Consider the following 144,179-nt stretch of genomic DNA (forward strand, 5'->3'; position numbering starts at 1 on the left):
AACCCTGTTTCAGTTTTGCCTGCAAAAGATAATGTGGCACAAATGTGGGTTTCCCAAAAACTGGGTAAGCTAGTTACAGTTAACCTGAAACTCTTTTTAGCCATGTATCTTAAGACCTGCCTCTAGCTGGTACAAAGCAAAATCTGAACTGCTGTAGGCACAGGAGAGTTATGAATTTTAATAGGAAAAGCTAATTCCCAGTTTGACCAAAAATGACTGACTTTACCAAAATTAAACTTACTGATCCAGCATGTCATTAGTAGCTGGCTTTAGGCAATTCTAAACCCGCTTGTGATGTAGCTTTATTAAACATGGCTTCATGTGTCTGCAAGAAATATTTCCCCTATGTACTGTACACAATCACAGCTTGTAGATTCTTCATTATTGCATACAAAACAAAGCAAATGCTGTATCTAGTGTGACTTCTTTTGGACAAAGCCACTTGCAACTAGTTAAACAGTAACTGGTTTTCTGACTTTTACGGTTCCCTTATAGGGAGAAGGAGATGGATGTGTACTAAACATTTGAGGTGTGATCTTAGCTTATTGCATTCCATTTTCTGTATAAACCTTAGACTAGAATTAACCTTAATAAATATACTTCTCTTCATTTTAAAGGTCATGGTGTTGCACTAAGTGGTGTTAAAGGGTTAATGACCATTGTGTTAGAAAAATCTAGTTTATTTAACGAGCAACTTGACAGCCTCTAGAACGCTCCGTGAATAGCACCCGTCTTGCTAAACATTAAAACTTGAAGTTGCTGGTAAACTTCCATGTAGCTGCTGCGTAAACAATCTATGTAGAGAACATTTTAACATCTGACTCTGTGACTGACTGGCAGTTTGCACTATAAACAGTTTCTCCGTCTACAGTCCATGGAACTGAGTGACAAACAGTGGAGAGTTGGGGATAGCTATTAAGAGATGGTCAACAGCATGAAAAGTTGGCGAGCCACTGCTGTAGCACCCAAGCAAACTTGCTCTCCATCCATCCCTTAACTGGCTTCCTCCAGCCTGCCAAAGCATCTCGAGGGGTTGCTGGATAATGGGTCCTTGGTTCAGTTTAATGGTAGCATCATTGGAGCATCCTAATGCTACCAAAATAAATGCTCTTGATGACGCATGGGGCCTCTTCTATGCAAGCAATGCAGTTAATCTTAGACATGTTAACACCAAAAATCTTCTGTAGGAAACAGTATACTCTTTAGGAAAGAAAATGAGACCCAGTGCTATAGTTAGTGGAGTAAGTTAATCCTGTTTCGAAGACTAATATTAAAGCAAGGTCCTGGATCCTTAGATGAAAAGTGGGGAGGGGCAGACTAAAGAATATGTATTGAATTGCCCTAATTGTAGGTAATGCACCTGAGAAGCAGTATCTCCTCTGGTGTGAGAATTGCTGATCTTCAATGGATGGTTTGATAATCCAAGATGTTCATTCATTTGCAGGATTCTTGTGACTTCAGAATAACACTCTCTAGTCTAAAATGCCACTTGGAGCAATGAGCTGATATTCTAACTAGTCTAGTGTTTTAAAGAATAAATAAAAAATCATAGCATAGTGCTGCAGGGCTGTGATAACTTCAGCACTTACTGAGACAAGGAGAAGCGCAGCACCATTTCTACCCCAAGAAATAGTGTTACCCATGCCATTCCAGGAACATTCAAGACTGGTTTTGAGGCTGTTACCTACAAATCTCCAGCTTGTAAGTAGATGTGGAGTAGCTTGCTCTAAAATGATTTCCGGCTGTGCCTGTACCAAAGTTTGGGGAAAGTAGTGTGGTTTTTTTATTTTTTTTTCTTCAAAGCAGAACATGCCCTCTTAAAATGCTACTTGCTGCCTTAAGTGAGTTCAAGTAGCAAAGCTACAGAGGGGAGTTTATGGGTGCCCTTGATTTGAGGCACTGTCAATAGAAATCTGTGTGCTAAAGACCACCCTGCTGGGGAGATGAGCATAGGCAAAACTTAGTCTTTGTGCCTCTGAGCTGTGTGTGAAGGGAGAAGCAATGTGATAAGTGCTGTGTGGAGGTCTTTGGAGAACAGGCCTAGTTAAAGGGACTAAGGTAGGAAGTATGCTCCCTGGTTCTCCTTCCACTAATTCTGAAAACTAGAAGTGTCGGGGTGGGGCTGCTCCATCAAAATAGCTGATTATGCCTCTGTTTAGGGGAGCAACTCTTCATGCTTTAGCTGGGGCCCTAATCTACTGCCCAAAAAGCACCTGCTCTGTATCCTACTGTGTTCCTGTTTGGGTGAGCTGGAGAAAAGAACCCTGCCCATCCCACCCCCAGCACAAGTCAAGGTAGTTTTGGATTAGTGGTTCCCCTGCACCCCCCCCCCCAAACTTTCAGCTAATCAGCTGTTGCTAATCTCTCAACTCTTCCAGTTTTAACCAGATTTAAATCCAACAGCTCATCCTTTAGCCTTTACACATCTTCCTTTATAAGTGTGCATTAGAAATGTCTCTGGGGAACTGATTGGCTCAGGAGTTATTACAGGACTACAGGTTTCAGCTTCTGCGGTGCCAGTTCAAAACCAGCCGAGGGCAGTAGGAGCCTGTGAAATATTAGTTGTCTTACTTTCAGCAGATAAGGTAGGGTGAACTTAACCAGAGTCAAGAAGGGATTGGCGGTTTCTATGGATATCAAGAATAGCCAGGGTTGTCCTAACTAATGAAGGGGGAAAGCTTTGGAAGAAAGACTAAGGCTCATGTTTAAGAGCTAAAGCCAGTCTACTAGAGAGCAGGATGAGATCCAGGGGAGCGGGTAGGGATAGTGCATATTTTATAGCTGCCTATTGCAGAATTCTTATGCTTTTCTCGAAAGCATCTAGGTTTTTGACTGTTGCAGGGGGGAGGATATGGGACTACAGTGACATACTGGACTGCTCAGATCAGTCAGCTGTGTAAGGAGGTGGAGCAGGAGCTCCCCTCACATATAAAGGTGGTAGTTCTAGGTTATTGGGACATAGCATGTGTTGAGTAGAATACAGGAGGCGGTAGCCCAGGCTTCTGTCAGTGATGTGAATAAATGGGCATTTTTTATCAGCACTACATTCATTTTCAAAATGCTTAAAAAGAATGAGGCTGCTTCTGTCCCCTCTGAGCTGTGCTCATGTTCTTTTCTCTTTGGCTTTTTCCCCTTGACATGTTTAGTAACAGATACAGCTGTTAGCTGAGCCAGTCCAAAGGGTGACTGAACTAGGCCCTTGTGCATGGAAAAGAGGATTGGTGATATGGAGAATGCTAGTAGCTGAAGCAGCAGATTTCTTTGTCATTCATATACTCAGTTAGCTACACGCAATAGTCTAAAAAGCCCTGCTGCCTACAGGTGGGGAGGAAACACAGGAATCTTTAAAATAGTAAGAAATGAGCTCTTATGATATGATTTTATAGGATTATAACCTCCAGTGGCCCTTTTTGAAGGGCCAGGCTGGCACGCTTCTTTATTTATAAACATATTTTGAACATAAAAGCCAAAAAATACAAACTCAGTGAAGTAAAAAAAAAATTACAGTATATGGTGGATAGTTATTGGACAAATGAAAGTACAGCTGCAAAACACTTATCCGTGCTACATACATACAGTGGTTTTACTTGACTTAATGAAGTGGTATTTCTGTGACTTCTACATTCAAACAGGAAATCAAATGGGTAATTTAAAAAAAAATTGAAATTGTCATGAGAACTAAATCTTGCTGCAGTAAAAATTTACAGGCAAGGTTTTCTTTTTTTAAAAAAGTAAAACTTCCTATAGCATAGCTAAAGACTTTTTTTTTATTTTTTATTTTTTTTGGTATTTAAAAAACTTAAGATCTGTGTTTTGGCTTCCTGTGGCATGTTGTAAAAGGTGATAACATTTACTCAATATTTTTCCTTGGAATGGGCAGCTTCAAGGTCTCCTTGCATGTTTCGAATAATAAACAAAGTCTGCTCTGTTACACACACCAGTGTAAGTTGGAGTTACAGCCCTCTACTCTGCTGTCTGAGAGCAGAGGATAGGGTCAAAAGCTGAATGTGTACATCTATGCAAAATATAATTTGCCTTGCTTTAAAGTCAGAAGAAGGCTAGAGGTTAAGGGCCACGTTTAGTGATAGTGTACATCAGTCAGAACATGGGTGTAAGTTGCAAAGGGATCTAATCCTGCTTCCAGAACTAGGCAAACATCACTTGCCTACTTTGGGGGGGGAAGAGGAAAAGTTGTAGGAGGAATAGGGGGTGTTAGCCAGAGGGCCACCAAGCAGATCCTGCAACAGTGGGAAATGGAAATCAACTAAGAGTAGACTGATATCAGGCAGCCCTTCCCAAGTTAGTGCATCCCTGTACTATGCCAGATGCTGCCATGCACTTCTGGGGTCCCAATTAGCATTAGACTAAGTGGGTGCAACTTCCACTGAATGCTGAAGTCAATGGTAGTGATGTCTGTTTACTCCAGCATTGAGTTTGGCCCTTGGTCAAAGGGTGCTCGTTACATACAGCAGGACTTTCCCCAATAGCATCCTGGGCTGTTAGCTAGCCACCTCTGTTTGTCCATTTGTACTCGCCTCTCGTGTCTGCTGAGGGAGTAGGTTACATTTGTTTTGCACAACTATTGTAGGTGCAAGTTTCACTTGTCAACCCAATTTTTTTTGACTAACCTATCCAACCACTAACCCATGCTATAGCTGAACCATATATTGTGGTTTTAATATTATTACTACTACTTGTCACGTCCACAGCACCTTACATCTGAGAATCTCAAGGTGCTTGAAAAAATATTAGCATTCTCATTTTACAAATGGGGAAACTGAGGCACAGAGTGGTGAAGAGACTTGCGTAAGGTCAGTCAGTGGTTAAGCTGCAAATAGACACCTACCTCAGCTTTAACCACTTGGCCAGGCTGTCTTCCACATTGGTTGGAAATCATTCAAATGCTACTAATTCAAATATTGAACCAGTGCTACACCATTAACGCTGGGGTGACTGTCAGCATATGCTTTTATTTATATGTGTGTGGCAGTTTAGACAATGCCAGTGGTCTGAGGGTTAAATAGGCTCTTTTAGAGTAACTTCCATTAGTACTAATGGAGGTTACAGTTGTACAGAGAATGGAGATTAATAAAGCAACCACTTTAGATTTTCTTGTAAAGAATTTGCATGGTCCCCTCTCCTCCCCCCCAAAAAATCTACAGCAGCTTGAAGCAACAGGAACTAAATGGGGTGGAGGGAACCAATCACTATAGAGCTCTACACTATAAGCAGCTTTCTGATCTTCAGTCTCTGATATAGAAACCTATTAATGAGTTGGAATAAACATATGTAAAAAAAGTTTTTGTTGCCTTAAGAAAAAAAATACAAAAATAGTTTGTCTATTAAAGGTCCTTTTAAATTTCTTGCAAGCCTATATACTACTAGTTTAAGTTTGTATTCAGTATTCTAAATCCTATCATGTATAATTAAAAAAAAAAGTCTCTCCTCTTCTCTTCCCTCCTCCCCCCCCATGTTTTATGGTACTTTTCTCTTCACTCTATAACAGGGGTTCTCAAACTGGGGGTTGGGAGCCCTCTGGGGCCTATGAGGTTATTATGGGGGGGGGGGGGGGGGAAGAGTCATGAGCTGTCAGCCTCCACCCAAAACCCCACTTTGCCTCCAGTATTTATAATGGTGTTAAATATATTTAAAAAGTTTTTAATTTATAAGGGGAAATCACACTCCGAGGCTTGCGATGTGAAAGGGGCCACCAGTACGAAAGTTTGAGAATCACTGCTCTAGAATAGGTTTTTTATAAAGCAGGAAAAAACCCACAAGGGTCTGGATTCTGATCTTAATTACAATGGTGTAAATCTAGAGTCATGCCAGTTACTTTTGTGGAATAACTCTGGATTTACATCAGTGGAGCTGAGATCCAAATCTGGCCCCTAAAGGTTTTTTGTTTACCAGGCTCAAAATATAAATATCAGAAATCCCTAGACACTTGAGCGAGAGACTGTATTAATGTTTGACAGCCACTAAATGGGAAAGGGAGCAGAGAGGAAATCATTTGCATTGTAAAATCTACAGTGTAACTAGCTAGTCGAAGCTGTATACCAGCTCATTTCACTTATAACCACACCGAAAGCTTGATCTTGCACTGCAGAGTGACACCTGAGGTTAAAGGGGATGGGGAGCAAAACCCTGCAGCAGGGACTGTGTTCTGCTTCAAAATCCCTGCCTCCTAGGGGAGAAAGGCTGAAAAGGGAAGAGTGGAGGTAAGCACCTCATTAATGTGATGAGCATCATGCTCAAGCCCACATCCCCTGTTAACCCTACCCTGGGTTTGTAAGAGTAAGGCAATGAGTGCACAGGGGCTTGAGACTTACATCAGCTCTGTGCAGCCAGCCATGCTTTGACCTTACATATAGCCTCTATTTACACTTGGGCTGATTCTTAATAATCTCATGGACCCTGCTGCAGCTATTGTGCCAGGACTTGTAGGATCAAGGCCTTAATGGCAGATGGGGTCTACTTTGAGCCTTGCAAGGTCCTCCATTGAAGGGGTCTGATTCTCCAGTGTTTACTGTGAAGAACTTGAGCAGCAAGGAGGACTCTGCACCTGACTGACATGTTACTATTGTATTTTAGCTCTATAACAATGAAACATTGGCTAGATAGACCTTCAAGCAGCCAGTCCAAGCTTCCTTTTCTGCTTTGAGTGCTCACTGTTTGTCTGCCATTCTGTATGCTAAGAGAACTTGACATGTCTGCAAAGACCTGTTACCTGTAACCAATAATTTCTTGTCCTCGAACAAGAAGTTTAATAATATTTACCTAATTTGCCTATATTTCACTTTTTTCTTATAAGCCCGTCAAGAGTGAAATCTAGCTTCCCAACATTTAGCTCTCAGACAGAGACAGGCTTTCCTAACTCCATGGTGAAATAGCTGCCAGAGATCTGTGACTGACTATGATTCAAAGCTGTTTGGGATGCAAGAAACAGAAACCAATGCTTAAGATTTATAGCACCTACCATCTAATGTAACAAGCCAGGGAGTTAGCTTTCACTTTCAGCTACTTGAGCAGATGATGCAGTAAAAGGAAGCTCAGGGTGGGGATGAAAGATTTGTTTACTGATTGGCATTTTTAATTTTGGCGAGTCCTCATTTCACCCTTTTTATGGAGGGAGACACCATTTTTCTATCTTTGCTCTAGATAAAAACGTTGACTATTCCAGCATCTTTGAATCAGTTGGGGGCTCAGGACACAGCTGTCCCTTGACTTTGAAAACACAGTTTTACAGCATGATGGGTAATTTGGATGAGCCTCCAGTCCATTTCAATGGGCAGCAAAACCACTTGGTAAAAGCAAAGTGCCCCATGCATTAGTAAGTGTTGACTTGTACAATGTGGTCCTATGTTCCTGTTGATGGCACACTGTACTTTGAGGAGTCGCTGGATGCTACTGACACATCTGGCGTGGATGAGCAGTGAGTGGTCAGTCCAGAGGAGCATGGAGCGCTTTTGACATGAATAGAGGTGGGGAAAGGATTGCGTTGTTCTTTGTGTGCGAAATCAGCAGATGTAGCAAGCTTGTCTGAAGTAAAAGCAGAGGATATGCATTGGAGTGTATCCAGAGGAGAGGGAGGGGAGTCTATAGCACTTCCATCGGAAGAAACTGGGCTGGAACAGGGTCCTTCTCCTTGTAAGTACCGAATGCACTTCTTTTTCCTCCTAAGAACAGTGAAGAGAGTTATCTGTAAATAAAGGGTGAATTTACAGTGTCATATATTTAAAATGAAAACATTACAGTATTCACTGTAAACAGAGGGCACACAGCAGAAATGAGTGCTAAAGACAGAACATCAAATTACAAAATAAAAAATAAAAATTCAATTTATTTCAATGCTGAGCCAACAGCCTCTCTCTTCTGGGCCTGTAACTATTGCTCTCTGCTACTCTTTGTTAGATAACTGTAACTGGGCTGTCCAAAAGTATTTGGAGCTAGCCTTTGGCTGACAGACAGTGTGCAGAACAGAAGTGGAGGACCAAATTCGGGTCTCAGCTGCACTGGTGTAAATGCAGAGTAACGTCAAACCAAATCGGCATAACTCAAGAATTGAACTGGGCCTGTGTTGTCTTTGATTACATTCAGTTTCCAAATCTTGTCAGTAGGTGGCAGCATAACAGCATTCAGCCTTACTTTAGGCTGGTGGATAAAGAACCAAAGGCCCTAGCAAATGAAGACCATCTTTTTTTCAGTGACAAGAAGATAGTTGTTCTATAGATCTTTTATACAGATCAGTAACTTTAACGAGTTTAACCATTTTGATATCTAATAAGAATGGACAATTAGACTAATCCAGAATGAGCCAAAAAATAAAGCTTCAGCTGATACCATTATTCTCAACACCTCTAGTGTGACTATTCAGAGCTCAAAACACAAGTCAAGTGGAGTATATGAGGGTCAAGAAAACAAGTGCTAAATATTATTTTGTGCCTACGTGGCCCAAGGTCACTTCTGGGAAGATGGGCAATGCTGCATTTGTATGAGAAAGCTGGCACTGCCTAGGGCTGGGAAAGAGTCACACCCACTATAGAAGTGGGTCACTGCGAGGGGAGACCCCTTCAGTTAGAGGTGCTCAGCCTTGGTAACTTGACAGTGAATCGGGGGCACAGAAAGGGCTGCCGTTATCTGGCCCAGACAGCAGGTCCTTAAGTGAGGGCCCCTGTGATAGGGTGTAAAGCCCACACTGGTACCAAGAGGGTTAGCAGGAGTCTGAATGCTCAATTAATGCACCTGCTAGCACTAGAGAGGTGCCAAGTAGGTAAATTAGCAGAGCCACCTGGAAGTGAGTCAGGTTTCCTTAAAAGGCTTGAGAGGGTTCAGCTGGAGATGACCCTGCTGTCTGAAAATGGGTTTATAGATGTCAGGAGAGAGAACTTGGAAAAGCAGTAAGAGGGGAGATAGTTCCAGTGGTGGGTCTCAACTGGGGCCAAAGCTCTGGGGAGATGGTGCTGGTGTTCAGCTGAGGAGCAGAGTACTGTAGAAGGCTTGTGAAGAACTCCACTTCAATGACAGCAGTGGTTTAAGTTTGAACTTTTGGTTGGGGATTTGGAGAATTCCAGGGGAATCCTGCAAGCCAGGCCCTGCAGGAAGGGTAAAGCCTGAGACCTCTGGTAGCTTGGGGGGCAATGTCAGTGTGTGGTGAGCCTAGGAAGGGGCTGATGTACTGGCTTAGCAAGGAAGAAGCTCAAGGTGGAAGAAGGGGGCCTGAATGGACAGACCTTGCCTGCTTGTAACAAGGTCTCTGGGCTGGAGGATCTGGGTTCCCTGGTTGGCAACAAAGGTTATGCAAAGACCCTGCAAACCAGGAGTGGAAGGACTAGCAAGCTGGGACTTGGGTCAAAGAGTTGAGTATGCTGGACAATTGTTTGTTGGATTTTTGGTTTCCCTGGAAGAGGAGACACTTTAAAGTGACCTGGCTGGATGGGTTGAGTCACCAGAAGAAGCATGTCACCACAGAGCCTGACTAGCTGTTGGCAGGGGACACCGAGAGCACGCTATGCCACAACCAGCCACAAGGAGGTGTGTCAGTGGTGAGTCCTCTTCTACAGCTCCCTTATTCTCATCCTTTCCAGTCCTGTAAGTACTTCAAAATACTGGTTTTACAGAGCAGTAGGAAGGGAATGACTAATGAGGGTGTTTGGACAGCCGACCATGCAATGTTCTGGCACTCAGACCACACTAAGCCGAGATCTAGCTGGACCACATAAGCTAAGCAGGTACTTGGCCAGGATATAGGGAAAGCCCAAGTGTTTTGGGAAGTGACATGGTGCTGGTAATTCAAAGGGAAAAGTGTCACCTACTGAATCCAGAGTGAGCCAGTGCCCAGTCATGGTTCTGAGATCACTGCTGCTACTGGCGGTTCTTTCAGATCGGATATAACGCTTTCAGATCACTCATGGCCTTCTCCCAAGAATAGGGGTGTTATCCCAGTTGGATTTTGTCACTGAGGTTAATTCCCTACCTCCTTCCCCATGGCTATTTCAGTAGGCCATAGACTCCTTCTCTTTTCCAAGTTGTTGAGTAATGTGGGCTGTGGGTTACCCCAGAGATGGCTACACTTGAAGTGCAGGACAAAAAGATTTCTCTCTATACACGTATTTTAAACAATCAGCTGGTAAGACCTGTAACATGTGTTAACATTTGTTAGTAAATACACGATCATTTTTATGGTAGCTTGACAACCTACCAATAGTTCGTTCTGAGAACCCAAGAACGAGAGCATGTTGGTAACATCCCTGTTCAGTGGAGGAGGAGGGGTGCACCAACCTGAACTCTTCTACGGCTATAGTTTGAAGTGGAAACAAAGGCACAAGGAAGAATGATTTGGGAACAATGTAGTCATTGGGGAAACAAGGAAGGATAACTACAGCGTTCTGCCCTTCCCCTTCAGGATTAGCCAGGGGAAAGGATGGCAGTTTCCCCAGAGGATCGAAAAGAGGCCAACATTTTCAAAAGTTGGACTTAAATTAGGGGGTAGGGCGCTCATGTCCCTCCATTCTAGCTGCAGTGCCACCCACTCTGGTTCTTCTACCTGATCCACAAGAGGGGATCAGGTAGAAGACAGAGACCGCCTCAGGCATAGCAGATGGCCACCCATGGCTCCTCATGGAAGAACAGATCTATCCCCAGTGCTATTCTGAACTGCTTCCTCCATCTGCCCACCCTGGTTCCTCCTGAAGGGGACCCTCGATCCTGCCTAGGCCTCCAGTGTCTCTGAATCCCAAATTCTTTGCACTGGCTGTGCAGTGCCTGCATTAAAGCACAACCACAGAGCACTCTGGGGCATATCTAAGACTGAAACGTGCTCCTGCTCAGCCATGAGTAGTGGAACAGGGACAACCTTTTGGAGGAGGAAAAACTGCAGGGGAGGGGACTGGGTGGGTTGGCCAGAGGAGGAAAGTGGTCAGAAGATGCCAAATTCCTTCAAGTCTGGGATGCTAATGAATCTAGGGCCAGCATTGTCCCTGGGGAAGGCAGAAAGTCAGCAGAGTCACGAATACATAGAATTGTCTGGCCTGTGAGTGTCTGGAGGGTAGAACGCCTGTTTATACTGGTGTACAGGCCACTTGCAGTTGTTGGTTTAATTAGCTCAGGAAAAGACAGCAGCTGCCATGACAACTCCATTGCTCACACTTCAACCAATGTACCTTCTGGGTGAGGAAAGCTGACCATGAATTGTCCCTGTAAGAAGCTCTGATACTGGTGAGGAGTGTAATGGAGGTAGAATAGGGGGAAGTGTTGGACTGAACCCTTAACCAAACCCTTGATTCAAAACAATCCGTTCTACACCTTTTCTCAATGGACTGTGATTAAACAGAGCTGGTCAGATGTTCGGAAAAATCCATTCTCAAATAAAGAAAATGGGTAAATTCACAGCAAATATTCACTAAATATTCCACTACCTCTATTCTCACATGACCCCAGTCTTATGGACCAGATCCCTTTGTAGGACAAACTCTAACCACTTTGAAAAGCAAATCCAGGCAGAAGAGAAGGGTACTTGGGTCATACAGTCCACCCCATACATCACTGCAGAAGAGTAGCTCCAGGGGCCCCATTCATTCACAGACTATGAGGAGGGATGCTTCAACAGTGCATGTACTAATAATCATCTTCTCTGTAAACTTACTTGGCAGTGAGTCATTGACAGGTTACTCCATTGTTCAATCTATTCGGAAATGCTAAGATTTAGCCTACATTTAGTTATCTGTAAGTACGCAGGAGGAGTTAAGACAGTATTCTCAGTGTTACAGCAAGAAGGCCTGGACTAAAGTTATCACATTGCTCCCAGTTCACCTGGTCTCTAGGATTTCTATATTCAAAGTGTCAGTGCTGTGGTTCACTTTAGGGTGAACCAGCAGATATGGTATTAAACATGACAGTCCTTGTGTAAACTGAATGTTCACCTGGCTTCTAATGGGATAGAATTTTCCACTGTAGACAAGCCCATGGTGAAGTCCTTTCCCCATGCCACCTCAGGCACTTGCTGCTGTGTGTGAGGTAGGTGTAGGAAGAAAATTGACTGCCGTATTTTATACTCAATCAAAAAATCTGTGTGGGGGAGGGGAAAGGTTAACGAATTGAATAACTCCCTCTTTAAACAGTAAAATTATAAACCATAAGGAGACCTGCCATGCCTGATTAGATACATTAACCCTTGAGGCCTAAAATTTACATGTAGGCTATGCAACTTAAAAGATAAATGGACACAATAAAAATACACCTCATGACCCAAGCTGTGGAGACTTCAATGGATTGCTTAGACTAGTTCACCAATTACATAGATTCCACTATCTTTCCTCTAAATGTTGGGGCTGGAAACAGAGTCTAATAGAACCAAGCTTTCCCAGATGAAGATACAACTTCTGAGGGGACAAAACATTTTAATCAGTTAATTCTCTCCCATTTTGGAATGGATATTCTCTGGAGGTTTCTGTCAGAGGCAGATGTCAATGATGAGAAAGCATACACTTCTGAAGCCCCCAAGTTGGCTGTTGTGTATTAGTACCTGGAATTGCAGAACAGCTGCTACTATACAGTATGTGAGATGTCAGGGTAAAAAACAAGAAAGCATGCTAAGGTCTTAGGAGCACTCCAGCAATGCGTGTTAGTTGGTAAGCAACATCAGGCAAAGCAAAGTGTTAGCACTGCATCCTAATTAAGAGATCTCAAATAAACTTGGGAGTAAAAATACGAACACTGCCCACACACCTAGGAATTGTGCTCTTCAGGGCTGCATGGGAGACCCGGATTCAACACTTTGTCCTGGTCTGTCAATTCCCTGACTGGCACTGCTGCTAGGAAAGGCCTACATCACACAAGAGGCTCTTTGACCAATTTTAGGTGCAGCATTCAGCGCTGCCAAGGGCACCCCAGTCGTCCAAGGTCAGAAAGGTGGTGATTGTGGTGGCATCATGAGGGTGTGTTGTATTAAAAAGGGAAATGAGGAATTTTCAGGGCTATACAAAGAATTCCCCCGGGGAAAGATCAAATACAGACGAGGAGCGATTTTGTGTAGGAGGAGAATACAAGGGGTTAACTAAGACTCTTTATGACCAGTGATATGCTGGAAATTGGACCAATCTAACTACACAACTTGTATCAGGACACTGCCCGTTAAATAGCGCGGTCTCTGAAGGATAGCCAGTATCTGACATCCTGGATCAATCAGAAGAGAGTGTTTTTTGAAGCTCCAGTCTGGAAGCCCCCATTTCCAGCCAAGAATGTTCCAGCATCACAGGCTGTGATCAGCCAACATCTAGGCCCCTAATAGCTGCATATTCCTTTAGAGATTCAGGTTATTTGCTTTTTAATACAATGCAAATAACTTTCAGGTTTTGCTAGACAGAAGCCAAAAGATGGAACTATAATGCCCTGTGACTCAGCAGACTGTACTGAGAACCATACACACCTCTACTCTGCTCAGGCTGCATTTACTCCATAGATGGTTGTCCAGAAGTAGGTCATGGGCCTCTCATGCCTGGGACTGCTTAATGACACTCTGACCCAGGTACTACTCATTCTGTTCACTTGTCAAGGTATTTCATTCTAGTCCCTCATTCGTTCCTTGGAAGCCTGAGTTGGTGGAGTCCTCAGAACATCTCATTGCGTGGGGCACTAACTGTTCTAATGGCAGCGTACTACAGTAATGTACATTTTTAGTCCCAAAGGTAAATAGGGAAAGGCAGCACTTTGGGTACGTTGTATGGGCCCTCAAAGTGGTGGCCATATAGGGGGGAAAAGGGCTCCACATCAGGTCCCTCTTTGGAAATAGGAAGATGGGGAATAAGCATTTGTGTTCCTCCATTCCACATGTGCACCATTGTAGGAACCTCTGACCCTGTAGATCAGCCTCCCAGGAACAGTGAAATATGAATCTTAATAAAACACGTAAACTATTACATGCACTTCACCAACCTGCTATAAGAAATACGTGTCGAATTTTGGGTCTAGCAACCTTGACAACATACGTCCCTTTAACTCTCTTCTCTTAGAAATTGAAAAAATTTGGGGGGAACCTTCAGCAATACCAGCCCACAACAATGATACCCGGGGAAAACCTTCCCAGTTTGGAAGGAACAAATTTTAGCAATGCCAGTAGTTTGTTTTGTGTGTTAGGAGCCAAGGGCACTATAGAAACATGCATGAAAAATAAAACCACATACAGGGGGGAAAACAATGCGCTGAGGAAAAGGCACTAAAAGCAGAGTAGAGTTTCTCTGATACACACCTGCATGGGCCGCACCAGTCCGTTTGTTGGTTGAGGCCAAAGCGAGCTCTGCATTTCTTAGGAGAGGCGGGATCTGAACACAGAAGCATGCGTGGCGGAGAATGGGCAAGACAGAGGCACAAAGAGGAGGAGGAGGAGCAGGAGGAAGAAGAAAAGATGCAACATCATTTCAGCCACTTAAGACAAAACTAACAGACTAAAATCCAATTCTTCAGCAACGGAACTATTCAGACCCCACTTTCCTGTAAAAAAGGGATTGTTAGGCAAGTATCAGGCTACATCTACACTACGGGTGGGGTGGGGTGGGGGGTCGATTTAAGATACGCAAATTCAGCTACGTGAATAGCGTAGCTGAATTCGACGTATCGCAGCCGACTTACCCCGCTGTAGGGACGGCGGCAAAATCGACCTCTGCGGCTTCCTGTCGACGGCGCTTACTCCCACCTCCGCTGGTGGAGTAAGAGCGTCGATTTGGGGATCGATTGTCGCGTCCCAATGGGATGCGATAAATCGATCCCCAAGAGGTCGATTTCTACCTGCCGATTCAGGCGGGTAGTGTAGACCTAGCCTCAGAGAGATTACACCCAGTGTGGGGGACGGGGGAGATGTTTGGGAAATGGCCTCATGTTACAGATGTTGGAGACTTTGGTCCCTCCCACCTCTGGTGTTCTCCTAGCTCAACTACTTCTCCACAAAGCCAAGTCCAGGCAGTCAACACTCAGTTACAGGAAAGCTAGGAATTTACCTGGAAATTAATTGCTTCTTATGGAACGTCAAACTTCTTAGATTTGAAATGCTGCCAAATCAGACAGCCACCCATTGCCTCCTGTATTGAAATCTTACTTGCTCCCTGGTTAAATGGCCGCCCAAAGAACTGAGTCCTCATATATATTAAAACAGAAGAGGAAAATACTGCAGAAGCAGATTGAAAACAAATAGCACCAATGAGACCCATATGGGACAATTCCATTCTGCTTCCCTAAAGTCTCTCTCTAGTTCTAATGGACAAGCCACTCTTCTGCATGTACTGCCCTAAAGTCCTGTGTAGTGTTGCTGTGTGACAATAGGGGCTGATTGGGGTAGTGCCCTATTTTCATTTAGATACCTGTGAACTTTTCGCACTAGTGTAAATGAAATCTGGGCAGTACCTTTGTGTCAATGTTACTCATTCACTTTCATAATTGCCAACTTTTCCTGCTCTGTGCCGTTAATCAGCAGCTGCCTTCCAGCCCGAGGAGGGCTGCATTCCAGTGGTGGGTGAAATTATTTATTTTTACACCACGTATATTACATGAAATCTTACATTTGTTATCAATCTAGGCAAGAAGTGAGATGAAACATTAACTTACTATAAGAAATGTGCAGTTTAGCTTCATGAGAGACACAAAGCATATGCCTTGACATTTTCTCTGGATGTGATATAACAAAGGTCCATTAGTACAGATAACTTAGAAATGCTTCCAAATTTAGGATGTGAATAACTTTGGATTGTGTGGGTGTGCACACACATCTATCTACACAGTGAAATCTGCACTAGGTCCACCTCCAATAAAGAGCTCTCTGTTGTTAGCAACCACATTAAAGTACCCCATGGTTTTCAGTGCAATTTTGTTTGACTTTTAGGCCACTTCTACTACAAAAAGATTTGTGATGTGGTCCCTGGGGTGGCCTTTAAAGAGGTTTCATAGCTCTTAGATGCATCAATATTGCGTATCTAACGGTTAAAGGCATCACTTCTGCCTAAAGGATATTGGTGCCTCCTGCCATTCAGAACCTACTGGAGCATTTCCCCTGAATATCTCTGTGGCAGAAGAAATTGTAGGGGTGACGTCTATTAAAAATGATTTATTAGCCACAATCTAGTTTGACTGCAGTATTGTAGCTGTGTCAGTACCAAGATATTAGAGACAAGGCGGGTGAGGTAATATCTCTTATTGGATCAACTTTCACTGGTGAAAGAGACAAACTTTTGAGCTACAAAGAGCTCTTCAAGTCTGGAATCCCGCTTGCTCAGTTTTCATAAACGCCACCCATGTGTTTTTAGGAACAAGATAGTTATAGAAGAAATTTACTGTGACTTTAAAATATGCCATTTTTTAGCTTTAGAAAGCTGACCGAATGAGCTAAAACCTGGATGGCAAAATACAACACCCAGTGATAAGCTACTGAGTAACATGCTGAATTCAGTACCAATTAGTTTACCTGAATTGGAGTCTTGCTGCTTTTCTCTTGCTCGTCTTTTCTTTTTTCCCTAAGATGCAAGAGGGGAAATAATATTAGTTTCTTCTCTCAGGACTGGTGGAGGCTGTTCAGTATTATGACTACAACAATTGAAAGGGACAGTCATAGGGCATAAGTAAAATTCATGAAGCGTCACAACATCTGGAGTTGTTGTTGCCCATGAGGACTGAACCAAGCACCTTTGGAACTAAAAGCATGAGCCCTCTTCTGCTTATATTAAAAAACCCAGGTCTCTTAGTTCAGGGCCAGTAGCAAACTTAAACCTCCCAACATGACCTGCCCAGTCTGATATGTACATCTCCCTTTTTGTCATTTCATTCATCACAGATGATGCAACGAGGGGCCTTGTACAGAACCAGACAGCTTTCTGTGGCACCTGATTGGCCACTTGCCCATCAATAATCCACACATTAGGAATTAAAGGTGTGTGGTTTTTTTTCAAAGCTACGGTTGATAACTTCAGAAAAAGGTTGCTGGTAAAACCAACCTTTCCTTAGAGTTTTAGAGATGTATGTACAGTCATGGTTAAGCTACAGTTTAGTGAGTCGTGGCGAACACAGGCCTGCGTGGTGTAACAAAAGCATAGGGAGAAACCACTGCTTCATTTTCTGTCTGGTTTAGAGCTATCTGTCTTCACAATTGCCAGAGATTATCTAGTCTCTGATATTCATTTTGAAGAACCTTGTTGACAGTTGGAGACAGCAAACTCTACTATGAAATACCATGTTTTTAAATACAAAGGAAGAGACACAGAGTCCTGAACAACAACTGTTATACTTTGTCTCCCCTTCAGTGAGAGAAGTGCTCAGGCAGCACAGTGGGGGCTTTCCTTTGCCAGCCATATTCCCAAATGCAAGCACATACCAAAACCAGTGATTTATTCCACAAATCAGACTGTGCAGGCTTAGGGATCTTCCACAAGGTAGCCGCCAATGGGCCAGCTGAATCGTTGCAGGAATGAAACACTGCTTCTTTGATCTGTATAAATGCCAACTCAACACAGATGGACAGACAAAAAGATATAGCGCGAACCCTCGTGGAAAGGGAACATACTGGTAACGACTTAGGACAAGTATTTCAACATACACTGGAAGTTACGGGATGCAACACCATTTTTCAGAAGTCACCAAATCAGAATCTCTCCCCACATGCAGTAATAGATATTGTGTATAGACAGACAGTTCTGGGCATGTAGGGCCAGATTGTGCCTTGATGATCTCTGAAAGTGCCAGGGGAGAGAAGGAAGCTACAAGGAGCCTCCTGCTTTGGGTCCCTGTGCAGCAGAGAGTCACCATCATGGCCTGGCCTTGCAGCAGGGAGGGACCTGAAAGAGTGTAGAAGCCTGGTGCAGCAGGAAACTTGGAGGTGGAATTTCTTCTTCCTGAAGCTCCTCTTGGAGGGATGTGCCTAAAGGCATGAGTAAACTGATAGGGAGGGATATCGCTAACATAGGTAGCAAATTCTATAGAGAGGCTATATCTTCCTCAACTGTCATGAAGGAGTTACTAAAAATGAGAGGACGAGCAGTTCTGAGGATGCCACTGACAGATAATTAGCTGTGACACTCTGAGTACCTTTCCCAGACTGGAGGAAGAGCTCTCTGTAAGCTCTAAAGTTTGCCTCTCTTGCCTGCAGAAGTTGGTCCAATAAAAGACATTACCTCACCCACTTTGTGTCTCTAGATAAATCATCGTCAAGTAGTTAGAGAAGGAAATGCCCCAGTGTGGTAGATCATAGATCATAAACTCCGGTCACAGGAGAATACGACCCCCAGTTAGATTAACAAAACACTTGATCGTAACCAAAAAGCAGAGAGGTGATGATTTGAATTTTTTTCCATTCTGAGGCTAAGCACTAGGCACATGGAATGGAAATCAATGCAGGTGAGATGGCCAAACAGTTTATTTATCTGAACACCCACTTTTCCAACTACATGTTCTGGTCCCCTTAAGTGAAACCATAGCCACTGTTTTTAAAATAAGCATTTGCTCAACTATCTAGGGCCTGTTTTTCACGTTCCATAAATCTACTATTTTCTGGAATATATTTTCCTCATTTTTCAAAGTCCTGGAATCCAATATCATAAGCACTTTGATTATTCCACAACAGGCAGCAAAGATGGTGCATAAGACTTCCATATAATTTAAGAAAAGTGATTAAGAGTTTGGAGACCACTGAGGCCCTGTCCACACTCCAGCTTTTACTGTGCTCAAACATGTTAATTGTTAGCAAGTGCTAACACTGCTTCCCTGATATTTGTGGGTATGGTCAAACCATGTTATGTAACTCTAGTCTACGATCACATCCATGTTACAAATTCAGCTGCACTGAAGGAGCTGGTTAGAACATAGCGATAACCCTCCTTTGGACTAAACTCCATCTGAGCAAAATAAGGCTGGCATTTTAAATCCAAGGCACTCCATTCACTGTTGCTTGTCAATGAGTGTCTGATGCCAGCTGTCCTGCTGGCACAGGCTTGACTTATGGGTATAAGTCGCTGGATAGCGTTGAATGCTCACACTCCAGCTAATGTTCTTGAAGATCAGGAGTAAAGATACCAGCACTACTGGGCTGGTCCCAGACTTAACTTTTTCCAATACCTCAATGGAAAAAAAACATCGTCCATTTGTTGCAATTTCTTCACGTCTGTCTCTGTTCTGTTATGTTCCATAATAGAACAATGTCCAATGACATACCGGGCATTGACTTTAAAGCAACATTTAGCCCACACTGTACTCTGAAGTGTAGTGAGAGGATTAAATAAATTCCATAGCCAGTGAGCGATTCCATGGCCATGGAAGTGTGAAAAGCTCAGGGCTCCTGGAATTCTGCAGCTAACACTGGAGTCGGTGGGTACAGAGTGGCAGACAGCTACACGTTCTCACTGCTGCAGAGTTGACTAACATTCGCTGCAGAATTCTCTTACCCTTGCCGCAGAAACTGGCCCTGAAGTGCCGCAGAATTCCAGGGGCCCTGAGTATAACTGAGTGTGTTCACGGGCTGAAGAGCCTGAAGACTGAAGAGCAAAGTATTAAAATAGTAAAAATGGTAAAGTTTTAAAATAGTAACTGATCTCTTTAAATAAATCCAATACATGCACAGAAGGTAAACAGTGTTGTCAACGCCCCAGACTTTATTGCAAGTCTCACAATGGTGGTTTTTAAAGTCCCAGCTCATAGAATTATGGTATGAGAGAATCTCAGCAGACAAAAATAGCCCTCAGGGTTGCAGGGAGAAGCTTGAAATCATGAACCTTATATATTTGGAGATCTACCCATCAAACAGCATAAGGCAAACAAAAAGAACCCCAACTGTATTACTTTTAAAATATCAGGGATGGTGTGTGTGGGTTTTTTGTTTTGTTTTTAAGGCATGACTCTTGAATGCTTGGGGTTGGCAAAGCTGGGTATAATGAGATCCGAAGAGGAAAGTAATGCACTTGATTGACAATACAATACTAGTCCCAACCTTAAATCAGTAACGGCGAATCAGCAAATCCCTTCTTGTTGCTTCCCAGGTGTGCCAAAACTGATTCTTCAAAATGGCAACTGGCTGGTTAAACAACCCTAAGAGGTATCTTCTTTCTTTCAGTGTGTAGACGTTCAAGAATATGGTCAAGATAAATTCATATGTTGCCTGTGTTACTAAATAATACAGTAGATTATTATTTTCTTCAAACTCCCTCTCTTATTTGGGTTGCCAACACCATAGGGCAATATTTCAATTGACTCCTTGTCTTCCCCTTCCCCTGTGTTATCATTGGAATTGTTTTACATACTGATAGTTCTACTCACATTAGCGTTGGGTCTAAACTGCTGAACAACATTCTTTAGCTTCTCCCAGTGATTTACACCAGCAGTAAGTTTGGCCCATCATTATTATATTTTTTTAAATGAATAGAACAAAATATGCCCATGCCCAACTGAGGCACTGTGTGATCTTATTACCGTAACTCTGGCCATTCCTCACAACTTCCCTTCCTATTGCTTGTCACCTCACTGCATCACAAAGAAAATGAGACTAAAACCTTTTGCAGAAGGGACCATGCCTTTTTATGTTTCTGTGCAGTGCTGGGCGCATTTTAGAAACTTGTAAAAATAAAATAGATTTTATCTTCACGCTAGTAAAGCAGTGCACTCTAAAGGAAGCCTATGTTAAGGCTGAACAGAAGAGCTTCCATGGGATTGACAGCATTCTGTGCGGCTGACGTATCGCTGAAGAGAAGATGCTCTTCTTAGTGTACAATATTTGGTGATAACAGCCATGACCACATTAGTGTTGTTAAGGACTCTTAAAAATAGCCAGTTTTGTGTTTTTTCAATTCTCTCTTCACTGTTCTGGACCCGCCTATCAATTCTTCTGTTTCTTCTGCCCGTTAGTAAGGAAACACATTTTTATCCTCTACTTGCTTCTCTGACACAGAATGCATAATAACACCCTTTGTGTCCCAATGAGTTCTATTAACAAGCGCACAAGAGCTGCTGGAGCAAATCTGTCCTGTATGAAAGGGCTGCTTGCAGTGCTGGCTTTGACCTGTGACTTCTTATATGACTTCTTGTGGTTTGAGTGAAGGTGGAAAGCTCCTAATCGCGGTGAGCTTTTCTTCAGTGTGGGAGTAACTGTATTTCCTGTCTCATATCAAGTCACGTGCCAAGGGCGTTGACCTAGATTCCTCCTCCCCATTTGAGTTACAAAACTGGGGAGACAGAAAAGCGTTTGTTGTAGATACAGTGAGAAAAATCACAAAGCAGCCGCTTCCTGGCTTTGGGCACTTCTGTCCCAAAACAACTTTGGATGAGCTGATGAGCAGACTGCTAGAGCCTAGATGGTCAGCAGAAGATATGGGGGCTACTGGAGAAGTGCAAGTAGGGTGAGAGAATGTTTCCAAAGCACAGATGGCACTCTTTTTTTTTTTTTTTTTTTTTTTGAGGAGAAAAGATTCAGTGGGAGAAATGCAGAACGAGGCGGTTTTGTTAAAGGAAGCACTCCATCTTCGTGTGTGTGTGGGGGGGGAAGCAACCTGCTGTTTCAGAGGCTGCTGGTGTTGCCCTGGCACTCATAACACCACTGACTGCTGCTTCGGATACTGGTTTAGCAGCCATCCCAGGGGAATACACGCCACTGAGAACCCTGAAGAGCTACATGCAAAATTCCCCCATGTATGTTCCATCAGGAGATCCTTGGCTGAGGTTGGTGGAGTGCCACAGAGAGAGATGCAGACTTATGGAAGGAGGAGTCACCTGGAGAACAGCCATTCTGGGAAGCCAAGGAGTGGCTATAAACACAGTTGGTGGCGTGATCATTTATCTTAGCAGCATTAGGAGAGAAGGGAGCAGCTAAAAGAAAATGCAAGACTCCCACTGACTGCAACGGGCTTTGGATCAGGTCCCAAGCTAACTAGTTAGGAATTTCTATCTAGCCTCAAAATAAAGACTAGAAAAGCAAAGCTGAATGTGCACGTTTGTGTAGCACTCTTACTCCTACAAAACCTCACTTAATGGGGTTGCCGCTTAAATGATCAGTACAGCTAAGAGAAAATGGGGAAATGATTTATTTTTTATAGTGGCTCTTCTCAAATGTGCCACAGATTAAAAAGTAAAGAGGTGATGAGACTGTTTCAGACAGACGACTCTACACCAGGGTTTAGCTACTGGAAGCTGGTACTCGCCTGAAAGTTAGTAGTCACAGAAACATTCCTGGAATGGTCAGGAGAAAAAAAAAATCAATTTAGAACACAAAGAAAATGGTGCTAAAGGGACATCAGGTGTCTGCTTTAAAAAATACTCTTTAGAGTCTAATTCAAATAAGGCTTTGTGTTTCAAAATTCTCTCTTACTTGATTCCAAGAGATTCAGTTCCTACCATCTATGAATGACCTAACTCTGCTCCCATTGAAGTTGCTGGTAAAACTCCCCTTGATTTCAACGGGAGCAGAGTTTAGGCCAACAGGGAGCATTTTTGAAAATCCCATCCTCTATAAATATAACCACCTAATCAAATTTCTAGACAGAACAAAACAAATAATATTTCACTAATGTTTAATGAATTGATTCAGAATTGTTACCAAGGCTGTTGGATCCTACTGTTCTAGGAATCTAATCAAGATGAGAACAAACATACAGAGAATTGGAGAGCAGTTAGGCTATATGAGAGAGACCCAGATGTGGCTTGTGTGACTATGGCTTTGTCTACACTGGTGGTTGCAGCATGTAGGGTGTGCATAGCTGCAGGCTGTGTCCATATTGCAGAGTGTAACTACACCCATCGGGGAAAGTCTCTGGCAGGGGGAGGTGGCAGGGAAAGGTTCCAGCAGCAGGGAGGCAGCAGGATGCTACACTGCTATGAAGGCATGGCTTGGGTGTGTAGAGAGCCAGGTAGGGTACGTACGCCAGAACCTTAGGATGTCTTTACTTTACTCACCTAAGCAGTGCCTCACCAGCTACGCTGCTATTTATACCCATGCTAGACAGCCATGCAGTGTATGTATTCTACATGCTGTCCTAAGTGTAGACATAGCCTATGGGTACTTGAAATCCCAACGTTCAGTGTGCTTCATGGCCTTCCCCATTGGTTACTGCAGATCATGCTTCACACTGCCAACAACCACTGGGGAACGCTGCTCTGACATTGCATGTGTTGAATCCAGTAGTGACAGCTGAGATGTTTACAGAGCATATTTCTTGCTGTTCTATTCAGCAACCTTATTCTGGACGCTTGTCTAAAATGGTCATTTAAAATAAAAACACCTGCCCCTGGTATCCCTGTTCTGACTGGAGAATCATGGAAGAGTTAGGCTTAGCACACCGACAGTCCCCCACTACCGCAGGACCAGGACTGACAGTGAACTAGAGCGAGGCGGTGGGATATCCCACAGCCCCGCTGAGAGACGAACCGCTGCCATGTTTGGATGTTCCTGTTTTAGTTGAACACTGTGAACATAACATTTGTTTGGGACCCCTTTAGAATCATAGGATCGGGTAAAGACCTATTAGATCAGTGAGTCTGTCATCCTGTAAACGCAGCATATGATCCCAGATTAGACAACATTGTACTTACCTTTATTTATGACAGCAGCATCATGAATGGATTGAAAGTTAACCCAGGTAGGCAGCTAACCTAAGGCCGGGACTAGAATCTGTACAATGAAGATCATTATCTCCACTGTTGTGGAATTCTCTCCTAATGAATGGCAAGCAATATTGGAAAAAGTCCAAAGGCCACCAACTCCGCTGATAATAAAGGTGTCATAATAATGGCCAAGAGAGGCTATAACCATGGTAAATGGAATTAGAGTGAAGAAACAATAAGGATCCCATTTGAAATTCCCCAAAGCTCATGGAAGTTCAGTAACTTTCACTTGTTACAGTATATTTATAGCTAATTAAAACTACTGGTTAATTGTTATATATGGGTGGGAAATGCAACAGAATCAGCTTGTGAATATTTTATGCTCTGTAAAGTTAAGGAAACAGAAAATACAAAGACTGATATCACCAGTAACTTCAGGGCACTGACTGATGCTGGGCAGTAGAGCTGCTTCCGTACATGAGGCCAGTGCTGGCAAACGTATAAAAGGACTTTGTCTAGTTTCACACTGGTGTAAATCAGGAGCAATTCCTGTGAGATCAGTGGAGTTACTCCGTTATAAAACCGGCTTAAGTGAGAGACACATCAGCCCCAGAGCAAAACAATATCGATGTTACATGTCATGTCATTGAGTAGGGATATTTCTAATTTTTTAGATTAAATAGTTGTTTAAATTATGATACAGTACTATAAGGATAGGTGAGAGACTGCTTAGCCAGTAAGGGAGTTCATCTACAAAGCCTGTATACTCTCCACAGTTAAGGCACTCTTGAAGACCTACTGCCACCTGCAGTAAATCTCCTGACAAGCACAATAAAGTAAAAGGAAAGAAAAAAGTAGGTTTCCCATTACCCCCAACCTCTGTTTCTGTCCTTAGACTGTAAGCTCTTTAGGGCAGGGACATTCCATCTTACCAGCAAAGTAAGTGCTACCATCAACAAATAATAAAAAATGAGTCTAAAGTCTTTAAACCATAAAGTCTGCACAGGGGAGGTAGCCATATTAAAGGAGAAGGATTTTCTCTCCGTCATTCCTGAATCCATAAAGCTGATTTCCCCACCCCACCCCACCCTGCCAAGGAATTCAGGAAAAGGCCCTAACAAGCACCATAGTGAGTATTGTGGAAGTCATTGCAGCTCTCTATTTATCAAAGTCTTAGGCCAGGAGTTCTCCAGATCTTTTATTCAGAGGCTGCGATTTCCTCTTAGACCCCCCTCCTTTCCTAACCTTCACCCCGCCCTAAGAGGTAGTTCTCAAAATGTTCCATTCTGCGGATCATCAGGAAATGCTCCTCCGTTGTCCATGGACCACAGATGGAAAACCATTGACTGCCTAAGGCCATCATAGGAGTATATTTCCATAGGACTAATATTGCCAACAACCATTCAAGTAATTTAAAAATCATTTTGATTTCTGCTTATTTTTCACATGAACCTCGGTATTTTTATTAGAGCTTCTACCTAAGACAATAAGTATGCAAACCTCCTTGTTAATAAAGACCCATCATTTAGCAGCTGTTGGGAAATGTGACATGCTTGCCAAAAGTATATATTAATCCACAAACAAAAAATGTAATGTATTCCTTAGACATATATTCTTATGCCTATGGGTATATGAATACCCTCCCCTCTATCACCTATCTGTATGAATGCACTGGTGTGCCCCATGGCTATCAGGAGGTACGCTATCAGGGACAGCTGTTAAATCAGGCAGGTGACATTTTCAGGTTCAACTATAGATTTCTAAACACGCTGCCAAGATGCGGCCTTTAGTCCCTCGCTACATTAAGCACTCACATAGTTATCTCTAGCAGACCAGCCTGGGTAGAGCTGCATGTGAAGCTGCCGTTCCTTCCGAGCCAGTTCATAGTACTTGGCCTGCTCCTCCCGTGACAGTGCGTGCCACTGCAACAACAACAACAAAAAAGTCCATGTGAGACTCCTCAGTGCATTTCATCACCATTCCTCTTTGCTGTCAGAATGAGATGAGGGCTAGATGGGGTCTCCTTCCATTATCCCTTGCGTAGCGCCACTCGTGTCAGTTGAGTTCCATCAGGGTAATTTGATGCTGGGCATCTACAGTGGCATAAGGACAATGTACACACTTCTAAAGGTGAGCAGCTTGCTACCTGCTTGAGGAAAACACTGGTAAGCGATGCAAGGCTGACCCTTCAATCTGTAGTGGCGTGGCTAATTGGCTTCCCCAGGGAATGAAGGGAAAGTTCTCTATGTAGCTAGTGGTGCTTGGAGCACTTTCCCCACAGTCTTTTTCTCCTTAGGTTTTATAGACCCCTAATGGCTGGATCCATAGGGGTCACTTCTTCCCCAGCAGGAACAAACACATTGCCTCTACAATAGTCATAATTAAGGATACGTTTTAGTCATGGGTATTTTTAGTAAAAGTCATGGACAGGTCACAGGCAGTAAATAAAAATTCACGGCCCATGACCTGTCCTTGATTTGTACTATACCCCTGACTAAATCTTGGGAGTGCTGCAGGTGCTGAGTTTGGGGGGGGGGGGGGGGAGAGGCGTAGTCCAGGAGGGGTCGCGTGCAGCGGGTGCTGGGGGGCACCGCGAGTGCTTGGGGGGGGGGGTGTGCTGCGGGTGCGTGGGGAGGCCCAGCAGCAGCAGTGGGTTTGCTGTCCCCCACTACCGCAGGACCAGGACTGACAGTGAACTAGAGCAAGGCGGTGGGATACCCTGCTGCCTGATTTGCTAGGGCAGCCCAAGAGCCAGCCACACTGGCTGCTGCAGAAGTCACGGAATCCATGACCTCCGTGACAAACTCGCAGCCTTAGTCATAATACTCCTTAAATTAGGATCCAGTGTCGGAGTGGTTAGTTTACACATCACTGATCTATTGGTAACTGTAGTGAGGTGGTGGGATACCCCACAGGCCCACTGAGGGACAAACCTCCCCTAACACCAACGGGGGCGGAGCCACTGGGTCCTGCGCCAGCCCTTCAGAGGTCACGGTGCTGACCCGGAAGTATAAAAGCCCGCCGGCAGAGCTCAGTTGAGAACCAGCCGCACAGAGAGACCAGACGTCTGTGACCGTGCTCCCACTTGGGAGACGGCAGCAGGCCGCGGCCGGCCTGAGGATTCACCAGGCCAGCCGAGCCTACCCCTCGCTTGATACCCCAAGGAGGACTGGCCAAGCCTGCCCCGTGCCTGCTACCCCGAGGAGGAGCCGAGCCTGCCCCTTGCCAGCTACCCCGAGGAGCAGCCGAGCCTACCCTTCACCACCTACCCGGAGGAACCGATGCTGCTGGAGACCGCCGAGGACACTGGCGCGACCCAGCTACCCTACGAGGGGGAGTGTGGAAGTAGCCCACAGTCTGGCTGCAGCACTGCCAGAGCCTATGTCAGTGTGTTGCGGCCAGGATCCCCACTGACAGCAGCGAGTTTCCGCTACTGCTAGGGCCCCGGGCTGGGAGGCAGTGGAGTGGGAGGGCCTGCGTCCCCCCTGCCACCCACCCCTTGGGTGGCAGACTCCCCCTTTCCCTGGCCTGGAGAGGCTGGGACCTCTTGCTTATTGACTCAGCCCCTGCTTAAGGGCCTGAGTTCCTGACAGTTTGGTTGCTGCTCCGCCCTGACCTAAGGGCCTGGCTGTCTGTATAGAATTATTGGCTCAGCCCCGGCCTAAAGGGCCTGAGCCCCTAACTGTGGGTTTGCTGTCCCCCACTACCGCAGGACCAGGACTGACAGTGAACTAGAGCGAGGCGGTGGGATACCCCACAGCCCCGCTTAGGGACGAACCGCGGCCAAGCCCCATTACAGTAACCATCTTGTACTTCCACCTCTCTGCCCTCATATATTGAAAGGGGGTTTGTAAATATTCATTTCAGTAACAGGATATAAAAAGGCACCTACCTGGTGGTTTAAAAATGTTATTTAAAAAGTACTAGTAGGGGAGAGACCCTCCCATGGGCTTAATCCCTCTAAGGAACACCCCCATCACTCCTACTGTTTGCTCATCTAAACATTTTATTCTGTGGAGTGACACAGACCACATTTAAAGAAACACTGATTTCCTCAAAGCCTCCCAGGTAATAGTTTTGTTGTCAAGTAGCTAATCAGTTCTCTCTCTCTCTTTATGGGATTGTGAAGAAGAGAATGGCTTTGCTTAGAAGCCAGCATTATGTTCTGTTCTGTGCTCTTACCCTCCTTCCTAAAATCTGATTGATAGCTGCACTTTCTTTCAGAGTGCACTCAGCAATGACTTTTGCCCGCATTTCTTTCATATACAACATGAAAGCATTCAGGGGCTTCTTGATAGTGGGCTTCTTGGCTTCCTTCTCTCTCTTTGGTTCTGGCTGGGGTTTCCTGGACAAAAACAAAACAGTCAGTAACGATCACGCTCTTGCATCTCAGCTATCGGAACTGAACAGTAGTCAGAAGAAATTGTTCCTCGTGAAAATATTAAATAGTAAAACACTTGAGCTCAAACCTAGACTAATGCGTATTTTATGCAACTAGGGCATGGACCCTTCTAATGATCATGCCCATCATGACACCGGCGCCTTTCAGTTGCTGGGGCAACAGCGTAGTGCCGCCAACCTTGCTTGTCGAATCGACAGAGTTGCAAATGTTCCATGTCTGGCCTCCACAGGGTTTTTCCACCCAAAGCGTCCCCTCCCATATAAAAAGTGGAATAATTGAGACTAGGACTAAATAGTTAAGGAGACCATTTTGATAGTCTCACCATTGTCTCAAGACTTGCTGACTTACATGGTCCGGTCGTAATGATCCATTTCTTGCTTCCCGGAATGGGGTACTATGGCTGGATGAGGGATTCCAGTGGTATGCATTCCAGAGCTCAGCATCAGGGGATGTGTAAACCTGCAATAGAGGGCATGTCAGTGATCACTGGGACTTTGCGTTTAGCACAACCCTCCCGCGATAGATGGCTGGATTCAGCTCTTAAAGAAGGATTCAGATGTGGGAGAGAGACCCATCTGCAGAACATTATTGCAAGATGAACAGGAAAAGGGGTGGCTGGGTACAGCTCTTTCCATCAGTATTTGTGTCTGGCAGATGGAGAACACATCTTTTTTCACTAGATGGCACTCTTTGAGTTGTTTTTAAGTCACAGGAACAAATGTTAAACAGGAGTAAACATCTCAACGATTTGTTTTACATTCCTTATCTTATGCAGCTCTGAAATTTTGTAAGGAAAGCATTCTTCCTGAAATAATAATAGGGGTCCATGTAGGGATGCCAAGGTGCTGCAGATCTGCCAAGCCTAACCCAGGACTTTTCCATCACTGCTGGTGTTCTAGCAGTAGTAGTTAAATAAAGGCAGCAGTGCTTCACTTGGTGTTTGATTTCACCTGAAGAATGGCACTTACAAAGTTTCTGAATCAATGAAAACAAAGGGGAGGTGTGCATTTTGCCTGGGGTCTTTGATGCTTTTCTTTGGCTTCATCCATCAATGCATTCTTGCTGAGTATTCCTCTGTCATGACGACAGTGGATGAGTGCATAACATAGTAGCCAAACTGATAGCAGAAAAGATTTGGAATGGCATTCAGATTCCATGGGGTTTTTATAAAAATTAATTTGCAATGTAATCTAGCCTTACAGAGATCAGCAGCTTATATTTAATAAAAAAAAGGCATTTTCAGATCTCAGTTGTCACACTATTTTTGTTAGTGTTACAGCAAAAACCAAAACCACACCAACATTTGGATTTGAATTGGGACCCCCATACACCTCCATATTTTTTAAATAGAAAAAGCATGAGTCTCAGCACAAATCAAACTGCAACTCTTGGAGGTACACCCAACGCCCAGCCCTAGCCACGTTATCCACCAACACAGAAATGAGATCGTAAGAGGTTTTACTAGTTTACAAGATTCATTAGGTCTGTATAGATTTTTGAGGTTATAACCAGGCTTTGCCAAGCTTGCCATTTTATGGCTGGAGCTTGGAGAAAGCAAGAATTGCCCCTGGGAGATAAACAACTGTTCATGAGATACGTTGTCACACACAAAAAAAGACGTTTTGATTTGATCCATTGGCCACAGTGTGAGTTTGATCCTCATCTAACAAGGAGTTCTTTTTTGTCTGCAGTATTGCAAAACCTGTCCCACTCTATAGTATAAGTGAAAATGCCAACACCATGCAAGATGAGATTTTGGGGCAACCATGGAGGACTGTAAACTCCTCTCTCTCATTTTATATTCTATTTAGATGCTCAACAGGAGAAGTTGCCTCAGGCAGCATGGTGGAAAACTAAGGTAACGTGGCTGACTATTTTCCTGCCACTGTTCCAGGGATAAGTCCCTGAAGAATGCCTTCAACAACAGTTTTGAATGTTATCCCCTACATATCATGACAACACATAGCAGAAGCAAAAGCTGGAGATGCGAACAAATGTTGCTTGCACATAAACTCCCCTGGGGTTTAATCTAGTCTAGCTGAAGTGACCAACAGTAGCATAGGGGCTTGCTGTCGGTCAGCTGAAGGAACAACGCAAGGATTTGTAACAAACTCTTCACAATTTTGTCCAAACATGTTTGTGAGCACTCTAGTGCTATGTAATTGTAGGACAAATCCACACTTAAGGGGCAAATTGTGTTAACAGGCATGTCTGTGCAATCAGTGGGAACTGTGTACATGTATTTGAAGGCAGAGTTCGGCCTGACATGCTCATAAATCTGCCAGGGTAACATAGGGAGAAGAGAGGGACATTGCAGTACTCCAATGTCCTAGGCTTGTGTTGCAGAATGCAACTTGCTCTGTATGCAAGTTTTATTGTGTTCTAGCAGCCAGATCCTCAGTTGGTCTAAATTGGCAGAGATCCACTGAAGTCAATGGAACTACACTGTTCTATACCTGCTAAGTACCTGACCCTAGGTTTTTAAGTTTTGTGGGGAGGCTTTTACAGGGGTCATCAAGGAGTTAGTTCCAACAATCCAGTGATGCAGCATCTACTGGAATGCAGGGAAGTGCAGCAGGAGACAAATGGAATTTAAAAGGCTCAAGATGTTTAAATTTTGCGGTCCTGTGGACAAATAAAATCACTGGTAATGATCATACTCTCCACCAGCTTTACAACCTGACCGAGAGCCAGTAAAACATGTCAGTCTCCACACAACATAACCCAGTCCATTATACTGAGGAAAGGAACATTTTATCTCTAGTAAAGATTACAGTTCAACGTAAGGAGCTGTTTGGAGTGACCTCAGTGACACCAAATATAAAACCTGGACCTCATCCAATCTTTATAATATTGATAGTGGGGGATTTTTTAAATATTTTATTCTTTTATTGCTCAAAACCAAATCTTCATGGCTTCTCCATGGAAACTCAATGTTTTTATGATTTTAGAGAGACTCAACTAAAAGCAAAATTCTTTCCCTACTCCTGCCATCTGGAATCTTGACAGCCCCTCCCTGGACATTTGCAGTCTGCTGCAAGCTTGTATGGCACAAACTGCAAGCTGCGAGACCAGCAGAGCTGCTGTCTTGTCTCACACAGCTCATACTTACCTGGAGAAAGTAGCCCCAGCAGAGAGCGCTGACGAATACGGCTGTCTAAATCCACATGACGGGAGCGGATAGACAGACTGGCTCTGCCTGGGATCGGGAAGAAAGAGTCTATAAAGCATCTACATCTGTGTGGCTTTTCCTAAAAATATCCTCTATAACTGGACTCATTGCTACTCATCGATGTGAAAGCCTTAGTTGCTCCGGCGGCTAGACAGATGCTTGTGGCGTATGTTCTTTTCCAACCTCAGTACAGAGGTAATGCAGATGGACCTGGACTGCAAAGTTCAGATCTGAATGTGGATCCCAACTTCCCCCAAAGGTTGAAAGTACTAGAGCATTATGTGAGCGTATTGCTTCATTAGCTCTAAACAGTTAAAATCTGCTATACAGGTATCAAGATGAAACGTTCAGGTGGATTATTACTGTAGGAACAAATTGTTCAGCAGTGCACACCCTAACTGAAAAGGTAAAGTTTACAAGGCATAGAAACTTGCTGTGCAATACCAAGATGAACTGCCAAGTTCAAAATCAGCTTCAATCCCACTCTGGTGATTGGGGAATGATCAACCAATCAAATAGCTGCACCTGGGATCACTGGAGTAGCAGGCTTTGGTAGATCTTTTAAGTCAGTAAGGAAAATAACATACTGTGCATTATACCGTTTAAAGTAATCTGATTTCAAAAGTAGGAGACAAACGCTCAAGCGGTGTAAATTGGTGTAGCTCCATTGAATTCAACTGAAGACTCTGACTTCAATGGAGATATGCTGATTTACACTGGCTGAGGGTCAGGCCATATTTCGTCAAAGGAAGTAACACTTACACCGTCCTGAGTACGGAATGTATGTGCCAGGTTTGGAATTTGAAACTATTTTGGAGTTACTAGAGTGCAAATGTCTGAGTAATGTTCTTAATCAATGAAAGGTTAAAATACCCCCTCAGAATGGATTTTCTACACACTTTCCAAAAATTATTTCACCTCTGGCTTAAAGCTGGGCAGGAAGTTTCAAACCCAAAGAAATTGAAATGAGAGTTTTGTTAAGCACAAGAAAATGGGGATTTAGAACAGAAGTGCTGCCTCAGTCATTATTACTGAACATGATTGGCAGATGTGCTCTGCATTAACAGCTCCAACTGATTTCCCACTCTTCTGAAAATGAGGTCCATTATTATTAATTATTATATCACCAAAGCATCCAGATGTCCTGAAAAGGACTGGGATTGCCTTTTGCCTGGTGCTGTTCAGACAGAGGTAATCACAGTCCCTGCTCTGAAGAGCCATAACTGTAGAATCATGGTACTTAGCCCCTAAACCTGAAAGAATAAGGTTTTTGCTTATGCCACTCAGTGAATTACTGTGTCTCAGCTTGATGAAATCTAAAAAGCTCTGTGTGTATTAAAGTTAGTGCACGTGGTTGAGAACTGGCCTGCTCTGTTTACAACCTGCCAGACAAAAATTCCTCTCACACTGCTTAGAAGTTAGTAGTGTATAAACATATCAACAAACAGCCAAGCGCTACAATATATCAGGAAACCTAAACAACCTTTGAAGTTTAACATTCCTGCCCCAGGGGCGAGAAAACATTCAAAGTTAATCCAGAAGTGACATCCATTACTCTAGAGGCCAAGATATCTGAATATAAAAGGATCATGGCACTCAAGCCTTTATCCAAAGTGATTTTGACATGCAAATTAATTCAATTGCAAAACCAATCCATGATCCCTGGGAATGTACAATTAAAGATTTTATCACCCCATGATGAGAGAACAGCTCTTAAAGACAAAGAGGAAAACATAATAATGAGACACCAGCAAACCTGGTGCATAGTTCAGCTGGTGAGCTGTGCAAATGACACAGTTTACAAGGCTCTTGGTTAAGGTGTGTTGTCAGGCTCCAGCGATCAAACTCACTGGACTGGACTATAATTCATTTTTATTCGAAGTTCCTGACTGTCATCCCAGCTAATTAAAGAGAGAGTTATTACAGCTCCTCTTCTCAAAATGCTCAGCAGGAACAAAGACCATTTCTGCTGAACTCTTGTTAGACAGCTTGCTAAGGAAAAGCTGCTTCCTGTATTAAGACCGCTTTGCGTTTGAAGTCAGCTTCATTCCAGAACAGTGAACCTTAAGAACTGTCCACATACCACAGCACTAGTTATTGGCACAAGGAGTTTCTGTAGGGTTTCTTCTCCTACACAATTAGTTTCCACACTGTTTAAACACCAAACCTCTGTAAAAGCATAAACTGGTGACCTATCTCTTTGATGAAACCTTTGAAAATATCAGTTACATTTCCCTGAAGTGCGTGGGGAGAGCTGATAACTTGTGGCTCTGGAGATATACAACATTTGGGTTGTAAACACATGCAGAAGGTCTAAGCGGACACAGCTGAGAACCATCTTTGCTTCTAGGCACTTCTCAAATGCAGAATTTCATCATTTACATAACTCAGAGGCAGTTCTGACTGGGAACTCCCTTTGGGAGGCCCATCATTCCTCTGGGGGAAGCCAAGCTTGAAACTTACTGGAGCTTACCATGTTTCTGTTCACAACAGATCTTGAAAAATAAGCATCAAACTAAAGTTTAGGACTAGGAACCTTGGGAAGTGATTTTATGGAATTTTGTAAATTTCAAGCAGACAACCATTTAAAAAAAGAAAAGTCTATATTACATAAATTTCCTATTTGAAACGTGCTAATTGAATGGTCTGCTCTCTGATCCACAGGGCTGTTTTTCTATTTGTCATTTTACCATATTGGTTTCATTAGTCATTAATGAACTTGTCTGACTAACTTGGTTAAAGGCGCCAAATCCTGCCAGATGCTGTAGTGGCTGTCAGCAGAATGATTTCCTGTCTGACCAACAAACAAACATTTTGAAAAATAGATTTTTTCCATGTAACTAGGCTGCCTTTAACCGTTTCCCATTCTCCCAGCTGTGCATTTGGCAAAGTAGGTGCTTTTTCCACCAACATTTTTTTTTCCACGTTACAGCACAGTCATTCCTGCAGTTTCTATTTTGTCTGTCCTGAGGAGGAATCACATTGTCCAAGGAGTTAAACCATGGGCCAAGAGCAGCAGGTTTAGGATGGAAAGCAAAATTTAATCTCCTCACAGACAAACATAAATCTAGTCTGGCCTCAGTCTCCGTTTCTTTGTGGTTAAATATTTGGAACACTAACAATAAACAAAAATCTAGTTAACATTTCACATTGTTCTTTAATTGTTTCACCTCTCCCATTTTAAGATATCTACATGTCTATACTGGGTTTTTGCAAGGGAAACAGGCAGGAAATTATTTGCACCTGCTGTCCATTGATTATTTCACCTTAAGATTCCCCCATGCCAGTGGTCAGTGATGTATGTTCCCAAACTCACCCTACCACTGTAAATCTTGCCTCATGGTCTCTACAATTTCAATACTTTACCAGGGACTGATGATGGCACTCATTGCAAATGTTAATCCAATCTGAACAGAGATCACGCAAAAATGGCATCTCCTGACTCACCAGATCTGGTTCCTATGTGTACTCAGTCACTCAGTTTTAATGACAAAAATAAAAAATTAATAAGGAGTAAAGGATTTAAATATGTCTCTGGGCCACTCAGAATGCAGGATTCCAAGAGATCATGGGTTGGATAATATCAGGATGCACACATCCTGCCGTTGGGTGAGCAAGCATTCTTTGTACTCCGTTGAAACAGTTCTCTGCCATACTGTGTTTTTTTTTCTCTGTCTTGCCCTTTTTAAAAGGCAGCTTCTGGTGGATTGAACACAGAGCTGGGACACAGAAGTTTGATATGTTCACAAATAACAGCCTAAATCCGGCTATTAGGATTTATCCAGCACAAATCTGGCTAAATCCAGAGCAGGACAGAACTAGCATCCCACTCAAAATGAGAAGCCTTGATTACACCTAAAGCAGGATGGGCAATGGACTGCTCTCAATTTTTTAGTTTAAATCCCTGCACAACGTCCTATACTATGGTGAAAGGCATCGGGGAACGCAGAGAGATATTTAGCTAGTGGCCCAGAGTCCCAATCCCAGCTCCGATGCTGAGTCACCTGGGGCAAATACCTTAGCTTCTTAGTGTCTCAGCTTCCCACTTGCCAACCTCACAGGGAACAGGAGAAATTAGGCCTTGTAAGTTCACAGGTGGGGCAATTGTGAAGATTAAAGAGATAATGTTTGCAAAGTGCTTGGTAAACAAATTGTGCACCAGTAAATTATACTATTTAGAGTGGATCAAAGACCTAGAGAGTAAATGGACCTTGTTGCAGCTTAGGATGCAGGAGTAAGAGCCTGGATAAACTGTCGACACTTACCATCCCATAGAAGGTGTTATCTGTCCAACCCCGCCGGGAGGGAGGGAGTAGAAACCAGGGATATCCGATGTTTGGGAAGGACGGTGCACACCTAAGCAGAGGATCAAGACTTTGGTTAGAGAAGGAAATTTGGGAAGAGCAAGCACTAGCGTTTCCAGGTTTATGGTAGTCAATATGTTTTCAACTTCTCTATTTACTTCCATGTATTTCAAGGACAGCAACTCCGTGTAGGTTTGTGACTCGTGAGGGCAGGTCTACATTGCCGCTTAAGTGGATGTAACTTATGTCGCTCAGAGGTGTGAAAAAGACACCCCCGTCCCCCCTGAGTGATGCAAGTTATAGTGACCTAAGCGCTGTCCACATCAGCGCTATGTCAGTGGGAGACACTCTCCTGCCAACGTAGCTTCTGCCTCTCGCAGAGGTGGAGTAATTATGCCAATGGGGGAGCGCTCTCCCATCAGCATACAGCGTCTTCACCAGATGCGCTAAAACTGCATTGATGCAACTGCACCACTGCAGAGCTTCTAGTGCAGACCTGCCCCGAGAAACATGTGTGACAAAAGTTTTCTCCTATGCACAATCGTTCCAAAGGACAGAGTACAACAATTAATTCCTTGTAGTGGTTTGGTTGTACCACTAAGGGTGTGTCTACACTGCATCTGGGAGCAAGCCTCCCAGCTCGGGTCCTCACACTAGTGCTCTAAAAATAGATGTTGCGGTTCAGGCTCTGAAGGCTGGGCAGGAGGCGAGTTGGGGTTGAGAGGCCAAGCTCCAGCCTGATCGGCAAGATCAAAGCGCCATTTAGCCAGCTATTTTTAAGGGCTAGTGTGAGCCCTGCTAACACCATGGACCCAGGCTGGGAGGCTCACCCCCAGACATGCCCTTCGGTGTAGCCCTTTGCGGGGGTGGGGGCAAAGCGATAACCTTCAAATATTACTGCAGAAAAAAAGATGACTCCTCTATTCATGTTTCAGTCATCCACAGGCCACACTACTCACCTGCCAAACAATGCTGTGCTTTGCATTTCTGTTCCATCCCATCAGTTTCTATTTCTCTTTTCCCCCCGCTCCCCAGTTCATCACAGATAAACTCTTCCTTAGGGTGTTCACGGTAATGCTGACCAATGACACCATTCAGGAGCAAGGCCTTCCTTCCCTGTGACTTCCTGCCATTTTGTTGTGCACTCTTTATCCATAATGACTTTTTCCATGAGCTTCCCTCAGGGCTGTTTCTTTAAGCGTACCTTGTGTATTCCATTTCAGAGAGGCCTTGACTTTAAGGGCCTGATTTTCTATTACACCACAACCTATTTGTGCTGCTCTGCTGGTGTCAAGGGGCCATAAACCTGCTTCATGTGGCCAGCTGAGAATTCCCCTTTGGTAATGGGATTCGCTGGGTGCTCTTCGCAGCTGTCGGTACTGGGGTGTAGTTAGAGGAAAGTGGGTATGGCCAGAGTGTCTCTCTACATTGGCTATTTTCCTGGCTTTCAGGACCGCTTCTCTTGGAGCCTTGGATAGCTGGGAAGAAGTTAGAGCAGCCTTGAAGCTGCTCCTACACGGAGGGCCAAATGGGTCTTCAGCTGCCCTCAGAATTGGGAAACTGAAAATCATAAGCACCCTGCTTTGCTCTCACTGCATTTGGCACAGGATTAAAACCCAGAACCAGGCTTTAGATATCTACCTCCAAAAGGCACATGGGGAAGAAAGATCCCCAGATTAATGTCCCCGATGTGGGAAGAAAGAGAGTGTGTGTGTATGTGTGCACATCTGTCTGTGTGATGAAGAGTGAGATGCTGCCAGGGAAATGCCTTGTGGTGAAAGAATATGAAATGAATGATCCCTTGAACACAACACTGACCTTTGTATAGTTACCTGGTGACAACAGAACATCAAATAACCTTCCAGTTATGTATTAGCCATTAGAGTCTTGCCCTGAAAGACACTGAAGATGTAGTTTGGCCCCTCTCCAGGAGGAGAGGACTCTAGATTCATGGGCCCTCAACAGAGACTTGTGCTGTGGGACCATTAGCAGCTCCAGTGCCAATCTTAATTTTCATGAAAGGACATAGGGCAGCTGCCAGTCCCTGGGGTAGGCTGGTGCTCTATTGTTTAAAGCTTTACATACTAATAGGAAGTCCCTGAAGCACACTCACAGGCAGGGACTTTCAAAGGCCCTTGAGTGGTCATGGAGCTGTGTTCTGCAAGTAGTTTTCAAGGATAGCCTGAAATAAGGTGCATTGTGTTATATTCCCTCAGGAGCCAAGCAAGATTTAAAAAAAAAAAAAAAAAATCTTCCCTCTCCACTTTTGTGAGACTTGGAAATCTTCCATGAGCTGTGCTTCTAATAGGTTTTAATTTAACTTCGTATTTTTCTGTTGACTTTATTACATGCTGCTGGCTGGCAAGCGATTTGCTGTCTGGAAGAAACACCAGACATATGCTGGTATCTGTTCCATGGGTGTAAATCCTCAGCAGTCTGTGGATTTACTGAGGGTAATACTGGTGAGACCAGAATGTGCCCCCTAGGGTTCAAACTGCTGACAAATCACCATCACCTCCTTAGCCATTCCCCTTACTTGATGGCACATTGTTTGGCAGCACTTGTAACTCAGCTCAACTATCATTTTGCAACATGCTCAGAAGCTTTAGAAATTGAGATTACGCGGACTGGTGACTGTTGCGTGAAATTACAGAAAACTCCCCCACTCCAAAAGGTGAGCAGCAATACTGTGTGGGTGGAACACTTCATGTCTTTACCTCTCAATGGGGGTGTTGGCAGGATAGCTTCACATAAAGTTTAGAACAGCAGATAGCCATGTGGCTTTCGTATGCAGGGCTTTGCGTGAAACACACCATCTTGTGTATGCACCTGGAGTTTTCCATTGACTTCCAGGTTCAAATGAACCCAAGATCCCTGCCAGAATTGAGGTTGACACAAAGCTGTACATTAACCTAGATTTACCTGAAACTATGCCCAGGATCTGCCCAAAGTTTGTGAATCTTAGCATAGCTTTGGATGAACCTGGAAGATTTTTGAGTCTGTTGCACCAATACAACATATAATAGCAGCTTCTCACCAGCCCCCAAACCAAAAAATGATTTATGATAAATTCACACACGCATTCACTTTTCACAGTACAGGGTCTAACCTCTCCTTATTGTACTTTCCTCTATACCCTTCCTGAGATGATTGTCTGTCTGCTATGTATTATATTAACAAATAAGAGAAACCCAAATAGTCAAACTGCGTGACAACCACATATGCACAGCCGCGGACTGTAAAAATCCAGCTACACACCAGACACAGATCCTAGTTAGTCAAAATATTTCCTGTTTCAAGCATTTATTTTCTCAAAATGACAACCTGACAACTGTTCGGGTATGAGTCAAAGGAAAGGTTACTTTCCATTTTCTGGTTGACTTTTGTGAATCATCCCCAGACTCTGGTCTGTTCTAAGGCTACAAAGAGAGTTATTACACGGAGAATTAAGCAAAATGGATGATCAAGGCAGACAGTTTTTGATGTTCAAGCTTCTCTTGGCCATGACTGCAAAGCATCCTCAAGGAGCTAAATCCAAAGCAAATTCCCCTGCTAGCCCGTGCCCCTACCTGCCCATGGCTCACTGCACTCAGCGTTTGCAAATTTGATGGTCATTTATTTTTTGAACTGGACATAGGTTAAAGAATCTGGCCATGCTGGAGAACCACTGGCTATGTAGCAACTCTAATTTCAACAATTTACGGCATCAGCCCCCTCTTCTAAATCATCATGAGGACCCCTGCCCCAATAAGCTTATGTAGGATAAGAGTTACCTTGTTTCTGGTTGATGTCGGCTGGCAGGTGTGGTGAGTGGGAGCCATGGCTGAAATGTTCGTTGCTGTATGGAATGAGTGGGGTGAGTGGATGGACTCCGTGGGACGGCTGCACTACAGGAACCTTGTTGGACTGTAAAATACAAGGGGAGGGGAAAGGCTTCAGCAATTTAGGCCTTTGTGCTTTACAATCCAGGTATATTGAGTATCTGGTCTTAAGTGTCTAAGCAAATATCATTAGAACTGCTATTCCTAGCAACAGCAAAGCTCTGGCTCAGAGACTTCACGGGGTAAATATATGAAAGCAGCCATTCCTGCCTGCCTAAGACTGCAAGTGCCCTCTATAGGCCTGGCTTTGGAAGTGAGATGCTGAGAATTATAATAAATCCTCTCAAAAACAGAGCAGAAAAATAGCTTTACCTAAATAAATAAATGCTACAGTCCCTTACAGGAAAGATCCACAACAGCAGTGGCACTGCTGTAAGCTGGTGTATTTTGGACCATCACTGTAAAATAAAACACGGTTTTGTAATATTTATGATGTTACCCTAGACCAGCACAACCAACATGAAGTTTTCAAACTCTGCAGTAGTACCTATTCTGCACAGCGTTTCTCAAATGTGGCCACCAGTGGCTTTCCTTGCGGCCACAGCCTCCTCGCCAGTGATCGGGGGAGGAGAGAGCAAAGCAGTGGTCCCTCCCACAGGGCCACCAGCATGGGTTGGACCCTACTCCCCTTCTGGAAACACAAATGCTGGAGGAACAGGCAGCTAGTGAGTTCCCTGGGGTGGCAGGCAGCAAGCTCTGGTCACCGGGCTCCAACCCCCATCGTCCCTGACCCCTGCTGCCTCCGCCAGCCTGTCAGGTTCCCCGTCCCCCCCCCCCCCCCGTCCCCCACATCCTCCCTACTGACCTCCCCATCCAAGGCTTAATTTGTCCCTGGGCTTGCCAGGACTGAGTAAGTCTGCTGCTGTGAAAAGTGATATGTGTAGGTTTGTTGATATCCCTTTTCACAGCAGCAGACTTACTAACTAGCAAGTCTTTTTAAAAAAAGCAACCAAAAAAGCAAAAGAAACAACAACAAAAAAGACAAGAACCTGCAGAGTACCTTATTTGTGTTTCTATTCTGTTTAGGTTCAGTAAACAATAGAGACAACTACATTGTTTTTATTATTGAGTCTACAAAAAGAGTCAATAAATTAGAATGATTTGGACATGTGTATGTGCAAATTTATTTGTTTTTCCTAAAGTTAATTAAGTATTTTAGGAAAAATTTGTCAGTGCGGCCACCACCAAGAGTTGGTGGCCGCACTTTGAGGCCACCAAAAAATTTGTTGTGAGACCCTACAATAGCTTCTTTATCTCCAGATGATACGGAGCATGTTAGCAAATGTACTGCTATGCTAGCACCCTCTGTTTTGCTCTGCCAGTTCTCTCTGCTGAGGCATGCCGGGGGTGTGTGCTACACGCACACGCACACACACACACATTCTCTCTTTTCTAAAACTAAATTTGAACACGTGTTTTCGAGACTAAAGTAAGCGACAGGCCTGGTGCCTTTATATCAAAGGTACGCACTAATACAGAGACCCAGCCCTCTGACTCCAGGGGCCCCTCAGTTTAGCAGACTTGAAGCACGCCTATTTCTTGCACTCTCAGATGTCGGAGGGAATGAGTCAGAGGTGATGCATTGGAGGTGGGGGGGGGACACATGAGGTCATGTGTTCCCCCCCCCCGAGCTGCTGCTTGGCTTGCACTGAGCATGCTCACACAGACTGAGCATGCTCAGTAACATCTGGTGAAGCCACTGCCCTCACTCTGCCACCATCTCTGGCATAAGTTTAGTCACCTTTGTTAGTTCATAAAGTGCTACACTTTACATCTAGCCGCTTCAACTACCAAATTCTTCCCTATTGGCAGAAATAAGGTAATCCCTTGAAAGAAAGCTTAAAGAACACACAGCAAAATGGCTTCAAGGAAAGGGATACATTGGCCCCTCTTCGTTGCCCTATATGACAAAGAAAAAATGGCACAGAAAAGTGTGTAATTAAAGGTAAAGAATAAATAGTGCAGATCTGCCCTTCAGTGCTAATTTGTACTTACAAAAGACACTTCCCTGCCTCAGACTCTGCTAAACCATACACAGTGGTCTTTTTGAAGTAGGGACAGGTGTCAAATGTAGAGATTCTGGAAAGAGCACAATCCCTTCAACTGCTGGTGAAGAAAGGAAGGAGTAAAAAAGGAAAGGAGAACAATAGGAAGCAAAAGGACAGTATGTCCTGAGAACAGCCCTTCCAGATTCCTGAGCTATACTTTGGAAAACCCAAAGGAAATACTGGCCCCAAAGCTTCCTGCATAGGTTCTACACTGAGTCTAGTACATTCTGGGACACAGAATTTAAGAGCTTATAGGCCCACACTTTGGAACACTCTGAGTTTTCACACGTTCTAGTCACTGATTCTTGTTGTTTTAGGTTTTCAGCACCTCTGAAAATCAGGCCCAAAATATCTCATGGACGGTTCTCAGAAATGGAGAAACCCATATTTAGTGGACACTTTTTGAAAACACTGGCTTTCCTGAGTGCTGTGTAAGCACTCATCCAGAGCAAACATCAACAAAATCTATATCTTCCACACAGCCAAACCTGAGTAACCTGGTGGTAGCTTTATGGTAGTCATGGACAAATCTGAAGGATGCAGCAAACAAAATTAAATTCAGAAAAGAAAATTTCAGTCTCCCTCTCTCTCTGTTACATTATCAGAGCAATCAAGGCCTGAAATCTTTGTGAAATCAGGCTGCTGTGTTAAGCACAATGCAGAATATTTCTGCATGTTGGAGCAAAGAAAAGGGAACTTGTTTAAAACAGTTGCAGTGCTGTAAGGAAAACACACACACACAAATTTTGCTGTCTGCCTCAAGCATGTCTGCTGTTTCATACTTGCCCAGTTTCGCCCACAATTGCCTTTAAACCCAAACTGACTTCACCATGATTGGGGAAACAGTCAGGATATGTCCCAGGGAAAATCTGCAGACAACATTAGGACTAATAAGATTAGGAGGAATAAGAGTGGACCATATACAAATGTTGATCAGTGGTTAAAGGAGGGGACTTCGAATCAGCTCTCCTGGGTTCTATTCAGCATCTACAAATTATTTGCTGTGTAGCTGTAGGCAAGTCACTTATCTCTAGACTGGATTCTCCACTACCTTTCATCTGGTTTAGCATTTACACCTGTAAAAGATGAGTATAAAACACATGACTTTTCTGATTTCATAGCAGTTTCACACTCAATTTGCACAGGTAGAAGAAAGTGGAGAATCACGCTTCTGTGTATTGTTTTTTTCCATCTATAAAAGGATAATAATGCATACTCCACAGCAGTCTTGCAAAGCTGAACTTGTATAAAGTATTTTAAAATCCCTGGGTAAAAAACAGGGAGAAGGAAGGAAGATTCTGGGAAGATGCTGAGAAACAGAGAAAGTGTCTTCCACTTTGATTCACAACTTTAAATATTTCAGTCTGTATCTGTTCACAACCAGGACCCATCTTCCTGGTTACTGGTCACCATCAGATTCTCTATAAGCTGCCAGACATTGCAAATTGTAAAATCAAACCTGACGGCTATGAAGGCCAATACTCAAGACAGGGCGAATCATTTCCTCTTTTGATAAGGCCTGGATTTAGTTCCTGCAAAAAACTGTAACCCTGAGAGAATCTTCAAGGTAAGTCTGAAATTGCCAACCAATAACTGCCTTATGCTAGGAAAACTGACCTGAAGACAAATGTTTCCACAAGCTGAATTGCATTTAATATCTGAGTATTTTAAAATTTTTAGTAGTCCCTCCAACCAGGCCCCTATTTAATCTTCAACCTATATTAGCTTTGAGAAGACAATTTGCAGAGAGAACGCAGGAGAAGTAGAACTGTTACTGGAGGACTCTGAACTGTACTGCTTTGCATCTATTTTTATGTAGTTTAAATATTTCACCTGGAAAAAAAAACCATTTAAATGACACTGTAAAGGATGTGATGGTATCAGAAATATGTCTATCTAGAATACAGGGGAAACTGGGATGGGAAAATATAAGTTATACTAAAAATATGAGGAACTGGATGACTCTGGATTGCTGAAGGGTTCCATGAACTTTTATCTAAAAGTCACTGATTCAAATCGATTTTAGGTCAGTGGTGACTGAAAGTTTTTAGTTATCAACTGATGGGCTGTTTAGATGCCTATCTAAAATAACCAGTCTGGTTTCAGGCCAGCCTCCCATGCACAGATGTCTACATCAAAACCCACCAAAACTGGAGTCTTTGTTCGCAGTCTCAGTAGAGGCCAAGGAATGAATGGGCCGAAGAGATTAACCTGTCTTCTCATCCTGAAAAGTGGGACCGTTCATAGGACGCTACAGGCCAGCTTACGCTGCTCTGGTACCCACACAGGACCTGTTTTATGGACAAGAGGATGGACACAAGAACTATTTTTCCCAAATGAGAGACAGTACGTGAATGTTCTTGTGTCCAAGACCACCATTTTCTCTGACAAGTTTGACATCTCAGAGTGGTCTCTAAACACCTACTTTCTTAAGGGCGCAACTGCGCGTTCTCTTTTTGTTCACCCTGGTAACCAAATAACACTGTGTTCTGGTGCAGACTTCCTGTCACCGTCATGCATAATCTTATACTGCTCTTACTTTTAAGTAGCCACACTACTGAGATTACTCAGCCGTACTAACCTGTGTGAAATTGAGAGAGGGGAAAAAAAATAAAAATGACCCAGAGAGCAGCAGCTATCACTTTGAAGCAGAAAAGCCACCTTCCTAACTAATGTAATTGGATGGGCAGTGCAGAAATGCAGGTGCATTGATTATTAAGGAAGATGAACTTCTGGCAAGGGACAATTAGGAGACTTCCTCCCTCACATATAGGTGTGTCCAACTTCAAGAGAGGTTCTAGGCTAACTATCAAATTCTTATTCTTGCTGAATGGACATAAAACCAGGAGATTCATCATAATCACCACCACCGCAGTATCTTTCCCTTCTCTGCAGGATGAAGGGCTAGGCAACTCCCATCTTTGGCCAAACGTGACCAAGATGCATGTGCAAATGGGTACCATTTATCCCTGGCTACCCAAAGTTCCTGAAGCCACCGGCAGTTTTACTACTGCATTATCCAAAACTGCTCAAGTATTGACGCAGTGCTAAAAATGTCAACAGCCGCAGGACCCTTGTCTACACTTGGGATCCCACCATTGATGCCGCTGGTGGAGCTGCATCAATAGTAGCAGCTAGAGGACATGTTGTTTTTTAGAAATATTCCCTTGTGTAGACAAGTCATAACTGAAAGGAAGACACGTAATTCTAGTGACCCTTAACCCACTAGGGGCCTGAGCCAATGAAAGCCTTTTTTATTAACTTCACTGGGAGTTGGAGCAAGCACTCAGGGGCTGCAGCCGTGAGCTGTAAACTCTGGATATAGCATTCAGCATGATACCAAACTTCTTTTGGACTCTGACCTGAGATTCCAGGTTTGTGCTTTGTTCTTCACACATTAAAAATAAGAGAGAAATGCAGGTAACACCAGAATTAATATATAAAAGCACACACATCCAACCACAATTTTAATTACACAACAGACAAAGACAACAGAGGAGCTTAGCTTTTGTGGTGAACATGGTTCATCCTAGCAGGGTCTGTGCATGGGGCATCTTTGGTGGGACAGACATTTGATAGAGGTGCTAATGTTTCAAGAAGGTTTCCCCCTCAACCCCCATTTTGAACAAAATAGAACTAGTACAAAGATGTTTAATAAAACTAGGTGCATCTCCTGTAAGAGTGAAACTTACAAAAGTCATTTCTCAGATTTCCTTCTGTTTGAGAAGCAACTAGCTGGAGTATTTTGCTGACACTTTATAACAATCGAGCCTAGCAGCAGGTTACTGCTGAGATCAGCAAAATTCAGAACCTGCAATGTCACTCTATCCCCACTAAAAATGAAGAGGGCTAAAACTAACTGATCAGCTTCCTGAATCCTCCATATAAGGGTGAGGATTTATAATCAAAGTTTCTTCCATTACACTTTTGATATTTTAAATCATACTCTGCCACTATTCTGCCCTGCCTTCTATTTATTTATTTATTTGTTTATTTTTAAAGGACTGCAAGTATTCCTGAGGCTTTGGAAAACTATAGTCAAATGGCAGACTCTGCAGCTACAGAGCAGTCTGTTAGCACTTCATCCAAGGAAGCCACTACAAAATATACCAATAATATAAAATAAGTAAAACAGTAAGAAAGTATCTGCTCTCCAAATTTATGTTTGAGACATCATATGAAATATCCTAACCTCTGGCTCCAATTCCTATTAATTACTTCAAATCTTTTCTTTAGTACAAGAGCAAGACTCTTGCCTTTTCTTTCCTACACTCTCTTTCAGGGAGAAACAGTAAGAGAGCACCTATCATATTTCAGTTATTGCCCTATTGTAAGAGAGACATTTTATGCCAACTCTGGCTCCCTGGGGCTGCTGGAATTGGTTTGGGTTCCTGGCATAAATTAGAGTAGCCTCTGGGCTGCTCTAACTTGTATCTGCCTTCAGCAGACAGCGATCACTGGAGCATAGCATGCTCTGGCCATGCCCCTTCCTGTTAACCTCTATGCCAAGGGGTTAACAGTGATTATGGTGTCAAGTTGGCTGAATCAGCTCTATGCCACCTGAGGATTTCCCTACACTAGCCAATTGTAAGGCTGGTTTGCAGCTGCAGAGTGGAACACAAAATGGGCTCATCTGGTCCATCAGCTTCAAAATGCTTGAAACCTTGTAAGGTGAAAACGATCTTAGACTATCCTCTAATCTACATTTAAAACATTTTAATTTCCTTCTGACTTTCCATTCCATTCACTGATTACTTACTTTAAACGGAGTGGGTAAACTGCAAGGAGTGGATGACAGTTGACACTTGTGGTCTCCAGACCTTACCAACACCTCAGCCGTAAAGGAAACAGAAATCAAGTACTGACCGCAGACATTTCTACACTGACCATTTGGTAATGAATTGTGCCTTATGGAGAATCTGGCTCATGGAGCTTCGCACTGCCACATTCTGTTTCCTCATCATCCAAACGGTAAAACACAATAGCTCTTCTTTAGCAAAGGCCGAATTAATTATTACAACAATAATGTTCACTTATCTAATACTTTCCATGCCTAGATTTCAAAGCAGTTTACAAAGGATGGTAAGACCATTAGCCCCATATTACAAATAGGTAGGCACGGTGACTCCGTTATAATCACAGAGCAAGTCAATGGCAGATTCATGAATACAACCAGGATTCCAGACCGCTGCCCAGGTCTTTGGATCATGGTGCCTCATCTTCCTGAAAATTAGTTCGGCAGACACCATGGAAAATGCCAGGCTTCTAAGCAGTTAACAGGCACAGACAACTCAGTGTAAATCTGGGAGGAGGGTTGTTTTTCCCCAATATTTTTTATTTAAACAAAAAAGTAAAATTTCCATTTTTGCTACCTAATTGGTTCCCTGGTGATGTCGCTGCTGCCTTATAAGAGTATGTTCCCTGAGGAATGGTGTGTGATACAGTCTCCTTGTGATCACAGGAATATGCCACATGCAAGAGATCAGTAGGAAAAAAGACTATCAGCAAGGATATATTTACCAATGGTTGCTGCCTACTATAAAACTTTGCCTTTCTGTAGCTCATTTCATCTCAAAGTCTTAAGTGTGCCCTTTTTTCCTTACAGATGGGGAACAGAGGCACAGGAAGGTTAAATGACTTGCCTGCTGTCATACAATAAAGCAGTGGCAGAGTTGGGACCTGAATCCAAAGCATCAGTTCCTAGTCTTGTCTTTTAACTAGTAGACATTGCTACTGATGTTATCCATATGTATCATTACAAAAGCTTGCTGTGCAGAATTTCTGCATTTCCTCTCTCCAATTGCGCCTTCCCACCTTGCTGAAATCTCTTTGTGTTCTGATGACACATGCACATAGCAGTGAGCTCCTACCAGTGAGCTCTGGTCACAAGAGGCGCAAATCTGGAAACACCCCCTTAAGTTTTTGTATGACTAGTCCCTCACTGTCACTAACCAAATACTGTACACAAGCTTGCCGCCGCCGCTGCTGAGTTGAGTGATCACTGTGGTTTCTAGCACTCGGCAGGGTAACCTAAGCAGCGGTAAGTGCAGATTAGTCATATCACTTTCAAACTTTCCCACATTGCTGGCCCCAGAAATAGCTCATTGAAAAAGCAGCAGGCAAGTCTGTCAGCTCCCTTTACCTTTGGGGAGACTCTCCATGATTCCATGAGAAATTCTTGTGAATGAAAATAGTCACAATTCTGGGCAGCTCACTCCATCTTATTTTTGTATTTTACCGGATTGACTTTACTTGGCATAGATGGGCAAAAAAATTATTCAGACAACTGAAGGAAGCATTTGATTTTCCATCTAATGGAAGGGAAGTTGTGGTTTCAGGGATTGAGCAAGGGACTGGGAATCCCTGCCTCGCAAAATAAGGAAATAGAACAGAATGAGCTGCCCAAAATTTTGAACAAAGAGATCTCATTCCAGCTGCTGTGTCGCAAGTCATTGTCCTGCCCTTTGCCTCAGTTTCCCCGGCTGTAAAATAAGGATAGTAATCCATCACTGCGAAGTGCTTTGAGCTCAATGGAAGAATGAAAACCACTAGATAAGAGCTAAGCATTGTTGTACGTACAGAGTAACAATGTCAGTGGCCTAAATGAATTGGAAGCCTAAACCCCATTTTTCAAAGGTGACTTTGGCACTTAGACTACATCCCATGACTTTCAGTGACATGTGCCTAAAGCACTTAGGCCCTTTTGAAATTTTGACCCTTAGTCACTAACCTCTAGATCCTAAACAAAGTTGAGGAGCTGCACAATTCCCTCCTTTTTTCTCTCACCACTTGTTCAGACATGGGACTGCACTGACTTGTATTGGTGTCTACACTGCAAAAAACCAACCAACCAACCTAACCCCAAACCCCTTGGCAGCAGGTCTTAAAGCCTGGGTCTACAGACTTGAGCTCGCACTACAGTGCTAAAAATAGCCATGTAGATGTTCCCTCTTGGGCTCTGAAAGTTGGCAATGGGGATAGGCCTCAGAGCCTGAATGGGAATATCTACACACGGTTATTTTTAGCACCATAACACGAGCCTCATGAGACCCGGGCTCTGAGGTATGCTGTCAAGGGTTTTTCCCCCATCCTTAGAGCTGTTCCATATCCTGCTTATTATTATATGTATTGTCTGGATTCCCCAATCCAAAAAGCTGAACTTAAAGCAGCTGGAGATTGCCCCAGGAGACTTGTCCCTCTGTAGGGAGATGGTTTCCATCAGAACGAAGCTGGAGAAGGTGACAGTGTTGCCACCTGCACCAGCTCTGTAACCGAGTTCTGTGGCCGTCTGCGCTGAAACACCGGTGTTGACAGAAGGCGAGGGGAGTGCTGGGGCAGGGAAAGGGTTAGGGACAGGTGTGTCAGGGCAGGGAGGGGAAGTTCTGTTACATCCAATTTTCCACTGATTGGGTCCTTACATGTGAGTTAAAGCGGTCCCGCTTTGGAGCATGTCAGGTCCCTGACAGCCTCCCCTCTCCAAAGCACGCAAGTAGAGCTCAGACTGGTAGAGAATCAAACCCCAAATATTTTTAAATGGATTACATTTTCCTACTCTAAGTAGAAAATCCCAACATATACCACTGTTAGTGTAGGTCCTATACATAAACACAGCTGCACATGTTGATATGGATAGGAGATAGGCAATAATCAGAACTCATGTGAATATTCACCTCACTCTCCCATAGGAGCCACATAAACAAGGACAATTGTAAACTGTACTCACTGAATAACCATTTTTCATTGTCCATCTGGGTTTGCTGGAAAACAGCAGTCTTCAGCAGTGGAGCCTTGACTGTCTCAAAAACCCTGTTATCTGAAGGGGAGTTGTGTCCCCTGGACAATTCAGATAAGAAAAGTTTGGATAATCAGCGAGCTGGCTTCCCTGAGGCTGGCCTGCTCAGAGGAGCTAAAAATCTTGCTTCCTTTGTTTGCCCAGTTGAAAAGAGGAGCTCCATTTCTGTAGAACTTTGTGTATGTGCAGAGCTTAGTCCTAAGAGTTCTATATAGCTGTTCATTACACTTGAGGTGGCTTAAGGGGAAGAGACTGAAGCCTGCACGCAGACTTGCTGGGGAGCCATAATCCGAAGTAAATGGATATCTCCCACTTAAGACCTTAGAATGACTATAGTTCTAACATACATACTGCAAGCTATGCAGTCAAGTCAGGAGAAGTCATCCTACATGTGTTTGTCACACACCACTTCTCAGGGAGAGATGAGTCCACATTTAGGCCATGAAAAACAAAACGCATGAACATTTACTGTTGCTGATTCAATGGGGAATTATCTTTTTTTCTGTAAAATTAGTCATCCGAGCCCAGTTTCTGTGCTTGAGAAATAAAGCTATAAGGTCAGGCTGCACTGAATACGAAGCACATTTTGCTTTGGAAAAGTTCCCAAGCTCAGATGGGGTATACCCTCATACCTTTGCTGATTTCATTTTCATCTCCTTGCACTGTAACCAACTCAAATTAGTGCATAAGTATTAGGGACATGATCCATGCTGCAGATTGGAGCTGAAGTTCACTAGAAGCTCACAGGGATGGGTGGATGTGTGTTTGCATGCAATGTTCTGAGTTAGGTCCACTGCAGGTATTGGCCTGAACAACCTAGTTCAGAACCAGATCTGAACAGCCCCATGATATGTCTAGAGTCTGGCTGGTTTGCCAGTTTAAGCCACTGGGTAATAAAAATAAAACAAATAGGATTGTTCTGATGCCTCTAGACACCTTAAGCGCTTGTCTCTTTGTGCTATTGCACCACAAAAATTTAACTGATAAAAAATATCACACCCAAAGTAAAAATTCAATATAATTTTTGTTGTTGTTTGAAAGCGTGTGAGCACCTACCACTTGAATATAGCAGTAGCAGCCGCTGACACCTCAACTCTCTTAGCAACTGGGCTACATCCAGTGTCAACTCATTTCACATCTCTGTGCACTTTTTCTCTTTTCTCACTTTTGCTACACTGTCTCATCTCTCCAGCCCACTGTCGTAGCAGAAAGGAAATAAGGAAAGTTAATGCCGCTCACACTTGGGTGCTACTTTCAGTGGCTACGATCCATGTTGCTCCCTTCACCAAGTTGGGGGGGGGGGGGGGTTAGCATCTCTGCTGCTGCTCTGTTCTGTGTCACTGAAGTACTGGCTACCAGATATGACTTTCTGGGTTCGCATGAGTACAGGCCTCTGACCTAATTAGAACAAATGGAGGCCTGCCTGCTTCTTCTAATGAGCAAATGATGAGTGCTGAGAAGAGATACTAGAAAGTGGAGATGAGCTAAAAGGACTTAGCGAGTGATGAGTGGGGTGACAGAAACAATGGCAGGTTGCTGCTGCATTTTGAAATCCTAAAATACGTACCCATGTGCTAAAGCCTCTGGGGCCAGATTCTCAGCTGCAAGGTGCCCTGAGTGGTTGGGGTGGGCAAAAAGGAGCTAGTTTAATGTCCCTGATTCTGAGGCAAACTAGATGATAGTTGGCTGTGTCCCTCAAAGGGCCATTGCCAGCTCAGAGTTCCCGGGTGCAGTGCTATCTTTTTACACTTTATCACTTCCCTTCTTCACCAGAACAAACCCCCAAGCCAGGAGCCCTGCTTGACTTTCATATTTCAGGTTGAGTTTTCAGGGGATAAACTAGACAACTGTTTTTTATTTTATCAGTAAAATAAAACTGTTTTTATTTTACTGATAAAGTTTGCCTTTGAAATTAGTAAGATGACAAGCATGGAGCCCTATGAGAAGCAGAAGGAACATGTCTCAGAATTCTATTTACTGTGCATGAGCCAGAATAGAATTCAGCTTACTCTCCCAGGCTATAAGAACTGCTTCGGGGCAGGAACTGTCCTCCTACTCTATATATGTTCAGCACCTGACACCTTGGGAGGGGCAGGATTCTGACTGGGGTCCCCAGATGCTATTGTAATACAAACAGTAAATAAGAAAAAATAATAAGAGCAGCAGCAAGAGTAAAATAACATTGTAAAAACTTAGTTTTGTCACTAAAGTGAACAGGAGGTTTTGTCACTAAAGTGAACAGTGTGATGTTGTTGAGAAAAAGGCAAATGTCATTCTGGGATGTATTAACAGGAGTGTTGTATGCAAGATTGGGGAGGTAACTGTTCCACTCTACTCAGCACTGGTGAGGCCTTAGCTGGGGTACCGTGTCCAGTTCTGGGGCCACACTTTAAGGAAGTCATGGACAAATTGCAGAAAGTTCAGAGGCGAGCAACAAAAACATGAGAGGTTTAGTGAAAATGACTTATGAGGAAAGGTTGAAAGAACTGGGCATGTTTAGGCTAGAGAAGAGAAGGTTGAAGGGGGAACACGATAAGTCTTCAAATATGTAAATACACCTCTACATCGATATAATGCTGTCCTCGGGAGCCAAAAAATCTTACCACGTTATAGGTGAAACCGCGTTATATTGAACTTGCTTTGATCCACCGGAGTGCGCAGCCCCGCCCTGCCCCCCTCCCTCTCCCCCCCCCCCCCCCTGAGCACTGCTTTACCGCGTTATATCCGAATTCGTGTTATATCGGGTCGCGTTATATCGAGGTAGCGGTGTAGTTGTGATGAAGAGGACAGTGATCAATTGTTCTCAATGTCCACTGAAGATAGGACAAGCAGTAATTGGCTTAGTTTGCAGCAAGGAAGATTTAGTTTGGATAATAAGAAAAAGTTTCTATGTATAAGGATGGTTAACCATTGGCACACGTTATTTAGGGAGATTGTGGAATCCCCATCCTTGGAGGTTTTTAAGGACAGGTTAGACTAACACCCATCAGGGCTGGTCTAGGTACTTTAAGCCTGCTTCAGTGCAGGGGGATGGATTAGATGACTTCTCAAGGTCCCTCTCAGATCTACATTTATTTCTATGATTCTATGACTTTGAATATACAAAGAAGGCAGATCTGTTGAGTAAGAAGCTGCTTTATTTACCTATTTTTCAGAGCTAAATTGCATTTAAGGAGCAAGAGGGATTGACCTAGGAGGAAAGACTAAAAGAACTAAATATATATAGTGTGTATGGCCAAACAAATTAAGGGGTGGGGATGTGAGAATCATCTGCAAAATACCTGGATGTAAACACCAAAGATGAGAGGAATTGCCTCGGTCCAAAGAACGATAACTGGGAATAATGGGATGAAATGCAGAAAAGGGAATTTTTAAGCTGTATATCAGAAGAAATGTCCTGTTAGCAAGAGGTCTCCAAAGGAAAGAGGTAAAAAGCCTTGGATATCAGGGCATTTAAAACTTGATAGGACAACACATTGATGAATGTGCTGAGAAAACAATCCTGTGCTGAGCCTGGATAGACAAGATGAACGGATAAATCTTTTCCATATCCAATTCCAAAGCCATACACTAGAGTAGCACTCGCTGCACTAGGACACTGAACTTCTCTGCTATTGTTTCAGAAGGTGGAGGAAGTAACTAGGGGGACAGCAATTTTAGACTTGGTTCTGATTAACAGGGAGGAAATTGGTTGAAAGTCTGAACACTGAAGGCTATTTGGGTAAAAGAGATCTTGACATGACGGATTTCAGGATTCTAAGGAAAGGAAGGAGTAAGGGCAGTGGAATAAGGACAACCGACTTCAAAAAAGCAGATTATAACAAACCCAGAGAACTGGCAGGTAAGGTCCCAAGGGAAGAAATCTAAGGGAAAAAGGAATTCAGGAGAGCAGGCAGTTTCTCAAAGAGACAATATTAAAGGCGCAACAGCAATCTATCCCCCTGCAAAAGAAAGATAGGAAGAAGAATAAGAGGCCAAGTATGGTTTCATTAGTGACCTGAAAATCAAAAAGAAATCCTATAAAAAGTAGAAGCATGGACAAAGTGCTAAGGACCAGTACAAAAGAATAGCACAAGCATGTAGGGACAAAACCAGAAAGACTAAAATGAGAAAATGAGTTACACTTAGCAAGACACATAAAAGGCAAATCAGTAGAGATTTTATAAATAGAACCAGGAGTAATAGAAAGATGAAGGAAAGCATGGTCCTCTAGATAGCAGGGAAGGACAGCTAATAACTAATGACATCAAGGCCGCTAAAGTGTTTAATGCCTTTTTTTTTTTGTTGCTTCAGTCTTCACTAAAAAGGTAAATTGTGATCAGATACTTAACACAATGAATATTAGCAAGGGGAAGGAACCTAAGCCAAAATAGGGAAAGAACAAATTAAAGAATATTTAGATAATATATTAGAATATTTAGATTAGTCAAGTTGGCAGAGCCTGATTAAATTCACCCTAGGATACTTAAGAAACTAGCTGAAGCACTATTGGTACCACTAGCAATTATCTTTGAGAACTCATGGAAGATGGATAAGGTCCCAGAGAACTAGAGAAGAGCAAACATAGTACCTATCTTTAAACAAGGGAACAAAGAGGACTTGGGGAACTACAGGCCAGTTAGACTATCTAGGATACCTGGAAAGATACTGGAACAAATGTATAAAACAGTCAATTTGTAAGCACCTAGAGGATAATAGGGTTATAAGTAATAGCCAACATGGATTTGCCAAGAATAAATATTACCAAACAAACCTAACTTCCTTCTTTAACAGATTTATTAGTCAAAGATGGGGGATGCTGTAGATAAGATATATATTGATAAAGACTTTTGACGCAGTCCCACATGACATTCTCCTACACAAACTAAGAAAATGTGGTCTAGATGAAATTATTATAAAGTGTTTGCAAAACTGGTTGAAAGACTATACTCAAATAGTAGTTACCAATGGTTGGCTGTCAAACTAGGGGGGCTGTATCTAGTCAGTTTTCACAGTGGGGTGTCCTGAATCTGGAACTATTCAATAGTTTCATTAATGACTTGGATAATAGAATAGAGAGTATGCTTATGAAATTTACAGATTACATCAAGATGGAAGGATTGCTAGCACTTTGGAGGACAGGATTAGAATTCATAATTACCTTGACAAATTGGAGAGTTGGTCTGAAATCAACTAGATGAAATGCAATAACGACAAGTGCAAAATACTATACTTAGGAAGGAAAAATCAAATGCACAAAATACAAAATGGGGACTAAATGGCTAGGTGGTAGTTCTACTGAAAAGGAGCTGGGAGTTATAGTGAATCACAAATTGAATACGAGTCAACAATGTGATGCAGTTGTAGAAAAACTGGGGTGTATTCTGGAACGTTGTATGTAAGACATGGGAGGTAATTGTCCTGCTTTACTCAGCACTGGTGAGGCCTCAGCTGGAGTACTGTGTCCAGTTTTGGGCATCACACTTTAAGAAAGATCTGGACAAATTGGAGAGAGTCCAGAGGAGAGCAACATAACTGATCAAACATTTAGAAAATCTGACCTATGAGGAAAGGTTAAAAAACTGGGCATGTTTAGTTTTGAGAAGCCTAAGGAGGACCTGATAACAGTCTTCAAATATGTTAAGGGCTGTTATAAAGAGGACAGTGATCAATGGTTTTCTATGTCCATTGAAGGTAGGACAGGAAGTAATGGGCTTAATCTGCAGCAAGTGAAATTTAAGACAGATATTAGGAAAAACTTTCTAACTATAAGGGTAGTAAAGCACTGAACAAGCTTCCAAGGGAGGTTGTGGAGATTTTTGAGAAGAAGTTAGACAAACACCTGAGGGACGGTCCTGCCTCAGTGCTGGGGGCGGATAGATGACCTCTCAAGGACCCTCTCAGCCCTACATTTCTATGATTCTATGAAAATAATTTCATCTGTCCTAAATGTTAAGGTTATTCAATATTAAAGCAATGCCAACTTTGTTATTTATAAATAGCTCTATGCATGATTGAGGAAAGATCTGAGCAATCTTCTCAGTTGTCTATACATTTCTGGTCAGAACTCCACACCTGTTCCATCACTGGCAAAGTTTAAGTTACAGAGGGCTTTAACTTTTCCTAAAAGAACAAAAGCTAAAATGCTCTGAGCTTACTGTTGGCATGAGGTTCTTTTGTCTCAGAAAAGGAGTAGTTTTGATGTTCATTTTGCTGCTGTGGGTTTCTGTTTTTAAATGAGGATGGTTATTATTTTTAAGCTACACTCAGTAGGGGAAAGAGCTGAACTTGTCACTGCTTACGGGCACAGGAAGAGACATTTCAATTCTGGAGTATCTATCTGTTGAGAGAAAGATGTAGGTGGTTCTTTGCAAAAAAAAAAAAAAAAGAGATCGGAAAGGTCCCTTAGTGGCTGCTTCTCTCCTAGAGTGGCAGGGACAAGTACTGAGTTGATTACATCCATATCAGAGAAAAGAAACTCCCTGCAAAGTGAACTTTTGACATCACTGCCCAATATTTACAGTCACATTTAGAAGAAGAGCTACCTCACTTCGAGAAGCCTTCTTAATGGTGCAGAAAGTCCCCCTGCTCTCCACTCAAATTTTGCTTACGAAACACTCCACGGCTGCAATACTAATCAACTTAATCAAACTCACACTAATGCACATGTTCAAGGGGACCTGTACACTGTACCAAAATTCCCTACAAGTATAGTGATGTGCCAAAGTAAAAGGGACATTCGGGGTAATGGAAGAAATGTCACAGTGGTACAACCACACTAAGGCTAGGTCTATACTACCCGCCTGAATCGGCGGGTAGAAATCGACCTCTCGGGGATCGATTTATCGCGTCCCAACGGGACGCGACAATCGATCCCCGAATCGGCGCTCTTACTCCACCAGCGGAGGTGGTAGTAAGCGCCGCCGACAGAAAGCCGCAGAAGTCGATTTTGCTGCCGTCCTCACAACGGGGTAAGTCGGCTGCGATACGTCGAATTCAGCTACGCTATTCACGTAGCTGAATTTGCGTATCTTAAATCGACTCCCCGCTGTAGTGTAGATGTACCCTAACTGTATTAAGAACAGGAATACTTGTGGCACCTTAGAGACTAACAAATTTATTGTAGCATAAGCTTTCGTGGGCTACAGCTCACTTCATCGGATGCATGTCATCTGATGAAGTGAGCTGTAGCCCACGAAAGCTTATGCTACAATAAAATTTGTTAGTCTCTAAGGTGCCACAAATACTCCTGTTCTTTTTGCGGATACAGACTAACACGGCTACTACTCTGAAAACTAACTGCATTGTAACAGAAAGCAGTATTTAATCCAATGCTTATTTCTACTTCAGTTCTGTAACATCCATCTCCACTTGGGTCCTGGGCTCCTGCTTCAATGTATGCATGCCATCCTCTAGACCAGTGGTTCTCAAACTAGGGCCATCACTTTTTCAGGGAGAGCCCCTGGTGGGCCGGTTTGTTTACCTGCTGCGTCCGCAGGTTCGGCCAATCGCGGCTCCCACTGGCCATGGTTCACTGCTCCAGGCCAATGGGGGCTGCAGGAAGCGGTGCGGGCCAAGGGACGTGCTGGCCGCCCTTCCTGCAGCCCCCATTGGCTTGGAGCGGTGAACCGCAGCCAGTGGGAGCCGCGATCGGCCAAACCTGTGGACACAGCAGGTAAAAGAAACCATCCCGGCCTGCCAGGGGCTTTCCCTGAACAAGCGGCGGCCCTAGTTTGAGAACCACTGCTCTAGGCCACAGGTTTTCAAACTGTGGTCTGTGGACCACTGGTGGTCCACGAGTTCCATTCAGGTGGTCCATGGATAGTTTCTTCTAAGGTGCGCGCCTGGGCAGCTCCACTAATTAGGTGCCTGGACCCTGGAGAAAATGCACATGTAAGATGAGATGATGGCCTTGGGGGGACTAGGGGGTAGATGGGAGGGGGCAGTGGGGTCAGAAGAGGGGGTGGGGGGAATTTGGGACGTGCAGGGCTGCAGTGGCCAGAGAAAGAGGCGACTTTCCTCAGCTCCAGGGCTGCGGCTGCTGAGGAGAGATCCCCCCTCCTTCCCAGCCCCAGCTCGGGTGCTGTCATGGCGGGGGAGAGAGGGCAGATCCATCGCATTAGAAAGGTAAGACTACGGATATTAAAATATGAGTTGTGTGCTTTTATTTGTAGAACAAAAAAAAGTTAATTATTAAGGTTTTTCTTCTATAGCGCTTTTATCCAAAGCGCTTTACAATAGTTAGCTAACGGTACAAACAACATTTGGAAAGATCATTAAGTGGTTTGCCAAGACCCCCAGCAATTTTCAAGTGGTCAGTGAAAAAAAAAGTTTGAGAACCACTGCTCTAGGCTACACAGAAAACATTTGTCATATGGATCTTCTGAAGCATTGAGTGAGCCCAAACAGAGCCATATAAGTGCTGACTTTATAGGCTACTATGAAGTTTTGTGATGTTTGAAAGAAAAGTTTTAAACCCTTTGAGTTAAAAAATAAAAATAAGGCACTTACTTGATCCCCAAAGGCTGGTAAGATCTGGCCTCCATTTTATGCTAAGAGTCTGATAGAGGTCTGAGATCTTACTCAGAAATAATCAGGAAAATATTCAAGAGGGAAGGGGAGGAAAGCAAAAACAAGAATGTAGGAAGTTTAGCTATTTATTGCATTATGTTTTAAGGAGCTGTGAGATAGCCATTCCATAAGGTACTAAAGGAATTATTTTGATTTGCCTTGTATGTATGTATGTATGTATGTATGTAACATCATCAAGCCAGACAAAACACGGAGACAGATACCCTTCGTTGAGAACTAGAAACGGGCTCCAACTGCAAGATCTGGATCCAGATTTCAAACAATCTAAAGTTCAGATCCAGGGACTTAGTTTACGCCATTCTGCAGGAGACATTTACAAAACATGGATCCAAATATGGATTTGAATCTGGAACAAAGCTAAAGGGATTATCAGATTGAGGATCTGGATTTGGGTCCATCTTTAGTCAGGATATGCTCTAGCAGTAGGATGGCAAATTTTTGAGAGATTTCTCAGCATATCTACTGGCAAATACCTCATGATTTCCTTGTCTGTTATCAGTCCGTATTTTCTGCCATTTACTTGCTAAAATGTTGTCTCACTCATGACAAGGCTTGCAACTGCTTAGATTTTTCCCCTCCCCATTTACAACAAAAATAAAAACAAAAACAGCTACTTCACTTGAAAGAGCTGAAGGGAAATAAAAAATAATAAAAAAAAAACCTGATGTGATTCACGGTGTTTCGATTTTCCCTAACATCAGAGGTGATGAAACTTGGCCTCTTCACACAAGTGACAAGGGCTGCACTGATCTGACTCACACGAGTGCTTGTTGATGATGCACCCCTTACTGACACAAACACAAGCTGGGTAAAATTGAAGGCGTTAACTGGAGCAGCTGAAAGTTGGCTGGCCTTGTATATAAATATAAATCCAAGGGCATGAATGGCTGCAATCTGAGTGGTGCTTCAGCACAACTACAGCCAAACAGTAATCATCCAGACAAGACTCTCTCAAATAGACTTACCACTGTAACCTGCTCCTCTCCAGCCTCCCTGTGCTACCTAATGTCCCTTCAATCCATCCAACGTGTTACCACCAAGATCATCTACAGCATCAGCCCTCCTGACCATAAAATTTCCCTTCTTAAATCTCTTCACTGGTTTCCCTTCCTTATTCACATGAATTTCCTCACCCACCTGGCTTCACTCCACTTTCATTCCTGCCTATACCATTCCCACCCACACTCCATTTATTCTACTTTCACCTGGTCTTCCTTTGACCAGTGTCTGCTCACATCAGTAAAATTCAGTCAACTTCACCAGAGTTACCCCCAACCCCTGTCTCACACCAGGGAAAGTGAGAGCAGCATCAGGCCTTTTGTGTTTTTCTTGTGATATCTGATGCTTTTCTTAGTCCCAGCTCCTGAAGTCATGTTATTATTTGAGAATCTCAGAGGTCATTAAAACAAAACAAAAAAAGTGTCTAGCCCTGGTTGGAGAGAAAAACTTGAAACTGTGACCCCCTAAGTGCTCAAAAGCCCAAAGGCAAATAACAAGAACCCCAAATTTATTATATTTTAAAATATTGAGTTTTTCAGGTCTGACTCATGATTTTTTAACATCTAGAGTTGGCAATATTGAAATGTCCTCCCTTCTCCTCATAAAGTAGCTGACCATTGGGAATGATTAGGAATGGGATAGATAATAAGACAGAAAATATCATATTGCTTCTATATAAATCCATGGTATGCCCATATCTTGACTACAGCGTGCAAATCTGGTTGCCCGACGTCAAAAAAGATATATTGGAATTAGAAAAGGTACCGAAAAGGGCAAACAAACATGATTAAGGGTATGGAACGGCTTCCGTATGAGAAGAGATTAATAAAACTGGGACTTTTCAGCTTGCAAAAGAGTCAACTAAGACGGGAAATATGATAGAGGTCTATAAAATCATGACTGGTTTGGAGAAAGTAAATAAGGAAGTGTTATACTCCTTCTCATAAGACAAGACCTAGGGGTCACCAAATTAAATTAATAGGGGGCAGCTTTAAAACTAAGAAAAGGAAGTATTTCTTCACACAATGCAGAGCCAACCTGTGGAACTCTTTGCCAGAACATGTTGTCAAGGCCAAGACTATAACAGGGTTCAAAAAAGAACTAGATAAGTTCATGGAGGATAGGCCCATCAACGGCTATTAGCCAGGATGGGCAGGGATTGTGTCCGTAGCCTTTGTTTGCCAGAAGCTGGCAATGGGCAACAGGGGATGGATCACTTGATGATTACCTAGTTCTGTTCATTCCCTTTGAAGCACCTGGCAGTGGCCACTGTCGGAAGACAGGATACTGGGCTAAATGGACCTGTGGTCTGACCCAATATGGCTGTTCTTATGTCCAATCGGTCCTCTCTCAAATTCCTTCTCCAAAATGCACTTAAAGTTTATCATTGTTAACTCCCCATTCAAAGAAGAGGGGGCAGTATCTATTTAAAAAATAGAGAAACAAAATCCCCTCCTACACCACTCTATGATGATATCATTTCATCCTTGACTGATGCTTTCAGTATGTTGTTGTCTGCCGTTTTTCTTTGTAAGCGTCATATCACGTTTCCTCCATGTTCTGCACAACGTTAAGCATGCTGATTGCGCTCAGCAAAAGGGGTAAGTAAGAGTAAAATAATGATAAACTAATCCTGATGTCCCTTTTAGATCCCTATTTCACACAATTCCTAAGGCTACATATTTACTCAAGTGTCAGATGACATTAGTTTGAGGTCATTTTAACATGTTGGACATGGTGCTTCACATCACACATACATTCTATGGTGTGGGCTACTGCCTAACTGAAAGATAATAAGGTACAGACAACATGGGATAGTAATTTATAATCATTATTACATTTCCTCAGTATTTATTTTATTGTTACGATGAACTCCTTCGATATTTATGTGGATGCCAAAACCATTTCCACTGTAAATGATCATGAATAATTTAATTAGGGCCTGATCCAAATTCCACTGAAGTCTCACAAAGGCTAGGCAGAAAAACACACAGTGCATAAAATCCTGACCTCAGTGAAGTCAATGAGAGTTTTGCCATTGACTTCAATGGGACCAGAAATTCACCTAGTGAATACAAGAGAGAAATTCACAGCATGGTCCTAATTCACCACTGACATAAATAGGTGGAACTTTGTTTAACTCCCATGGTTTTGCCTCTGCTTATGCCAGTTGTTAGGGTGACCAGACAGCAAATGTGAAAAATTGGGACAGGGGCTTGGGGGTAATAGGTACCTATATAAGAAAAAGACCCAAAAATCGGGACTGTCCCTGTAAAATCAGGACATCTGGTCACCCTACCAATTGTGAACGTGCTCCTCTCTCTCCAATATGGAGAAGGCCTTGTGCACACCATGATTCTGCTGCCATCAGACTTTCTGCAGACCCCACCCCCTGTCGCAAAAACACGCTCCAAAATCTAATCTGTGACATACTGAAAATTTAAAACTAGGGGGCAGAATGAAATTTATTTAAGTGACTTGGTGAACGGCCTACGAATTGTATTACCCATTACCCATTTAATTCAATAAAAACGTTTGTTTTTTAATTTATCTGAAGCTGCTGCAGAACTTCCACTCTGCAGCACTGCAGTGCGGCTGAATCTAGGCCCCTCGCTGAAGAATTGAGGCCAATCTTGTCACAGCACACCCAGAGCTTTGATTGTGGAATGTTGATTGCTAATGTCTAAAATACATCCTTGAAGCAATTAAACTGAAATTCAGAAACACAAAACCAAATTCACGAGCATGGCCAGAAATGAGAAGCTCTGGTACAAACATATAATAGTTGTTCCCAATGCAGGGTAGTGGAGAGCCACTCTGTGACAGGGATAGCCAACCCAGAACAGTCTCTCTGCTCACAACCACCACCGTATTATACTAATCTGCACTAACGTTTTTTCTCAGTTTCTTGCTTAAACTCCTCTCTTGAGGAGGCAGAGGAAAAATAATCCTCTTTAGAGTCAAATGAATCTTTTATTGACACCCTGCAGCAGGAAAGTGATAGGAGCTTTCCTTGTTACTCACTTTCAAGGATGACATGTTTACAAAGAATGCCACTGTCACTAATCCGGGATGATACTATAGGTCTGCCTGGGAGAAATCTTAATTTTCTTGATATATGGAATTAGTTTCTTTAATGCCTAACACCCTTTTTTCAGTTGAAAACAAGCGTGCTTTATTGTGCCAAATGAAATAAACACTTTAATTAAAATGTAAAATGTTTTTACAGCTGAATTCTTGAAAGCCGGCACTGATATGTCAAACCCCACTTTCCCGTTTCAATTCTCTCTCTGATCTCTTGATGAGAACGGCCGAATTAAAACCTGTGCTTGGTGGATTTGCATAAAATTAGACAGCCAGGGAAATTAACAGGGAATTTAATGGCTTCCTCCTCCACCACATCTGATGCTTTTACCAGATTAAAGACAAAAGAGTTTAATTTTGTTTTTTAAACCATTTTAAAAATGTATTAAATGTTACTTAAACTTTTTGTCAAGAGGGGAGCAGCAGGAAGGGTAAAAATCCAAACATACACATATGGTACTAAATACTTCCTACAGTGAGAAGCAAATGCCCCCATTGTTAGGATTAGAAAAGAATCCCAATTAATCTCATTTTGCCATTTGACTTCTGGAAATTCCTTCAACGTTACCTACAATTTAATTTAAAACAAGGAGCAGTTTGAAGACTGGTCAGCTAATCCCCACTGCAGGCACTATTCAGCCATCGTTACTGACTCCTATGGGCCAGACTGCCAGAGGTCCATATGAAAGCCTTGGGCAGGGGTAGAGGGCAGACCTCATGTAAGGTCCAGGGAAAGCTGCAATTCCTGTGCTTAGACAGCATAGGCAATGCTCCCTCTGTATGTCTCTAGGGGTATAAATGGCCCCAAAGTGAAAAGTGGGGAGAAAACAGGGCACAGATTCTTAGAATGATAGATGTGGAGGACTGGAAAGGATCCCCATAGATCATGAAGTCCAATTTTGTTTAGTCTCCAGAAGAGAAGAATGAGGGGGGATTTGATAGCAGCCTTCAACTACCTGAAGGGGGGGTTCCAAAGAGGATGGAGCTCGGCTGTTCTCAGTGGTGGCAGATGACACAACAAGGAGCAATGGTCTCAAGTTGCAGTGGGGGAGGTCCAGGTTGGATATTAGGAAACACTATTTCACTAGGAGGGTGGTGAAGCACTGGAATGCGTAACCTAGGGAGGTGGTGGAGTCTCCTTCCTTGGAGGTTTTTAAGGCCCGGCTTGACAAAGCCCTGGCTGGGATGATTTAGTTGGGAATTGGTCCTGCTTTGAGCAGGGGGTTGGACTAGATGACCTCTTGAGGTCCCTTCCAACCCTGATATTCTATGATTCTATGATTCAATTCCCTGCACTGAGTCAGGGCTAAGTATTACCCAGACCATCCCTGACAGATGTTTGTCCAACCTGTTCTTAAAAACCTCCAATGATGGAGATTCCCAAACCTCCCTACGTAATTTGTCCCAGTGCTTAACTATCCTGACAGTTAGGAAGTTTTTCCAAATGTCCAACCTAAATCTCCCTGGCTGCAATTTAAGTCCATTGCTTCTTGTCCTGTCCTCGGTGGCTAAGGAGAACAATTTATCACCCTCCTCCTTATAGCAACCTTTTATGTATTTGAAGGCTAACAAGTCTCTGTCTCAGTCTTCGCTTCTCCAGACTAAACAAACCCAATCTGTTTTTCAATTGTTGGTCATGTTTTCTAAACCGTTTATCATTTTTGTTGCTCTTCTCTGGACTTTCTCCAATTTGTCCACATCTTTCCCGAAGTGTGGTACCCAGAACTGGACACAGAACTCCAGCTGAGGCCTTGGAATTGATTAGGCACTAGGAGGGGAGAACAGTGCACCTTCCAAAGGCCCTCAGAAGTAATCCCTCCCTACCTTCCCTGGACCCACATCTCCACCATTTTGGCACAATTTGGTCCTCTGTTGGTAAAACTCCCTATGGACCACATTTTTCACTCAGATACAATCTATGCAACCTCAGTGACTTGAATGGAGTTGCACTGGTGTAATGAAAGGTCAAATTTGGCCCAATGATTTCAATAGGATTTCGGTTACTTTTAATGAGAGCTTTCTTTGCCTGTGTTGGGAGTGTTGAATATACATTAGGGCTGACTCAATGTGCCCTAGATCACCCAGATTTAAACAAGAAACTGTTTGATCCTTTTGCTTTTCACCTTTCTGACAAAATGAACCATATTTATGGCTGCTATCAATCAAGCCTGATTGAAAAACAGTTTTGTGAGGGCAGTTCTTACTTGTGAGAACACCCCAGTTAGCCAAAATGCCAATTGTAATTAAATTGAAAATATAATAGTCTCAACAGGCAGTCTCTGCTATGCTAGCTACTCTTTGCATTCCAGGACAATGTGTAGTGCTGGTCCGCAAGGCCAATCATTCCATCCGCACTCACATGTAACCTTGCATAAGTGTTTGTTGATTTCTCTCTCACCCTGTATGTAAATTAACACCTTGCCTCCTCTTATATTTAATACTCAACCGGGAAAAAGGTGGAAATTGTTTCAAATGGTTATTTGGCGGGGGGAAGGGAAGGGGGTCGAGAAAGGAAATCAGGATTGTATTTTTAAATTAGTTTATTTGAGAAAAAGAAAAAATGACAAAAGGAAGCACTTAGGTTTGTAGACTATCATCTCTCAGCTACTTCAGAGTAAATCCACAGTCAATTACATCTGCTGTAAACCCAAATAACTCTATTGCAAATCATCAGCACAATCCAACTCCCACTGAAATCAATGAAAATATTGTCACTCAATTGAAAAGGAGCTGGATTGAGCCCTTAATCTGGATTTATACCAGATGGAATTTTGATGAAAAATTCTGAATTTTGAAATATTTCAACCAGCTCGGTTAGAAAGACAAGGTGGATGAAGTATTATCTTTCATTGGACCTGTTGGTAAGAGAGACAAGCTCTTCATCTTACACAGAGCTCTTCTTCAGGTCTAGGAAATGTATTCAGTCTCCGGGCCCGGCAGTAAGCAGTCGATCTTCTGGGATCGATTTATTGTGTCTTGTCTATCGATCCCGGATCGAACCCGGAAGTGCTCGCCGTCGACGCCGGTACTCCTGCTCGGCGAGAGGAATACGCGGAGTCAACGGGGGAGCCTGCCTGCTGCGTGTGGACCCGCGGTAAGTTCGAACTAAGATAGTTCGACTTCAGCTACATGAATAACGTAGCTGAAGTTGTGTATCTTAGTTCGAAGTGGGGGGTTAGTGTGGACCAGCCCAGTGTCACGGCTAAATACAAGGTTGAACAGATTGTTTAGCATAAGTAGCTAACTCATATTTCAAAGGACCATCTCTACTGTTAATAACACTACTATGTTATATTTCACACCATATACTAGAGGACACATAGTAAAACAAATAACAGCAATCGATGATATATTAACTGCCAGAGCAAAGTCTGTACCTACCCTTGACATTTGGGGATTTCTGAGTTCCTTTTCCAGGTTTTAATCAGTATTGTCAATACATTCTATTTAGAAACATTTATTTTGATATAATTTTGGGGGTGGGAATGATAATAGGATGGTATTGTAGTCAAGGAACAGCATGAAGTCAAGAAACCTTAGTTCTATTCCTTATTGCTTTGTACCTCAGTTTCTCTATCTATAAAATTGGCATAATAAGGATTACCTACCTGACTCGTATTATGTCACTCATATTATAAATTAGATCTTATCATGTATCATCAAATCCTGTTTTTCAGGTATTGAGATTCCTCAACTGGACGGCGTAATGTTTGGCACAAAAGTACTAAGTGGTATGATCATTTCAGTTTGTTAGTCTTTGATATGAAACCAGGATTTTGAGAGGCTGCTTGCTTCTGCTGTTCAAACCTCAGCTGAAGTTATCATCTCCTGTTTGTGATACCACAACAAGTTGCTGGTGACAAGGTGACATTATAAATGGAGGATTAGGACTTTGACTACAAGGAGACTAAGCAGCAGATTAGTTATTCTCCTTGCTTCATATTAATTATTAAATAATGAGGGAACAGAGAATTAGAATTGCTTCGAAGCAGAATTTTTTCAAAGGTTCCAGCGACTGCTTGAAGAGGCAGACCATGAACTACACTCTGGGGATAACATGGTTTGTAGAGCCATGAAAAACTTTCACTACGAAATCTGAGACCACACAAAGTGTGGCTGGCCTTGGGTTTCATTACAAACATGAAACTCAGCCTAGGCTCATCAAAAGGTTCACAAACTAGGGCTGATCAAAGGTTTCATGTTGAAACAATGTGAAACTCGCAATTTCATATGGTTTTGATGAGAATTTTTTTTTCCCGTGCAACTTTGCTCTTTCAACTTGATTTTGCTTTGAGTTTGGGGTTCATTTGAACATGAAATACAAAGGGTGCAAACCCACAGGAAACTAAACCACGGAGTGCAGTGCAGTCCTAGTGATCAGATCCTCACAGTGGGAGCCAGTCACCTGACTTAGGAACCACTGACACTACAAAGTCAGCCATGTCAGGGAATTTGATTAGAAAACGCTAGTCTGCAAACACATTTAAGACCTAGCTTCAGCTTGCAGTACGGATGAGGACAGATAACCCATTCCTAAAAAGAGAACCGAGAGGGTGGATCTCCTGTGTCCATACAGATCCCCAAAGACTTCAGTGGGTGTTCACCTGAGTGGGTCTCTTTAAAGGATTATAGTTATAACATACTTAGGTCCTGTCTATACTGCATGACTGAACTATCTTATCACCATGTCAGAAGACAATTGTGTTACAACTATAAGTTCCCCCTACATCGTCGATTTTGTAGTGTAGACAGGCTCTTACTGTAACAGTTGTTTGAGGGGGTTAATTCCCTAGAAAGCTGAAGGATACTTTATTAGCTTTTCCTCATTGCTACATCTGAGCTTCCGGTGACATTGTCTTTTTCTCACCTTGTGGGTGTGACTCACTGGATGTCCCATGGTGAACAAATGAAGGGTCGTGCCCCACGGGTAAAGGCTGGTCTAAGACACAAGGAGCTGAAGTGACCTGTGCAAGGTCACACTGGGAGCTATTGACTCAAATAACAATAGGACCCAGGCTTAGCCAGGTTCCTACAGTCCATTGTGCTAATCTGCTAGACCACACTGCCTTGAGAGCAGGCTTGAGTCTATAGTATACTATCATACCCCAGAGTTAAGTGTGCAGATCTGAATATGCAAACAGTCTGGTCTAAAAAAAAAAAGTACAATTTTTAATACGTATGTAGGAATCTGAATCCTTTTAATAGCAGAACTCAGAGAACTACCTAGGGGTTTTCCACTGCTGTAGTTTACTGTACTAAAGTACTTGGGCATTATTTTGTGGCTGCTTTTGCCCTGAAATGCAAGCTCTCATCCACTGTAACAGTTTTAGCAGCCAGATTTGTTCCAAAAGGTGGATTTAAAACAAAAAGGAAGAAGACAAATTACAATTCTGGTTTTTAGTCAACGTACCAAGATTGTGGATATTTTGGAATAAGATTTTCTCTGATGATAGAATTATACATGCTTATCGCCAGACAATTAACTAATTTACACAAGCGCTCTAATAAAATGGCAGCGACCTACTGCTCAGCTGTAGGTCATTTTGCAGCATGGAACTCATTTTAGAACTTACTTTGGATTATCCTCGTTTTATTACTGTAATTGACAGCAGCAATGCTGAACGCTGAAACGGAGGTTATACAGAACATCAATTGTACCCAAGTGGTATACCTACCCCACCCACCTCCATATCATTTTTAGATCTGTATGCTGCTGTTTTTTATTTGTCTCTCTCTCATTTAGGGTCTTTGCCATACCTTTTTAAAAGGTCTGTGTGTTCTACCCCTGGATCTCTGAAAGTCTGAGAATAAAAAAAAAAACCTCTCTATAATGGAAGCATGCTCAAAGGACAAAGGAAACTTGCTATAACGGGACAGGCTACGATGCTGAGGCCTTAATTGAGGTTTTATAAAAGTAAAAAGTGTTCTACGAAACAAATGTTTTCAGGATTTGTTAAAAAAAAAAAATCCACACTAAGCAATGTTTTATTTGGTTGGGATTTAAATATTCCCTTGCAGTGTTCTGAAGCCCAAACATGATGATTTTGTGTTAAAGCATAATTTCCAAAAACGAAACTGACTATTCCGTGTCCACTGTCTAAGATAATTTAAAAGCAAAAAGGAAACTAACGTATAAATGATGAACGGCTAGACATTTTAAAAGTTCTTTCAGTTTTTACTAAGCTAAGGTGTCCCACAAAGAAAGACATTTATTAGACATACTGCTAAGCCTAACCATACCCCTTTAATTTGTTGCCTACTTTTTGGTACTGTTTCAGACTATAAAGGAGATTGTGCTGGGACTTTTTGAAGACATACATCCTCATACAAGCCAACCTCTAGTTGACAGGATTTCGGAAGAAACATCTCAAGTATGGGTTATTCCATCACTGTCAACTAGGAGGTTTCTTGCACCTTATTCAGAAGCATCTGGTACTGGCCATTGTCAGGAGGGGGTATCCTAGACTAGATGGACCACTCACCCATCTACATTTCTGTGTTGTTCCTATTATAAACTAGAACATAACATGTACTGTCAGCCCCAAATTCCAGTTTTTTCATTAATCAGATTTGTGGCAAAATGAAAAAGTGACCTCTGAGGCTGGGAACAGTTTATTATTATGATTATTTTTTAAAAGACATATTTTCACAAGTGCTCAGCATTGGACTAACTCTGCTCCCACTGAAGTCAATGGGAATTTTACCTTTAACTTCAAGGCACAGAAGGACAGATTTTCAAAGATACTGAGGTGTCTAAAGATACAGTTAGGTGCCCAATGTGACTTTCAAAAGCGCTTAGGAAGATTAGGTGCTCAAAGCCCATTGAAATCATTGAGACTTAGGGCTTGTCTACACCGGCAACGCTTTAACGTGGCTTGTGTAGTCGCGGCACAGCGCTGGGTGAGTGCGCCAAAAAACCCACCTTCATGAGGGGCGTGGCTACCAGCGCTGGTGCACTGTCTATACTGGCCTGTTACAGCGCTGAAACTTGCTACGCTCAGGGGGGTGCCTAACTTGCTTAGACACTTCTGAAAATCCCATTAGGCACCTAGCTGCATCTTAAGGTGCCCAAAGTGCTTTAAAGTAGTAAAACACTCAGCTACTATGGTGATATGCATGGCATCAATATCTAAATAGATAACAAAGATACCAAAAATCACTCTGAAGGTCTTAACAGGAATATACAATTTTATTTTATTTAGGACTACAGTGTCCTATTTAGACATTAGTGTATTCCTTTTAATCATTCACCTCCAAGAACAACTTCAAAACAACTGCACCACTGAAAAGCCACCTGCTTTACCGGGGTAAAGAGAAAACCAGGCTTAAAAGCTGCTTCAGGCATGAAGATAGCAGCTACAGCTCTGCTATTTCTTCAGAACATCTGCAAACCTACTTTACCTCTGCTTTTTAACTGACAGTATTTTATCCTGGTTCCCAAGAGAACCACACTAAAGGAGTATGGTTACACACAGGTGTATAGAAGGTACTGTGCACGTACAATCTTTTTGCAATATAACCAACTATCTTTTGTGAACAAAGTTCCTGTGTAAAACCTTGAAGAGTCACCCTTAAGCTTATCACAAGATAAATCCCTGTCTATAGTATTGTGAAGATACCAGTAACACACATAAGTCTGGTAATACATTGCATTAAACAGGGATTATCTTATCTTCATAGCTATCCCCTACAGGTTGTTTGTTTTTTGTTTTTTTGTGTGACTGGCCTGTTCATACAATAACAGCTCAAACACAACTCATATTTCTTAGCTGTTAAGTTCTTGGGCTAGGGACTGTGTCATCTTATGTTGGAACACCTAGCTCAATAGGATCTTGATCTTGAATGGGGCCTTTGCATGCTACTGCAAAACAAATAATAATACAATTTAGGAGTAGGCCTTCTCTATGTACTGTGAAGAAAATAACTCCCTCCTTCCTCCCCCCCACCCAAGTACTTGAATAAGCTGGAAGGACTCCAAATACACATATGCGAATGTGCTATTTGTCAAGCCTGTCATGGTTAGCTAAAGTAATCCTATCAAATGTTGAGACTTCTCTAAGAAGGATCTTAAGCCATCATGCCAGCTCAATAGGAGGTATATTGCACTAGCACTTTATTGTAATTTATGTTTGTGCAGAGAAATAATTGTGCTAGAAACCAGATAGAGTGTCATCGGGCTGTTTAAGGAATGCATAATCCTGAGTGGAGACAATCAGGCCAACTGTTTCCAAAATTCTTGTCACATCACAATAATGATCATGTGCAAAGGAGTCATATTTTTAGGTCTTCAATATTTGAGTCTTGAGCTAAGCACACAAAGGGAGCTTGGAAGAGGCTTAGTCAGCTCTGAAGCATCTTCAGATGAATCACGGGGAGCCCAGAGAGGTCATTTTGGAGGACAACCATCTCTCTTTTTGATTAATGCGTACGAATGACAACTACATATGGTTTCATGAGTTGTTGAGTATCCCAGGTCACCTGCATGGAAGCAAAACCTCCATCTTTGAAGGATAAGGGGCATTCTGCAAGACATTTTGTTACCAAGAAAGGTGAATCAATGTATAATTGGCTGTAATTAGCACTCCCAGGAGTTGGTACTTTTTTTTTTTTTTTTTTTAATACCTTTAGCCAAGCTGCACCCAGAAAGGTGTCAGGTTTCAGAGTAGCAGCCGTGTTAGTCTGTATCAGCAAAAAGGACAGGCAGACTTGTGGCACCTTAGAGACTAACAAATGTATTTGGGCATAAGCTTTCGGCATCCGATTAAGTGGTTTTAGCCCATGAAAGCTTATGCCCAAATACATTTGTTAGTCTCTAAGGTGCCACAAGTACTCCTGTTCTTTTTCCAGAGAGGTGTGAAATTCTTTCAAGCCTGTGAAAGCCCCATAGAAAGCCACCTCCCTATCTGATTCTTACAAACAAAAAGCCAGATCACTGATTAGTAGTAGAGAGGAGTAAACACCAAAATCAGAAGCAATGGGACAGAAATAGCATTCTGGAAAGTAAGTACCCTTCCACAAACAGAGAAGCTCTGTCTACATGAGAGAATGAATCATACCACTGAAACTTCCAGTGATGGGACTGAAACACTTCTAGTTGTCACTGTGCTCACACTAACCATGGTTTGGTTTTTTTGGGGGGTGGGTGGGTATACTAATAGGCAGCAAAGTCTGCAGTGACCGTGCATTGTGGATTCCTATCCCACAGTTCCCAGCACAGCTAGCTGAAGTAGATGCACTGCAGATGAACAGCTGGTAACAGTATAGTGAACACATTTAAACTGATAAGAACAGATAGTAGATGATAATGTTTTCACCCCTCAGCTCACAGACAGCCGAGAAGCGCAGTAAATGCTGGGATAATATTACATTCTATGTCTGATAATATTGAATAGCAATTAACAGCATAACAGTAATGATGTATTGTACGATATATGCCTTTATTGTAACAGTGATGACTATATCTATATATATATCATTTGATTTCCAGTTCTTCAGTGTTTGGTTGCTAATCCAAAACGGTTTATTGCAATGTTTGGTTACAGTTGGCTACACCCCCACACTCTTTCATGTGGTCTGATGGCCAGGTTATTCCTTCTCCTCCACTAAAAGACTTTGGGCCTGGCACTCTAGAATCTAATTGGACAAGCACCTCCACCGGCAGACAACGCTGGTAGAGTATGTACGTTCACTATTCTATATTCTTCTGTGCAGATTTGCAGAAAAATTTCCCCTTACAGTTCTGTTTTCCATGTCTTGCCATTTTCAAAACTCACTACAATTCTTTCTCTCTTATGGTTGTTCTTTACGAACCAAAGGTGGGGCATTCGGGGGGCCAGGGATCTCCACATGGGCATAGGGCAGATCTACACTAATTTAAATCGATCTAACTTTAAGTTGCTCAGGGGTGTGAAAAAAGACACCTCCCTGAGTGATGCAAGTTACAGCGACCTAAGCGCTGTCCACACCGGCACGATGTTGGCGGGAGACGCTCTGCCACATAGAGCATCTTCACCAGACTCTAGCACTTCTAGTGTAGACCTGCCCTTAGTTCCCACTCCCTCTGCCACATCTGTGGCATTGGTCTGCTGTGGGATCACACCGCACAGCCAGAAGCACAAAGGGAGACAAATGGTGGCTGGAAAGCAACCAGCAGGGCCAGCTCCAGGAACCAGCTGAGCAAGCTGGTGCTTGGGGCGGCAGATCGTTCGAGGCGGCATTCTGCCCAATCCTAGGAGCCCTCACGGCAGGCGGCAGGAGGCGGTGCAGCGGGAGGGGCCGCGTGACAGCACCCCTGCTGTAGCCCTGGCCGCCCCCTTCTCTCTCTCTCCCGCCCGCTCCCTCTCCCCCCCACCCCCCAGCTGGTCCCCCTGCACCTGTGTTCCGGCCACGCCGCAGGTTTGTTTGTTTTTTTTGCTTGGGGCAGCCAAAAACAGAGCCGGCCCTGGCAACTCGATGGTAAATTAAACATTTTGTGGACTGGGGGGAGTGTTCAGCAGACTAGTGATTCAACATATAATTTGCTGTTATTATACTAACTTTCCCTCTTTTGCTTTCTCTGGCGTCTAGGACCTATAAACTAGTAGTATTCTTACAATCTTCCTGTGTGGTACTAATGCCCCCACAACGCCATTGGTGATCACAATGTAGACTGTGAATGGAGACTGGCCGCCACCATTTTAACCACTGTGTCATTCTAAAAGTTAAATAATATTCTGAGCTAGTGCCATGACATAAATATCATTATTTCACAACACAAGTAAGGTATGAGACCAAATCTCTTCAGATTTAGCCACCCCCAAGTCTGCTGGAAAGGCTGTACAAGGTCACCCAGTGGCTACCATCTTCTCTCTTTTCAGGTAAAATTAATTTCACCGCTCCTTTTAAAAAACTGCCTGTGGTTAGAAGAGTTATCTGTCCTGTGTTCTTTCACACTAGTGACATCTGACAGATGATGGTAACAACAACTGTTTCAATTTAGAAAATGTTTTGCCTTCACACCTACAAAATTTAAGAGAATTAATTAATATGAATGTGTTAAAAAAAAAAAAAAAAAAAACCCTCAAAATGTGGCACAGGCCCAAACTAATGGTGACAATGAGATCTTAGTATTATAAATCTTTTCTTTACACACCTAACCCTGTTGTTTGCCATCCTGTAGCTGTGTCGTGTCTAAAATCAGCCTGTAAACTTTCCAGGAAGGGCCCTTATCTTTGCCTGTGTATCTCCAAGTGACCTAGCACACTTTTGAGTGCTGTCCAAGCAATACATAAACATTTCTGTGAACACCGTCCTTTAAATATCTGTATCACGAGTTAAAATGAAAAAGAGGTAAGCCAATACAAAAGGCATCTGAGCTTTCCTTTTGTTTAAGAAGGTTTTATTATTATTATTATTATTACTACTACTACTACTACTACACAAAGTTCATCTATTTTAAAATGTCAGCTAAGGTTTTTTCTGTAGCACCTGTCACTATACGTACAACACAGAAAGCATGATTGCATCTTTAACATGATTTCTGGCTATATTATGGTATGGTTTTGTCAGCATATGTCTTTCTTCCTTATTAGTAACAATAATGTTCAGCATTTAGATAGGGCCAAATCCTAATGTGCTTATTAAGGCAACATTCTCATTGAAGTTAATAGGCGCTTACCATGAGTAAGGACATCTGAATTTAGCCCATAGTGTTTTTCCTGTTCCAAAGCCCTGTACAAACATTGACTAATTAATCCTGACAATAGCCTTATGATGTAGGTGCATATTACTCTCCCCATTTTATAGACAGGGAAGCTGAGACACAGAGAAAATTACATTACTTGCTCAAAGCCAAACAGGGTACTTGGGACAGAGCTGGAAATAGAACTAAGATCTCCCAATGCTCCAGTCTGTGCTTTAGTTACTAAATAATGCTTCCTCTCTGTAAGATGCAGGAGAGATTACTCTCCTCTGGCCCCTCAAACCGCTCCTCCCCCCCCAACCAGTCACCCCACCCCCTTAAATACTAGTATACACAGGATGTAACACCTTTAAATTGTGCTAAATCCCATCTGCAGTAGTGCTGAAGATGTATAAGTTAAAACGTGCTAGTTAATACATTTTTAAACATGACTATTTTCTGCATCTAGACAAATCCTAGGGGACAATTTAAGCAGCCTCTTTTGCAATGCATTTATACTGAGTAAGATCATGTTTTCCAACCTATGTTCATGTCATTCCTGATCTAGACTGTAAACCAGGGGTCAGCAACCTTTCAGAAGTGGTGTGCCGAGTCATCATTTATTCACTCTAATTTAAGGTTTCGTGTACCAGTAATACATTTTAATGTTTTTAGAAGGTCTCTTTCTATAAGTCTATAATATATAACCAAACTATTGTTGTATGTAAAGTAAATAAGGTTTTTAAAACGCTTAAGAAGCTTCATTTAAAATTAAATTAATATGCAGAGCCCCCCAGAGTGGTGGCCAGGACCCGGGCAGTGTGAGTGCCACTGAAAATCAGCTCACGTGACGCCTTCGGCACGCGTGCCATAGATTGCCTACCCCTGCTAAACTCTACTTCAGGGATGAAGTCCTGCCTCTACTGAAGTCAATGGGAGCTTTGCCATTGACTTCAGTGGGGCCAATATTTCACCCCAGAGGTTTAACAAACCGTAATATATGCAGAATTATTCTCCTCCTAAGAAATGTCCACTTGAATTGATTCACCGACACATCTCTAAACAACATGTTTTAAACTGAATAGGAATTAGCTATGCTGTAGTAGGTTTTGATATTAGGCCCTATGATTTCAGAAGAGTTTTCAGCAGGTAGTGATGGGAGGGGTAGGTGTAAGAGAAATTATTAGCGCTTCCTTTTGCAGTTAAGTCTGGTGCTACTCACAGAATTTTGGAAAGGAATACACGGCTGGGAAAATAAATTCAGACTTGGCATGTCTGCTACATGGTCCAGATTAGCATCATTAAGTACATTTCTGCTTACATATTCAATTTTAATATTAAATCTGATACAAAAGGACTATAATTTAACTTGTGACATATGAGTCATAAGTATTCCATGGAAAACAACTTTACTGTGTGGTATGTTACACCCCAGGCACATCTCTTTTAAATTAGCTATCCCTAATTTTCTTAACCTGGATTTCCCAAATACAGCAATGAGATTCAGTGATCATTTGATTTTTTCTTAAATTTAATGTATAGGTTGGTTGGTTAACTGAATTTGTGTATATCTTTGTTCTCATCCTCTGCGTCCTAATCTGCATTGGCTACAATGACATCTGCTGGTAAGTATAAAGCCACGCAACTCTACCAAATATTTCTATCCATTAATCTTCTAGAACTGGACAGGGATTCCTGTACCTCTTTTTCAGTTCAGTACAGTGCAGATCCATAGATCTCAAAACCAAAAAAAGCTACACTAAAATCAGAGAGCCAAAGTTCAAAGGGACCTATTCCCCCCAACCCCAAAGAACTCTGCAGAATACAATGATGCATTGAAACCCTTTGACAGTGGTTTCTTTAAAAAAGTCTATTTAGTTTTTTTCAAAAGTGTGTGTGTGTCACAATAATGGAGGAGTCATATCAGCATAATTATAATTTACTAGACCACTGCAAATTCCATTGTAGATAGAAGCATTTCTAATGGCAGATAACCTCAACTGTGTCTCTGGCTGCCTAAGGTGCAAATCCTTTGGCATAAAACAACTAGAGAAGTATCAGAGGGCTGCACTCTCAAATCCTTTAAATTCTGATTCTTAAAAAGATCTCTGAATCCACACACCAGAGCAATACAAGTTTTTTTCCTCCTGCACCTGGGGAGGTTCTTGTGCAGACACCCTGCACCAATATGGAGTTGCACTGAAGTCTCCATTGCAGGAACTTTGGATACAATTTTCAAAAGCACCTAAGTGACTTAGGAGACTCATGGCTTAGCTACATGAATATTCAATTTGCGGCAAGCTGGGATGTGAAACCCATTTCAAAGAGGACTAGATTCAAGCTCATTAACAAACTGTCAATACGCATCAGCAGGGTGCACATGGATAGCTAGTGCGTAGCAGGCTAGAGTGAGGTAGATTCACACAACCCAAACTAAATTTTGCATGTTGAGACGCTCTAAGTCCTGTTTTCAAAAATGAATGAGGCACTTAGGGCCAGAGTTTTGACGGTATTTAGGATTTTCAAAAGTGCCTAGACATTCTGAAATCAATGAGAGTTGGGTAACTAGGCACTTTGGAAAATCCCACTAGGTGTCTAAGGGCACGTAAAGGGCTGTCACAGCAGCACTTTAACATGGCTTGTGTAGTTGCAGCACCAGCTCTCTAAAACCCCCACCTCCATGAGGGGAATAGCTCCCAGCGCTGGGAGTGCGGCTCCCAGCGCTGGTGCACTGTCTACACTGGCACTTTACAGCGCTGACACTTGCTGCGCTCGGGGTGTTTTTTCACACCCCTGAGCAAGAAAGTTGCAGCGCTGTAAAGTGGCAGTGTAGACAAGGCCTAAAAGTCTTTACAAATCTGGCTCATAGGAACCTATGTCTGATTGAAAGTCAATTATCTTTCTGCTAATACTAAAATGTCAGCTTAAAAGTCATTTTCCCGCCAGCATTCGTGCTAGCAAAACTTTCTTGCACCAATGTTTAAAGAAAACAAAAGGTTATGAGGAGAGCTGAAGCCAATTCATTAAAAAAACGGAATGAATATTGTAGTTGCCAACTTGCAAAGAAATTTGTCAGAGACAATTCTCTAAATAAACCAGTAGTTTGGGATCTAGGGAAGGGTCATGTTTGCATACTGGCCTCTTGCTGTGAACAGCTGAGAGGCAGCTGGTCATGCTGCTGGAACATGGTCCCTGGACATAGATTGTGGCATCATTATCTGTGATGAGCTTTAAAAGCTCAGGATTGTCCATGCCAAACCCAGACTGTTTTCACCTATGGATTATACCTGGGAAAGTTTTTGCAGCATTCACTGTCACTAGGTATTTTGCTTGTCAAAGGTAAAAGGGAAGACTTTCTAAAATAAGATACTTCTACAAAATTGTTTAAAAAAAATTAATCCAGATTTTAGTGTAAAGTGAGGGGAACTGAGTCTGATATCACAACCACCCGACATAATCTCACTGGGCTACAACAGAGAAATATTTCCTTTTGCCACCTATTGTCTCAAACTCCTTAAATGTGACACCTGTGAAACTGCAGGAAGTTAGATCAACAAATTCTGGGGCTTAGAGCCTCCAGATTGTAATGTAAGGGAGCTGCAAGCAGGGTTCTCTCACAAAAAGCTCCTCAAATATGGAATTCACTCCACCCACTGGGTTGACAGACCCAAGGTCTGTTGATTTTCAGGGCCTGCTGAGGCAGTAAGCTGTGTCGGTGGGTGCGATCAGGGTGGATATTGGATTAGTGGGCGGAGAAGGGTTGCTCATTTTGTTATGTATTTAAAAAAAATATGTCTACATGTGTCTTGAGCTTTGAAGAGGAGCATTTTAAAAAATCTATAGAAACAAAAACTAATTAATTAAATGGTAGCCAACAGACTGCCCAGCTAACATTTTCTCACATAGGTTGGAGCTTGGGTTAAAGTTAGATAGCTTATCTTCAAGATGGATCCTGATGCTTCATCACGTACTACTTTAGGAATTAGGATGCCTCCAGAAGAAATGTATTAATAGATTCCATGGGTACACGCCATGACAGGAACACTTAAGTGCATGACTTCGGCGTGCAAAAAAGACCAATTGCAAGCTCAGTTAATCAAACCAGGATTTCTCAACCTACATCTTCCAGCAGTTGTAAAAAGATTGAGGGCCTAGACAAGACTATGATGATGGAGACAAATTTATCTGCCTCATCAGTGGTATACAAACTTAAGAGTACAAAGGGCTTCATAGGCAACTTGCCAGGAGCCTGTGGCTGCAACTAGTTTGCATATAAATTTAAAGAGGATATTAATAAGCATTAAATGCATCTGATTTTTTATTTATAGATTACAGTAGGTGTATACAACATTTCACAAAGCATGTAGAAAGAAAAAATACAGCTGGAAGCCTGAAGTGGAAGGAGTATCAATGGGAAAACGATCATTGTTTTTCAGAACTAACTTCTTGATGTATGGCTTTATCATTGAGGTGTCCACCGGCATAATGGGATGCAGATTTGAACCTGTGAGATGACTTCAATCTTTTGAAAGGCTTAATGTCAAATCAGAAAAGATGTGCCCCAAAATGCAAGTTCTTCATTTGTCATTCAGCCACTATGTTTAGAAATAAGATCTTCATGAAACTTTAAACAGAGTGGATTGGAGGACAGCAAATTATTCAATTCTAGGTGAACTTTAGCCTTAAGTTTCTTTGGGGTCATCTGAAAGTGGGACTGCAAACAATTTGATCCCTTTTTTTTTGCCCTTCTGAAAATATTTGAACTGTTGATCAAATGAATGCTGAAACTATTTTATTCATGCAGAATAGGGGTAACACTCACATATCTTGAATGTTTGCTGGCAAGCTGCAAAGTGGGAAAGGTCCTTCTGTTGCATATGTATACCTCCATGAAAAAAAAGCATCAGGTTTATTCGCAAGCAAAATCAGAAAACAGCTGATTCTTGTGATGGAGTTGGAGATTGAATTACTTTTAATGTGCAACGCAGCATCCAGGCAAAATACAAGATCCAAAGAGCAAACGGCTATCTTTAGGGCTATCAATAGATCCTGCACACTCCCTATTAAAATGCCTTGATCTCATCTGAAAGTCAATAGAACTTACTAAAGCTTTCCCTCTGCTATACTACTGAACCTCAAAGCACTACATGAGCTCACCTTATTCACTTTTGGAAAAGATTCTGGTCAAGTGGTTTAATGAAGTTCACTGTAGTGGTGACAATAGATATTTGTTAATGAAACCTAGATTTTTCCAAGAAAGGCTTTTTTTGGTAGATGCTGAAATAGCACCAAAGTTTCCTTCATCAATCCCAAAACAAAGTCAGAGAATGAAAAGGAACACCCTGCTGCTTTGTACTCTGACCATAGGAAGAGCATCCTCTGTTGCAATGCTAGCAAGTTTAGAGAGACCCATATCCAGAAAATGCACCTTCCATCAGAGCAAATCCTTGGGAAGGCCAGATACTTTTATTTGAGCTTGAATTGAAGCTAGACCGACTTTAAGAAGGGTTGAAAGTAAAGGAATCCACATGCAGAAATATACTCAGTCAGTATATGATTGCAGCTGCTGTGGTATCACAGGAGGAAAAAAGGCTTGCTCTGATGTAGTCAGGATCCTAATAATTTATGCCTTTATACCACAGGTCAAAACCAACAACCTAAGTTTCATCCAAAAATCAATTGCGTCAACTGTGGAATATCTTGTTTCCTGCATTAAATACTTTTCAACAAGCAGGCTGTCATATTCTGCACCATGTCCAATTTCGAAATGGTCTCAAGCTATAGCCCTATGTCGAGCACATTGCAATAACCCACTCTGGAGGTTACAAAGGAATGGATTACTGTGGTAAATTCCACATCCGAGAGAGAAAGTAACACAACTATTGCCATCTGAAAACTAATGCTCTCTTTCCACTGCTGATAACTGACCATCCAGAAGCAACTGAAGTGAAAGGTTCCACATTCTATTGGCAATGCCCTGAGCTCACGAAAAGCATGTTCGTGTGTGAGAGAGGGAGAGGTTGAATACATTTCACTTAAGGTTTATACATTAATATGTGAAACCCACAGCCCATTCTGAACTTTATAGGCTGTATGTAACCAACTCTAAAGTTAGCCCAGAAAGAATCGGAAATGAATGCAGTTCTGATTATTGGGGGAAGTTATCTGACCCATAGGTCTCAAACACAGTCATAAAATGAATCCAGAAGATCTCATTGGCACGATGTCTGTTGGGTTTCCCTCTCTTCTGATGCAGACTGAATCTCCAATATCAAACCAGAAACTTTCAATCTCAAGTGATTATTCTTAGACCTGGTCAGTCATAATTTTATCCCTGACACTGAGTAACAGATATTTTAGAATGAATAATATTTGTTTAGAATGAATTTATGTTCTGCACATCCCTTAGCCTCTCTGCACTTTGCAGTTCTGCTCCCTGGGGCCTGATCCATTGTAATGCAGAAGGTGTTTGGAGGTAGCACAGTCGTGGAATAAGAGGTGCATGGTGTGGCCTGTGTACACCTCCTAACTGATGTAGGATAGCCACACACATGCCCTTCCCATGTTGGGGAATGTAATGCCATCGGGGTACTACGCTCAAATATATAACCTTGTGCTCAGGAGGATGCAAGGACTGCATTTATGCTTCATCCCTGAACAAGAGCCCATGCAATAGTTTAGTCTCCGGAGGGCTGTAATACTTCGGTCTAATCCTGGTATTGAGCTTGGTATGGATGTGGCTGGGTGGTATTTAGTGGCCTGTGATATACAGGAGGTCAGATTGGATGATCTGGCTTTCTCTTCTAGCCTTAAACTCTATGGCTCTAAATAAAAGACTTAAGCCTTGTCTACACATGGATTTTGTACCAATATAACTATTTTAGTTAGGGGTCTGATTTTTTTTTTTTTTTTTTTTTACTGATCTAGTTGTGGATGCAGTTATACTGGTATAAGAGTGCTTATATCGGTAGAGCTTACTCCTCTTATACTGGTATCGCTATGGCAATAAGCAATATCTGTATAAGCACTTTTATACTGGTGTAACTGCATCTACACTAGTGAGGCTATACCACTTGACCAGTACTTTTGTGTGTAGACAAGGCCTTATCTGTTTGAATGTATTTAATTAGGTGATACAAGACAGATTTTCCTTACAAATTCTGTCAAGTTGCCACCAATTCCTATTCACTAGCGACAGGAACTGGCCCACAAGCTAAACTAGTACATATTAGGAAGTTACCTGAGAGGAGCTACGTGTGTGTTTGGGGGGTTAATTTTAGTTTCATGCCTGAAGTTACTTACTCTTCGATAGTGGTCTCCTCTCACTGCAATTTATTTGTAGTGTAGCTCAAGTGAAAAACACTACATCTCTATTTTCCATGGTAAACCACAATGGGTTTAAATTCACATCACTGTATTTGCAAACAAGCAGCTCCTGCATGCAGAGAAATCCTAGTTTCATTTCAAACCCTAACCCCTGAACTGTCTTATGTCAAAGCACTTTCAAAAACAAGAAAGTTAAATTCTCAACCACAAGCAATAAACCTCAGAGCTAGCCCCATTGTGTCCTGTGTAGCACTAGCAAAATTGCAGCTTGAATTTTGGTTTATTTTTCTGGGCCAAACACCTGGTCTGTCTGGGTTGGTTAAGACCAGATTCTGAGTACAACTACCCCTGCACTCTCCGACTCCTTTTCCCAGCGCCTCTATCTGAGATGGAATTCAGCAGTACTCTCAGGTACTAGACTAATGAATACCAATCCTCTCCCCAGCCCCACGGCCTGCATCTAAACACTGCTGGCTTGGTGTCTAAATGATCACTCCCATTCCCCATCCAACATGCAGCAAGAAATCTGGCAGGTTGGATCTTTTAGATTTTACGGATCAGACCCTAGCCCAGGGGTCTCAAACACGTGGCCTGCGGGCCGCATGCAGCCCGCGGAGTTATTACCTGAGGCCTGCCAAGCTCCCTCCGGCCCGAGTTATTTCATGCGGCCGCCAAGCTCCCCTCCCCCACTGCCCCCTCTCCCCACAGCACACCGCGTCCCCGCTCCTCTGCCTACCTCCAGGCACTTCCTGCCACCAAACAGCTGTTTGGCAGCGCTTAGCGCTTTCCAGGAGGAAGGGGGGAGGAGTGGGGAGCCGCACGCTCAGAGGAGGAGGCGGGGCAGAGGCGGGGATTTGGGGAAGGGGTTGGAATGGGGCAGAGAGGGGGCGGAGTTGGGGTGGGGACTTTGGGGAAGGGGTTGGAATAGGCGGGGCTGGGGCAGGGCCTCATGGAAGGGGTAGAGTGGGGGCAGGCCAGGGACAGCGGGGGGGGGGGGGTGTCAGTGATGCGGCCCTCGGGCCAATGTACTAGTCCTCACGTGACCCTCGTACTGATTTGAGTTTGAGATCCCTGTCCTAATCCCAGAGCTCCATCCACTTTGTGATATTATGGTGGTGCAAAGGCAAGTTCCTAAGTCATATGGCTCCTAATCAGGCTTTTCATGTCTCTCCTTTATTAGGAAAGTTGGCTATGGGATGGGAAGCAGCATAAGGGCTCAAAGGGCTCCTCTGATAGAGCAGTGGGTGTTATTCCATGTTTTATATTGTCTCCCTGTCAGCTGGTGGATAAAACAGAAGCAGTGGGGTGGGAGAAAGAAAATAAAGCCATTGTGTGAGTGGCCAGATATTCTTATTTGCAATTGTTGCTAGTCTCTTCCTAAGAAAGTTGCACCATTTAATCTGGCTCACCTACATTCTTTGTAGGTAGAGTAATCTTTCTTTAAAAGGAGTCTATGGCTGTCTCAGCACCATCATTACTCTGTCTGGGGATTGGTCCTGCTTTGAGCAGGGGGTTGGACTAGATGACCTGCTGAGGTCCCTTCCAACCCTGATATTTTATGTGATTCTGTGATTACTCCCTACTACAAATGACAACTTACTACCACAAGCAGCGAGATAGACAAGACTTCAAAAATCAGACTTGGCAACTGATCTCTACCATATGAGATGAAAAGAGATGTTTTTTTGTTTTTTTTGTTACTTTAGTTTCCCCTGGTGGAGATTAATAAAAATGGGGTCACCTGAACTACCTGAGAGTCCCCAGTCCATCCCAGCGTGGTTAGATGTTTGGCTGCGTGTGTGTTCTTCCTGTGTGCTGCCCCAGCTCTGCGCTGACAGCCAGCACAGCAGACCTCGAGCGAACTGCCCAATGACCACAAGCTCTGTTAAGGTCCGAAGGCACCAGGCCAAGTTTATTGTCAACAAAGCACTGCAATAGTACCTGGCAGACTCTACAAGGATACTAAGACGTATATACCCGTGACAATGGGGACGCAGCTCAGTGAATGGTGGGACTTTCCATTCCCACCTTGGCTGGACAAAGACTCCTTCTGAGATCCATCTTTATACCCGGATACAAACAAGTTACAAACTGCCTCTGACATAGTTAGTTACTGCCCCCTGATGTGGCTAGTTATTATCCATCACTTTGTACATGTTAGTTTGATTAAAACATCTCTATTACATACCGTCATCCTGACCTTATCTTTTAGGAGGGGTCAGTGTGTTCCTGTTATCCTTGGGGAATGTTTTTGTACCATCCTTGATATCGGGATGTTCTGGTATCATTTGTTATTGGGATGTGTTTGCCTGAGTACTCAGTGCCTACCACTTCTTAGGAATGTGTATTTTGGCAATATCAGCCCTGTTCTTGCCAGATTCTGTGAGCAGGTCCTGCCTCATACCAGGCATCTGATACAAGGGCTTATGTCTTATGCTCTCTTCCTACTACACCCAGTATCACTTCTTTCCACCCAGCACTCCAGGGAATTCCAGAGGCAGTGTCCAGTGATCTGGAGGTAAGATGGGTTGGCAAAATACCAGTCCTTACAATTAGCTTCCAAACACCGCCCTATGGAGTCCCGAGGTGTAATATGCATCATGCAGGGTTTACTCGTGCATTACTCATGAGTAGAAGAGTAAGGAAATATAACACAAATGGTTTCTGTTCATATAAACTCGTTGCTGAGATTATTAGTTAGATTGAAGAGGGAAATTACTATTTAGTTATTTTTTACGATAGAAACCATATGTTAGGAGGAGCAAATAATGGTTTTGTTTAAACCAGGGTTCCTCCCAATTTTTTTAAGCCATGGGCCCCTCTTACTAGACAGATTGTCTCCAGGACACTTCTACTTCCACTTGTGATTGTGCAGAATACCTGCCAAGCTACCTGTTTCTCCTCTCCATACATTGCTGAGCTCTCTGGACATTCCTTTCCCCACTGGTGGCTGACCACTCTAATCTCATTAGTGGCCCCAGTCCTTAAGGAAAGACCCTGTTACCTCTCCTCTTCTTACGTAGAGGAAGAGCCTAGTAGAGGCAGCAAGACTGGCTTCTCCTTGTTTCCAGCTGCTTTTATAGGCTTCCACACTCTTCTTTGCAATGAACAGCCTAGAAACCTGTAGAAGCAACTGTCAGAGAGCAATGGAGCAAAGATCATGTGATCTGGCAGCTCCTGGACCACCAGTCAGTCCTCTGGCTATCACCAATCGTCCACACACCACAGTTTGGGAACCACTGGTGTAAACAGTAAATGTAGACGCAACTGAAGTTGATGTTCTCTTATTTCTCAGTGTTCTCCCTACTGGATGTTCACAGAAAGCAACATATCTCCGTTGAAGACTGCAATGGGTAGATATATTGCAATGCCAGTAACATTAAATGGAACATGATGATGTACAATATACATTCTGAACATAAATCTTAGAGTCATTTTTGTTGCATGTGGTTGTTATACTCTTCCATGTACTGGCTTGCTTGGCTTATCATAGCTCTTTCCATAAGACTGTTCATGAACACATATACTGAACCTATGCTATGGTACAACAAGAGGCACGAATGGTGTTCAACTGTACAAAGTGCCATAGTTTTTACAAGATGAAATTATTAAACGTAACTTTATAGTTGAATTTCTGAAAGAAAATGATTTAATAATTTTAAATTTCCTTTTAGTTCAGGTGGGCATTATGAATCTCACATTAAATGTGGGTTCATCTACAAATAGCACATTTCACATTTAAAGTGTGGGTTTGATAAGTGGCTTTACAAAAATAGCCATGAGGGGTTCCGTGTTTATTGCTGCTCAGTGATTTCAACACACATTTGCCAAGTTTACAAATAAAATTATAGTTTTTCTATATGCCCATCCTGAAAACTCATTCTGAGATCTGAAAGCCAAGCTGGGTTCTTTCCTTGCACATCATCACCAATTCTAAAGATTATATATGCCAAATTCTACTCTGCCACACTGTCCAGCCCTATCATCTTCAAATTATGCCCCAGTTACCCTGTTCAACCCGGCAATTTTACATTTTAAATCCAACCTTACTTGAGGGCTGAAAAACTCACAGGATTTGCATTGGCCCAGAGAGACATTTGCTTCAAGGTTGTCAATTTGAATCCAGCCCAGACCAGTAGTGACTGAAAGTTGTTTTAATCTGAGAGCTGTTTGGTGGCCTTTGAAAAATGAATCCAGCTTCCAGTACCCACTCCACAAAAACACAACACCACAGTTGTCTCAACAGAGAGGCAAATGATAGTTAATTTCATGCCCATTAAATCTTCCCATCTCTATGCAGAAAATAAAGACTTCAGTCCGCAGTGCTCTTAATGCAACCCCTTTCAATATCTTTAGCAACAACCCTAAACATCTTTACCATTGCACAGTAACTCTACAATTTGGGACAATTAGCAAAGAATATCATACCCACATGAAAATGCAGGGAAGGTTTAGGGAGATTGAATATAATTATCTGAGTTAGAATCTGACCAGGACATTCAGATTTACACTCCATGTTTTACAAAGATGAGTTTGCATACAAAAATATTCTACAGAATACTGTCTTTGGGTACCACTACAAGCCATTATAAGGAGACTACAAATCTGTGCTTTGAAAACCAAATTGATGATCAAATAAGTAAGTGCAAAGGACTATATTATCATGATCACCAGCAATTAATATACCACCGCAACTTGTGCTACATCAGTTTTATCAGTTTTATCATTTGGGACATCTGTCCTCATTCACACTGCCAATACACATAACACTTACAGAATGTTTTTAAAAAAATACTGACTATGATGTACATTTCCAGAGAAAAAGGATCCTTTGTAAAATGTATGCTATGGTGAGGAAAGGGGGGGGGAGGTGTAGAATATGGAACCAACAATTAACATAACTCCTCTTGCTCCCCCCAGATTGGTCATCAACAAATAGATTTTGATAAAATTACATGCAGGTACATGATAAAAAGTACAGAGTTTGGATGAGGTAAATTCTGATTACACCAGCTACACAAACATTTACAAGTCTCTGATCTTTCCTTCCATTCTTTCAATGGGTTCCAGCTCCCCCATCTGCTAGGTTATCTTGTTGTGTGGGAACCTAGATAGCAAAAGTGCCAGGTGTCTTGCATTAGATAATACAGTCCGAAGATTGGGGAGGAGGCTGACATCTGTTGGATGGAATGGCAGCCTATCTCCCGTATAAGCATAATTTCGCTATATATCTAAGTTATTGAAACAACAAGGAGTCTGGTGGGACCTTAAAGACTAACAGATTTATTCGGGCATAAGCCAGGGGTAGGTAGGGTTACCATACGTCCGTTTTTTCCCGGACATGTCTGGCTTTTTGGTAATCAAACCCCCGTCCGGGGGGAACTGCCAAAAAGCCAAACATGTCCGGGAAAAATACTGCCGTCCAGACACTTCCCCTCCCGCGGCTGCTGTGCTCCCTACCTTGACTCTTCTGCTCTGTTTAAAGCCAAGCTGCCCGAGTGCTACCGGCTTTGGACAGCCCCCATGCCTCCGGACCCTGAGCCGCCAGCCGGGCACTTCCCCTCCCTGGCTCCGGGGGCGCAGGGTCCAGAGGCATGGGGGCTGCCCGAAGCCGGTAGCGCTCAGGCAGCTTGGCTCTTAAACAGAGCCGAAGAGTCAGGGGAGGAGCACAGCAGCCGGAGCCTGGGAGGGAAAATGCCCGGCTGGGGGTGCAGGGTCCGGAGGCATGGGGGCTGCCCGAAGCCCGAGCGCTACTGGCTTCATGGTTTGCCGGGCAGCCTCCAGACCCTGCACCCCCGGCTGGGCGCTTCCCCTCCCGGGCTCCAGCTGCGCTGGGGAAGCACCGGCCGGGGGCGCAGGGTCTGGGGGCTGCCCGGCAAACCGTGAAGCCGGTAGCGCTCAGGCAGCCCTTTTTGCATGGCTGCGAGGGAGGAGGGGGAATACAGGGCGCTCAGGGGAGGGGGCGGAGTTAGGGCGGGGACTTTGGGGAAGGGGCAGGGAAGGGGCGGAGTTGGGGCGGGGAAAGGGGTGGGAAAGGGACGGGGCCAGGGCCCCCGTGGAGTGTCCTCTTTTTTTATTTTTTAAATATGGTAACCCTAGGGGTAGGCAACCTATGGCACGCGTGCCGAAGCCGGCACGCGAACTGATTTTCAGTGGCATTCAAACTGCCCGGGTCTTGGCCACCGGTCTGGGGGGGGGCTCTGCATTTTAATTTAATTTTAAATGAAGCTTCTTAAACATTTTAAAAACCTTATTTAGTTTACATACAACAGTTTAGTTATATATTATAGACTTATAGAAAGATATCTTCTAAAAATGTTAAAAATGTATTACTGGCATGCGAAACTGTAATTTAGAGTGAATAAATGAAGACTCGGCACACCACTTCTGAAAGGCTGCCGACCCCTGGCATAAGCTTTCGTGGGTAAAAACCTCATTCTTCAGATGCAACCCCCTGATACTTAAGTTATTGAACTCACCCTCCTCTTTATAACTTGACTGAAGAACTACTAAGTCCTCTGCTGTCTTTTCTCCTTCTTTCTGCTCCCTCTGTACCAGTTCCATGTCTTACTCTGATTTTAGCACCAGGCAAGTCAATTGTAAGATAAAGTGCAAAACCTCCACTTTGCCTATTGAGGTGAACATTTTAAAGCAGAAGGAAAATTCTAGAGAAAACTAGACAAGGACAATACAGAGAATTTTAAATTATGGTTTTTAGGTTTGTTTGTTTGGCTTTTTAGTTGTAGATTGCATCAAACATTGGTCAGTGCTGAAGGCAGGATACTAGACTTTATCAAGGCAAATTCAATTTTTTTTTCATAAACTAAAGATTACAGTTTTGTAGCATGCATAGACTTCATTTTCCTCATTTATTTCTTCCAGCAGCCATAGTGCATTCCTGACAATGTTACAGATTTCAGTGACTAAGAAAAAAAACATTTAAAATGTTTAAGGAGGGAAAGTGTGTGTATGTGGGGAGGCGACCAGGGGAACCTCTGTCCCTCCAAAGAAAGGTTTATTTTGCTGATGTAATTGGCCTACATTTTGCGCTCCAGCAGATTGCAGGCTCCTGTTGAATCTGGAGAACTCAGTGTAAGTACTGCCAGCTCCTAGACCACATGAATTGTGAGTTAGGATTTTCAAAATCAAAGTGTTCAGGGAAAAAATTATCCCCTTTGATACCACAGAAGGCCTAAAAATGTCTTCAAAACTGAAATTTAGCTTCCACCCTGGGTACTAGTTGGCTATTCAACCTATTGGTGAAAACTCTTCCGAGTGCACTATTTTGTAAGACATCAGCAACAGACTTGGAAGATAGATGCAGTGAAATTTACTGGGATAGTTGCCTGGATATCGTTCAAACCCCCAAATGACAATGAAATCAGTTGTGTCCCATATTACTCAATTGGCCTTGTCTAAAACAGTTGTAAGATGCTAAACATCTGATCAGATCAGATGAAGAATTAATTATCATGTACATAATGATTAACAGCAAAATCTACAGGTTTCAAGATACTGTCAGTCAAAATGATGTTGTAGCAAAGTATTAAAATAATCCAGCTGCAAATCAGCATAATTATCTTTGTTTAATTGATCATATTAAAACAGGCCATGGGTGAAAGTATACTCCGCAGTTCTATGCAAAATCTGTCTTTGGCTACATAAAACTGTATATTGCCAATTGTATCTACTACATTTTACGTTGCGTTTGTCTCCTGGATTGAAATTAAACAATTTTTCACTTTGTCATAAATTTTAAAAGAATACTAAAAGGTACAATTTTCAAAGGAGCTCCAGATAGGTGCGTGAATCTCATTGAAATTCAATAGGAGCTGAGCATTTAACCACACTGGGGTCCTTTGAACATCCTAGCCAATAACACTGTTATTAGCATTTACATTTATTCCTAAACATTTTACAAACTACGTCCCGGATGCTGCAAACATTTATACATGTGTGTAGCGGATTGCAAGATTGGCCATGTGCACAGAGTTACTTATATGCTTAAATGTTTGCAGGGTAGGAGCCTACGTACATAGAATACACAGAAATTTTTAAGTCACTTGTGTAGTGGAAAGTAGCAACCAACTTTACTGGAAGTTGGAACTAGGGGCTGTTTCTTATAAAGGACAGTGTTTCAGAACTCTACTTTTACTCACAATACCATAAGGCCTTCAGACCCAGATCTAAGTACCTAAATCCCATTGAAAAGGGAGTTAGGCATCTACAGACCTTGGAAGCTCTGGGCCTTAGCATCCATAAAGAACTGACAGGACCCTGAATTTTAATAACTACTCCAAAAGATTGAGCTGCATAGACCTCTTGCCTTGTCTACATTGAGATTTTAGCCATTGGTGAGATAGCTGCACTGGTGCAAATCTCTCATGTAGACACACTGCCCAAAGTGTAAACCATGACTTGTACCACTGCAGCTTGGATCAGAAAGTTTAGATTCATCATTCAAGAGGAGTGTAAAACCTTTAGAACAGTGATCCCCAAACGTTTTACTTCATGCACGCCCCCGCCCTTACCCCTGTCCACATCTCTGCCATGGAGCCGGGCTGCGGCTCCTGGAAGGGAGCACATGGATAAGGTAAGGGGGCCAAAGCTGGAGCCAAGGCTGGGGGCAGGAGCGGACCCTTGGCCAGGGCCGAGGCCTACAGCCACGTCTGGGTGTGAAGCCCCAGGTGTGGGGCAGGCAGCCGGGGCTCTGGGCATGGGGTGGGCAGCCACAGCTAGAAACGGATCCCCGGGCACAGGACCGGCAGCCAGGACCAGGGCCAATAGCGGATCTGGGTGATGCTTCCTCCCCATCCCCTGTGGAAGCTGGTCCAGACCCCAGCCGCACCCCCCTGAATCTTACTCTGCACCCCCCTGAGAGGGGGGTGCCCCACAGATTGAAGACCTCTGCTTTAGGAAAAAGTCATATAGAATTTTATCTAAAAATCTACAGCATTTTGCAGAGAACTATCTCCTTTCTTTCAAGTATACTAAGCATTGTGCAGAATTTAATAAAGAATTATATCCCTGTATCACAGGCTGGCTGGCTGTTTAGGGGAAGATGGATCTCTCCTCACCTGTGCGGCAGTTAATTCCCCTCACCAGGTGAAGAAAATGAATATCATGTGACTCAATCAGGACTCTACCTTTTCCAGTCTAGAGGCTTGGGGAGAAAGGGTGATGGCAGATGGCACTGAGGAGAACACAAAGCTGGCAGAGGCATGTGGAAGACTCCAGGTAGGAAGGTTTGGGAGTGCCTGTTTGGGAAGGAGCAGCGAGCAACCCAAGGGATGGGCTGAGGGGAGAGATGGAAAAGAGCCTGGGAAGGGCTGAAAGCTGAGCCTGGATGGCTGGCAGAGTGATTAGAGGAGATGTTGGGCCCAGTCTGAGACTGGGTCAAAGACTTTGTATTTTGTTTTGAACGTGGACTAAGGAACTTTATTTCCCTGGAAGGGATGGATTTGTGTTAAGGACCTAACTGGAGGGCCAAGTCACTGCAGCAGCCAACCCAGGGTTTGGAGTTTATCTGAGGAGCCCTGAGCAACGGGGGAGGGGGAGGCAGAACTGAGGCAGGGCTGCTGCAGAGCCGCCCATTTGATGAGGGGTGCTCTGGGAGTGGTGACCGGGTCATAAAAGCTGTAGTCTGGCTTAACACATTCCAAAGAAAAGTTATTAATAGATATTTGATTCCTAGGACTTTTCCATAACAGTCCACCATAAATAAAAAGTACTGATCCTTTGAGATTACCGGCCTATTAGTCTCCCTTGTGACTTATTCCATATGGTGCAAGAATGGTCAAAAAGCAAGAGGAGCTGCTGCTGTAGGGAAACAGCAAACCATTGCCACAAAAGTCAAAAGGTAAAATATGAAGCTGAGGGTGCTATATTACCTGCAGTCCCTAGATGCTGGCAGTATAAAGGCCATATCCTTAGCTTGTGTACGTTAGTGCAGCTCCATTAACTGACTTACAGCTGCTGAGGATACAGCCCTGAATCTGCAAAGGCATATATCCAGGGATGCCACACACCAATAATGAAACAAAAGAACATCATCATTGTTGCCACTGATGTGTTCTGCACCTAGACAAGATGCTCTTTACAGTACTTTCAGCTTTTGCCCTTATTTTTAATTATTTTGTGTACCTGGCAGGGGAGTGAGTTTGTTCTTGATTAGATTCAGCATCTCTGTGAAGCAGTAATGATGAAGGCAAATTGTAATGGAGGGGTTGTAAGTTATTTTGTGAATTAGCAACAGGCCAACACCACAGACTGCAAAAAATCAAGGAGATTACATCGTCGAATCTACTTTGTTCATTTCTTCTGATTATACTAGTGAATATACTGTACTATAGTCTGTAAAAGTAACAAAACTTTGGCAATAATCCCTGGTGTGCTATGAAGTCTCTGCTGAGAAGTGAAATGACTGGGTATTTTATAATTATGGGAATAGGGGAGTTAAGTGAAGGAGGGTGAGGAACTACACAACATGTTTATATTTTGTGAACCAAGCAGCGGTGTGTTTGGGGGACAGAGATAGGTAGGGAGAGAATATTTGTCTGAGATGGGTCAATGAATGGAAAAGCTGGAGACCCCCTGGTCTGGCACTGGTTCTGTTTAGTGACACAAAACCAGACAGTGCAAACATGGAGCCCCCTGCCCTTGCAAAAAGAAATACCGTCTATTCACCAGCTAATCACTTGCATGTTGTGTGAAGAATACAACTCTCAAACATCATCTCCAAGAAAAGAAACTAATGGAGCAGCTCCGCTGTATCAGTCTAATGAAGGAATCTCTCAGGACTCAGGCAAGTGTAATCCACTCCATCTGTAATAGGAAGTGGAGCACATGTACCACAAAACAGTACATTATATGTTCTACACAGTGAAGGCAGTTTGCCTTCCGGTTCAGTTCTGAATATATGAACTTTACAAGAAATCAGTCCATCCAGTGCCAATTTGCAGTGACGCTTGGTTGCACTGGCAGCACTATTGCTAGCTAAGGGTTTGATCCTGTGCTCATTGACGCTAATGGCAAAGCTCCCTGACTTCAATGGTGCAGCACTAGGCACTAACTGCACGCACGCAGCACAGATCTTATTACCTTCAGCCCTCAAAACAGTCTATCCAGCGAGCCAACCAAGCAGCGCCACTAGCATCAGGCATAGCAGCACTCACAGGTGTAGTCTGACTTCTATATTTGGGGGGCAGCTCCAGTCAGGCAAATGGGGGAAGCAAATGCCACACTTGCCCAAGACTTGCAGTTTTGGGGGGCAATGTCCTCCTACCCCCTCCAAACGATGCCCATGGCAGCACTTACCTCTGTTGTCTTTCTAGGCCAGGTACTGAATGGCAAAGCAGTCTGATTTACTCTGTTCCTTAATGGGGAGCAGGATGTATGCATAAATACTCCACTTTAATTACAGACTAGAATGGCAGATATTAATTTAACACAAATACTTTGTACTTTTTAATCACAGATTCTAAAACCGTTCACAGAGGCGGGTGAGCTTTGTTGTTATGATTATGTAGAGCCCTAAGGTGTGTTCCTTCCTTAGGCATACAAAGATGATGTGACTTGCCAAAGGTCACACCACAAGTCGGTGGCATAGCTGAGAACAAACCCTATGTCTCCAGACTCCCAGACCTGCACTCCCAATGTTATATCCAAGCTACGTCTAAATAACATTTCCAAGATACGGCCCTTCCTGTCCATCCAGACAGCTAAAACTCTCATCTCATCACATCTTGATATACTGCAGCATCGTTTTCTCTAGCGTTGACAAATGCAGTCTTGCCCCGCTCATATCCATTCAGAATGCTGCTGCAAAGATCATTTTCCTAGCCCATCACTTTGACAAAGCCATCTCTCTCTTTGAAGCCCTCCACTGGCTCTGCCTTCTCTTCCTCATCAAACATAATACTTCACTCTCAAAGCCATTTTCAGTTTATCTCGACCCTACCTATCCTCTCTCATTCATTAACAAAATGTCGACTCCCACCTCTGATCACCCAGTGATGCCATCTTCTCGCTAAATTTTCCAACAAGTGCCTTCACGTTTTCTCCCAGGCAGCCCCTCACACTTTGGAGGAACTTCCCATGACCATTAAAGTTACTTCATTATCCTCCAACTCCCTCCTTAAAACTCTCCTTTGCCTGATGCCTAAAAGAACTTGACCATAGTTAGGCTACTAATGCACCAAGACCACTGTGTATAGGCTGAACAATCCTGTTCACCCTTTCCTTTTATTCCCCTCTCCATCGTCTTGTCTTATACTTAGAGCATAAGCTCAGTGGGAGAGAAACATCTTTTTGTTCAGTCTTTGTACAGAGCCTAGCACAATGGGGTCCTGGTCTATGAACAGGGCTCTTAGGCACTATGGAAATACAGATAATAAATAACTATTACAATTTGACCTGCTTGCAACACCACAGCTGAATTGTTGAAAGTAGAGAACAGGTATAATCCATCCTCCATCTAAGGCTCTCTGTTATAACACTGTACTTGAGATAAGACTCTCTTCTGCATTAAATAACCCTATATTTTATTATTTTTACTGTAACACCACTTCATTAATTAGGATTTCATGTTCACTGGGATTCAGTGGCTGCAGAAGTTGTTGTATATTCCAGCTTGGCTTCAAAGTTAGGTTGCAGAATCAGCTCTTTTTGTTTGTTTGTTAAAGTTTCTAGCTTTATGGTTGCTAAGATTATTGCAGTAGTACTTAAAGGTGCCAATTAAGAGTGGGTCCAATCTGTGTTGGCTGTTTGTACAAACATATTGTAAGAGTCCTTGTCCTAAAGAGCTTACAAAATAAAGACAAGACTTATGCGGGATACATCATAGAAGCAAAGGGATCAGAGAGATGGGTAAACATGCCTGGAACAGCTCCTCTGTCTAAAACCACCCCCCCCCCATCCCCCCCCCCTTTTTTTTAAGAACAAAGGTATCCCTATCTGCCTTTCTAGCTACTCTACTGTGCCTCAACCAGCCCATCTTTAATAACTAACCTGGACTATTTCACCACCTCTTACCCCTGCTTTCCTGCTCCCCAAATGACCCCTCTCTCCTTAGACTAGATAACTGCAAATGTTGACATTCAGTTCACCTATGAAGTTGTATATGAAATGTGAAAGAAAAGTAGCCTTTTCCAGCAACTAGCATTGATTCCATCTTGGCCCCTCCTTTCGGCACACCTCCATAAATTAACTGATCTTGGGCAAAATGGCTCTATTTTATGCCCAGTTCAAATGTCACCTATCTCCCAGTATCACCCCTTGCAGTTAACTAACTCCCCAAAGCCTTTGTGACTGACGGCTGGCAGGTTCATTATAAGTTGGTACAGAGCGAAACAAACATTAACACAACATGTAGGTCTGTGTCCTAGATCACAAAAACTGATAGGCAAAGTCTCTACAGTACTTAACAGTGACAACTTCCTGTGTCCTAGCTTCATTATGTCCAGTTATGAAGACCGATCACCTCATCCTAAGTAGGTCATGTAAGTCCGAAAAATAAATCACTGTTGATCTGACATTTAGGCTAATGTTGAGGACACTTTGTCCTGAAACGCCTCATGTGATGTGATTATCTTGATCTCATTCCAGTGATCACACATTTTCTATTCAGTTGATTAAAAAGCCCGGTAGGTCTGCATGCAGTAGTGAGCGGGCCAGATTCTGATCTTAATTACACTGGGTACATCCGGAGCAATACCACTGAAACAAAAATACCAGTATTAAAAAAAACAACAAAAAAAAACGTGTTTATTTTCCTGAGATTGCCTGGGTAGTTAGAAACCGTTACATATCTTCACCCATGTTTAGCCTAGCTGTAACCTCACACACTATGCAATCTGTTTACAGACGTTTTTCCGAGGTCCACCAGGTGTGGATGCGGTTACCAACTTTGTGACTGTTTACCTCAGCTTTCTTTCTGCATCACATTGTCACAGACTGTATATACCTTCTTTTTTTAAAAAAATCAGATAACAATGGTACTTCGGTCACAGCAAGCTCCGTTTCTGCATACTAGACTCTCACATGCACTGAAGGAGGTGGTTCATATACAGTCCTTTAGCAAACCACATACGCACTGGTGCAATCAAATATCTGCCTTATCTCTCACTTCACTGGAGTAAATTATACTGAATGTTTTTTACCCTTTCAAAGCTAATACACAAATGACAGGATGTTGTTGAAGGAAAATATGAGCTTTCATAAGCTATTATTATTAGCACATGCGCACCTCTCTGGTGCTTTGATCTTACTGTAGATGCATGTTTACTTCTCCTGACTCCATGGTGGCTGAACTCAAACCCGATGTCTGCACTGATAGAGATTTACTAGCCACAACATCACTGAACCAGAACTCTCAAGTACTTAATACTCTGTACGCCGTTTTCCAGGCCCTCTCAGAAGCAACAAGGTGCCGGCTGCAGAACGGAAGGGTGGTAATGTGTATTGAATAAATGCTCTTTGATATTCAGAGTGTAATTTAAGCACATTCAGTTTTGTTTGCAGCAAAACTGTGCTTCCTCCATTGTTTTCTGTTCAGAAAACAAAAACAATGTTTAAAGTGCCATTCTGCACTGACTACGTAAAAACTGTCCACCTCACTCAACAATGCAGAGACCAACAGCTGGCTTTCGTGACCAAAAATAATTTTTTGTTTTTTGTTTTTTTAAAACTCTGCTAGCAATGCAGAGGCAACTCAGAGAAAGCTGGATTCGGTTCCTTGTGCAACATCAGAGGAATTGTTTAAGTTCCAGTCATTCACATATATGCAAACCTGGCGAAGGCAATGGAGTTTTTACAGGTGAGACTGAAGGCATAATTTGTCCTGTAGTACTTCTAGTTATTGGTGATAATGCACAAGAAGGAAAGAACTTAGCTTGACTCTCAGACCTGAGCCTAAGTTTGCGGGGCTGGCAGTCCAAAAAAAAAGTTCATTTATTGATCATATGATTATTTATGTGCATTACAGTTGTGCCGCTATAGAGCAGGGTTACATGGTGCTTGACAATATGCAAGCACACAGCAACGGACAGCCTCAGCCCCAAAGAGAATACAAACTGAATAGACAAAATAGAGCAAGTGTGTTAAACAACTGGAAGGAACAGGGGAAAGAGGAAAAGAGGTAGGAACAAGCAATTATATAGACTAGCTTCATGCACAATTAGACAATTTCAGAGTCCACTTTCAGAGAAGAATCGCACTTTAACACATCACTGGGCCAATTATCATGGAAACAAAGTAATCAAGTCTCTAGCCATGGAAGGCAGCATGCTAAAATAAAATTCAATAGACTATATATGAGGCCAGGTTTTGAGTAATGACCTGACCCCACTCACTGCTTGCCTATATTTGAATGCACACTTACTGCATGATGTAGGGACCAGATTTTAATCCAGTTCCCTTTCCCATCACTATATTGGCTCTGCATTGGCAGAGACTCAAAACTCTTACAGGTGCCATATTGAAACTTCAAAACCTCTCAACTAGCTGTATTGGCTATGGAAGGAGAAATAAGAATGGGAACACTCAGAGGAGATCTGCAACCGTCCGCATTGCTGAGCAATTGTTTACATGTATTGTTGGCACAACATTTCATTATTGGATCAGGGTGGATTAGTTAAGTTTTCCAGCGCACTACACTGACTATTAAGTTGTAGATCCCCTAGACTTTTTAAAATGTTCAACAATACACTTGAAGCTTGTCTTTAGCACAGAGACATCGTAGTAATAATGTAAGCCACATGCGTGCATTTCGGGATAGAGTGGTATACATAGGGGAGTAAACAGTGGGGAAGAATACATAATGTCTTTTCTTTTGGAGTGCTTTGTATGCCTGGAGACCTGTTGGAGTCAGTCAGTGGGGACTGTGCTGGAACGAGCCAGAAGCGGGGTGTGGTGAGCACTGGGTGTGCTCAAAAGGCAGTCAGAAGCTCCCTGGGAAAACTCCATTGAAGGTGAGGGGCGTGGCAAGTGACTGAGAAGACGAGACTCATCGGCTGCACCGCACTAAGACACGAGGTGTCCACTGATGATGCCAGTCCATTTGGATCCAGACGGTACTCCCTCCTTCTCCCCCCAGAGTCACAGAAGGAGACGGGATGAGTACTCGCCCCACAAGAGAACTAGAAGGAAGTGTATGTGAGGGGGTACAAGTAAACATTCCCTCAACGTGTTATCAGAGCAACAAGCGTGAAAGTTGAGGTGAAAAACACAGGGCTGTCACACAATAGTTGCTTAGGAGAAATTCACAATCAACTTCAATATGATTTGTAGATGACTTTTATTTAATGCTGGGTTTTTTCCTCTAAGAAATGGTGTCAGTCTCTTTCTGAAGTGTAACTCTATAGAATATATCTTTGTCATGAAAAGCCTGAGCTCTGGCCTGTTAATCAGGAGACAAGTGCAGGGGAATTCAGCATATCTTGTCACAGCATATGCTCAACTCATTGGAGTCACTCTGAGTTTAGGGCACTGAATATCCCCTAATATCAGAAAGCTTAAACACCATATTACATGCATATGATACTTGTGCCACTTTATAAGAGATGGGTGTCAAACCCATTCTGTGGCGGCAAGATATAGGCACAAATTGTGGTGTCACTGGGCCATTTCATCCTGGCTCTGCTGGGGTAGCGTCAGCTGGGTTCCCCCACACAGAATTCTCTGCTCAGTTGGGCAGGGGCTGAGTTCTCCTTGCGCTGAAACAGACCCTAGCTCACATGAAGACAGGAACTGATGGTCCAGGGACATGGGAAAGCCTAACCTGCCAAAAGAGGAGGGGTGATGATAGGCAGCTCTTGTGTGATCACTCCCTGCCAATACCAGCTGAGGACATGGGGGGAGGGGGGGAAACAGATGGGTATGCCTAGGGCTCTGGATGGTCTTAAACCATCCCTGTGTGAAGAAGGCCACAATTCCATTTTTAATTATGGTCCTCGGAATAAATTAAGGACTCCACATTCACCTCAATCCACAGCACGTCTCCCCAATGTCCCTAAAAACATGGCTTTGATGTTGTAACTAAACTTTTTAGTTGCCCTCCTTATTCATTATATGCATTGTTGTCACATTCTGCATCGTTCAGTAGGAAAATATGCTCTCCGGAAGGAGCACAACTATTTCTTCCCTTTGGTTCTCTTCCCTTCCCATCCTCCTTGCTCTATTTCTTCTTTCTGGGTTCTCTAGGGTGACCAGACAGCAAATATGAAAAATTGGGACAGGGGGTGGGGGATAACAGAAGCCTATATAAGAAAAAGACCCCAAAATTGAGACTGTCCCTATAAAAATCGGGACATCTGGTCACCCTAGGGTTCTGCCTCTGCATTTCCTTCCTTACAGCAATGTCCAATTCCCACCCTCCATGGTTGTGAGTTTTGCCTTGAGAAGGTTTCTTTCCTCCCTGCTTTTGTTTGTTTGTTTAGAAATAGCAGTGGTATCATACCTGGTTTTCCTGACTTAACTGAAGTTTCAGAGAAACTATGAGCTTTCTCAGCCCTTCATCGAAAGGGCGGGATTGCAGAATTTTAGCAAAATTGCCTTTTCTCTCAAGTGCTTCTCCAACAGATCTTTCCAGAGAAACAGAGTTTTAAATAGTCTGAATAAAAGTCACTCTCCTACACTCTCACTCAGTCAGGTTGTCACTAGCATGGTATGTGTGAGGGCATAGTCCTACCAGTCCCTTAGTTACCTTTACAATTTTCCAGACAAAAACAGGAAGAGGTAAGACCTGAATTTCTAAAGTATTTTTTTTATTTATTTTGAAACACACACCCCTGCCTGCACCCTCCTCTCTGCTGCTTTGTACAGCCTAAAAAAGCAAACTAAAACAACCAAAGGGGGGCACTCTCCCTTTTGCTGGTTACCTTTAAGAGAACAAGCACTCCTCTGCACAGTGTCAGCCTTTTGGTCTTTACGCCCCTACAGGTCTTGCTTAAACATACAAGTTGCACCAGTTTAACCTAAATTGGTTTAAAAATTATTTTGTTATAGTGGTGCAAACACCTGTGTGGACAACACTTATAACAGTTTAAAACTCAGAGTGGTCTAGCTTGCACCTGGCTGTTGTCTACATGGGGACATGGCATTGGTGTAAATCAATGTGTGGTTTTAAAATAAATTTAGTTAAACTGGTGCAAAAGCATGTGTGGACCTGTGTATTTTGGTTTAGGGCTCGTCTACATTACCTGCTGGATCGACAGGCAGCGATCGATCCAGCGAAGGTCGATTTATTGCGTCTAGTCTAGACATGATAAATTGACCACCGAGCACTCTCCCGTCAACTGCGGTATTCCACCAAGGTAAGAGGCGCAGGCGGAGTCGACGGGAGAGCGTCAGCCATCGACTTACCGCAGTGAAGACACCGCGGTAAGTAGATCTAAGTACGTTGATTTCAGCTACGTTATTCACGTAGCTGAAGATGCATAACTTAGATCGATTTCCTGCCCCCTGGCCCCCCAGTGTAGATCAGGCCTTAGTTTAAGTCAATTCCTGAAACTGAAATAAACCTGGTTTAAACCAAAATAAAAGTAGCCACTGAGCAAGTCTTTTGCACCAATTTAAGTAAATTGATTTAAAAACTGATTTAAGTTAAGCAATGCAATTTCTCTGTGCAAGAAAGGCAAAGGCCTTGCAGGTGCAAGCTAAATCTATAAAGACACGTTTAAATTGATATAAAGATGCCCCCACACAAAGCTTCACTAGTTTAACCAAATGGTTTAACATCACACCTTTAGTTAAACTGGTGTAACTTTGTGGGTAGACCAGGCCTTTGTATACAAATTAATGATACTCTAGATTTTTGTATTAGGAGAGGGATGACACCCCCTCAAGGTTAAGTTGTACTTGACTCCTTTATTCTCCATTCTTCATCAGTTTACCTGGAATTCTCTGCTGGAAAATACATGGCAATGGGCCCCATTTGCAAGATGTATATTACATCAATTATATTTTCTCCCATGAAATAACATCACTGTTGGCCCAATCCTCAGCTGGTGTGAACTGGTGAAATAATTGGAGCCACACTGTTTTACACCCGCTGAGGATCTGGTCCACTGGATTCTGTGTGATAGAGCTGCATACCTACAAAATTTCTTGACCATGAGTTGAAAGAAACAGGAATTTGCTACACGAAATTGGTAGAGCTTAACACCACATCAATGCAGACTGCAGTTTGGAAGGAGGTGCAGGGGGAGAAAGGTCTTTGAGTTTGTATTTAAATGTAAAATTGCCAATGCCAACCACATACTAAAAAAAACAAACCCACTGGTTGGCAGCAGCAATTAATTTCTCAACTGAAACTTGACCAGCCCAACTGTGCCCAAATGTTTTAATTTGCCTACTGCTACAATATGCAAGGGAATTGGCAGTGATATATTTGCAATTAAAACCAAAACTGGCACAGAAATTGCAAAGCTGGCAGAAGAGCTAATCTGCCTGTCATGATCACAAGATTAAGTGTTTATGCATTTGCTAATTACCAAAGTACTTAGTTCAGAAGGACTTATACAACAGAATAGTTAGTGGGAACTGCATCCATGAAACTAGCCCATCTAGGGTCCATACATGCCACTTAAGACACTAGTTTGTTTGGGGGAGGGGGGAATGCAAGTGGAATGGCTGTGAAAGGGGAACTCCATTTCATCTGCACACCAGGATGGAGGGGAATGATTAAACTTGGTGCCAGCCCTAAGTAGGCTGGAAGGGATGGGATGATGGGGGAAATTGCAGTTACATGGCTCCAGCACCCTTAACATCCTATATAAGTAGCATGGGAAGGGTGACTGAAAACACCACTCAAGCATATAAATTACAGCAGCATGCATGGATGGGGCCCATAGCCTTGCCCTGGGCTTGGGGTGTGGATTATACAGGCTTTATGGGTGAAATGACTGTCACCAATAAATAAATTAGCACCTAGTTATTCACAATCCATCCATTCCTCACATACTCAGAGACAAAGAGATGTTGAATGTGCTTCCATTAGGTTCAGAAGGACCAGCAAGTTACATTCCATACTGTATGTTGTTGTGTATTGCAGCTAACCATGAAAGACACCTCACACACATATTGCCCATGCAAGTGGAATCTTACAAGTTATCATCAAAAAAATGGGAGGGGGTGGGGAAATGGAGAGAAGACTTTAAGAAAAAAAAAAAAAACACATATCAGTATGAGCGTGTTAGAACTAGAATAGCCTTCTCCTCTCCAGCAATGGCATGAGGCACCATGAAGAGCAGCTCTCAACTAAGGAAAGCAGATTAAGGAGACTATTGGATAATACGGTGGTCCCAGAACAAATGTAGTAAAGCGAGGGATCTCTGGTCTGCCTGATGGATCAACAACAGTCTCAGTGAGGAAGTGCAGAGGGAGTTTAGACAAGGATTCCATAAAAGTTAGGAAAGAAAGAAAAGACTGGAAAGTTGGCAAGAGAGAGCATCACTGCAAGAGATACAAAATGCTGCACATTAGATAAGGAGAGTGAAAGCCCTGGAAATGTGGTATTATGATTTTAAACCCTTGGAACTGAAAGACGGAACCTGAGGTGAGATCCAGACTTTCATTGTGCTATTTACAGATCCCAGAACAACTCTGTTTAGAAAATAACAGAACACCACTAGTTGTCACCTTCAGCTCCCAATTAAAACCTCTCCAGCGCATCATCAAAGATCTACAACCTATCCTGAAAGATGATCCCTCACTCTCACAGATCTTGGGAGACAGACCTGTCCTCGCTTACAGACAACCCCCCAAACTGAAGCAAATACTCACCAGCAACCACACACCACTGAACAAAAACACTGACCCAGGAACCTATCCTTGCAACAAAGCCCGATGCCAACTCTGTCCACATATCTATTCAAGTGACATCATAGGACCTAATCACATCAGCCATGCCATCAGGGGCTCATTCACCTGCACATCTACCAATGTGATATATGCCATCATGTGCCAGCAATGCCCCTCTGCCCTGTACATTGGCCAAACTGGACAGTCTCTACGCAAAAGAATAAATGGACACAAATCTGACATCAGGAATCATAACATTCAAAAACCAGTAGGAGAACACTTTAACCTGTCTGGTCACTCAATAACAGACCTGAGCGTGGCAATTCTGCAACAGAAAAGCTTCAAAAACAGACTCCAACAAGAAACTGCTGAACTCGAATTGATATGCAAACTAGATACAATCAACTTAGGCTTGAATAGAAACTGGGAATGGCTGAGCCATTTGTGGTGTTTAGATGGATACAACACCATTACAAACATTGAATCTATCTCCCCATGTAAATAGTCTCAAACTTCTTATCAGACTGTCTGTACTGGGCTACCTTGATTATCACTTCAAAAGTTTTTTCTCTTACTTAATTGGCCTCTCAGAGTTGGTAAGACAACTCCCACCTTTTCATGCTCTCTGTATGTGTATATATATCTCCTCAATATATGTTCCATTCTATGCATCCGAAGAAGTGGGCTGTAGCCCACGAAAGCTTATGCTCTAATAAATTTGTTAGTCTCTAAGGTGCCACAAGTACTCCTGTTCTTTTTGTGGATACAGACTAACACGGCTGCTACTCTGAAATCTGTTTAGAAACTGGGTGAAAAAAAAAACAACAGTATTGCACAGCAGAGAGAGGACAGAATAATAAGATTGAAAAGACATTCATTATACCTTACTGAATGTTCTGGGACTAATGAGTATGTAAGGAATGCATGAATGAAAGGCTGTTCCATTTGTTGATCTAACCTTGGGTGCAGAATACATGGAAAAGATTTCTGTGTGTGTTTTGTGTTTATGAAGCCTTTGCAGAAATCACTGTGAAAAGAGGGAATGCTCAGGAGCTCATGGAAGTCCAGAAAGACTACTGGTGGTGGACTGAAACATATGGAGCCTATGCTTAGTTACAACCAAAAGACCATAATGGGTGGACCATGCCTGTTATGCCCAGAAGACCATGACAGAATGGGCCCAACAGGGTAGAGGTGGTGAAAGCATTTGAGGAAGAACAATAATATTCAGGCTATCACTGGAGCTCGCAAAGGGATGAGCTCTGATGAAATTCTGAAGTAGCAATGGCTTTACTTGCTCTGCTGATGAGGTGGGAAGGACAACTTTTAATGCAAATGATGGGTATTCCACCCAGGTACCTATATGGTGCAATTACAGAACCAGTTTAAATAATTGTTCCTGGGATCATGGAATGTCACATTTCAGGAAATGGGATCCAACACATTGCTTGGAGAAGTTAAGTGTAATCGAGATAATTAGAGCAACATGAAGCATGAGTCAAACTGCTGAGTAGAGCAGTGCTTTAAAACTTGATTCGAAGCGGAGTTTATGCATCTCCATCTGCAAAACGAAGGTTTCTTAAACAAGACTGAATATCCTTAAAATCTGTGCTCAACTCTTAGTACAGGGGTTCAATACATGGGACTCAACACAGAGGTAAATGGGTGAAATTTAAATGGCCTGTGATGTACAGATGGTCAGACTAGATGATCTGATAGCCCCTTTTGACCTTAAACTCTGACTTTAAAGCTGTGGCTAGTTCCAAGAGAGATATAAGGAGGACACACATTTTTAAAGGAATAATTCAACCGCATTTTTCTGAAACACCACTTAGGACCAAATTCCTCTCTCATATCCACATGGGAGTTCCTGATGGGCATTCTGCACCTGTAGGCAGACCCGAATATCAGAGTCAAACTCTGCTGCATGGATCCGAAAGGAGAGTCTTGCCTTTTACAAGACACACACATTGTCTTTTTAAAGTAATCTACAAACCAGTTCAGTAAAAGCTGACTGCATTTGTTTCCACACTGTTAGTTCTGTCCCAAAACTCAGTCCTGGCAACACAATGTTCCACAATAATCAGCCAAATCTTCCCTTCCATGGCTGCGCTCCTAAACCGCCGCAGGGTTCAGCTCATTGAGTTGCCACCCTGTTTTTCCCCTCAGGGGAGGGAAGGACTGCAGCTGCAGATAAGGGTATCTTCAAATCATATGAAGGCCAAAAATCTGTGTGGAAAATCTGGCCTCAGACACACATCTTGGGGGCAAGCCTATCTGTACTTCTGTCTGGTTCGCATAGCTTTTGGCCACATAACTTGCCTGTGCTGCTACTGAGCTCTTGGCAGGGCGCACACCTTACTGCCCTTTGTGCAAAGATACGATGGAAGGAAGATCCTGCCGCAGGAAGCAGCATTAATTTCTGCTGGCTTTTGTGAGTTACCAGGAGAGCTGCTGCTTATGGGAGCTATTCCTCACCCTGACACGGAGACGGAGAGGTTTTAGAGTAGACCAAGTAGACTTCTCTACTCCCCTTTCTGCAAATTCTAGGCCATATCTGCTGCTTGGCTTCCTTCTGAACAGCATCTGGCTAAATGTAAACAGAAATTTGAGGATATAATTGTGCATGGGATGTTCTTCAGAAAAAGAAGCAGATAATTCTTGTTACCTAAATGAAAATAACAGCCATGCTTTTATTTAGAAATGATATAGTCTGTACCTCCCACTTCCTGCTGCTATGAAACCTGCGTGGGGTTTAGGAGAATTTTGCCATGGACAAATTCTGGAGTGTCACTAAAGCTGGCTTTGGTTGATTCCTCCAGCGGTCTGAACTGTGGGAGCTCTCTGGGCCCAGATGAGAATCAATGTGCTGCGACGCAAGAGGTGTCAAGCAATGAGCAGACAGTCTGCGTGAACACATGTGTGCCTGCATGCTCTCACCTGTCGCTCTTGGTCTGAAGAACAGAGAATTAAAAGCCAAAACATAGGCATGATTGATGGCTTTAATATTTTACAAACAGACGTGCTAGCAAGACTCACTTATGCAGCCAAATAACTCCTAGTTCCTTCATGTCTTCAAAATTTGGTTTATATCCAGTTGACAGAGTCCTCTAATATTTTCATTATAAACCTTTCTGTGCCATATGAAAGGATCCTATTTACTTCTGACTTTGCCTCAAGCCATTAACTGACAGACTGGCTGCTAACTACAGTTAACAAATGATTTCCCAGAGATTACAGTTTAAGTAAAAAATGTTCCAAGTTAAACAGGCTTCTTTACAACAAGGAATTTGAATTATGCATCCAGAGGTTTGGTACATGTGTCCAAAAAGTATGTAGTACAACTGTTGAGGTTTTTCTCATCAGCATGTTACAAGCTGGTAAATAAGCAATGATACTTTGTTGTCAGATTAATAACACGGATTTGTATAGTGCATGTATCTTATAAAACATTTTAGGATCACACACTCACAACAACATTTCTATCCAGCTACCACCACCTTATGGAATTTATCATTTATGTTGGAAAAGCTATTTGATTTTTCAAGTGAAACAAAATGCCCATTGCCTGGCGGGGAACAGTGGTTTGGAGCCACCTGCAACTTGCTGAAGGATTATGAAGTTACAATTTGTTTAATATTCAGAAATACATGCTGTAGAAAGCAACAGTAGGTTTTTTTTTTTTTAAAACCGTTCTGAGTATTTCTAAAATGCCCATCACCTTAGTAGGTTGACAATGGGTTTGGGACAAGATATTTGTTTTTAAATTTGACATGGCTTTCCTTTCAGTGCTTCCAAAACACCTTATAAAACACTGAATAATTAAACCTCAAGGAAAACTGCGGCACAGAAGTAAAGACCAAATTTCACAGAGGGAGTTAATGTCAGAGCTGGGAGAGGACACCGGTTCTCTGACTCCCAGTCCTGTGCTTTATTCACAAGACCATCCAATTTCTCTTCCACAAATCTTGGTAACATCCTTCACTACTTACATGACTTGAACATTCTCCATTATCCCATATACAATTTCTGTACTAATGCACATTCATTAGATAGTTACATGTTGTGCCTATCAGGCAAAGCGCCTGGTGCCCTACATTAATAAGATCACTCAATTACAAATAAATAAATATGAACACCTTACTAGAACCTAGATGCTATACACAGAGGGTCAAATCCAGCCTGGTGGAAGCAGGCACAACTCCTTTGAGTGTGTTTCATGGTTGGGATTCACAGTTCATGTATTTGCTTTTGCATTTTTTTTCCAACTTGTGCCAAGAGCGACACACCTAGCAACCATTTTGAAAGTCATTGTATCAATGACACCAGCTTCTGTGCTGGACACCTCTGCCTGCACACTTACTGAAGCCAAATCTGGTCTCATTGTTTATCCTAGTATGCTACCTTAATCCCTTAGAACATATTTTTTATTTACATGCACTTCTGTCCTTTCCCACAGTCTGGGAAACAGTTTTCACTATTCCTGCAAACGTCCACAGTTCTTTGCAAGAATTGGACTTGACTTGGCAATAACCATGGGTTTTGACTGAATTATAAGTTAAGTCACAAACAATTTGGTTTCTAGTATTTGAACAAATGGACTAACATGTGACTTAACTTCATTATGCAGGCCTATAATGTAATCATCATTGGTCTCACCTGGCAATGTTTTCAGGTGACACTTTTGAATGTTTTGCCATCCTTTCCATGCTCCCAGTGGATTGTAGATCTTCCCTCTTCAGCAGTGTGGAGGATTCCACCCTTTCCAACTTCTTTGCAATACCAACTGCTTCCATTAAAAAATTGGAAATGGTGCAACCTGCTCTGTCCAGGTTTCCTTCCAGCTGAGGGATTTGGGCACCTTAATTATCTCCATTTTACCAGAGATTTCACTTTCTTCTGACACCATATAATAACAGTGTGACACACAAGTGTTGGTAAAAGTCTGATCTTCACTTCCTCCCTCCAGTCACATGACAGAAGTTAGTCTCTGGGGCTGGATCTCAGCTCTTTGTTCAACTGTAACTTGTATACCAGATATGTGGCCACCTCCCCATCAAGTATCCTGTGTCAAACAATTTCTACTGTTTGCTTCATTTCATTTTTTTAAGCCTGTGTGTGAGGTGAGCAGGTTGCACAATCATTCTACTCTATTTGTCTTCATCATGGTAGCCAAAAGAGTAACTGTCACAAAAGTGAAGATCAAAGTCTTATTTGTGAGACAGTTGGCCCTAAGGGTGTAATGCAATCCCCTGTGTTAGGTGGAATGTGTTTAAAACTGCTCAAGTGCTTATTAGTTTGCAATGGTCTCACCTGCTAGTGGCGGGAAGTCTAAAAAAGGAGAAATGCAGTGGTGTTGTAGCTGTATTGGTCCCAGGATATTCAAGAGACAAGATGGGTGAAGTAATTATCTTTAATTGGACCAACTTCTGTTGGTGAGAGAAGCAAGCTTTCAAGCTTATACAGAGCTCTTCTTCAGGACTTGAAGAAGAGCTCTGTGTAAGCTTGTCTCTGTAACCAACAGAAGTTGGCCCAATTAAAGATATTACTTCACCTACTTTGTCCCTTCAAAAAGAGAGAGAGAGTCAGCTATAAGGCAGTGGAATAGTAGAGGCCAAAGTTGTTTAGGTTTTTTTGTTTTTTAAACCAGAAAATCATGAGTTAAATTCCCACTATGCAACATAGATTAGGTTTAGCCAAGACCTATTGTGTTCATTCATATATGTGGGCTGGACTTAAATCCTTACCAAAAATAATGATGTCTCAATTTTTTATACAGTCTGTAGTACTATAGGGACCTGATCCTCTAGGCACTATGGCAATACAACTAATGTAATTTTAAATATATTACAGTCATACCTTTGCAAGCAGGTTTACAATGTTTCTAGTTACACAATAATGTCAATCAACGCCAAACTCTGAAAACTGTAATTTGATGTAATGAGCAACTCTATCTTTCTTTTAAATGCATGAGTAAAATTGTCTCTACGTTAACTCTTGCATTCAAGTGCCACTAAGAACTTCCAATATTCAAACGTAGCACCAATCTAATATGTATTCTTTAGTGGGTTCTGCTCATAATAAGTAACCCCCAAAGTTTCCCTGTACCAGGCCAGTGGAATGGCAGGAAAACTAGACACACTTATATTGCCAAATGTGACCTTGGTCTCAGCCATGAAGTCAGGTCATGAGTCTTTTAAGGAACTACATTAGCAACACCTAACAGTTATTTGATGGCACTTGATTCTCCAAACTTACTGAAGGCCTGTAAAAATTCAACAGCTTGAATAAAAATTGTAGACAATGTTACCACTGGAAAGGAACTCTGAAGCTGGACGTGGGACAAGATTTACCCTTTAAGTTAAAACGCAATTTGAAAGCTGAATAAAACTCCCACCGTGAATCCCTTAAACTTATATTTCCTAAAGACTTTGTCTGCTATACCATTAGAACCACAGTTACATCTGATTTTAATGAAACTTCAGACGTAATGGTTTTCATGCCAGCTATATAATGCCAGCTATTTTCATGCCAGCTATGGTTTTCATGCCAGCTATTTTCTTGAACACCCTATTATTTTGTTTGATATCTCCAAAGCTTTTCTCCCAATCCCATAAGCAAACTAACTTTTAGGGAAATAAATAGTTTCCAGTGGGTTTAGAGGAGACATACAGTTAAAGGTAGGGATGGGCTTAAGTCACATTCAAAACACCCCCATTCAAAATGTGAAGATTCTTGGATCCATGGTCCAGATCTCTACTTACAAAAGACAAATTAAATTACAGATCAACACCTACATTGCAAACTTTTTTTAAAAAAGAAATACCCTTAAAATAGTGAGGATTTTTTTTAAAAACGGGGGAAGTTCAACTTGTAATGTAAATTGACCTAACTTATTGTTTTCCATGGAGCTATGAGAATTTATATTAGCTGAGGATCTGCCCCTCAAATTCCAAAGGTTGGAGATTATAAATTCTCAGGCTTCAAGGCATAAGCCAAGCTCTAACTGATGAGGTTAAGAAGAAGCTTTCCTTTTGGACAAGTTATTCCATAACTGCCTACTGGTGACTTTCTTGCACATTCCTCTGAATACTAAACAACATGGTCTGATTAGGCATGGCAGTTCTTAAACCTAGAGCACTAGGTAAGAATATAAGTTTTGACAGCCACACGTCTAAATATCAGGCAAGTACATGCTTTGCGTCTATGACAAACTGAAAACTTAATAAACCATACAAGAAAAATATGACTGTTTAAGAAAATTATATTGACAATGCCTGTGAGAAGAACTTCCCTATTGAGGGGAAAAAAGAGAGGAATAATTCAGAAGAATGGTGAAAGGAGAACACAACAGCTGATGTTTTCAAGCATTGAGGCTGTCAAATTGATGACAAGGAAAGAGTTTTCCTGTGAGAAAGCAAATCTCTACTGATTACCCATTTTTTCGATAAAACTAGTCAGAGGAGCAGGAATAAAAGCAGAAAGAAAAGGCAATAGATGGAAGACTATTTATGGGACAATAATGTCCCGTTGCTAAGTGTATTCAAGTCAGAGCACTCTGTGGGTGTGCATGCATGTGGATTTCAACGCAACTATTTCATGATTGCCGAAATTACTACTAGCCAGCATCCTCTGTGAATGGCTATTTTTAGGACCCAGCTTTTCATGTGGTATAATGATGTGGATTTTACAAGAGTATTTATAATGTGTTTCATATGGTGTAGAGTCCTGCTCAAATTGCTTTATATCAGAGAAAATTTAAGAATTTTTTTCATTTCTTACTTTATATTATTGCTTCTGCTTCAGATTTAGGGTTAGTATTTGTTTGTGATAAGTGACAAAATTGGTTGTCATGGCATTTCATCAAATCAACTCATGAGCCCAGAAAACGTTAGTAGGGACCTGAAAATCTGCTTGCCACTTAGTGTTCTGATTTCAAAGCCCACATTGCCACCTGTTGTAAGTTATGGCATGAAACCACAGTCCAAAGGCCAGATTTTGATCTCCATTATACCAGTGTCAATGAGGTTATGCCTGCCAGTGTAACTAAGAGCAGAATTTGGTCCAATATCTAAACAGCAAAGTCATATTAAAGAGGTTGGATGGAGAACATTTTTCAGCAGGAAACGACTTCTTTTCTCCTTCAACTTACATGACACAAAAGCATGTGCTAGTAATTTCCAGGATGCAATATTTTATGAGATCCAAATCATTAATCGTTCCATGCCATAGAACAGGAACTAATTTTCACTTGATAGGCTTAGGAGATTTTATCTCCCAAACATGAAAACAATATCTGTAGGACCACTCTTCTGTTAGAACACAGGTTCATTTCAAGAACCTTGCGTGAAGAACATCAACTAAACAATTATTTTAAAAACATGCTCATTTTGTTGCCCTTTTGCCGAGTCAATAATATTTTGTGATTCTAGCCTCTCACGTTTTCCTTTTTGTGTATGTCACATCCCAGAAGAATCTCTGTTTCCACTAACATATGCCATTCCAAAGAATAAACCACAGGAGAAAATAAATTCAGCATACAGCATAGGGTTTGAATCACGTTTTTAAAAAATATACTTATTTGGTCAGTCCATGATTACTGTGTGGCTCTTTTACACAGATGTGTATTTTGTGTATACAGTTCAAACGGCTCAGCAGAACAAAAGAGACACTCAGTGTTTTTTGCCTAACATTTGATCAGACTTCAAACTATTCTAAGTGGATGTGGAAAGTGCTCTAGATTAAAATATCTAGTTTTAGTTTGTAGTTAAAACCTCCCATGTTAGTTTTTAAGAGAAGACTAATTTTGGGATCGAGTAAAACAAAATGGACCAGATTCTTTGGTGCAGCTGAGCTGTGCTTAGCACGGGACCAGAGGTTGGGGGTGTCAGCCATCTTAGTGACCCTTTAATCCTGAGCTTCTGGCCAGTTTGACAGTCTTTGTACCAATGGCGCCAAGAGGCCATTTTGTCAGCTGGAGCTTGCCAGAGTATGGATGCACACTCCAACCATGACCCCTTTCCTATGTCACTGAAATACTAGAAAACAACTCTGATTTGGAAGGAGAGAGAAGACCAGAAACAATCACAAGATAATTAGATACCTAGAAACATTGCTGAGTGACCATTTACACCAATGTCATATTAACAATAATACTAGATCATCACAGAGGATTAATTAAGCCTTCTAGTCAATAATTGCAGCAGTCAGTCAGTCATAGATCCTCTAGAGAATTTTTTTAATACTCACCAATACATATGAAATGACTCATCACAATAACTAGGCTTTGACGGATTAGATTTTTATCTGTAAATGTCAGTAAAACGTCAATTTCTCCCCCACCCACCCCCTACAAACTGATGAAAAATATTTCCTCTGATGATTGAAATTTAGTTATAGGCAAAAAAAAAAAAAAATGCTGCTTGAGAAGTTAGTTTGATTTAAAAATATTTATTTGTACAGTTTGACATGTGCTGTTGACAATTTGTGTTTTAACAATTAAAGCTTTAACTTTCTGAATCTCAACATCTGTCATTAATTGTCTGCACCCCCATTCTGGCACCCTTCATAATTTCCCACAACTGTGAATTTAAATTGATAAAAATAAATGCATAAAAAAAACCTGATATTAGCTGTTGAAATTATTTAAAAAAAAATTGAATTCTGCAAAGCCTATCAATGCAGCAGCTATCTCCTTTTAGAATCATCATGTTATATGCATTTTATCCTTTGACACTTTCTAATAGTTCAACATGTATCACGTTTATATTTAAAAAAAATTATGCACCAAGAATATCTGTAACTCACTTTATTTCTGACTTGAACTAAACACTCCATATATCAGGTGTGGAGAAAAGAGAAGCAGATGGGCTTCCTAACTAGAGGTACCATTGCTCAGAGCTGAACCACAAAGGGCCTGTTCAAAGGCTTATCCTTCCTGGACAGTCAACTGCTTCCTTCTCACTCAATGACTTACATCTACAAGTTAAGTTAGGTCCAGTTTCTGTCATCCTTACTCACATTAAGTAGTATCTCACTCTGAGTAATCCCACTGATTTCCATTAAACTACTCAGCTTGAGTAATGGTGGCAGAATTTGGCCCTCAGTAGCTTGGAGTATGGTGTTAATTCATAAACCTCTAAATGCAAACAGACAGAAAACAGTGGGTCTCTGGGGTGATTATGCGTCACATGGTGAGGAGAGACCAATGCACAGTCAGAGATATTTGGCCAATTTAGTTTAGAGGTGACTGAGAAAAGGCCTTTGGATCCTCAAGACTCAAAAGTATATGATGCTGTAATTTCCTTTACAAAAACAAAGTAGGAGCAGGTAATACTCATAAAATGTACTGAACTGGTCGGCTTAGTCCTCAGTTTACGCACACAATAGTTTTGATGCAGACAGCAAGAGGCACCAAGCGTGCCTCAGCACTAACATAGCAGGGTGAGAAGACATTCCATTATCCAGATCATCCAGAACTTGCTGTCTGCTGGGACGGGTCACCAGTCAGCTCAACATCAACAGTGGCTTTTATAATGCAGGCACAAGTCCATCAGGAACTGGACTGAGATGACAAACTGCGAGGAGTTAGTGCAGTAGCCTATCAGATAGTAATGGTCCTTAGGTCTCTATGATCCAGCTAGATCAGAATTAGCAACAGCTCTGTAGCCCGTTAAAAGTCCTCTGAGTCATCAAGTCCTCCTATTGAACCTTTGTTCCATCTTCCAGATCCTGGAAGATTAATAAGCAAATATCATGGTATAGCTTTTTTTTTTTTTTCTTGAGGAACTATTTGAAGGTAGACAGCATGAAAGAGCCCACGTGGGGATATTCATGAGATCCCACTGTAGCAGCAACACAGGACATTGTGTAGGCTGAGAACTTTCCCCTAGGATGGTGACTCCTTTAAGACTCTGACAAGAGTCATGTACATACTTTACTGCCTTTGTGACCTCCACCCACCACTGGTAAATTGAGGCAACAATATAGAGCACTCTTTGAGAGATGCTGACAGTACCAAGAAAACGCACCAAGATAAAGAAGTAAGCTGCAGTGAGAGAGGCATAAAAAGCTAAAGAATAGCAGCAGAGAATAAAGGAATGAGTATTGTCTGGTGTTGAGTCACTCTAAGCAGTCATGCATCACTGATTCAAGGTAGTAAGTGAGAGGGAAGTTGCAGTTCTGGTGGTGGAAATACAGTACCTCCGGAACCACTACAGCAAAGTACTTTGTGGATGGCCAGCACTACAGCGGAAGTGGCCCATGGCAGAATCAAAGCAACAATGAATGCATGAAACCCTTTCCATCTGGACTCATACCCAAGGCAGAAGTCTTGACTGAATGGCAGATGCACAGACTTTATTACAACTCTCACAAACCCACTCTATCCAAGAAAATATCATTCATCTCCCTACAAAAATACTCACATCATTCATTTAAATTCTATATGAGCAGAGGTAGGGGACGTTGGATTATGAATTTCCTTTATTTTCTCTAAGGCCACAAGTGAATCACTGAAAGTGAAATGCTAAATTGCACTAAAGGAACTTTAAATGTGGGGTCACTGTAATACTTACAGTGCAAATGTAACCAGACAGAACTGTATAGGTGAAATAAGCATGAGTGATAGATACTTCCTTAAAAACAGCTGGTATGTGTCAGTGTACAACTGTAATCTGACATCTTTATACATAGACAGTAAGGATCAGACTTTAATCTTAGGTGTGCAATGCACATAACCGCACCTTGAACGATCTGCTATACTAGCAGATTTTCTAAGATACACAGGGATACAAGCTGCTCATATATCTATTATTAAAATCTGGCCCAGCATAGATACACTATGAAAATAGTAAATATAGTCAGCCATACAGACGTGTTAATGTGTTTGCATGTTTAGTCACATACATGGTTACATGTACAGGTAAACAAGAGAAGCATTCTGCCAGCAACTTTGCACTGAGGCTTTTTATGTGAACACAGAAGTTTAATAGTGTCTGTAAGTTGACTGCAAAAAATTGACTGCAGGCAGAAATGTGTTAGTCTTGAGCTTGGAGCAATACTGTGTTAAAGATTTTATTTTTTAATATCAATTTGCAAAGAGCTAAGTGGTGAGTATTAGGCTGAACAAGTATGTTCCCTTGTTTCAGACACATTGTATCCCTGAAACCTAAAAATCACTTTGTTCTTCAAAGCGAAAGTTTCCAGGACATTAATCATTAACATGGATGAGCCTTGTGAATTTTGGTTTAGGTTTGTTCTTGTTTTTAAAATATTCACACATCTGATTTGGTAACACTTTAACAAACAGCAACAACTATAATCCAACCTGCATGGGTGGTGACTTTAACACATGTCAAAATTAACATAATTACAACTAAATACCAGTAAACTATGTTCATGATTGATGCAACAAATGACAAGGTATCCTATTAAGGAATTGTTGTGGGAGGATACATATACTACACCCTTTAAACATCTGTATACAGCTATTCACAAGCAAAGAGAGTTATAGAAACAAATAAGTTTTTGTATGTGAGATTTTTCTTCAATTTTTTTCAGTCAAAATTTTTTTAAAAGAAAGTTTTATTACCAGGGGGACAAAGGGCAATACCTTGTCATTGCTTCTTATGCAGAACTCTCTAATTTATTTCAAACAGTTCAATTATTTCAAGCACTGCTTCAAATACAATATGGTGGTACAATATGAATCCCCAGAAATTAAATTTTCCTCAGAATATGACCACAGCTGAACCAAACGTAAATAGAATACTTTGGAATCTCTGTCTCTTGATACATTCGACCATCCAACATTTCACTTTGAATATAAAGAACTATTTTCACCCTCATCTGATCTCAAGCAAGGTGAAGAGCTAGAAGATGTTGTTTGGTCAGGGGAGAGCAAAATAGTCATCTGCCGGCCTGCTCGGATGTCCCTTGGCCAGGGAGTTGCTCAACTATCGCCTTTCCCTTCAAATGACAGAAGCAGGATAACTGGTGTTGGCATCTGCAGGGGAAGAACACTGTCCCACTAGTGCCCAATAGTGTGGCACCTACCGTCAAGAGAAACTGATTGAAATCATGATGGCACCACCGATTTCACTCAGCAGCAGGCACTAGTGGTAAGGCACAGAGCTACTTTTCCTTTGCAGCTGCTAGTCTGAGCCAATCTATCTAATCAGGTATTTATATGGCCCTGAGCATCTAAAGAGATAGATAGTGACACATTATGATTACACTGAACCCAAGAAGAGTTTTGCCATTGATTGCAATAGGCCCAGAATCTGCCCCTAACATTTTTTAAATCTCAAACCATTACAATATTTGCACCAATGGGAATGTGAACCGAAAGTTCCAGATTTAAAGTATATTTGAGTAGCTCACTGAACTACATTTACACATTATTTGTTGGCCACTTCTTGTAATACTTCTTTTCTGTTCATATTCTGGAGAGTTAGGGATCAATATTTTGCGATGTGATACTTTGGCACAGCAAGTGGAGGGAACTTGCCAGGAACAGGATACGATTTTCAGACACTGAGAAGGCAACTTTGCATCTCTGAAGGAAAGGCACTAAAATAGAATTTAGCCCTATCTTGTACTAGTAATGGAGGAGACACAAAACTGACTGGCTTGTCTAGAAAACTCTGGACTCCTCCCAGGTGAAATGGGCTATAGAGGATAATTCTGGGGAGGTTCTTTAGTATGTCTTGTTTGCTTTAAGGAGGATGGACTTCTTTTTTATATTAAGTACATGCTAATGTATTCTAAGGAAGCGGTTAGAGTTTGTGTAGCACTGCCTTCTACTGAATGGAAACTGAACTGGTTCGCCGTGTGCCATAGATGTCATACTGCTAACAGCTAATGGAGATTCTCTTTTAGCTCAAACAGATTCTGATATGATCACATGACTCCTGAGAACTGGGGCTATAGGCATATGCCTTGTGTGGCTATGCCTTAATCCAGCCTTGCCCAAGGTTGTATCCAAACTCCACTGAGAAAGAACCAAATCTGAGGAGCCCCACAGAGTTACAGGGTATTCGATTTTGAAAATCCATGCAATCTTCTGTCAATGGCATCTCACTGTGGTATCTCAAATGGGTGAAGCTTAGGATAGTACTTCTACTTTCCCCCTTCCAATTTGAGCTTTGGTTTGAAGATCTATTCTTAAGTACTTGTAAAGAGATTCTGTAGGGTGTTTGTTTTCCAAATAACTGGGGACACTGAAGCCTCAGTTTGCTGGAGTCCAAAGAATGGGAAAGCCACTCCAGAGTCTTAGCCTTGTATTTGAAAAGCATTAATTATTCCCTAAATTACCTTACAAGCCCACCAAATCCAACTGTGTTGCATGGAAAAGGAAGGCAAAATTTGGCCCCAGGAGTAGATGGTCTGATCCTGCCCAGTTAAAGTCACTGGGAATTCTGTCACTGACTTTAGAAGTGCAAGGTTGGCCCCTACGCACTTCCACTACCACACAGTTAATTTCCTTATTTTATATTCCCATATACAAAATGCAGGAAACTTATCAGTGCTTCTGAAAACCTTTAACTACCATGCGCTACAAGATGTAACAATGTTCAGAAAACTCCCTCAGGCCTAAACTCAATTATACAACCAGAGCAAGAAGAAGATTTTAATCTGAGCAAAGTTTTAACATGTTTGACCTCTACTGTTTGTAACTACCTAAAAGACAGATGTAACTACTAAGGACGCACCTTAATTCGCTTTAAAAGTCATTTGTACCATTTAAAAAAAGGATATACTTTTTTGATTTGATGTTTCATTTGGAAAAAATACTTTCTGAACACATTCATATTCATTCATTGGAAGTTTCATGCAGATTTGTAACTGACAGAGTCTACACCTTCTGTTCTGGGAAAAGCTAGAGTTTTCTCAGAGGATGGAGTGCGGGATTAGTCCCTGGATACACATATGCAGCACCAATATTGACAATGCTAGTCCAGAACACCTTGTGACCTAATACATCCACAATCTGTGCACAGCATGCTCAAACAGGTATCAATATGATTGATCATAATCACATTAGAAGAGCCCTGTCGGTCTATTGCATGGGCAACCTGAATTTGGCCAGAGTGCCAAATAGCTGACCACAGGGCGCTAAAATGAGGTCTTTAGCAGGGGTGCTGGAGCAATTTGTATAATGGGGGTGCTGAGAGCCATTGAACCAAACTGTAAACCCAATATATGATGGAAATTACTTCAAACCAGAGAGTGTGGCAGCATCCCTAGTTCCAGCACCTATGGCCTTTAGCCACCATCTCGCTGTAAAGTGAGAGCAAAACCCATCAACCGGAGCATTCTACTGATGGTGAACTCAAGCACCAAGTCACTTCTAATTCATGGTTCAAGAAAGGCACAGATGCACATAAAAATCAGGATTGGGTGCATTTCAATAAAATGTATATGTATATATGAAACCTACTATGCTATATGAAGTCTTAACAAGAAATCAATTCAAGCACTCCTGTCTATTACTTCAGTTAGCAAACTACGACTGAGCCCTAAAGGAAACTGAAACACAACTGGGGCTAGTGTGAAAATAAATTTTAAAAAATTAACGTTACCACAGTTATGCTAAAGTTGTGACTTGTTCACAAAAGTAGAGACACTCCAAACTAACTCCAGCCTTAATTCACAACACCATGTCTAAGTAAAGCAGGAATCTCCAGACAATATGTAATTTTATAACACACTACAGTGCGGGAGTTCAACTTTCAGCCTTAATTCTGAATGCTCTTGGATCTTTCCAGGATCTTTGATATGCCTGAGGTATATTTTTTTCAATGGTTTAATGAAAAAAACCTCTGATGGTTTGAAAAAGCATTGCCTGGCTCATTCTCTCTTTTCGGGGGGGGGGGGGCAGGGGAGAGGGCGGGGAAGATTACAAAATTCATCCCAGCCACCTACAAATGTTCACAGGAAACCCCAGCTAGAGAAAGCACTTCACTACCAAGTAGATGCACTATAGTGATGTACAACCCCATTCTTCACACATTAAAAGAAAACAAACTCCATTTCCTTAACCTGCCAGAATTTTAATTAAAAACACAATATTTTTCTTTGAGGACAAGTATAGTATCCCAAATCTTCAGTATAATACTGATCACACAGTCAGTGGGAATAACCATCAGATCAAGACCTACTTCTTATAGAACATGGACAGTATTAATATAACCACAAATATAGTAGTAAAAGTACTTACTAGGTTAACTTTTGTATACGTATTTTGTATTATACGTATTGCACCTTCTTTACACTTAAAGGAAGACTAGCAACTGCTCTTTGACTTAAGGAAGAACTCTTCCCATACTTCTTAAATAGATTGCAGATTTTGAGATAGAAAATTAAATCACCATTTCGATCCACCAAACTTAAGGCATTGCACAATCTGTATGGCTTGATTTAAAAGATTTCCATTGATTGTAATGGGCTTTGAATCATGCCCGCTCAGCTTGTCATTTTTCACTCTCTTGATTTCTGTACTGTTTGTTTTACTCTGTCTTCCTCCAACTGTAAACCTGTACTTTTTTACATTAGCGGTGGTGGGAGGTTCCTTAACTGGTTCACTAACCAAAAGCGTATTTCTTAACCACACTGCTAATAAATAGGCTGCCACAGTTTTAACCAATAGAATAAGATCTGCAAAGGGTTAAGATTGATATAAATATTCACAGACTTCTGAAGCATCTGAATAGCTCCTGTGCCAACACAAGTGACAGCTCATCCAAGTTCTGCACCAGGGAGCACAAATTAATGCCATTGTAAAAAACAGCTTTAGTATCACGCTTCAAAATGTGATAGTGAAAGAAGAGCATTATCTGTTAGAGAAATGAGAGGATTAACAGGAACCTGGAGTAATGGGTAGGGGGATAGGAAGCAAGCGACGAGATGCATATACAATGCTCCATATTGGCACTGCCTGGCAAATGTATCATTTATTTTTGTACAATGAAGAAAATTATAAAAACATAGAGGCAGGTCGTCAGCTGCTGTATGCTGACTTTGGTGGAATTACAACTCCACCAGCTGAAGATCTGCCCGGTAAAGTGTAACTGCACTACAGACACAAGTAGATTTAAAAAATAACTAGCCACCACCACTACCCTGTGCAAGCAGTTTTTGTATTCTTACTTTTCCAGTGCTTAGTAGAATTTCAGTAAACCTCAGGTTTACATTAAGGAGGTCAAAATGTATTCTTCAAAATCTTGTAGCAGTAAGAACAAAACTAAAGATGACAACCATATTCTGTTCTCATTTACACAACTCCTCCACGTCCAGAATAATGGTTGAAACCCATGCAATTATTCCAGATTTACAGCAATGCTAAGGACGGCAGAATTTGCCCTTTGTGTTTGTTAGTTGCAATTTCTGTTGGAAACTCTGCTAGAGATGGCTACGGATAGGGATTTTCTGCTAAAACCCCTCCCTAAATAGCACACTATATCAAAGAATTCATTTAGCACAACTTACTGTAAGTACTGAAGTGTATCTAATTACTAGAACTTACTTGATATTTCTTTGCAAAACTTCTGTAAAATAAAGATTGGAACAAACATTGCCTACTAGTCACATTAGACCTTTGTGTAGGACCAACTACAATTAATTAAATATGGTAAAATGTACATCAGTATGGAGATCATCCACCACTGAACCCTTTCATGGGGAGGGGGGGAGTGCAAAGCAAGCCATTTTACAAGGGGAAGTTGATCTAGGGACTAGATCCTTAAACACGTACATCACAAATTATCATCTAATATTTAAGCAAAAATGAAGGGGGCATTCTGGAGGTAACTCTTTTTGTTGAAACACTGGAGATGAAACTAGAAGCTGAGGTGATCTGAAAAGAAACCGCTCTGGATAATTCAGAACTACACCACTGTCCTACGGCCGAGCATCATTTATCCTCTCTGATCTTTTTCCTGTCATTTCTTTAGGCCCCCGTCCTAGGCATTTTAGAAACAATGCTACATCATGTCAGTTAAAAACACTGGCATCAAGTGATTGCACGGCAGACAGCAACATACTTCAACTGTGAAAGGTTAAAAACTTCTCGAAAACATGATGAACTCACCAAAGGTGACATAGATCCATTTGGCAGATAAGGGTCTGAGAGCATTAGAAAAGGGTAGCCAGAATAAGCAGATCCTTTGTACATCCCCGTGTCCTGATGCTTTATACCTGTTAAAATTAAAGTACTTCATTAGGACTTGCCCTGCAACAGGTCATTCCTCTGCCTGTGCGAGGTGCTTGTAGTTTGCAAACAGAACATGCCGTGCATCCTATATATTTTTGGTGCCTTCTCCACTAGTAGAATTATTTCATGTGCATGGTTTGCCCTTAGGACTTATAAACGGACTGTATTTTCTATCTGTGGGACTAGCCCACCCCCATCAACAGCTCTGACTTGGCTTTAGTAACAAAGCAAAATAAAAGCTCGCGCTCAAGCCGTTTCCCCTTTCGGGTGAAGCACACTTCACACAGCAGCAGTATTCCTGGACCATCCACCCTGCATCACCGCCGCTTTGCAAAACTTGCCTCCCAGAACCCCACCAAGAGATGAGCAGATCAATAATATTTCAGACACTGTGAGAAAGGGGAGGATTGTTTACACATTAAATGTCAAGGGAGTGACTAAACCCCCTTGTGTTGTGGCAATCCAATGTATCAAGCACGCAAGGGCTTCTTCATCTGGCGAATCAAAGTTCCTCCCTGATTGTTTTTTTTTTGTCTGCTCTGATTTATAGAAAGAAACCGAAGTTTCTCTTCTCTCTCCCCCCCCCCCCAGGACTCAGCGCATCACCCAAGTGGTTGGGGAGGGGGGTGCACAGAAAGAGGAAGGGCAGGAGAAATGAATGGTTTATGAAACTAACCATCTTCCATGTGATCCGGGAGTTTCTCCTGATAAACCCTTTGTGGATCTTGCACACGCCTGATCGCCTGTGGGGGAGGGAGGGAGAGAAAAGCACAGCAGGGGCCGGGGGGGGGGGGGGAGAAAGTTTTATTCATTGCAATAAACCAGAAAGAAATCGGCTGGAAGGAGGCAAAGCCCTTTGTGCGGGCTGGGGGCTGGCCGCGGGCTCTCACCTCCGGATCGGCCGCCGCGGCAGCGGGGCTACTGTTGCTCTCCGACTCGTTCACCAGCGAGGATTTGAGGTCGGCCAGATCGCGCTCGGTGAAGGCGTTTTCCTGGATCTTCTCCTCTTGCTCCCCTTCGTCCTTAAAGGCGATCATCTCGTCATTGGCCCCCAGGTCATCCCCTCCGCCGCTGCTGAGCTGGGGCATGGTCCCCACCCCCCGTCCCCGCCTCGCCCCTTCCGAGCCACACGGGAACTTCGCCGGCTGCAGCCGCTCTCCCCCCACCCCCCGAAGATCAAACCCTTTTTGGGGGGGAAGGGGCGGGGGCAGGGGGGTTGCAATGCTGCAGCCTGGAGGAGGATGAAGCAGCAGCAGCAGCGAGATCCTGGGGCCAGCAGCACCCCCCCTCCCCGCCCCCCCAGCCCCCGGAAAGTTCAGCGAAGTAGCAGCCTGGGGTGGTGCAAGCCCGAGGCTCTGGCCGGGAGAGACACGGCTCTGGAGCGCCCGGCGCCGAGCGGTGTGTGCGAGCGAGACGGAGGAGCTCCAGCAGCCAAGGGCTGGAGACATCAAAGCAGCCGCCGGCTGATTGACAGCGCAGGGGAGGGGTTGGATAGCTCTCTCTCTCGCGCGCGCGCACACACACAGCCCCGCGCGCCTGTCTTAAAGGGCCCGCGCTCGCTCGCTGCACGCCCAGGCGCGTCCCCGCGGAGCGAGCTGGAGCGAGCCTGGGCACCGCTACATGCCCCACCGCAGAGCCGCCAGGCGCCCCGGGGGCACAGCCCGTCTCGGCCCCAGCGCCTGTGCGGGGCCCGCGCTGGGCTCGGGGAGGTCTCCCCGGGGGGGGGTTTCCCCAGCGAGATTTTAATGTTATTGTTGGACTAACCAGGCACCAGTTGCTGCAATGTTAAATTTCAGCCCCTCCCCGAGCCGGCCCTGGCGCTACCCACCTCGCTGGGGCGTGTGGCTGCCCGGGGACCCGCTGCTGGAGTCAATGGGAGACGCCCCTGACTTACTCCGGGGAAGCAGGATCGGGCCCAGCCCAGACGTTTTGCTGTGGGGATTGATTTTTATTTATTTCTTTAGCTCTGACCGAGCCCGTGCGTCGTCGGTTCTCTGCCCGCGCGCCCAGGGCCGAGGCAACGTGCAAACCTCGAGGGAGCGTGGCAGTGGGTTGAGCATATCCTTGAAGGGGACATCTCAGCCTCCACGTCCCCTCTGCCCAGCCCCGGTGTCCAGTCCTGGGCAGGGGCAGTCTCGTTTGCAAGTCTTGCAAACACCCGCCTCCCCCTCCCCGATCTCGTTAGGAACATAGACGTGACGTCGGATTTCAGAAAATTATTAGTTTTCCTAACTTGCCCGGAGGGTCCGGAAACCTGAAATTAAACATCTTCGCAGCCAATTTCTAAAGACACTAGACACGTCTGTTCTGGCGTCAGTTTGGAGAGAAGAGGGGGAAAAAAAACAAAACAACCCCACAGTTCCCATGGAAAGGAAACTCCCCATCTCGGCTGATCACATACAACAGGTCCGGTGCTTGTCTCTGGTAGCTTAGAAAAACATACCGCTGTTTGTTTTCCTTAATTAAGATTACATAAAATAGCCCGGAGTTTCGGAGAGTTTTTCTACAGGTTGTAATGACGCCATGTAAATTGCTCTTTATGATCCAATATAGCACATATTTGTCGCATTCAACACTTGAAGGAGCTGAAAATCTGGGTCCCTATTTTGTCTGTTAATTAAGAAGCTTATTGCTGTGTGTGGCTTTTTATTGCTTTTTGGGGTGAGAATAATTATTTGGTGCCACTTTAAAAAGTAATCAATATATTTAATTTTTAAAAAACACTGACCAGGTTTTTTTTTTTTTGCTACTTTTTTATGGGGAAAACTAGATGATATGTGAAATAGACAGGATACTATACATGATATTGCTTATACCTCTCCTTACTCAGCTAGTCAAACCAAATTAGTGAAAGTGCTACAGTTTAGGTGAATCCATTTGTAAATTTCCTTTCTTTTTCAGATTATATTTTAAAAGAATCAAAAGCTGCAATCAATTGTGAGGAATAATTTGAATGAAATATTTGCTACTTTAAATTTTCTTTTCTTTCAGATGATCCTCTTGTTTTGCATCTGAAAAAAAAAATCGTCAGATTTACAGCCCTCCCAAATGGAGATAAAACCTTGGCAATGAGTTGGAAACCTGTTGTAATCTGTGATCCGGGAAACAAAGAGCCTCATTAATGCAGAGATTTTGGTGAGCCTTTGATGTTAGCTAGCATAGCATTCACTCTCAGTTCCATTTGCATTTAAACATTCATAAAAACATCATCTCTGCTTCCTTTGCCTTAAGCAATTTAGGAGTAAAGTATAGCTTCTATTTAAAGAAACCCACTGTGGTGAGGCTTAGAATACAAATATCACATAATCTTCAAGCAGAGCAAATATTTTATCCTATATCTCTGGTAGGCACATAATATTATATTTAAGACCCAAAATAAAAGCTCTATCTTATTTTCATTAACCTTGACCCACACATACAACAACAAAAAAAAGGGGGGGAGGGGGAGAGGAAGAGAAAAGCCTTTTTAATCCTAAATACACCAGTTAGTAATTATGGAAGTTTAAAAAAAAAAATACCCAAGATTTATATTATTCACAAGAGCCAATTTTTAAAAAAAAAATTGGGTGCCTAAAGCTAGGTTACTATATCCATATTTAGGCATCCAATTCTGAAAGCATTGGCCAGGATTTTTTTCTTTTATTTGTATAGATTTCAAGTTGCTGAACCTTGACTCTGTTATTAAAATGGGGTCTAAGGAAAGAGACTTTTATTTTTACAGTCAAATGTGAAAATTAAAATTAACACCTAAGCATGACAATAATAACAAAATAACCAAAGGAGTCCGCAAATCAAAATAAAATTAATACATCCAGAGTTTTTCTTCTAAAGCAATTCACTGCAGTTTGCAGAGTATATTCTGGCTATTTGTAGAAAGGAAGCATGTGGTAAAGTTGGAAAGTCATTTAGAAAACAAAGGCCTATCCACTTTGCTATCTTCAGAACTATAGGTTCAAACAATTAAATCTAAGAAGGGGAACAGTGCTAGAAATATTTCAAGATTCTGAGTCAGGTTGTACAAATCTAGGACACACCATTAAAAACAATCAGACAATGCAGAATCTCATCAGATGGCATATTGCAGATTATGTTTTTCAGTTTTAATAGCAAACATAGGAATATTTTCATGTTAAAGGCTATGAGTCAGTTTAGTCAACTTGTTTTTTAAGCACTATAGGCAAGTTTCCCATATGATAAATGTCTAAAATTTAAAATTGAAATGGAAAATGGTTAAACACAATTTTACCTTGGGTATGTTTTTGGAGCTGGATCAAAGTAAAGTGAAAAGCTTGGCTCACTTGTCAGATCATATCTGCACTGAACCTCAAGGTTTGATTTGTATTATTTACATGGAAAAGGTCCCAAAAGACCAATTTGGCACTAAGTATCATCATTACGTTGTTTCGCTTGTATGGGTGATTAAATCAATAAAGCTTTTCCATTTGAATGTTTTTGGAAAGGTGCAGTCATCTGTGAATTAAGGAACTTTTTCTGTTGTCATCTTTGTGCCTCTGACATACTTGTTGTGTGTGGTGTGTTTTTTTTTTTTTTTTTAAATAAGCAGACACCTAAAGTAAAGAAACACATCTGCTGTCAGCATTGTTAAATTTTCTAATTACCCTCCATTTTTTTAAACAGGTACAATAATTTATGTGACTAAATCATGGGTGATAATTATGCGTTTTAAAGAATAGAGATCTATTTTATCTAATCATCCCACACTCATCAACATGGTGTATTCTGAACACTGTACAAATGTGTTAAATCGAACAGGTAAAATGTTCTGTGGGTATCACAATGTGGATCTTCATCCTCACTGGGTGAAGTCCTGGCTCTACTGGAGTCACTGGGAGCGTTGCCATTGGGTCCAGGATTCCACCCATTATTCTGTGAAAAGAAGCTTCAGATTGAGATGGCTGAATCTATTTATCAGTGTTACCAGCTGTGGGGATTTCGATATGAGTCTGAGCTGGAGCCCCTCTGCCTGAGGGAGCGCCCCTCTATTGTGCCTAATGGGAAAGATCAGCCAGCCAGAGCTGCTGCAGGAAGTAAGCAGAGCTCTTTCCCACCCCTGCTCCTGACACCATTTTTATAGGAGGGGATGGGGGCAGCTCCCACACCCTTCCTGTGAGTGAGGGGACAGCACCTCTGTTCCTTTCTCCCTCTCCTCTTCAGTCCTGCAGCTCCTGGCCTGGGGAAGGGACTCTGGAGCTGCTGCTGTAGTATTGTCCCTTTGCTGAGGTTTCTGTCCCAGGCATTCCATAAGGGTGCTCAGCACATGCTGCCAGCTGTGCAGCTCCAGTGGCTCAGGAATCGGGATCATTCCTGTTGGCTTGGTTTGTTTGTTTGTTTTGGTTTTTTTGGTATCCCAGTGGTGGCAACCCCACCTACCCTCCCCCCATCCTGGAAGGTGAAGAAGGAACACTGCTGCAGTCGCAGTCCCCCAGGCCTAGGGAAGGAGGGCAAAGAAGGAGCAGAGGTGAGGCTGGGGGGGGGGGAGGCTAAATGGGGGGTGAAATTGGGCTAAATTGGGGAGTGACTGAGGGGGCTGAAGTGATGGGTGGGGGTTGATGGGCTGAACGGGGTGGGAGCTGGGAGGGAAGAACTAATGGGAGTGGGGTATGCAGGGCAGAATTATAAATATATTTGGGAGCGTTGGCAACACTAATGTGTCACACACACATTGAGGGTGGTCGGGGAGTTCTATACTGTCATTTTTTCTTTTAGTTGTTTTTTAAATATTTTTTTAAGGTATTGTATATCAGTTCTGATTAGCTGATGTAATTAAAGCAAGCAATTAAGTAACAAATTGAAAAGAAAAGTGGATGCTGCATGTGCTTGTCCCTGCCTGCTCTATGGTTTGGGAACAGTGGGTCTTACAGAGATGTAAGCAAAGAAGATACAGTTGAAAGTAATATACTGAGGAGAATGGCAGGCTAGCAGAGGGCACACAGAGTGTACCTGGAAGAAATTAAGCAAAGATGAACCTGGAACTCTTAAGGTATGTCTACGCTGTGATAAAAATCCCATGGCATCAAGTCTCAGAAACCAAGTCAACTGACTTGGGCTCGCAAGGTTAGAAATAGCAATATAGGTATTCGAGCTTGGGCTGGAGCCCTGGCTCTGAGACCTTCTTCCCACATGTGATCTCAGACCCTCCACTCCACTCTGAGCCTATGAACCTAACTCAGCTGACCCAGGCCAGCTGTGGCCATGCCACAAGTGTTTTATTGCAGTGTAAACATACCCTCATAGATAGCATGGAGAGTGCACTGAGGTGGGTTGGACATTTGATAAGAATGGAAGAAGAAAGACCAGCAAAGAAATCCTGGAAGGAAGAGGACGGTGAGAAAGGATATGAAAGACAAAGGATACAATGGAAAGACTGTCAAGAAAAAATTTGAAGAGAAAGGGACTGGAACTCCAAGTCCTATGTGCCCTGGACCAGAAGGAGTGGCTAAGAATGGTAAACAACTCCGACACAAGGTAAATGGGAAAAGGAGTTGAGAAGTGAAGAGAAGTTCAATGAATTCTGATTAGCTGACGTGTTGCTCTCTTTCAACAAATTCTATCCTCCGTTACACCAGTGCAGAATCATTGACGCCAATTGGTGTAATAAGGGCTTATTTCAGCTGACGTTGGTTTAGATCTGTATTTATACACGTCTCTCTCTTTGTATATATGTCTTATTGTTTCACCTTATGTTGGGCATATGTTTGTCTGTCGTGTGCATACAAAATTACCCTGAAGCTTTATTTTAAAAAGACTTGTTTACAATGTTTTTCGCAGAAGATTGGTTAATTCTACCATTAGCGTAAGTGTTCTACATGCTTGAAGAGGCTGGAAAAATATATGGATACAAATTGTTGCTATTTATTGCTCATGGACATGCAGGATTAAGGCTCTGTCCATACTGGGGTATCTTACAATGTAGTTACGTTGGTATAAATGCCCAGTATAGATGAGATGTACTGGCATAAAATGGGGCTAATATCAGTGCAATTTATCCTGGTAAGTTACCAGAGTAAATCAGACCACTACAAGCCCTCTTTTGCACAGTAGGGGGGTTACATTGGTGTAACTGTCTGAATGTTCCCCTGATCTAGACAAGCTCTAAGAAGGAGGATGGATTCATCAGTGGTAAACTGCAACTTCCCCACATAGCTGGGCTAAACATTGCACCTCATTCCTGATCTGTGGCACCCTACTTGCCTATTGCCCCTTTGACTCCCCTTCTCTTGAACAGGTATTGACATGACAGGGTTTTGTTGTGGTTTGGGCACCTAATGCCTGATCCAGGATTTGAACCCTTGATAAAAAGGATAGGTAATATATCAGTCCATCTCCCCACCCAGACTCTCTCTATCCATGATGATTTTTCACTATTTTGAGAAATTAATTTGACTTAAGTGACAAGTTTTTAGGACAGACTTTCATCTGGTAGATGTAGTTAAAGGATTTGCCTGCAGCAGCCAGAAGGCAGTTTTTAAAGTACCCACAGAAATTGACTCCTCTGATATTACCATTGAGGTTGCTTTATAATGACTGAACACTTTTTTCGGGATATATCAGAATTGTTCCTAGATACCATGACTGAGGACTCTGCCTGCATAGAGAATGAAAAGAAATCGGCCAAGACACTGTAATCTGTTAGTTGGGGCCGGGGTCCTGCCTTTTCTAGGCAATCCTAGGATGAAGAGAGAACAAAGGAATAAGAATAGCCTTTAAAAGGTCACTGTCAGAGTGAAAAACTATAGCGTGAAACCTGTTCCAGTCACCATCATTATTAGCTAACCTCCTGTTTGGAGAGAACAGGCTATACTGTTGCCAAATATACTGAGTACAGTTATGCTCTACCAGTTGTTACAAAGCTACCTCCATTGAGCCACAGAGTTTTGTTGGGCCCATGAGCAGTGTTTTCTGATGGGTTTTTCACTTAAAAATCCTTGAACCTAGTACAAACACCTGAGATTATTAGAACTGAAATGATTTTACAATTCTCATTAATTTTTCACTCTTTATTTATTGTTGTCACTTCTTGCACTTACTTACTTGCCTTTGTGTTTGTCAGTTTCTAGACCATTTTACTGTCAGGATCTCATGCACTAGCCTAATAGTGCCCGATTTGTATTGCAAACCGGAAAGGGCATATTTACTTCTTTGCAAAAATCACTGGATCCAGTCCTGCATCCTTTACTCACACCGTCATACAAGCTGTCCCTCCTCATATGCGTTAAAAGGACTCAGAGCCTGCACAATGAAGCTCATTGTTTCCACTGAATTTTTTCTTAAATCATTATTTTTATTTTTACAAAACCAAAGTTTTGGAGCAAGATTGACCTCACACCATCCCTTTAAATATTTACAAAATCTATATATGATTACAGAACTGGCCCTTTGATATACGCTGCTGTGTTATAAACAGCATAAAGGACACATCATACTAGGATTCCTGTTTGCACACTGGTTATAACACAGTACACAGCAATCCAGATGTTGTTCAGCTCTTCCAGACATCTGTGACGTGCAAGTCCTGGGACCTCTGCATGGGGAGTTGTTGCTTTTGAAGGTCAGGAGAGGGGCAGAAGCAACAGGACATAGGCTGGAGAGACCTCTGGGGACTCATGCTGTTGGAGAAGAGAGAAAAGGGTTTGGGATGACTTTGACAGCCCTGGCTGCAACACTTTCTGTGATGCCCACATTAGCACATCAAACCCACGCAGAGCAAAGCTGAAGGCTTTGGCAACCTGTCTTAGATGAAGTCACATAGCAGGAAGCCCTTCCTGAATCACTGCAGTTTGAGTATCTCATTTCCAATGCCAGAGCTATTGGAAAAAGGGGGAAAGAAGAGGAAAGGACTGGCAGCAAGGTGGAATTAACAGGGAGTAATCAAAGTGATAGGGGTTGGGACAGGATGGCAAGTGTGAGAACTAGGAGAAAATGCATCCAAAGTCTGTCAGCCATCTCTCTTTTTCAGCACCCATATTGACCATTTCCCCTACTATGTTACTCCCATAGTCTCTCTTTGTCCCATGAAATTCAATGGTGATAAGAAGTATTTTTCTCTGGATGTACAACTCTTTATAGTTTATGAATGTTGCCTGCAACGGGGAAGAAGGAAAAGGAGGGATGGAGAAAAGAGGAAAGAAGGGAGAATATAGAGGGAGATAATACAAGAACTAGGGGTCACCAAATGAAATTAATAGGCAGCAGGTTTAAAACAAATAAAAGGAAGTTCTTCACACAGCGCCCAGTCAACTTGTGGAACTCCTTACCTGAGGAGGTTGTGAAGGCTAGGACTATAACAGCATTTAAAAGAGAACTGGATAAATTCATGGAGATTAAGTCCATTAATGGCTATTAGCCATGATGGGTAAGGAATGGTGTCCCTAGACTCTGTTTGTCAGAGGGTGGAGATGGATGGCAGGAGAGAGATCACTTGATCATTACCTGTTAGGTTCACTCCCTCTGGGGCACCTGGCATTGGCCACTGTCAGTAGACAGAATACTGGGCTAGATGGACCTTTGGTCTGGCCCAGTATGGCCGTTCTTATGTAAGAAGATGAGGATAAGGAAGACACTTTAAGGGGGAAAAGTTTGTCTAAAAACTTAGGCACAGAATGATCATATGCCAAGACATCTCTTTCTGTAGTTTCTCTGAACAGAAATCTCTTAGCTGAAGTGGAGGAAAGATCCCAAAAAGTGTTTGCAAATCTGAACAACTCAGTCAATAAGGCAGAGTTTTCTGCAGAAAGGTGCATTCTGGTTTCAGGATACTTATATTTACTTTGTAGTCACCTAGAACTCCCTTAACTTCATTGCTGACTTCAGCAAGATGCTTACAAACCAGACCTTGGGTCAGGCAAGCAGACTGTGGGTTCGTTATCCGCACAGTTCTCCCCAATGCAGATTGAAAAATGGAAGCAGCGTGAGGAAAGGTAAGTGCAAGAAGGAGAACAGTAACCCTTGTTTTGCACACCATCTCCCTATTCTCGTTTCTCTCCTACTCATAATTCCATCACTTCCCCTGGCTCAAATATTGGAGTGGGAGTTTGCAGAAAATGCAGTAGGATTGCTTACACAAACTCTTCCTCTTTTATTACGTGGTGTATAAAGAACCGGACTAAAGATGCAGTAAAGTCTACATTAAATACAGAGCCTAAGCCTATCCTATTAAGCAAGGCAACTGAAATAGTTGTTTTGGGCTAGCTGTACAGAAAGGGTGCCTTGTAGTTACACTACATGTTTCAACAGTATGCTACTCTGAAAAGTGTTCTATACGTGCCGACATCCACTGCTGGCATGTGTACAGACCTGAGGCTTGCCAGCTCCGAATTTGGAAGGAGGAGACTTGCTGTGTTAAATATATGTGTCATCACTAGTCCTTTTCCCCGTAATTTAATCATTCGGTTGTGCAATATATTTGAAGCAAGTCCGTCCATTTAGTTTAGATGAACTGTGGCCAAATAACTGTACTGAAGCTGCCTTCAGAGTCTGTTAGGTAGATTTCTTTGACAGAAATTGCTTGAATAGCTCTTCCATAACTACATGCAAACAGCCGTTCGCTCTCCTGTTGTCAGTTCTTTGACAAAGTGCCTTATAGTAGGGATGCTTTACCAGAAAGGGAGAGCCCTTTTGTTAAAAACATGCTGTTCATTGCAGCTATTCCACCTCCAACTGTGGTCTTGTCAGCTTTCATAAGCTCAATAGGGTTGTGCCTGTTTAGTACTTAGAGGGAAAACCTCCAAGGAAAACTAAATGCTGGAAGGAGTGGTTTTGGTGATTCAATAGGTGGCACGCTTCCCTCTGAGTCAGTACTGACGTCCAGCAGGAGGTTAGGAGCACTGGAGCTGCTGATTTTTGCAAACTGAGATCTTGGCCACTCGTCATTAAAAATCCCCTGATACTTTTTGCAAAAGGAGAGGTGTTAGCGCCTGTGTCCGGGCCAGCTTACATTCTCCCTCCCTAAGTCTTTCCTATAGTCTCAAATGTATAGGTTATTCCTCCCTTTCTGTCTGTGTAGCATTGCTGTGCACTGTTAAACAGTGGCTGCGTTACACCTCCTGGATGGTTAATTGATCCTAGGATATAGTGTATATATAAAAGGAGGGTCATTACTTTTCAGAAATTACTTAAAGTGGAGTTTTATTTTTTTAAGTGAATCTAGTGGTCATTAGCTTGTCACACAGACAGACCAGGAGTCTGAAGTCCTGAATGCATTCAGAGCTAAGACCGCACTTGTACAAGCAAGCCACACACTTCCTTGTTCCTGTGCATCTGTCCTGCTCTTTGTCTAGTGTTGGGAGGGGATTGAACCTCCAGGGCTGGGTCGGTCTTTGTTTTCTCTGCTGAGACCACCAGTTTTGGTGGTGATGGTGATTTTGTGATGTGGCATTTGAGGCCTGATTCTGCAAAGTTCTGGGGATCTTCAGTTCCCATACAGGTAAATGAACCTGTTCCTTCATGGTGTGTGAAAGGACTAGACAAATCCCACTGACTTGAGGGTGGTCAGCACTTTGCAGGTCAGGCTTTTTCCAGTAGGCACTAGAATGAAACCACCAGTTCCTTTCACAGAGGAAGTCACTACCAGATTGGTTTGGATTGAAGCCACAGACCTAGAGCTGAAAGACTCTGTATCCCAAGCCCCTTGTGACAATTAGTCTCCTCTTCTGGGGAAATAGTCATGTGATTTCATTACTCCACAAATGTAAAAAAACTACATAGTTATAAAAGCTGTATTTCTGGTGGAAGTTAAACAACAATAATAAAGAGCTTAATAATAAGTAGCGGATAAATAAGAGGTTTGCTAAAATACTTGGGGAAGGATAGGGGAAAGAGAATAAAACACAGAAGCAGTGATTTTAGCAGGACAAGAAGAAAAAGTACATAAAATTCATACAGGTATTTAAGGACAATTAAGGCTAAACATGAATTATGTTTATGAGATGGTTGCATCTCGATGCAGGCTAGCATTCCTCAGCTTTTTATATATAAATATTTTTCTTGAAGCAAAGTCACCTTTATTGGATGTAAGAGCTATTCCATGTCATTTATTTTAATGCTCTAATATAGTTCCCCTAGTTAATCATTGCTATTTCTAAATATAAATTTCCTTTCAAGTTGTTTTAAAATGAAAGGGCCTGCTTCACTCTTTGACCTTCTGTAATAAGCAGACCCTTGAAATGCAGCATTTCCAGAAAGCAAGCTGAGGGAACAACAGATGGGGTTAGTAAATTACAGCCTACAAAGGAACTGTATAAGGAATAGGGTTGGAATGGATGGAGGCTTAAAATACCCAATGAGATTTTTCCATGCTGTAGCCTGTTTCTTGCAGTTGAGCATTGATTGTTAGATGTATAACTTCTGTGACATTAACTTTCTGCAGCGATTGATTTGTAGGAGTCACTCCACCCCAAAATACCGACTCCTTGGATCTCAACATTCAGTAATACTCAGCTAGGGGCATGCATCTTCTAGGTATGTTTCAGTGGTTTGCATTTTCATTTATTTGCTAAAGGTAGTCTGATGGGTCTATTTACACTGTTTTGCAAATTCCAGATGTGTGTGTGGTTTCCTAGGAATTTCATAGATAAATCAGTGCATGTCTATTTCAGGGTAGTAGTGGTTTAGACTTAAAGTCCATTTCCCAAAACAATAATCCTAAACTGTATCTGTGATTTTTTTCTTCCAAAGTGTTCATTCTCTTTGGGATTATCAATTCAATTTTCAAAAGCCTGGGCCTGATCCGGCAGCCCTTATTCTCACTAGTAAGTCTAACTGAATTAATGGGACTGCTCAAATGTATAAGGGCAGAGGAGTGAGCATTAATTAATACATATTTCCATGATGTGATTGTTCTAAGGTTTGCAGCTCCATAACATTAGTATTTGATACAGACTAGCAGTAGGTTGTCATTGTGATCAAACAGAAAGCTTCTGTGGGGAAGAATACATTCTTTACATCTTGTGTGATAAGTATTTGATGGGAATTTGGTAAAATGTATTTAGGACACTGTGAAGGTTCCTGAAAATCTTCACTGTCATACCTTTATTTTCTCAGGGTTGAAATTCCAAAGCTAAAAGGGACCTTCTTTAACTGCACTTCAAGTAGACTGAGGTTATTGTTATAATCCTTTTTACAAGACCAGTCATAAATCCTCCAAAATTCATATTGTTTAAAGGAACACTAATAATCGATGCTCAATCCTGCAAAACAGTTTAGAGGCTCTGTCCCTCACTATGTCAAGAGAATCTTAACCCGTTTTACAAACCTTACATGTGTTGGGTGTGAACCTGTAAACCCTTGGGTCATAGAATCATAGAAACGTGGGGCTGGAAAGGACCTCAAAAGGTCTTCTAGTCCAGCTCCCCATGCCAATGCAGGATTATGTGAGTATAGTTCATAGTCATGTGAGTGAGTTCAGTGAGCCTCCTTGTATGCGTCAGGATTACTCATGTGATCAAGGGTTTGCATGACAAGGCTCACAGGAATCACTTCAGCTGCCACTGAAATGGACCTTCTTCTGGAGAGAAAAGTTGTAGCTGTTTAGGGCATGTTGCTGCAACCTTAATTTATAGAAGTAATCCTCACTCAACCAAGTAGTCCCATTGGCCCTGACAACATGAGGGACATCCCAACATTGCTATCACCAATTCAGCACTACCTCTGGTAATAGCACTCAGAGGTGCTAGTTTAGAAGGGCTGCTGACATTTGAGCACTGTGTTACCAAAGCAGGTCTAATCAACATAATATTTAAAATGCTGGTGGCAGCTACTGGCCGATCTACACTAGGCTGACTCCCACTCTTGCAAACATTGCTACAAAATTTGCCTAGTGTAGACAGGCTGTTGACATTAATGGGACTATTTCCATGATTAAAGATAGCAGAATTAGACCTTAAGCTGCTCACAGAGCAAGACTATATCTATAACAATTGAAGACCAAAATTACCCAACTGAAACTCCGCAGTGAATTGTTTACTTGGGGAGGCAGAATGTGATTGAACACTTTGCAGTTGGACAGGACACCAAGGTTAACACCTTTCATCTTGATGTAAGGTCATTAATGACCACATGCGGTCAAGACCTTGGTTTAACATTGGCAAGACAGCACCTCCAGCCTTGCTGTGTTAGCATCATGCTGGAGTATTGGTTCAATACTAGTTCAGAAGGAAGAGTGTTTTTTCCCCCCCACCAGCAACACTTTGTGTCACCTGGGTGGGAATTCTCAGAGGAAAATCCAAGTGCTACTGACCCTACCAGAATGATAGTTAGGCTGGTTGCACTACTGATGTAATTTCTGTTTCCTGTAAACAGATCTAAATCTCTGTCCTCCTTACAACTGTACAAAATGTAGCACAGTGAGAACTCATGGTTTCTGTTTGCTTGCTGAAATGATGAGTAGAGTGAAGCAGGCAATGTGATTTCAGACATCAGTAAAGACAGGCAGTAATGCCAGCAAACACTTATGGTTTCAGTGAAAACACTTATGGCAATCAAACTAGACAAAAGAGAGTAACTCACCAGGTGCTGCCTCTGTTTAGTAGGAAACTAGATTCACTCCAGTGGACTACTTGGACGAGTAAGGATCACTTGTGGGAGTAAAAGTCTTAGGATTGTGTCTCAGTGTGCAGCACTTAGTGCAATCAGTGAAATAAGCTATATAATGACTTCCTCGTGCAGTGGAAATAATTTGGAAAGCATATGGAGCAATTTGAATGGTCTTTGTTTAAGGAAGAAATTTGTTGTAACATCTGTGTCAGTCTGCTTAAAGCAGGGAGCTGCTTCCTATTGTCTTATACGCCCATTAATCCCTGTAGTTTAGAATCTAAGTGGAATAGATTTCTCTTTTTGAACATTCAGTAACTTTAACTTTCTAGCTCATTATATGTGCTTAATTGTAACCCTCAATTATGAAACCTAGATTACAGAGGGCCTTAAATGTGTCTTACAGAAGCTCAGAAGGTTTTAAACATGTTTTCCAGCCTCCACACAAGCATCATGAAAAGACAAAAAGAAAAGAAATGAGGAAAGCAGATCGGGAAGAAAATATAATATTCCTGAATTCAAACTGTATTCAGATTATACTTCCTTATGGGCATGAACCAGCACTTCTTATTCAGGGAAGGACTCTGTGATTGGTAAGGGAATTTTGTCTGAATAAAGAACACAGAATTAGGCCCTAACATATAGCTCCCATAAAATGCACTCCCCTCTGAAAGGTGATGTATAAAGCCTCAGCCCAAGTGTCAAGCTATTTTGCCCCATAGAACAGCATGTACTCTCATCCAGCAATTTCTACCCTTAGATCTCAAAGTGCTTTGCAGCCAAGGGTAAGTACCATTATCTTCATTTTACAGATGGGAAACATGAAGCCCAGAGTGCTGAAGTGACTTTCACAAGGTCAGTTGCTGAGCTGGGAATATGCCCCAGGTCTCCTAGCTCCCACTCCAGCACTGTAGCTATTTGGACCACACTGCTGAAAATGAGGGGGAAATTGGTTTGGGTGGCTGTTTTTCAAAATGATCTCAGTGCAGCCTGTCTCTCAGCTCAGTATAAAAGTTCATGAGTGTTAAATGATACTTTTTAGTTCCTATATAGTGGAATTTACAGCATCACCTTAACTACACAGATATGAATTCAAACAAAGCAGCTCCTTTGGGAAATACGTATTCAGTATTTTTGGCTAAATTCTCCCCCTTTCTCCTCTGTGAGCATGGAAAACCCAGAGGGGTTTGGAATCTTCCGGAACTGAGTGGCAATGCACTGTCAGTTTTCTGAGGTGGAACTGTGCTGACCCATGAGGAGCAGAGAGAGTGTGTGTGTGTGTGTGTGTGTGTACATCCCCTGGACAAATCAGCACATACCTTGTATGGCACTCCCGGCTTACTTGGGTAAATAGTAACTGCTAAAACGACTCTTGTGACTTGCAGATCATATCTGTATATTAATGTTGGGCTAGATCCTCATCCCATTCAGGTCAGTGGCAAATATCCAGTCAGTGCCAGGTTTACAATGGTGCCAGTGGCTCCATGGAGCCGGGCCCATGCTCAGAAGGGGTCCCAGCCTGCTCCGCTTGCACTGCGCCCCGAGACCCCACTCCCTCTCATCCACCAATTGCTCCTCTTGGCCTGCCCACTGTCTGGCCGAGGGCTCCTCTCCATCCCCTGGCCCTACTCCCCTGCTCCTCTTTGCCCCCTGGCCAGACCCCAGTGCACATCTGGCTCCAGGAAGTCTCTCTGCTTCCAACCACCTGTGGGGCCCCGCCTGCCTCCCTGGAGCTGAGCTGCCTGGGACTGGTGCAGAAGCCTGACCTGTCTCAGCCAGTGTGTGTGTGTGTGGGGGGGAGACAGTGTGGGGGAGGAGGGGGGCTTAGCTTGGTCCCTCCAGGCAAGTGGGTCTTGAGAGAGCCCGGCTGGGGCAGGCCCTGGTCTGGCTGATCGCGCCACAGTTGCCTCCCAGCAGGACCAGTGAGTGTGGCCAAGAAGCAGGGTGTGGGGGAGTGGGTTTCTTGGGGGATCTGTGGGGGGTGCTGGGCTATGAGGGGGCAGGGAAGATGTGTATGTTGGGGCACCAGGGAGTGTGGTTCTGTTTGGGGTGCCGGACAGTTGTGATGGGGCTGTGGGCAGGGGAGTGCTGGGCAGGGGTGGTGTTGTGCAGGGTGCTCTATGTTTGTTGGGGGAGGCCTGGGGAGGCACTGGGCATAGTGGGTCATGGGGAGCTCTGGTCATGGGGGAGGGGTGTTGAGTGCGGGGGCTGCATGGCCCGAGCTGTGTGCTGCCAGCATGCCCTGAGGGGAAGGGGCATGCTGTCAGCACAGGGCTGGGCGGGCGTCTGGCAACTGCCAGTTTGTAAACAGTGCCTTCACGCTGGGCGGAGCAGGGCCACCCCTGCCATGCCATGCCCCATTACCTCTCACTCTGGGGACTGACCTCCCCGCGCCATGCTCCATTGCTTCCATGGGAGCCCACAAATATGTTTGGGGCCAGGCCTACAAAAGGTTAATCCAGCCCTGATCCCTCTGAGTTCATTGGGATCAAGATTTGGAGTTTAAGAGCTGTCTAGCCTCTAATATTCTTCCCTCTCCCCCCACCCCCGCTAAATCAGAAAATAATTTTTTGAGAATATTTTTGTGCATGTGAATTTAGTGCTTGTGAAAGATGTTGGTAGATATCACTGGAGGCAGATGTCTTCTGTTTAGCCACAGAGAGGGTACAGCACCAGTAGTAGCTTCCTTATTCCCTCCCCCCTCCCTCAGCATGCTGTGTCCCAGGTAAATTCATTCTTCATGCCCCACTCAGCTCTTGGTATCTCCGCTGAGTCTGCCAACAAGTGACCAACTATTGTGGTGTTTTCTGTACCATGAAAGGCTCTCAACACAAGCACTTCACAGCTTAATGAGGAGGTGTAAGTCCAGTAGTCTAGCTGGTGGTAAAGTTGGGTAAACTGAGTTTCCCACTTCTGATTTAGGGAATATGGAAGTTAGTTTAGTTTACCCACTTCTTTTTTTACCACTATACCACTGTGTCAGTCTACCTTTGATGATGGCTTTGTCCAGACCTACAACCTTGGACAGTGAATGGAATTCACCAACGCGAACCTCACCAAATGGCATTTAAGCAGAACTGGGCTGACCAGCTACTAGACAGCATACTTCAAAGCCGGGGAAAGGGCATCTTCTTTTTATACCCTGGGCCAAATTAGGGCTTGGCTTGTGTAGTGGTGTTTGCACACCTATGTCCTGGTGCCGGTTACCCGCATCATAGATAGAAGCGGGTCAACGGAAGCAAGCTCTGCGGGGCTGTTACATCCCTAGCCCCTAGCACAGATGGGAAAGAGGGGGCAGGATGAAGTGGGGAAATAGATAGTGCCGAACCCACGCTCCAGGGGTTCTGGTGGAGTAACAGCTGGCACATCCAGTGTAGACCCAGTGTAGTTTAATCCTTCCCTGGAGCAACAGGGGAACTGGGAGGGTGATTGTGGTTCTCCATTAACTCTGCATTGATTCTTTGCCCCTTAATCAGGGAAGACTTATCTCACAATATAGTTCTCTATAAGGTAAGTCAGGAGCAGAGTTAATAGAGGCGGGGGGTTGGAACGACATTCAGTCTTCTGCTGTTTTCCAAGCTAGCTATGTGAACATCCTCAGTGCATGTTCTCATATTTTGTACTGTATGCTCTCAGAGGGAGTAGGATCTAGGACACTGCATAAGGGTGTGGGGCTCTTTGTTGAATCATCATGTTGTCAGGTACTGAAACCCGGCAAACAGATGCAGAGTAATTTTGCTGACTTGGAGTGACAGGCAGTTTTAATTAACTCCAACCTGAATATAAAAGGAGTTGGATGGGCTTCTGCGGAGAGGTCACTGGGACAGAGATGGGGTGCAGGGAACATCTCTGGGACCAAGCCAAGCTCAGGAGGAGGTGGCTTAGTTTTTGTTCTTACTTAAATTAACAATAAAGGAAACTTCAGGAAGAGGGTGCATTCTGCATTCTCGTGTGTGTGTGCTGAGAGAGGGAAACTTCAGGAAGAGGGTGCATTCTGCATTCTCGTGTGTGTGTGCTGAGAGAGTGAGGTGGAGGGCACTGCCTGCTCAGTCATATATATGAGTGAGCAGGCATTTTATATATATATATATATATATGAGTGAGCAGGCATTTTATAAATATATACTTGCATTTCACCATTATATATATATATATATAATATATATATAATATATATATATAATGGTGAAATGCAAGTAGAATTAGATCTGGATAGCTGCTGCCTGTTGTGATGCAGAAAGAAAGTATCATGACCTATTCTAAATTTAGATCAGCACTTTTCTTTTCACTTGAAATATCTGTAATATATCTCTGGACCCAAATATTGTTGAGAATTGTCCACGACTATATTCTCACTGGCTTCAGCTGGACCAGAATCTGCCCCATCTTTCTGTGAGTGCTAGTTCAGTAATTCCATGTGTCTGGGCTTGGCAGATTTTACAGTTTCTTTAGAAGTAATAGTAAAATGAAGTCCAGGCTTTTCTTTAACTGATATTATGCCGTAACTCTGTGCTTGTTCATGATGAGTATGTGATTAGGCCGTATGATGCCATCAGCTATTTCAGGGCGAACCTGGAATCCTAGACACAGGCCTTGGCTGGCAAGTAATAGGGAAATGGACTGTCAAATATTTTGCTTTAAAATGTATGAAAACTTTAAAGTTCACGCATAAGTTTCCTTTGCTGAGATGCCTACAAAAAAACTTGGCAGTGTTTAGGCTGCTGGTATGCTGAGACCCCACTGCCTGTCATGTGGACTCATATTGTCTCATTGTTCCCCTGTGCTCTCCCATCCGTCTGTCTATATCCACACTCTCTCTCTTGATTTATACTTGGATTGTAAGCTCTTTGGGGCAGGGACTGTGTTTTTGTTTTGTGTTTGTCCAGAGCCTACCACAATGGGGTCCTGATCCACAAGTGGGGCTCCTAGCCTCTACCACCATACAAAGCATCATCATCATCATCTAAGTCAATAGGTTTCAGAGTAACAGCCGTGTTAGTCTGTATCCGCAAAAAGAAGAACAGGAGTACTTGTGGCACCTTAGAGACTAACAAATTTATTAGAGCATAAGCTTTCGTGGACATCCGAAGAAGTGGGCTGTAGTCCACGAAAGCTTATGCTCTAATAAATTTGTTAGTCTCTAAGGTGCCACAAGTACTCCTGTTCTTCTTTTTAAGTCAATAGGAGTTTTCTATGTTCAGGGAATACAGGATCAGGCCCATATCCTGTTAGGGTGAAATTCAACCTAGTGCAGAAGGCCTGCTTGGCTCCATGCACCATTTAAGCCCTTAGAGGCGAATTTGCCTCTATGGATAGGGACATCCTTCTGCATTAGGACCTGAATGAGTCTCCCTGTGTGTGGGGAGGGCTTGATTTGATGTACCTGTGCAGGAGTGCGAACCTGGTGTGGCATGAAGCGTGGTAGTATGCAAGTTGGGTGGGCATAACGGGGTGGACTGAAGGTGGAACCAGAGGATTCACCATTGGGCAGTTGCCCTGCCCCACTGCAATGGCTGTCGTGTGTTGGGGCAGTGGATGGCACTGGCTGAAGAATCTCTAGAGGGTAGATCTATGGATGTCCCACAGGCACTGGGGAGTGTTCTTGGCTACTTGGGCTGGGCCCTGAGTCCCTAGCCTACTGCTTGAGTGGGGCTTGTGTGGCAGAGTTGCGCCTGTGGTGAGTTATGTGGCCAGTTGTTGACAGGCTAGACAATCAGGGCTACCAAGTGTCAGGCAGCTCCAGCAACACCCACCTGAAGGCCCTTTTGGACTCTCACTCATCTAGCTGAGCTGTGGGCAGGCTGAAGGCATTTGCTTGCTGTTGAGCCTTCTGCCACATGGGGCTGCTGTAGTGCTGGCTGAACTGGCAGCCAGGTGTTTTCTCTTGCTGCTCCACCTCTCTGTTGGCTCACAGCCAAGCATGAACAGTGAGGAGAGGAGGTGGTGGTGGTGGCGGCGGCAGCAGCGGTGGAAGAGGTGAAGGGTTCCCACACACCGACAGTTGCACTAGGCTCCCCCATCACCCACCTCAGCAGCCCCCACAAACAATCCCCATGCACCCACAGGCAGCCACCGCTCCCCCCCAGCAACTCCAGGCATCTCATCACTCTCACAACCCCTCAGACAGTCACCAGCATCTCCCAGCGTCCTGCCACCTGCCCTGTTTTGTGCACTCCCATGTCCTACCTTCCCCAGCTCGCAGGGCAGGGATAGTCATAAGCTGAAGTTGATGTCTGTGAGCAAACTAGCTTGTTGATTTGCATGACATGTCACACTTGGAGCTGCACAAGACTTCACCACTATGGACAAGATCTTGTGGTGGTTGTTTAGAGACCTTAAAGGGGTTTAGATTTGTTTTCACGCTTTGCTGTTCTCCTCAAGCTGTTAAGGTTACACTCTCAGGTCACTGTTTGGATAGTTGGGAATGGTATTTTTGCTTTCTGTTGTTTGTTGTATCCTCGATGAAGCCTGAAATATTTTATCCTCTCTCACAATTTGCACTCTGTCACCGAGTTTGTTTTTCTCATTTGTATAACATTGACTGATTGACCTTCCTATGTTTTGAATGGAACAAAAATTAACATGGCTGGTTTTACTTAACAGTCCATTTTATGTGACGTTATATTGGGCTGAAAGGACCTGAGAATTCCAAGGTGGTAAATTTGTTGCTTTTTCAAATGAAAAGAGACAAAAGCCATAAGGAAAGAAACACTGCTTTGTAGGGATCAGCTGCTGGATCTTAAACTCCAGGTCGGTTATCCTTCACTTTCAGGAGGCTGGAGGGATTCTTTGTGACCCAAACCTATATTTTTATCTCATGACTGGCCCCCCTCTGAATCCAATCATTTCTGAGCTTTGGAGGATACAAAATCTTAGTCTGGGTCCAAACTTTGGAGGTCTGCTATTTTAAAGTTTGAGGAGTGAGCACAGAAAACAGAGAATGCAAAACAGTAATTTGTGTACAGATAGTAATTGAGTGTCTCTGTAGATCAAAACAGGCTCTATAGTTGTTCTATACCTATAACTGCATATTTCTTATTTGAGGTGGTACATAGTGTTACCCATCGGCCCCTGGTCAGGACCTAGGCTCCTTCACTTTTAATCTGAAAACTCCATGCCTGATTTTCAGAGGTTCTGATCACCTGCAGCTTGTGTTAACTTGAAGTGAGAGCTGACTTGTAATGCACTCTTCTTGGCATTTTGTTTGCCACCTACATCATGAACGGTTGCAAGAAGTGCACTGCCCTTCAGTTTTCTGTTAAACTGAAACTAAGCACCAAAGCGGATTGCTGTAATATCCACAGGTTATCTAGTTCCTTTTCAAGCTTTGTGAAATGTACTAAATATTTCCAGCTCGTTTGTTAGTCATTTCCTATTCTTCCATATAAACGGTCAAAGAAAAGTGAAAAAAGCTGCTAAGCAAACCTCATCACTGCCCTCGCCAAATTTACCCAGCATTTAAGAGCAGCACAAAGTTAGGTGCATTTTGTATAGAAATATATATAATTATTATTATTATTATATTTTGCTCTTTCCATCTACAGGTATCAAAAGCCATTTTTATGTTGTATATGTATATTACAGTACAAAGGGAGCTAAATATAATTAGCTCCCTTTTCCAGATAAGAAAACTGAGGCACATAGCGGGAAGGGCTAGATGCACAAACCTTGGTTGTTAGAAGAACAGGAGTACTTGTGGCACCTTAGAGACTAACAAATTTATTAGAGCATAAGCTTTCGTGGACTACAGCCCACTTCTGCATATATATGCATCCGAAGAAGTGGGCTGTAGTCCACGAAAGCTTATGCTCTAATAAATTTGTTAGTCTCTAAGGTGCCACAAGTACTCCTGTTCTTCTTTTTGCGGATACAAACTAACACGGCTGCTACTCTGAAACCTTGGTTATTAGGGCACTCACCTGGGAGTGGGGACAGTGAGGTACCAGTCCCTGCTCCAATGAATATTTAATTGTATCTCTATCTATAGATGCACACATACAATGGGAGAGATTGAGAGAGATCTGTCTTAGAATAACCCAGTGCTCTAGGCTCTAAAGAGGAGGCGGCATACCTGATTCAAGGCCCTGCTCTAAATTAGGCAGCGCAGAGAGACTTGAACCTGGGTCTCCCATGTGGCAGGTGAGTGCCCTGACCACTTGGTTATTGGGTATAACCGAGGCAGCACCTCCTCAGCTGTGTTTTGTGATTGAGCTCTGCGGGTGAGAATACGTCTAGTCTGAAAGTCCCACTGGGGCTGAGGTATGAGCTAGGCAGCATCAGGACAGATGGCTTTGCACATTTTGGCCATGGAGAACTTTACAGGTGGAAACTTAGGTACCGGCTGAGCAGGAGGTTTTGAGGATCTCAGTGGCATTGAAATGTTGGATTTAAACACCTACATCCCTTAGTGGATCCAGCCCTCAGTGACTTGCTTAGGGTTAGACAGCAGTAGCTCTGTGAATAGAACTCAGGTCTCCTGTCTAGTGGCCTGTCCCCTGAGCCATGTCAGTTCACATAAGAAGTAAGCCTTTTCTCTGGGATCATGATCTTCTGGGATTTTATAACTGTTCTTGAATTATAAATGATTTCTACCTACAGTTCCCCTGCATAAAATGCCAGTACTTTTCAGCCTAGTGGTGAAATAGCAGTTATGTACAAAGTTTTCAGGTGAAAACAAACAAGTTTTTTTCTCAATTCTATCAAACACTAAGTCCGGGATAAACTGAATATTATTGTTATAAGGAATCCCCATCAATGAGTCCTTATCTGTTTCCTCTCCCTAGGCCCCACCACTGCATCTGCAATAGAGCATGGAGGAGGAATAGAAAGGTATTTGCTTTAGTTACTTAAGCTGTGGTTGCAGACCTTCATACTAGAGATGGAACCAAACCAAATGCCCAGTTACAAACACCTCTGCTGGACTTTGATGAATTTTGGATCCATACTAGGTATGTACCACCCCCTCCACACCATCTCTCCAATGGGCTGAACCAGAACTTGGGCTCTGAAAAACCCAGAGGTTTGGGGAATTTCTGATCTGAATCCAAACTGTGTGGTTTGGATCCATTTCCACTACTTCAAACTACATCTGTGCTGTGATATCTTGAAAGGTATGGTTTTCATTCCTACTTATCTGTTTCTAATATGAAATGGAGTCTGTAGCTGATAGTAAGTAGTAGCTCATGCTGAAAAATCAAAGAAAAATGGTAATAATAATATTCTACAGTGATCTACTCCTTTCACCTACAGATCTCAAAGCACTTGACAAAAATAAATAATTGTCACTGTCCCCATATAGAATGGGTTGTCCAAGATTATACAGCAAGTCAGGCGTGGAACCAGGAATAGAATCCACATTTCTTGGACCTAGCCCCTTTGACCTAAATATTGGACAATGCTGCCTCTTTCCATGTTGCCATTTTTGAAAAAGATATAGTTTCAAATTACATTCTATTGTGACAATAATGCTCAACAGTGCTAATATACCTTCCATCCAAGGGTCTCGATGTCCCTTAGAGAGAGAAGTTAAATCCCATGCGCCGTCCTAAGGTATTAAAAGAAATGTGAATCTCCTAACAATGTAATTTTGAACCATGACTCATTAAAACAATATAATGTGGTTGCAAAATCAATAACATACGTTGCATATATGCAGGGCCCTACCAAATTCATGGTCCATTTTGGTCAATTTCATGGTCATAGGATTTTAAAAATCATAAATTTAATCATTTCTGCTATTTTAATCTGAAATTTCACAGTGTTGTAATTGTTGGAGTCCTGACCCAAAAAGGAGTTGCAGGGTGGGGAGTCACAAGGTGATTGTTGGGGGGT

The 144,179-nt window shown here is 42.7% G+C and overlaps 1 protein-coding gene across 8 annotated transcripts; it reads right to left on the minus strand.

Moving 5' to 3' along the window:
• Positions 1-474: 474 nt before the first annotated feature.
• On the minus strand, positions 475-120,890 carry TCF7 (transcription factor 7). Of its 8 annotated transcripts, XM_054036768.1 has the most exons (13): positions 120,692-120,890; positions 120,478-120,544; positions 119,679-119,785; positions 39,202-39,334; positions 35,390-35,480; positions 31,065-31,151; positions 28,301-28,411; positions 27,733-27,895; positions 25,365-25,472; positions 19,410-19,499; positions 16,445-16,493; positions 14,243-14,315; positions 475-7,676 (listed from the first exon to the last, which is right to left on the minus strand). In XM_054036768.1, exons 1-13 carry the CDS (start codon positions 120,887-120,889, stop codon positions 7,358-7,360), a joined length of 1,596 nt encoding a protein of 531 aa, XP_053892743.1. In that variant the 5' UTR covers position 120,890; the 3' UTR covers positions 475-7,357. The 8 variants fall into 8 exon arrangements, with proteins under 8 accessions (XP_053892743.1, XP_053892744.1, XP_053892745.1 ...); XM_054036770.1 differs by lacking the exon at positions 14,243-14,315 and having other exon boundaries at positions 7,506-7,676; XM_054036773.1 differs by lacking the exon at positions 14,243-14,315 and having other exon boundaries at positions 7,588-7,699.
• Between the last annotated feature and the right edge of the window lie 23,289 nt (positions 120,891-144,179).

Source organism: Malaclemys terrapin, chromosome 8 (genome assembly GCF_027887155.1).
Source record: "Malaclemys terrapin pileata isolate rMalTer1 chromosome 8, rMalTer1.hap1, whole genome shotgun sequence".
Taxonomy (NCBI): Eukaryota; Metazoa; Chordata; order Testudines; family Emydidae; genus Malaclemys; species Malaclemys terrapin.

Excerpts from the sequence above, each read along its gene's own strand:
- TCF7 (XM_054036768.1), bottom strand. The coding sequence starts at position 120,889 with ATGCCCCAGCTCAGCAGCGGCGGAGGGGATGACCTGGGGGCCAATGAC. Across the intron at positions 19,500-25,364 it reads GGTCTGCTAGAGATAACTAT|TCTTCAGGCTCTTCAGCCCG; the intron begins GTGAGTGCTTAA and ends TTTGCTCTTCAG. Across the intron at positions 14,316-16,444 it reads GCAGCAAGACTCCAATTCAG|ATCCCGCCTCTCCTAAGAAA; the intron begins GTAAACTAATTG and ends TTCTGTGTTCAG.